This window comes from Bufo gargarizans, chromosome 9, assembly GCF_014858855.1.
Source record: "Bufo gargarizans isolate SCDJY-AF-19 chromosome 9, ASM1485885v1, whole genome shotgun sequence".
NCBI lineage: Eukaryota > Metazoa > Chordata > Amphibia > Anura > Bufonidae > Bufo > Bufo gargarizans.
This window is the reverse complement of record NC_058088.1, coordinates 81,522,071-81,666,249: the sequence shown is the minus strand read 5'-3', so window position 1 is coordinate 81,666,249 and position 144,179 is coordinate 81,522,071. Positions and strand designations below refer to the sequence as shown.

Sequence of the window (144,179 nt, the reverse complement as noted above, 5' to 3'; positions counted from 1 at the left end):
TGTTAAAACACCCTTCACACTTGGACACGTCCTGGCCAGATGTCATATCTTCAAAACCCTGGAACCCCACAGCAGGGGTGTAGCTCATACCTCCCAACTTTTTAAAATTGCAAAAAGGGACACATCGCTTACATTTTTTTTTCATACTAGGCCACGCCTCTAACTCCGCCCAAAGCATAATTACTGACTCTGCGGCATCTGGGGAACGGTTAGGTGAGTATAAGTATAAGTATTGTTTTACAGCATGTGGAGCCCCTGGGACAATTCTTTTTTTCCACTTCAATATCCATTTAAATATTAGCTCATAAATCATCAGATTATAGATATTGTAAGGTCTAAATTGCACCAAATAATGAAGTTATGGTCTAATATACAGGTAGAAACCATACAGACACTTCAGTAATGAGCAATTTAGTCCATTTATTAATGCATATTTATGCATTCATTCCCCCGGTCAAAAAAAGGGACATTTAGGCTAGGTCTACATGACGACATTTGTCGCGCAATATTTTGTTGCACTAATGTCGCGCGACATGCTGCGCCTGCGACGCAACAGTCGCAGAAAATCCATTCGAGATGGATTTTTCTGAGACTGTTGCGTCGCAGTCGCAGCATATTGCATGTTGCAGTGCGACACCATAGACTGCCATTATAAAAATTGTCGCGCGGCATTAGTGCAAAAAATGTTGCGCGACAAATGTCGTTGTGTAGACCTAGCCTAAAGCATTAAAGAGGGATTTGAGTCAAAAAGAGGGACTGTCCCTCCAAAAGAGGGACACTTGGGAGGTATGGTGTAGCTACTATGGACGCAGGGGAAGAGGCTGCTATGGGGCCTGAACTCAGTAAGGGGCCTGGGAGCAGTGTTCTCTCTAAAGGGACACTGACAGGCCCTATAAACATATTTAGTTATTCCTATGCAGTCATAGATCTATTAAAGTGTATTCCAATGATATAAGAGTACCCCCTGTCCGCATTGTAAACCATGTAAAAACAACTTTATATTCATCTGTCAATCACATTTCTTTATGCCCAAGGGGCGTTTTTTCTCATACCTTTGTGCCCACTGCACTGGGCGTCTCTTACAATCCCCGATCCTGTCACCCGAGAGAAGAGTTTCTTGGCTGGTGCAGGCACATTAACCATCTGAATTCCTGATGACATCAGCGCTCTGAAGCGCTAAATACGAGTGCCTTGGAGGAGAGATCGGACGCAGGCGCATTCAATTACAGTAAATATGTAAAAAGGAAGGATTGGTCACTCTTACATGGAAATATAGGGTGTTTGTTTTATTAATATTACTAATATAAGTTAAAATGCAAAAACAATAATATAAAATGCATAAAATAGAACAATCTCCTATATCTATTCTCTATTTGTAATATATATGACAAAGACGATAATAATTTCAATGCTGGACAGAAAACAGTGTCACAGTGTCTCCACCTGGATTCAATAATCTGTTATGTGGAAGACAAATTGATACAAGTGTTCGCCCAGTGATTTAGATACAGTTTCAGTTGAATAGATAAATCAGCTGTATAATGGTAGAGAATGAGTCTCTAATACTTGTATCAAAGTCCATATATATGAACGAAATCCCACTCTTTGTTTCTGCTCCTTTTCTTGGTGTTATAACACTAATAGTCCGTGCAAAATGCTTTGAAACACAGTGAGTATAGACGAATCGGCCGCTATAGGCCAGGGCTGCTCGCGTCCCACGTGTTCTCCGCGGGAAATTTAAACCGGATATGCAAAGTCCTTCTCTATCAGCGCTGGTGAATGACGTGTTGCGATGATTTCAACAATGGATCCAAGAGTTTCTTTTTCTTTATAGTGCACTTGGTAGAAGATGGGGTATTCGTCCAAAGGTGTAGCGTCACACCTTTGGACGAATACCCCATCTTCTACCAAGTGCACTATAAAGAAAAAGAAACTCTTGGATCCATTGTTGAAATCATCGCAACACGTCATTCACCAGCGCTGATAGAGAAGGACTTTGCATATCCGGTTTAAATTTCCCGCGGAGAACACGTGGGACGCGAGCAGCCCTGCAGCCGGGACGCCGGCTGATCCAGCTAAGCAGGGTCTCGCATTCAAGCCCTTACCTCCATCCGACGGCTTCAACTAAGGTAAGCCCACTATCCCAGTGGGTATAACATCCAGTTAACACCGATCAAATACATTGCCTGTGAAGACTGAAATTGTACATACAGCGATAATTCTTACAAATACAGTACATCAGTCAGCAGGCGCATACGGTGCAGCATTGGCCTATAGCGGCCGATTCGTCTATACTCACTGTGTTTCAAAGCATTTTGCACGGACTATTAGTGTTATAACACCAAGAAAAGGAGCAGAAACAAAGAGTGGGATTTCGTTCATATATATGGACTTTGAGACTCATTCTCTACCATTATACAGCTGATTTATCTATTCAACTGAAACTGTATCTAAATCACTGGGCGAACACTTGTATCAATTTGTCTTCCACATAACAGATTATTGAATCCAGGTGGAGACACTGTGACACTGTTTTCTGTCCAGCATTGAAATTATTATCGTCTTTGTCATATATATTACAAATAGAGAATAGATATAGGAGATTGTTCTATTTTATGCATTTTATATTATTGTTTTTGCATTTTAACTTATATTAGTAATATTAATAAAACAAACACCCTATATTTCCATGTAAGAGTGACCAATCCTTCCTTTTTACATATTTACTTACCATTTTGAGGGGTGACTCATTTTTGGATTGGAGCACCTGTCCTGAGGGAAACAGAAGTGAGCGGATCCCCTTGTTTTTTGCCATATGCATTCAATTACAGGCTTGGGAGGGTGCCGGCGCATGCGCAGATGGTCCGATTGAGGCCGATGCCCATAAGTATCTATCAGGCATGCGCGGGAACTGACAGGATCGGGGAATGTAAGAGCCGCCCAGCGCAGTGAATAATAATGAGCTGGGCGGCGGTAGGAAACGACAGTTGGGGCGCGGCTGGGCACAAAGGTGTGAGAAAAAAACGCCCCTTGGGCATAAAGAAATGTGATTGACAGATGAATATAAAGTTGTTTTTACATGGTTTACAATGCGGACAGGGGGTACTCTTATCTCATATCATTGGAATACACTTTAATAGATCTATGACTGAATAGGAATAACTAAATATGTTTATAGGGCCTGTCAGTGTCCCTTTAAGCCGCACGGCTACACAGCTTCCACAGTGTAGGCCTGCTAACCGCTGCAGCCCGCCCCTGGACTTTAGGTTACATTGTCCTTGGAGCCAAGGACCCTGACATAAATAAAAAAATATATATATGCCTAGTCACCACAGCCGCCAGTGGTACAACCAATGCAATTTGGGCCCATATGATTTTAATTTGGCAATAGGAACAGGCCACATAACAGAGCAAGGGCCCTTTTTTCACCGGATTAAAACCATCGGAGTCTCCCTAAAAACTTGCCCAACCCCCTGCCACCGAACACACACACACACATACATATATATATACATAATCTGACACTACAGGGGGGCATGGAGGAGCATTATATACTGGCACTACAGGAGAAGCATTATATATATACTGGTATTACAGGGGGGCATGGAGTATTATATACTGGCACTACAGGAGAAGCATTTATATATATATATATATATATATATATATATACAGGGAGTGCAGAATTATTAGGCAAATGAGTATTTTGACCACATCATCCTCTTTATGCATGTTGTCTTACTCCAAGCTGTATAGGCTCGAAAGCCTACTACCAATTAAGCATATTAGGTGATGTGCATCTCTGTAATGAGAAGGGGTGTGGTCTAATGACATCAACACCCTATATCAGGTGTGCATAATTATTAGGCAACTTACTTTCCTTTGGCAAAATGGGTCAAAAGAAGGACTTGACAGGCTCAGAAAAGTCAAAAATAGTGAGATATCTAGCTTCTGAAGCGTGATCATTGAACAATCAAGCGTTTCATTCAAAATAGTCAACAGGGTCGCAAGAAGCGTGTGGAAAAACCAAGGCGCAAAATAACTGCCCATGAACTGAGAAAAGTCAAGCGTGCAGCTGCCAAGATGCCACTTGCCACCAGTTTGGCCATATTTCAGAGCTGCAACATCACTGGAGTGCCCAAAAGCACAAGGTGTGCAATACTCAGAGACATGGCCAAGGTAAGAAAGGCTGAAAGACGACCACCACTGAACAAGACACACAAGCTGAAACGTCAAGACTGGGCCAAGAAATATCTCAAGACTGATTTTTCTAAGCTTTTATGGACTGATAAAATGAGAGTGAGTCTTGATGGGCCAGATGGATGGGCCCGTGGCTGGATTGGTAAAGGGCAGAGAGCTCCAGTCCGACTCAGACGCCAGCAAGGTGGAGGTGGAGTACTGGTTTGGGCTGGTATCATCAAAGATGAGCTTGTGGGGCCTTTTCGGGTTGAGGATGGAGTCAAGCTCAACTCCCAGTCCTACTGCCAGTTTCAGGAAGACACCTTCTTCAAGCAGTGGTACAGGAAGAAGTCTGCATCCTTCAAGAAAAACATGATTTTCATGCAGGACAATGCTCCATCACACGCGTCCAAGTACTCCACAGCGTGGCTGGCAAGAAAGGGTATAAAAGAAGAAAATCTAATGACATGGCCTCCTTGTTCACCTGATCTGAACCCCATTGAGAACCTGTGGTCCATCATCAAATGTGAGATTTACAAGGAGGGAAAACAGTACACCTCTCTGAACAGTGTCTGGGAGGCTGTGGTTGCTGCTGCACGCAATGTTGATGGTGAACAGATCAAAACACTGATAGAATCCATGGATGGCAGGCTTTTGAGTGTCCTTGCAAAGAAAGGTGGCTATATTGGTCACTGATTTGTTTTTGTTTTGTTTTTGAATGTCAGAAATGTATATTTGTGAATGTTGAGATGTTATATGGGTTTCACTGGTAAAAATAAATAATTGAAATGGGTATATATTTGTTTTTTGTTAAGTTGCCTAATAATTATGCACAGTAATAGTCACCTGCACACACAGATATCCCCCTAAAATAGCTAAAACTAAAAACAAACTAAAAACTACTTCCAAAAATATTCAGCTTTGATATTAATGAGTTTTTTTGGGTTCATTGAGAACATGGTTGTTCAATAATAAAATTAATCCTCAAAAATACAACTTGCCTAATAATTCTGCACTCCCTGTATATATATATATATATATATATATATATATATATATATACTGGTATTACAGAGGGGCATAGCTAAAGGCTCATGGGCCCGGGTGCAAGAGTTCAGCTTGGGCCCCCCTTCCCTCTGTGCTTTGTGGCCAGGGGCTAAGGAGCACATAGCCTTTCTATTGGCTGAGGCAAATTATGAAACAGCAACACCTTCCCCACCAAATTCTTGACCCTAACCCCAGCCAGAGGGGTAACTTGACCAGAATGCACTTTCTCTAATACCAGTGTCTTCTTATGTGGCACAAGGGTTTTTGAACCCCTCTGCACCCCCTATAGCTACGCCCCTGGGCATGAAGTATTATATACTGGCACTACAGAGGAAGGGCTTTACCTACTGGCACTACAAGGGGAACAATATCTACATACTGGCACTATGGGGGACGGAGGAGCATTATATATTGGCACCACTGGAAGCATTATAATAAAGAGTGCACCCCAGGGGAGTTATAACTACAGGGGGGCATTAGAACTAGAGGGGGCACTGCAGGAGGGCCTTTATAAATACTGGGATCACTTTGGTTATATTATTACTACTGAGCTACTGTGGGAGCATTATTATTATTATTATTAAGCACATTATGTAGGGCATTGCTAGTCATGGGGGCACTCTTGGGGAGTATTATCACTATTGGGAGCACTATTACTAATGAGGGCAGTCTGGGAGCACTGTTGCTATGGGTACTATCTGTATGGCACTGTTATTTCTGACAATATAGTGTTTGTGGGCTTAGGGGTGCACAATGGGCACAGTATTGGGAGTAGCAGCAGGATTGCTTCTTTTCAAATGTGTTTTTTTTATATCTTTATTAAGGTCTGGCCACACAATCAGGTTTCTGAATGCAGTTTTGGTAGCAAAAAACAGAAGTGAATTAAAAAAGAGGAGAATGGTATCTGTCTTTTAAACTTTCTCTCCTTTTATGAGCTGATATTGACTCCCAAAACTGCATGCAGAAACCTGACCATATGGCTGTACCCTTATGCCTTAGGGCTCATGCACATGACCGTATTGTTGTCCGCATCCAATCAGCATTTTTGTGGGCGGATGCGGACCCATTCCATACTTACCAAGATTTGAGTTGGTAAAATCGGGGCATATAAGCCACGCCTGGGAACGCCCTGCCCATAAACAACCATTTTGGGGTTTGCTTTAGCCCGGCCCATTTTTCGTGTTTGGACGCGAATTTGCCGGAACTGACTCTGAAAATCGGGACAGTTGGCAGCTATGCTAGTCACTTCATTGGGGCCGCAAAAGATGAGGACAGCACACTGTGTGCTGTCAGCATCCGTATGTCCGTTCCACAGTTCTAAAAAAAAAAATAGAACATGTTCTATTCTTGTCTGTTTTACAGATAGAAGAATTCTATGCAGGACAGGATGTTCCGTTCTGCAAAATGTGGAAAGCACGTGGCTGGTATCCGTGTTTTGAGGATCTGCAACTTGCAGACCACCAAAACAACTATGGCTGTGGGCATGAGCCCTCATATGTAATTGTTTTGGTCAGTGATTTCCATGGTAGTTGCTCCCTGAAGACCCTATTACAAGAAGCAAATATCGTACTGGTAGGTGTCATTGCACGTACTGCAGACCGCAAATTGAGGTCTGCAATGCACGGGCACCGCCCGCTTGGTCGCCGTTTGTGGACATGGACCTATTCACTTGAATAGGATCCACAATCCGCATCCAAAGATCCACACCGCAAAGAAGTAGTGCATGCACTCGAATGGTACATGACTATTGCATGACCCAGATTTTGCCCCTTTTGCATCAGGAAAATGATGTTGGTACTTTATGGGACATGGCTTTAAAGGGGTTGTCCGGGTTCAGAGCTGAACCCGGACTTACCCTTATTTTCACCCCGGCAGCCCCCCTGAGCCTAGCATCGGAGCATCTCGCTAGATCGCGCAGGGCACAGGCTCTTGTGTTTTCAATAACACACTGCCGGGCGGTAACTTCCGGTGTGTTCGGTGACTGATGGGCGGGATTTGGCTCTGCCCTAGCCAGTAAAACGGCTAGGGCAGAGCTAAAGCCCGCCCCTCAGAGCCGGTGACGTCACCGGGCTTCCTGTCAGCCCCATAGAGAGCCCCGGTACGTCACCGGAACTCAGAAAAATGCCTTTGCCCTGTGCAATTTAGCGCAGGGCAAAGGAGAGCATCGGAGCATGAACTGCTCCGATGCTCATGTCAGGGGGGCTGCCGGGGTGAAAATGGAGGTATGTCCAGGTTCAGCTCTGAACCTGGACAACCCCTTTAATGCTGAAAATGCTATTTATTGAAAATATAATTTAATACAGTCAATACATATCCTGAGCTGCTGCAGCAATAAAGGGGGTTATTTATCAACCTTTTATGTCCGGCCATGTGACAATATATTGTCACACGGACGGTTTTGTGCCATGTTCGCCAGTTGGGCGTAATAGGGGCAGAGGGTGTTCCAGGGCTGGGACTCCATCCTCGACAAATTTACTAACATTTATGCCTGGAAACAGGAGCAAATGTCAGCTAAAAACTACACCAGCCAGGGTTGGCATAGTTTTACCCCAGACGCACGGAGCACAAGCCTCGTCATAAATAAGACGTATCTAACGGTAGCACAGAGGGGAAAACTAAGACTGACGGTAGCACAGAGGGGAAAACTAAGACTGACGGTAGCACAGAGGGGAAAACTAAGACTGACGGTAGCACAGAGGGGAAAACTAAGACCGACATAAAAAGGTGGCCTTAGTAAATGACCCCCAAAATGTTTTCTGCTGCTCTTTTTCTCTTCACAGGTAGTTCACTAGAAATGTGGCTGCAATTCCCACCAGTAAAATGTTATTTCTAATCTTTCCACTAGATGGCAGTCAACTCAACACTTAGATAGCACTGCCTGATATGAAACATAAGGGAAAGGTTAGAGGTGGAGCTGATTCTAGGAAAGCATTTCCTTACTAGAGATCAGACCATAAATGGTAGTCCAGCTGGAGACACTGGGGAGGGTGACCTCCTGTCATGTGATTACTACACTGTATTTCCTTGTGACATTCACTACACTAAGGTCATATCCACCGTTCTTCTACAAGTCTATGCAAAGATTCCACTAGACAGTTTTTTCTTATTTTATTTTAATACATTAGTAACGTGGTATGGGTGATTTTCTTGTATAATTATTGTATGTCATATGTGATACATTCAGAATATCTGATGTTAACTTTCTTATTTCTCTCATTTTAAAGATTTCTACTTGAATTTTTATCAAGATGACACCCTGTCAACTTAAGGCCGGGTTAACACATTGGGGCAGATTTGTTAATCCTATTCAGGGGTCAGCAACCCTGGGCACTCCAGCTGTTGTGAAACTACAATTCCCAGCATGCTCTATTCATTTCTATGGGTGTTCTGAGAAGAGAAGAGCAAGTATGCATGCTGGGAGCGTCAGAGATTGCATACCCTGCTTTAGGGCTCATGCACACTAACGCTTTTTGCGTTCCGTATACGGACCGTATTTTGATTATACGGTCTGTATACGGAAACATTAATTTCAATGGGTCCGCAAAAGATGTAGACAGCACATTTATCACTATTGGTTAGCTTACTTTGACTCAACATTTTACTCCAGATTTGTGGTGCAGTTTTGGAGCAAAATGTCGCATATTAGGCCGTGCCCCTTTTTTATAAAGCCAAGCCGCGGCCTCATGTTTGAATAGTTGCAGAGCTGTCTGCAAACCTAGATGCGCCAAACTGTGCCACATTTTGGTGCAATTTGAGCTAAAGTCTAGGTGCACTTACCTTAGTAAATGTAAACCATTGTGTAATTGGTTAAATAGCGTAATATTTTCATGCAGTGTGTAAACCCCAGGGGTGAACGGGGAAATAATTCACCTGGAAAAAAATATAAAAGTTGTTGTAGGGGGCTCTATATTGACAGAAGGTGGGGCCAACAGGAGTGGGGAGGGCCAACACAAGTAGGAGGGGCAAGCAATACCATAGAGTTGCAGCAGAACCAAATTATTAAATTGCACCACAATATACCGCCCCAGCAGAGCCAAACATCACAATGCAGCACAATATACTGCCCCAGCAGAGCCAAACATCACATTGCAGCACAATATACTGCCCCAGCAGAACCAAATACTACAGTGCCATATTCTGTTCTCTTCCTTCTTCTCCAATTGTCTAATTTGGTTACGCAGGAGGGGTCTGAGGAGGTGAGACACAGGCTGCAGGAGCGAGCCAGCCCTGCTGTCAACATTCTGCCTGGTCATACAGGAAAATACAGCACTATATACCTCTAACATCCAGTGACGTCTCCTCTGATGTACACGTTCTCTTTTTTCCTCTTCTCCATTTGGTCAAGACCACCATGACGACTTCTTTCAGCCATGTCTACAGAGTGTGTTACACAGACATCTTAGATTCTTCACTTTTCCATCATCCTCCCTACCCCTATAGGGTCATCCTGCTGCCACCCCCAATACTGTTCCTGCTCAGCCCCCCAATGCTTCCAAATACTTTACTGCAGAAAAAATTGTGCCCCCACTCATAACAATGCCCCCTAAAATGTCTCCATTAATAATAATAATATCCCTATAGTGCCCGCAGCATTAATTATGTCCCTTAGGCTACTTTCACACTAGCAGCAGCCTTATCCGGCAGGCTGTTCCGGTGGGTGCCGTAGTTTTATTCCGCCCGCCTTTCGGCATGTTTGCCGTGCTGCCACCGGAACTCCGGACCACCCCCATTATAGTCAATGGGGCCGGAGCGAACCTCCGGCAGCACGCGTGCACAAGGGAAAGCACAGATCTGGCAGGCTGTTCACCCACCGGAACAGCCTGCCGGAGAAGGCTGCTGCTAGTGTGAAAGTAGCCTTATAGTGTCCCAGTAATAATAATGTCTTTTAAATTGCCCCCAGTATTACTAATTTCCCTATAGTGCCCCAAGTATTACAAAATACCCCAGTAGTGCCCCCTATAGTGTGCCTAGTATTACAAATTCTCCCATAGTGGCCACAGGAAGTAATATCCCCTATAATTCTGCCAGTAATACCCTCTATAATACCCTCATTGACTAATGCCTCCTATAGTGCTGCCAGTAATGCCCCTTATAGTGTTGGCAGTGATGCCCTGTATACTCCCCTCAGTGACTAATGCTTCCTATAGTGCAGGGACGGCCCACTTGAGGCTCTCCAGCTGTTGAAAAACTACAACGCCCAGCATGCCCACACTGCCTACAGCTATCAGTCTATAGCAGGCAATGGTGGGAGTTGTAGTTTTACAGCAGCTGGGGAGCTGCAGATTGGCCACCCCTGCTATATTGCTGCTGATAATGCCACCCTACAGTGCCCCCAGTAACTAATGCCCCCTATAGTTCTTCCAGCAATGCCCCCTCTAGTGTCCCAAGTGAAGAGTGCCCCTTCTACTGCCCCCAGTGAACAATGCCTTTTATATGACCCCAGTAATGCCCCCTATACTGCTGCCAGAAATGCCCAAGCTAAAAAAAAAAAAGTCCCTTCCTTAGTGGCTTCTGTAATGCAGGTGGTCGGGATGACATTATCACAACACCTGAGACCCAAACGACTATAATAATATAATCGCTTCGCAACCGCCTGCGGCGATGTACTGCCTTATAGGCCGCAGATCTACTAAACTAGACGTGAGGCCTATGAGGATGAATAATGGGACAGGAAACCATGGGCTCCTGTCCTTCAGACAGCGATATAGTTGAATCTAGAATGGGGACCTGCAGAGAGTTATGTACCCTGCACATGACTATGCATGGGGACTCCGTGGCCTACTGGGCTTCAGCCCACCATGAATTTTCCAGGTAGGGTCTATGGCTAGCGTATGCCCCTGGTGAACCCTTATGAACATTACTGAGGGAGTTCCCAGGAGAGGATGCCCTCTCTATGAGCCAGAGTGGAAAGCTCCTTCTTTGTTGGACTTGAGCCATCCATCCATTAATACATTTTCATGAGCAGTTGGCCACATTGTCCCAGGGCAAAATCAGCTGTTTGCTGACTGTCCCTGAAGCCAACTATCATGTCAAAGAGTTAATCTGTGGTGAGACAAGCCCTTTAAGTCACGCACATTTCCTATAGAGCCAGCAGAAGTCAAATGGCACCATGCCCACTTTATTGTACCATTGGCACCTCAAATGTTGGGCCCTGGCAAGTTCCATTCAGAATTGGCTACAGTCCTTTCTGAGCTTTGCATTGCGTTTCTCTTGATCAAATAGGTCTGTGAAATATTGCTCTGGATGGACATGTCTTTTTTTTAGGCCACAACAATATTTTTTCACGGTCCGCAAAAACGGGGTCCGTAGGTCCGTGATCCGTGACCATTTTTTCGTCCGTGGGTCTTCCTTGATTTTTGGAGGATCCACTGACATGAAAAAAAAGTCGTTTTGGTGTCTGCCTGGCCGTGCGGAGCCAAACGGATCCGTCCTGAATTACAATGCAAGTCAATGGGGACGGATCCGTTTGACGTTGACACAATATGGTGCAATTGCAAACGGATCCGTCCCCATTGACTTTTAATCTAAAGTCAGGAGTCCCTTTTATACCATCGGATCAGAGTTTTCTCCAATCCGATGGTATATTCACCATGGGAACGCCTCTATGTTAGAATATACTGTCGGATATGAGCTAGATTGTGAAACTCAGATCCGACAGTATATTCTAACACAGAGGCGTTCCCATGGTGATGGGGACGCTTCAGGTTAGAATATACTGAAAAACTGTGTACATGACTGCCCCCTGTTTTTAACTCATTGGTGGCCAGTGCGGCCGCCCCCCCCCCCTGTAGTTAACTCATTGGTGACCAGTGCGGCTGGCCACCCCTCCCTCCCCTGTAGTTAACTCATTGGTGGCCAGTGGGCCCCCCCTCCCTCCCCTGTAGTTAACTCATTGGTAGCCAGCCCCCCCCCCCTCCCTCCCCTGTAGTTAACTCATTGGTGGCCAGTGGGCCCCCCTCCCTCCCCTGTAGTTAACTTGTTGGTAGCCAGCCCCCCCTCCCTCCCCTGTAGTTAACTCATTGGTGTCCAGTGGGCCCTCTCCCCTCCCTCCCCCTCCTAATTAAAATCTCCCCCCCCCTTATCATTGGTGGCAGTGGAGAGTACCGATCGGAGTCCCAGTTTAATCGCTGGGGCTCCGATCAGTAACCATGGCAACCGGGACACTACTGCAGCAATTTGTAGAAGCTTCATACTTACCTGCGAGCTGCGATGTCTGTGTCCGGCCGGGAGCTCCTCCTACTGGTAAGTGACAGATCATTAGGCAATGCACCGCACTGCACCTGTCACTTACCAGTAGGAGGAGCTCCCGGCCGGACACAGACATCGCTGCTCGCAGGTAAGTATGATGCTTCTACAAATTGCTAAGTAACCATGGCAACCGGGACTGCAGTAGCGTCCCGGTTGCCATGGTTACCGATCGGAGCCCCAGCGATTAAACTGGGACTCCGATCGGTACTCTCCACTGCCACCAATGATAGGGGGGAGATTTTAATTAGGAGGGGGAGGGAGGGGAGAGGGCCCACTGGCCACCAACGAGTTAACTACAATGGAGGTAGGGGGGGCCCACTGGACACCAATGAGTTAACTACAGGGGAGGGAGGGGGGGCTGTCTACCAACAAGTTAACTACAGGGGAGGGAGGGGGGCCCACTGGCTACCAACGAGTTAATTACAGGGGAGGGAGGGGGGGGGCTGGCTACCAACAAGTTAACTACAGGGGAGGGAGGGAGGGGGGGGGGGCGGCCGCACTGGCCACCAATGTGTTAACTACAGGGGCGGAGGGGGGGGGGTCTGCCCCCTGCTGCCTGGCAGCACCTACCAGGCAGCAGGGGGCAGTCATGTACACAGTTCTTTTACTATATTCTAACCTGAAGCGTCCCCATCACCATGGGATCGCCTCTGTGTTAGAATATACTGTCGGATCTGAGTTTTCACGAAGTGAAAACTCACCTCTGAAAAAGCTTTTATGCAGACGGATCTTCGGATCCGTCTGTATGAAAGTAACCTACGGCCACGGATCACGGATGGATGCCAATCTTGTGTGCATCCGTGTTCTTTCACGGACCCATTGACTTGAATGGGTCCGTGAACCGTTGTCCGTCAAAAAAATAGGACAGGTCATATTTTTTTGACGGACAGGATACACGGATCACGGTCTCGGCTGCAAAACGGTGCATTTTCCGATTTTTCCACGGACCCATTGAAAGTCAATGGGTCCGCGAAAAAAAACGGAAAACGGCACAACGGCCACGGATGCACACAACGGTCGTGTGCATGAGGCCTTACACTGGAGTTCCAAGTCAGAGAGATGTCCCACATAGGCACAGAGCAGTTTTACCCAACTGAATTCTGGTTCCACATTTGGAATTTCAATGTGCTAATTATATCTATGTATTATTACATTTGCTTGGAAATGCTTCTTTAAACAATACCTGTCATCTTTCCTGAAGTGTTTGCATTAGGAGATAATTGTATTAACCCCACAATATAGCAATTATTGAGCCTCTTTTATTAGAACCCTGCATGCTGTCATTCCTCTGTTATTCCTCCTAGAACATTCTCTTTGTCAAAGTGGTGTGTTCTGCACAGGGAGCACTCATTGGACAGTGTCAATCTGTGTAGGGACACGCTCCCACCTGGCAATACCCCATTTCCAAGTCATTCATTTGTTTCTAGTACAAATAAAGGGAATGGCACAACAGAGTTATAAACAAAGTTGCAGAGAATACAGTCATTTACTAAAACAGACATGTCAGGAGAGGTGACAGCGCCTCTTTATTATCTATCAAGAATAACAAAGTACAAAAAGATAAGGGGCGCCATAAAGAAAGTCATAATCAGTCTTAGGGTACTTTCACACTAGCGGTAGGGGAGTCCGTCAGGCTGTTCCGGCGGGAGAACAGTCTGTAAGATCCGTCTTGCCGCTAGTTCACATATAAGATAGGGCCAAGGGCTATCCATAGTATTCAGTAAATTGGGCAGACTAGATGGGCCAAATGGTTCTTATCTGCTGACACAATCTTTTTTGTTTCTGTGAATAAAGTTCAAAGCACATATGCCAGCTTTGTAGCACATGTTGTACCATAATTATGATGCATTTTGGTTAGTAAATCTCCCCCAATGTGTATGCTGCAGTTTGACGACTCATTTTCAAACTTTAAATAACCTTTAAATACTCTTAAGCCATTTATAATGTTAACCTTACAGTTCATTGTTGCTTTCAATCCGCATTTTAATTAACCATGGCCTGCTGAATTCAATGGGAAACATTTACATATAAATCTGGGTTTACCTGTTTGCTATCTCCAACTTACTCCTCCTCAGCAGAAAAAAGAATGCCTTGAAGTGTACTTCCTGGAATACCCCATGTTGCACAATCATGAAGTGACATGCTTGGTGTAAATCAGTGTCCACAGCTCATGTATCTGCACTAATTGTTCTCTACTTCTGATAACACTCAGTCGGGGAAACATAGTATTAGGCCCAGTTCAAACATCAGTTAGGCCTCTTTTACACTTGCGTTGTCCAGATCCGGCGTGTACTCCACTTGCCGGAATTACACGCCGGATCCGGAAAAACGCAAGTGTACTGAAAGCATTCAAAATGGCAACCAGGACGCTATTAAAGTCCTGGTTGCCATAGTAGGAGCGGGGAGCGGCATACTTACAGTCCGTGCGGCTCCCGGGGCGCTCCAGAATGACGTCAGAGCGCCCCATGCGCATGGATGACGTGCCATGCGATCACGTGATCCATGCGCTTGGGGCGCCCTGACGTCACTCTGGAGCGCCCCGGGAGCCGCACGGACGGTAAGTATGCTGCTCCCCCGCTCCCCACTACACTTTACCATGGCTGCCGGGACTTTAGCGTCCCGGCAGCCATGGTAACCACTCTAAAAAAGCTAAACGTCGGATCCGGCAATGCGCCGAAACGACGTTTAGCTTAAGGCCGTATTCGGATCAATGCCTTTCAATGGGCATTAATTCCGGATCCGGCCTTGCGGCAAGTCTTCAGGATTTTTGGCCGGAGCAAAAAGCGCAGCATGCTGCAGTATTTTCTCCGGCCAAAAAACTTTCCGGTCTGGAACTGAAGACATCCTGATGCATCCTGAACGGATTTCACTCCATTCAGAATGCATTAGGATAAAACTGATCAGGATTCTTCCGGCATAGAGCCCCGACGACGGAACTCTATGCCGGAAGAAAAGAACGCAGATGTAAAAGAGCCCTTATTTGGTCAGTTATTTCCATCAGTTATTATTAGCTAAAACCAGAAGCGAAGCCTACTGAGAGATAAGGTATAATGGAAACATGTCCTCCTGTTCTGTGTTTTTGACCGGCACCTGGTTTTAGGACACAATAACTGATGGAAATAACTGACCAAATAACTGAAGTGTGAACTTAGCCTTACATGACAGTCAATAAAATGAATGGCCATCCATATAATACATGTATGGCCAAGTCAGCCAAAGCAAGAGCTGATGCCAGTTGTTAAGGAAGTGGTTGTGGAACCACTGTGGCAGTCAACTGGCTTGACTTTGGGCTAGACCTAAGTGCGTTATCCTAGCGGTCCCCTGGTATTGACTCTTTAACTCCTATACAGGGATCTGACCTTCACTGCAGGGGACCACCAGACTGCTACCTCTTGGAACAGCCCTGGTATGGTTGAGTGCTGAGCCACGGGGATTAGAGACACTGGTGCGCAGCGCAGAGGAAAGAGGCGCCGGCCTCCACATAACTTAGGCGCATCCACCGCCTGTCTAAATCTACGCCAGCTCCCTTTTTATGCCTAAAATTGGCTTAGAAAATGATAAATGAGATGGGCCAGCCAGCCCGCTCCCTTCCGCGCCCACGTCACACCCCCTTTTGTAGACCTGGCATGAGCGGGAAAAAGAATAGCCACAAATGTCTTTGAGACCGAATCTGCGGTTTAGGCACATATATGATAAATAAAGATGAGCGAATTTCCGCTTATGAAATTCGTTCACGCTTTGTTTACTGGTAAAAGGTGTCCTCTCCTGCATAATGGAAACGGGACAGATCTGTTTTGCAGCCCATAGACTTCTATTATGATGGAATGAATAGTGGAATGCCTCTAAAGGTATTCCGTTATGCATTCCGTCATACAATTGTGTTATGGTCCATGGTAACAGAATCCATAACGCAATTCGGCTTATACCAGTAAACGAAGGGTGAACGAATTTCAAATTATTAAATTCGCTCATCTCTAATGATTAGAAATTAGCAAATTTTTCAAAAATTCAATTCGGCTGGTTCGCCGAATTTTTTGAAAAAATACGGTTCAATCTGAATTTATTCACGGTCAATTTCGTTAAAAAAGGGCTATTTCCAGGCTGCAGAGAGCCTCTATAGTGGTGTAGAACACTGTGCCTTGCAGTAACACGCATAGGGAGTCTGCTGTGGTAATGAAACAATACTGTGAGTCCGTATGACATGTAGATGACAGGCGTCGCTCTTAGAATCACTGCACACTTCACTTATTTGGGCAGTCATGGGGTCAAAACTGACCAAATAACTCAAGTGTGAACTCAGCCTTACAGGTCAATGTTAGCGCCAAGAAGAAGCACACTTCTTTTACACAGTCGTCAGCAGATTCCACATAGATGTCTACAGAACCTGTTCTATTAAACGCTTATACAAGTAGAGCCCCCCGACAGAGTGGAGAGGGTGTCAGCAGTAAGTTTGTGTCAACGTCTCTGATTATTTTACCCTTCCTCTGATCCGTCATAACAATAACAATAGCATCCTCCTTCCATCAGTCAGCATTTGGTCAGTAATCTATCAGTATTGCTAATGCCAAAAAAAACAGGAGTGGATCCAAAACAGAGATGACACGTGAATGGAATATTTGCATGTCTTCTGTGTTTTGTACCCACTCCTGCTTTTGGCTACCAAATCACAAGCCAACTCTGCCAAAAGGCAAAATAGTGGCCCAGTCATGAAGTGGGGAGGGTGGGAACAGCATGAGAAGTCCACAGAGTGGCCCTATGACATAGTGGTGTGGTGGAAGCAGCATGAGAAGGCCACAGGGCGGCACAATGACAGGGTCTGGAGGTGGCCGCAGCAGCATCAGGAGGCCACAGAGTGGCACAATGACAGAGTGTGGAGGTGGCGGCAGAAGCAGCATCAGGAGGAGGCCACAGAGTGGCACAATAGCAGTGGGGAGGTGGCGGCAGCATCAGGAGACCACAGAGTGGCAAGGTGACAAAGTGTGGAGGTGGCAGCAGCACGAGGAGACCACAGGGCTTTAGAACATATAACTGCACCGCTGACTGGTAAACATATTTTTTCTTTTTCCACTAATACACGTCACAAAAGGCTTTAGAACATATAACTGCACCGCTGAACGGCAAATATATTTTATTTTTGCCACTAATACACGACAAAAAGGGCTGTCATTTTCACACTTCACCACACAACGGCTAATAAGTCATTTTTCCCCACTAATACAAGCCCAAAAATGCTTTAGAACATATAACTGGACCGCACAAGGGCTAATAAGATGTAGAAATATTTCCTTGTACTAACCCCTGTAAATGCCTGTATCACACAGCACTTGCACCCTAATAAGAACAGTTTGCTGGAATTACAGAGCTGTATAATGGCAATTTGGGTGCCCAGCCAGTGCAGTAAGGTGTAATAGGATTGTTCCTATTACCCAGGATGTAACCTCCCCTACTGAACCCTGTTCAACATAAATGCAGTGGAATGATTCCTCCGTATCCTTTTTCTACATCTTGAATGATTTTTCCCTGCACTTGTAAATATTTTTTTTTAGCACAATGAAGTTTTTTCTACCGCTGTCCCTAGCGCCTGCTGACGTCTCTCCCTGCACTAAGTACACTGGTAAATGGCAGAATCTAAGATGGCTGAGGCTATTTATAGGGCTGTGACCTCACAGGGCTGGATGGCTGCTGATTGGCTAGATGCATGGCATTGTGGGTGATCCCAGCTTCCCAGAGTTCCTTGCTCCATGTCCTCAAACGTGCAGCAGCCATTTTAGGAAAAAATGTGATTCATTACCACGAAGCGTGAGGAAATTCGGCTTCGGTGCGAATCAAGTTTTTACTGAAATTCGGATTGAATTCCACTTTGTGAGCTTCGATTCACTCATCTCTACTAATGATAATAAATGACTCCCTAAATCTTTCAGGTAGACAAGTAATTATGGAGCCATATAGCAATAACTCAAATGGGCCCCCAATTGCCTATACAGTGCTGCCCATAATTATTCATACCCCAAGCAAATTTTGACTTAAAGTTACTTTTATTCAACCAGCAAGTAATTTTTTGACGGGAAATAACATAGGTGTCTCCCAAAAGATAATAAGACGATGTACAAAAAGAGGCATTATTGTGGGAAAAAAAACATTTCTCAACTTTTATTTACATTTGAGTAAAAAGTGTCCAGTCCATTATTCATACCTTTCTCAATAATCAATAGAAAAGCCTTTATTGGCTATTACAGCAATCAAACGCTTCCTATAATTGCAGACCAGCTTTTTGCATGTCTCCACAGGTATTTTTGCCCATTCATCTTTAGCAATGAGCTCCAAATCTTTCAGGTTGGAGGGTCTTCTTGCCATCACCCTGATCTTTAGCTCCCTCCACAGATTCTCAATTGGATTTAAGTCTGGACTCTGGCTGGGCCACTCCAAAACGTTAATGTTGTTGTCTGCTAACCATTTCTTCACCACTTTTGCTGTGTGTTTTGGTCATTGTCATGCTGAAATGTCCACTGGTGCCCAAGGCCAAGTTTCTTTGCAGACTGCCTGATGTTGTCGTTGAGAATCCTGATGTTGTCGTTGAGAATCCACCATGCTCTTTTTTCATGGTGCCGTTTACTGTGATTAGGTTCCCTGGTCCATTGGCGGAAAAACACCCCCAAAGCATTAGGTTCCCACCACCATGTTTGACAGTGGGGATGGTGTTCTTTGGGTTGAAGACTTCTCCTTTTTTATGCCAAATGAAAGAAAACATCATTGTGACCAAACAATTCAATTTTTGTTTCATCTGACCATAACACAGAAGACCAGAAGTCTTCTTCTTTGTCCAGATGAGCTTTTGCAAAGGCCAAGTGAGCTTTCGTGTGCCTTATCTGGAGAAGTGGCGTCCTCCTTGGTCTGCAGTGTGCAGTGTCCATTGGATTGTCTGCCTTGAGACATTGCCACCAGCAGAGCCCAGATTCACCAGGATGGCCTTGGTGGTGATCCTTGGATTCTTTTTCACCTCTCTAACTATCCTCCTGGCCAGCACAGGTGTCACTTTTGGCTTCCGACCACATCCTCTGAGATTTTACACAGTGCGGAACATCTTGTATTTTTTGCTCAAATGTAAAAAAATTGCAAAAAGCTGGTCTGCAATTATAGGAAGCGTTTGATTGTGGTAATGGCCAATAAAGGCTTTTCTATTGATTATTGAGAAGGGTATGAATAATTTTGGACTGGACACTTTTTGCTCAAATGTAAATAAAAGCTGAGAAATGTTTTTTTCCACAATAATGCCTCTTGTACATCGTCTTATTATCTTTTGGGAGACCTATTCTGACTTATATTTAAAAGGTTCCTATTCTGACTTATATTTAAGTCAGACCCTGGTGATACCTCAATCTAACGGTCACAGCAGCAGACCGTGGCAGCGAACCTAGCAGCGATTCCCTGACTGATAAGAAGTGTTAAGTGAGTTTGAGAGCGCGGGTGGGCTTTTACATATTCTATAAACATCTTTTGGGAGACACCTATGTCATTTCCCGTCAAAAAATTACTTGCTGGTTGAATAAAATTAACTTTAAGTCAAAATTTGCCAGGGGTATAAATAATTATGGGCAGCACTGTATATCTGACATATCTTGTACCATAATTATGATGCATTTTGGTTAGTAAATCTCCCCCAATGTGTATGCTGCAGTTTGACGACTTATTTTCAAACTTTAAATAACCTTTAAATACTCTTAAAGCCATTTATAATGTTAACCTTACAGTCCATTGTTGCTTTCAATCTGCATTTTAATTAACCATGGCCTGCTGAATTCAATGGAAACATTTACATATAAATCTGGGTTTACCTGTTTGCTATCTCCCACTAATTTACTCCTCCTCAGCAGAAAAAGAATGCCTTGAAGTGTACTTCCTGGAATACCCCATGTTGCACAATCATAAAATGACATGCATGGAGTAAGGGCTTGTTCACACGACCGTATGTCTTTTTCTGTGTTTTGCGGGCCGTTTTTAACTGATCCGTTTTTCCATTTTTTGTTTCAGTAGTGTTTCCGGTTCCATTTCGTTTTTCTGTTCCGTTTTTCCGTATGGCATATACAGTATACAGTAATTACATAGAAAATATTGGGCTGGGCAAAAAAATTTCAATAGATGGTTCTACAAAAACTGGAAGATATTTTGCAGACCCATTGACTTGGATGAAGCCATAGAACGTGATTTGCGGGCAATAATAGGACATGTTCTATCTTTGAACGGAAAAATGGAAATACGGAAACGGAATGCATACGAAGTACATTCCATTTTTTTGCGGAACCTATGAAATAAATGGTTCCATATACGAACCGTATACGGAACTCAAAAAAGGCCCGTATACGGAACGCAAAAAACGTTTGTGTGAACGAGCCCTAAATCAGTGTCCACAGCTCATGTATCTGCACTGATTGTTCTCTACTTCTGATAACACTCAGTCGGGGAAATGTAGTATTAGGCCCAGTTCAGACATCAGTTATTTGGTCAGTTACTTTTAGCTAAAACCAGAAGCGAAGCCTACTGAGAGATAAGGTATGATGGAAACATTTCCTCCTGTTCTGTGTTTTTGACCCGCACCTGGTTTTAGGACACAATAATATAATTATTGAGCATGATACATAATACATTTTATTGTATATATCTATTACGTTTTATTGTGTGACACCAGCTACTTGTAGATTTTGCACATTGCATGGTTTCTTAGATGTTGCCATGATTTTCAGTTTACTACCTGTCCCCATTGGCTGCATAGGGTTAGTGGGGTTAGGGCTGGTCTGATTGCTGTAAGCAGAGATTAGTAAATTGAGCAGACGTGCACAACTAGTAATATCACTCACCTGCACTTACCTGCCTAGTCCATTTTGGGGTGGTGGCAGGGGAAAATGGGCTTTGCGGCACTGAAGCTAAGTGGGTATTTCTTTTAAATGTGCACCAAGGTTTAGCGGCCCATAAACGGAGCTTATACAAAAGGCAATGATTGGGAACAAACTGTTACTTCCCAATCATTGCCCACACGCAGCAATCATCCCTGCTGTATGTCCTCATACAGATGCTCATCCCTGTTGTCCCATAGCGATGTGCTGCCGACAATCAATGATGTGCCACATTTTCTTCATCTGTCAAGTTATCACTGGCACATTTACACGGCCCAAATATCAAGTTGAAAAGTGATGGGTTTTACATTTTCTATAATTGGCCAGATCCTCAACCCGTGTAAATGGCTTCATGTCATGCTGTGGTTGAAACAGAATTGCTGTCTAGTCAGGAGACTGGAGACAGACCCTGGTGCAAGAGTTCAGCTTGGGCCCCCCTTTCCTCAGTGCTTTGTGGCCAGGGGCTGGGGAGCACATAGCCTTTGTGTTGCATGAGGCAAAAATTTAAACGGGCACCTCTTCCCTCCAGTCAAAAGTATAATTTGACCAGCATTCACTTTCTATAATATCGGTGTCTCCTTATGCGAGTCTGCGACACAAGGTTCTTTGGACCCCCTCAGGCACCTGGGCCCAATAGCGACTGCTACCTCTGCACCCCCTATAGCTATGACCCTGGCAGTGTCCCATGATACTATGCAAACAGTCACTGATGCCCCATATCACTGTACATAGAGTCTCAATCAGTCAGTGAAATAGACCCGTAGGATCCATGGTGGGCTTGCTACATGTATGAATCCAGTATGTCTGCCTTTACACACTCAACCTATTAACAGCATGTGTAGCAGGGCACTGCTTACTGTATTTCAGGAATCTATGGCAGATGGGTGTTCCCTCTTTTTATGCTACACTAAAGGCCATGTTATTTATCACCCAGCTTTCCCACAAATGACTTAGGCTGGTTTTACACAGGCGTTGCGGGAAAAGATGCGGGTGCGTTGCAGGAACATGCACTATTTTCACGCAACGCACAAGTGATGCGTGAAAATCACCGCTCATGTGCACAGCCCCATAGAAATGAATGGGTCTGGATTTAGTGCGGGTGCAATGCGTTCACCTCACGCATTGCACCCATGCGGAATTCTCGCCCATGTGAAAGGGGCCTTATACCTTTTTGACAGGTAAGGACAGTGTTTCTGCTGACTGGAGATCCTTTGATTTTAGTTGTTAATTCTCATAACGTGAAACATGTCTGATTGTTACTATATATGTGTCTATAATCACATTTACGGTTGATGTATCACAATGAGAGCAGAAAAGAATAGTGTTTTCCTATTTGCACCCTTTTAGGCCTCCTTCACACATCGGCCCACATTTATAAATCCTGTATGCCAGAAAACTGGCAGCAAATAGTTGGAAATTACGCTGCATGTCCTGCTTGCGCAAGCAGTTGTGACTTTTTGGGAGTTTTAGGCTAAAAACTGGGTGGCGATGGCTGGGGAGTGGGTAGTGCGGGCATAGATTTCAATCCTGGCACATGCACCTGCAGAGATGTGCCACAAATATTAGGAGATGTACGCCCCTTAATAACTGTGGCGCAGCTCGAGCCATCAGGGAAGAGATTCCACACAAAATGCCGGTCTTAATAATGTCCCCTAATCTTTTCTGTGCCATTTCTTAGGCTTGTAACAAAATGGTATGAAATTCATGGACTTTTACAAGGCTTTTTTGGCTGTGTTTTTTGGTTCATACATTTTTAATGCTGTTTTTTTTTCCAGGTATTTTTCCTCTATAGAGAAGTCTAAAAAATGGCTGACAAAAAAAACTATGCATTTCGGAAAAAAAACTCCATGGACCCCAAAAAACACAAAGCATGTTAGGAAAAATGCCACAAAAACACTCTCTGTAGTAATTGTAATTATTTCCTATTGACCTAGGACTCTTTCACACAAGCAAGTTTTGAGTCCGGATGCGACGCTTGTACCAAATGCACAGCATCCGGACTGAATGGGGCTGTGCCAGTAATTGGCATTTGCCCCTCATGGTGTCATTGAGACAGATATTATGTCTTGTTGGTGGCTATGTATGTCTGTCCCCCCCCCCCTTTTTCCCTCCTTTTCCCGCCATTTATTTCTCCTCAGGTGAATCTGTGGTTAGCCGGCAGCTGGATTAAAGTGATTGGAAGAAAAGGGTTGCTGTCCAGTCGCTGGGCAAAAGGCTATTTTTAGCTGGAACAATGGATTGGTGAAGGGCAAGTTTCGGCGGGAATAAAGGTGTATTTATAGAAGACACTCACCATTGGGAGCTCTGTCAGCGGCTGAAGAGGGAAGAAAGAAGATCGTGTCCTGCCCGCCCTCCCAAAGGTTTTAGTCGCGGTCTTTTGAAAAAGGGGAAGGTGGGGGGGGGTTAGTCGCTCAGCCTTACTGGGTGGACTCTTGATGAGTAGTGCACTAATGGACTTGAGTTAATATTGGTGGGAATTTCAATGGTTTAATAATTTATGGAATTTTATTATTTCTGGTTACCCAACTCCCCCCCCCCCCAGTTAATAAAGACCACGGCCATTTTTATCCACAATGGTAGTCTTGTGTGTTTATTTTAATGTTAAGGTTAAATTGTGGAGTATGGCACCATGAATCCTGACCCATTCATTTCAATGGGTTTGTGCACATGGGTTTTTCGCGCTTCAGCTCTGCATTCAGGAAAAATTGCAGCATGTTCTATATTGCGCCTTTTTCACACAGCTCTGGCTCCATAGAAGTGAATGGGGCTTGCATGAAAAACAGAAGGCACTCGGATGCACTGCATTTTTCTTCCGTGAAAAAAAACGCACACACTGAATGCAATTGCAGGCAAAACTGATTAAACTTGCGTGCAAAACCATCAGTTTTTCCCTGAACCGATCCTGACACAATCTGTATCGCTCGTGTGACAGAGGTCTTAGAGCTAACATCTGGCTTCAGCAATTTCTTTTGCTGATAAAAAAAACATCCTCCAAAAATGTTATACATGACACCATTGATGCTTTCCATAGACAACTTCCCTCTAGGTGCCAGATTTGTATATAAACTCCATTAATCCTCTGGCAACCAGAAAATAACCCATAATGTCTGATTGGATTATATGCAGCATGGTGTGCAGCAGAAATGCAGAACCAGCATCATACCAACAGGGCTAGCAGAAGATAAATGCTACTACTTTAAAAAAGAAAAAAGCATTGCAGGGATCCCATTTAAATATAAGTGCCCCTCTCTCACATAAGGGGTTGCTGTATGTTATGTTCACAAATGGCAGAGCTGTTGCAGAAATGTATGTAACTGAACATGCATTCCATACATCCTAAGACCTTTTTTACAAGTTAGCGAATCATGGATTTGTGCTGTGCATATTCTTTGTCGATTATAAGGACACGACCAAATGGCTTGGCAGCGGGGCGTTCTGGGCACCGCCATGCTGTGGTTGAGCACTGCATGGACAATTAGGCTGCAGATGCCTCTTATTTAAAGAGGACCTTTCACTGGTCCTGACATTATCATATAACTAGCTGGCTGTGTAGGGCATACTGAAGGTATGTTATAGCGCTTACTATGTTTTCTATGAGCTGCTCCGTTCACCCGTGTGCCCCCTGTTCTGGTTTCCCGTCTGGTAGATAAATTCATACCATCGGTACTGGGAGAAGGAGACGCCCCCTAAGAAAAGCTGGCGTCTCCTCCTCCCTGTATCGATGGTATGAATTTACATACCAGGCGGGAAACCAGAACGTGGGCACAGCAGGCAAACGGAGTGGCGCATAGGAAACATTGTAAGTGCTAAAACATACCTTCAGTATACCCTACACAGCCAGCTACTTATATGATAATGTCAGGACCAGTGAAAGGTCCTCTTTAACTAATGAAAACTGCATTGTATAGCTGGTCTGCATTGTTAAAGGGGTTTTCTGAGAGTTTTTTTTTTCACTGATGAGATAGGTCATCAGCATCTGATTGGTAGGGGTCCAACACCTGGGACCCCCGCCAATCAGCTGTTTGAGAAGGCAGTGCTCCGTACGCCCCACGACTGCGCCCTGTGGTCGTACCCTTATGTATTTGTTTACATATCCTTGTTTCTGCATTGACCACGAGTCAGTGGAAAAACAAGGCAGACGTGCACTACTTTAGTCAGTGATGTGGATCAAACATGCGCATTGGACACTTTTGGCCGGATAAGATGCGTGTGCGTCACGGGAAAATGCGCGATTCTTCTGCGCGAGTGCAAAACATTTTAATGCGTTTTGCACGCGCGTGAGAAAAATCGGCATGTTTGGTACCCAAACCCGAACTTCTACATAGAAGTTCGGGTTTGGGTTAGGTGTTCTGTAGATTGTATTATTTTCCCTTATAACATGGTTATAAGGGAAAATAATAGAATTCTTAAAACAGAATGCATAGTACAATAGGGCTGGAGGGGTTAAAATCTTTTTTTTACAAAATTTAACTCACCTTAATCCACTTGTTTGCGCAGCCCGGCTTCTCTTCTGCCTTTATCTGTGAGGAAAAGGACCTGTGATGATGTCACTGCGCTCATCACATGATCCATCACTTGATCCACCACCATGGTGATGGACCATGTGATGAGCTCAGTGACGTCACTACAGGTCCTTTGACAGGTCCTGATGAAAGAACAGGAGACCGGCAGCTACGCGATCAATTGGAGGAGGTGAGTTAATTATTTTTTTAATTTTTTAACCCTCAATTGAACTTCTACTAAGCATTCTGTAATAACCATGTTATAAGGGAAAATAATACAATCTACACAACCTTGAACACAAACCTGAACTTCAGTGAAGAAGTTCGGGTCTGGGTACCACATTCAGTTTTTTATCATGCGCGTGCAAAATGCATTACACCCGAGCAATAAAAACTGAACAACGGAACGCAATCGCAGTCAAAACTGACTGAAATTGCGTACCTACTCGAGCGGATTTGCCGCAATGCACCCGGGACGCATCCTGAGCCAAAACGTGACGCCCGTGTGAACCCAGCCTAATAGTTCGTGAAAACCATTGACAGAACATGGATGGCCTCAGTGTTCCATCAGTAGTTTTTCACTGACCATTAGTAGGAGATGCCTTTAGTGTTGAGCGAACTTGTGTTTTAAATTCTGCGTCTAAGGTTCGGGTTATCGAAGAATCCCGTTATGGATTCCAAATTCTGTTATGGTCCGTGGTAGCGGAATCCATAACGGGATTCTTCGATAACCCGAATCTGAACTTTGGATGCAGAACTTAAAACACAAGTTCGCTCAACACTAGATGCCTTTTTCCAGCCTCATGTTGCACATTGAATACAAAGAGACAGAAGCTCAGCTCAGCTAAATCCTGGCATAGCACATAGGTAAATTCTGTGCCAGGATTAAGATAAGATCAGGGGGCACAGGCAGGAACAGCAATCTGTACATAGCGCTCAATGCGGCCCCATTCCACCTGTACAGAGAAATCCGTACACACGTATACCGCTGATATGTTAGCGGTGTACAAATGTTCTGATTTTATAGCTCTTAGGAGAAGACAATTTGTATATTACAAAAATTATTTTTAGGACATTTCAAGCATTTAATAAAAGTTGAGTTACTCTTTAAATTGTAGTGGGTCACTAATGTACCTGTATATAGGTATATGCTATACATAATACAGTATATATTAGGAGCAATGTGTTAAAGCTCTGCAGTGAGCACGCCTACGAGAGTGCCTGCTGCTACAGTTACATAAGGATAATAAATGGGGGAAGGGCCCCCACTGGATATTTGTCTCAAGGGCCTATACTAGCCCTAATCCGCCCCTGCCGATAAGGTGGGAAAAAACGCCAGAAAATCCGTAACATCAAGACGTCCGCCATATTATCCTATGGGGTTAAAAGGTGTCAATCGCTGACCTGTGTTCCGCTACGGAAAAACATTCTGCAGTGTAAATAATATCTCGGTTCATGGCAATGGGGGATATAATTTGCACAAAAATCAGTATCAAAATCAGCGAGCAAACCAAAATCCGCACCCCTGTAACAATCTGCACCTGCATATCTTCTGCTGTATTTTTCTGCCACGTGTGAAAGCGCCCTAGAAGGTGAACTGGCCATGGAACGTCTTAGTCAAGTGTTGCTGAAATGATCATTGACATACACATAGAAATCATCAATGGCGGCCTATTGCAGTCATATCGTCAGTAATTATTGTAATGTGTATCATCACCCTAAGTTACATCTTCTATAAAAATAGGGGGGAAAAAACTGGTAAACACAAGGAATGGAAAAACGATGTATATTGTGCATCATGCAAATATTGGATTGTGAATGGTGTGTGGTATAAACGTGATATAGGCCATTACACTGGTCATTGCCTTCCAGAACATGTACAATATTTGCCTTCTGTGACAATATGGTGAATGATTACAAAGCATATTCCGTGATCTGCCAAACTGGTGTGGAGCAGCAGCTCTGTGTAGAGTGCGGACATCTTTTGGAATTATCGTCATGAGTTCACACTTCTAAAGCAAATTCTGAGAAGGAATGTTAATACTTGGTGAGAACCCTTTGGCAGTCCAAGGGTTAAAGTACGGAGTGCGACAGCCGGGAACAGCGTGTTTCAGCTTTGACTGCTGGTTGTGCCTGACCTTGCTGCATTGTCCTAGCCTTCAGGTGGTGTTTTAAAGGCCTCTTAACGCAGGCCCACGGAGCAGGCATGTATTGGGACACACCGTATAGAGAGGAGCGATTGCTTCAGCTATCACTCATCCCAATACAAATTCATTGGGAGTCTTTTATGAAGTTTTATGCTTCTTTTTGCAACTTTTTATTGCTATATGGGCGTTTTTACATCGCATTCGGCAAAAAGGAGTGGTGGGGGCCGGGACTCTGGTTCTGGCAAATGTACTAATTTTTTGCCAGAAAAAGGCGTAAAAATTGCTGAAAAACTACATGAGCCAGGGTATGAAAGACTGTCAACAAATGATGGTCTTCATAACTGATCCCCATTGTTTTTTGGCAGCAAATACCTATTTACATGGAACAATCTGCTGCCCAGAACAGATGAGTTTGGGAGTCAGCATCAACGATTCTTTCACCCGATGAACGACTGATTTCTTGTTCATCGCGTGATTGGTGCACATTTACACTGACCAATTACCGGGAAAGAGTGCTCATATTCTTATTCCCAATAATCAGCCTGGGTAAAAGGACCTTAAAGGTATTCTCCAGGATTTTTGTAAATTTCTCTCCCAAACCAAATCCAGTGGTATCTGTGAGGAGATCTAAACATACCGGCTATCTGCTGGTCTGTTCTGACTCCATGGCTCCCAGTTTCTCTTCACTGTGCTTCCGCTCCCTGTCAGTCAATGTCCTGCATGGAAGGAGTCATGTGCACCGCTGCTGCCAATGACTGGCCTCAGCAGTGATAAACAGTGATGGCCAGTTCGCAGTGTTCGCCGACGAACACATGCAATCTGCCATCTTCACTCCCAAGTCCGGCGATGCAGAGGTAAGTCCTTACATGTGCCTGTGCCGTGAGCCGCTCTGAAACACATGCGGTCACCGGGAGCAGGCAGTTCCGAGAACAGCCCGATGAAGGCTTCGTCGGCGAACACTGCGAACTGGCCATCACTGGTGATAAATCCCCAAGCAGCACTTGAGGACACGTCACCATTGAATCAATGGCTGCAGTTGACCCGTTCATGTATAAGGTGAAAGAAGCCTAGTGAGCCAAGTAGCTGTAACAGAGCGGCAGGGAGGAGGTAAGTGTAGATGTCTTCACCAATACTGGTGGGTGGCAGTCGGGAAATTAACAAAAAGAAAATCCTGGACAACCCCTTTAAGATTTATTGAAAAAACTCTGGTCCCTAGGCAGTTGTTGGACTAGAAATCCCAGAAATATCTACCACAACATAGAAATATGAACCACAACGTATCATAGTCTACTGTACGGTGCGAGTAGAAAAAAATCCTTACCTGTGGTTTATGATGAGCCTTGCCAAATATGTATCATGTTATATTATTTAACAAAATGTTTATTATAAACATCTTTTTGTAACTAAATAGCCACATAAAAAAATGAAATTTTGGATTTCTAAGCTTTGCTGTATAGATTGGAAAGTCATGTGCAGAGTCATCTTATTATCATTAGAGGGTGAGGGAGTTAATCACAACTCTGATGTACTGGAGGAAGCGTATTGGTGTGACCGGTGCCTTGCTTGTGTAGTGTACTGCACCCCATGCCAGTGTATGCCTTTTTGAGGATAATAAAAGATGTGGTGAGTGTCACCCTTTATATCTTTGCAATTTGGAATTCGTATTGAGCTTACGGACGGAGCACCAACGTGAATGCCTGTTTTCCCGCAACCTCGTGGATCCTGCCATGAATGTTGAAGCTGACCCCCTAAGGTAGTGCCATCTCATTTGTATGTTTGTACAACTCTGATGTACTGCTGGAACCCTATATGATTACCATACAGACACAGATAAGGCTCTGTAAGCATCTTCTCTGTCACTCTCTGGTCTCTGGGGCAGGGCCCTGGATTCCATCACTTTCTGTAGAAAGGTATAATATATTACATTTCAGTTTGTCAACTCATTAGCGTCTGGAGGAAAAAAGTTTTCTAGAGGTTTCATAGAAGAGGATTCTTTACGGCAAGAGCAGTGAGACTATGGAACTCTCTGCCTGAGGAGGTGGTGATGGTGAGTACAATAAAGGAATTCAAGAGGGGCCTGGATGTATTTCTGGAGCGTAATAATTTTACAGGCTATAGCTACTAGAGAGGGGTCGTTGATCCAGGGAGTTATTCTGATTGCCTGATTGGAGTCGGGAAGGAATGTTTTTCCCCTAAAATGAGGAAAAATTGTTTTCTACCTCACAGTTTTTTTGTTGTTTTTTTGCCTTCCTCTGGATCAACTTACAGGTTAACAGGCTGAACTAGATGGACAGATGTCTTTTTTTTTTTAGCCTTACAAACTATGTTACTGCCATACTGTACATACCACATACCATGCTGCATCACTAAGGGCTCTTTCACACAAGCAGATCCCGTGCGTGGAATCGTTAATTTCTAACGATAATTTGTTTTCCCTTAGTCCTAACAGCAGCACAGATGGGGTTAACTGCCCCCCGTGGACTGGTAGGACCGGCGGAATTTTTAATGAGCCCAAAGACCTAAACCAATAAAAGAACTCCAGCTCCCTTAAAGGGAGGGGTTCATCCCCCAGCCCACCGTGGATGTTACAAGAAAAAAAGTACTTTAGGGCGGGAAATTTGTGTGCTGCTGTTAGGACTAAGGGAAAACAAATTATCGTTAGAAATTAACGATTCCCTTACGTCCTACCAGCAGCACAGATGGGGAGATAGCAAGAAGAATCCCCTAGGGAGGGTCCTCATGCTCGGCAGAAGTAAGGACTGTCTGCCCAAAGGCCGAGAACTCAGATATCCTAGCATCGATCCTATAATGGGAGATGAAGGTAGACTCCGAGCTCCAGGAAGCTGCCTTGCAGATCAACTCTAGGGGGAGAAGATTTCTTTCCGCCACAGAGGTAGCTACGGCCCTTGTAGAATGGGCCCTCACAAACTCCGGAGGATCTAAGGCTTGGGAAATGAAGGCTTCCCTAATGGCTTCCTTAACCCAGCGACTAATGGTCGTCTTAGACGCTTTACGGCCTTTTGACTTACCGGCAAACAGGATAAAGAGATTTTCATCCATCCTGAACTCTTTGGATCTATCCACATAGATCTGAAGGCATCTAGCTATGTCCAGTGGATGTCGGACAGGAGCATCTGGGGAGGAGGCAGAGAGTAATACAGGAAGAGAGACTACCTGATTAATATTTTGAAAGGTAGAAACCTTAGGTCTAAAGTAAGGTAGAAATTTCAAAAGGACCCCATCTTGTAAAAACATGGTATAAGGGTATAACGCGGAGAAAGCTTGAAGCTCCGAAACTCTTTTGGCCGAAGTTATGGCCAGAAGAAAAACCATCTTAAGTGTTAAGAGTTTAAAACTTGCCTCCTCCAAGGGTTCAAAGGGGGGAGATGCTAGCCCCCTAAGAACAACTGACAAATCCCATTAAGGAACAGGTCTCAGTATTGTAGGCTTCAATCTTTCCACTCCTTTAAGGAAGCGCTTGATGAGCGGGTCCCGAGAATATGGTCTGTTAAGACAGGCCGAGATGGCAAATACTTGGACCTTCAGGGTAGAAGGGGAGAGACCTCTGTCTATCCCATCCTGAAGGAACTGTAGGATCGCTGCGAGGGGCGGATCTGCAAACGCCACCTGATTGGAGCTACACCAAGAGGTGAAGATCCTCATAATCCGGGAGTAGGCCTTTCTGGTAGACTCTGCTCTGGAATGCGATAATGTTCTCAGGACCGACTCAGAGAGCCCTTCTACTCTGGGAAGGGACTGGTCAACCTCCAGGCTGTCAGGTTGAATCTGTGCAGATCTGGGCAGAGATGAGTGTCCCACGACACCAGGGTCTGCTCCGGGGGGAGTCTCCAATATTGTCCCCGACTCATCTGAATGAGCTGGGTAAACCAGGATCTCCTGGGCCAAAACGGTATGATGGCTATTACCGAGGCCTGATCCTGACGGATTTTCATCAATACCCTCGGAATCATGGAAAAGGGAGGGAAGATGTACGCCAGCCTGAACCTCCACGGTATTGTCAAAGCATCTATCGCCAGGGGGTTGTCCTCCCTGTAAAGGGAACAGAACCTCTGTACCTTGGCGTTGAACTTGGTTGCCATGAGATCCACCTCTGGCATCCCCCACCTGAGGACTAATTGTTTGAAGATCTCCGGATGTAATGACCATTCCATGGTCGGTAGGCCGCGACTTAGGCGGTCCGCGATGACATTGAGGGAGCCTCTGATGTGAGTGGCGGATAGATGGGATAGGTTCAGCTCTGCCCACCGAAGAATTACCCCAATCTCTAAAAGAAGGGGTATGGATCTTGTGCCTCCCTGCTTGTTTATATAAAGCACGGCAGTCATATTGTCTGACTGGACTTTCACTGCTTTGCCCCGAATCCAAGGGGCGAAGTGAAGGAGGGCTAGCCGGATAGCACGCATCTCGCGGAGGTTTGAAGAAAGATGCCGCTCCTGAGGAGACCAGGATCCCCGAACTGGGGACCCGTCTAGATGAGCGCCCCAGCCTACAAGGGACGCGTCCGTGGTCAATATGAGCCAAGCTGGTTGGGTCATAGACTTCCCTTCTGGTAGATGGAACCACCATCTGAGGGAATTCCGGGTTTGGTTGGATAGGGAGCACAGGGAATCTAGCCCCTTGGGGCTGCCGTTCCATTTGCTTAAGACCTCCGATTGAAGAGGTCGGAGGTGCCATAAAGCCCAAGGGACTGCATCCGCAGCCGCTGACATGAGCCCCACCATCTTCATGAGGGTCCGTATGGAGACTCGTCGTGGTACATAAAGGAACCTTGCTAGGTCCTGAATCCGCATTCTTCTTTCCGGTGTCAACTGGAGGGACATCTGCAGAGAGTCGATTATGAATCCCAGATAATGGATAGAAGTCGAAGGGCTCACGTTCGACTTCGACCAGTTGACTATCCAGCCTAGGCGGAGCAGAAAAGAAATTGCGACATGAAGATGGTGGGAAAGTAGCGGGACTGAAGGGGCTAAAAGAAGCCAGTCGTCCAGGTAAGGGACAATGGTCAGACCTTGGAGTCTCAATGCTGCCACAACCGATACTACCACCTTGGTGAAGATCAGGGGGGCAGACGAGATTCCGAAGGGAAGGGCGGCAAACTGGAAATGTTTGCACACTCCTGATATCTGGACCGCGATCCTGAGAAACTTCCGGGAGGAAGGATGGATCGGGATGTGGAGGTAAGCATCTTTGAGGTCCAGAGTAGCCATCACATCCCCAGGGTTGAGGAGGTGGCTGACTGACCTTATGGTTTCCATACGGAACCTGGTCCTCCTTATGAAACGATTGAGAAATCTCAAATCTATAATCATCCGAAGATCTCCTGTCTTTTTGGGTACCAGGAAAACTGGAGAATAAATCCCTAGACCCTTCTCCCCTGCCGGTACCTCCTCCAGGGCTCCCTTGGAAAGGTAGTCTTGGATATAGGCTTCCAAGACCCTTTGCCTGGTTGGCAAAAAACTGCGTGTGGCAATGAATCTTCCTGGGGGGGGAGAAATAAGGTCTATTAGATAGCCGACGGCTACTATATTTTGGACCCAGGGGTCCCGGATTTCCTGGGCCCATACGTGGCTGAAGTGGAGAAGACGCCCCCCCACAGAAAGGTGGGGGAGGGGTACGGGAAAATCCAGAGGCGTAACGGCAGGGATAGCAGGGTTTATCCAAGAGCCTCTGAGAGGCCCATAGTCAGGAGGGCTTTGCCTCCCTGGTGGGTTTGCGGGAACGCCTAGAAAACTTTCTAGGCGGTCCCCCCCAATCCTTACGTCCCTGCTGTCCTGGTCGGCCTCCGCGGGCTTGTCTTCCCCTGCCTCGAAAGGGCTGTTGGGGAAGGCTCTTCCCCTTTTGTCTGATAGACCCTCCATAATGGTGTCTAGCTCAGATCCGAATAGACGATTCGGTTCAAAGGGGAGCCCACAGAGGTTGTATTTGGACGCGTTATCCGCGTTCCACGGTTTGAGCCACAGAGGTCTCCTGGGGACAGACACTAAAGCCATAGTCTTGGCCGCCAATTTTAATTGGAGTTGAGCTGTGTCACAGAGAAAATCCATGGCTAGGTTGACGGACTTAAAGGCAGCGAGGATATCATCCCGAGAGACACTTTGGTCAACATCCGTCTGGATCTGGTTCAGCTTGGTTCTGAGGAAGGAGGAGACCTCTGTGGAAGCAATAGAAGTCGAGGCCGAGGCTGCGGCCGCCGAGTAACCTCTTCTGAGGGTGCACTCTGCCCTCCTATCTAGGGGGTCCTGCAGGCTAGACCCATCATCTGCAGGGACCAGAGTGCGCCTGGACAACTTGGCAATCGCCATGTCCACCTTAGGAATGGAACCCCATGATTCCACTAAGGGTATAGCCATAGGAAACATTTGTTTGAACTTCCTGGTAAGGACTGGGCCTTTTTCTGGCTTTTTCCACTCCGTGCGCATCACAGAGAGAAGGGTCTCATCTGCCCTAAAGACCCGCTGGGTCCGGCAGGCGGGATCGGAAGACTCCCCTACGTCAACATCATGGTCCCCCGACCTGATGGACCTTAGAAGCTTCTGGGTCTTTTCCGGCGGAAAGAAGCCAGAAGTCGCTTCTTCCTCATCCGAGGAAGATGACCCCACAGAAAGGGGCATAGGCCTATCGGTGGGGGCGGGCACCTCCATAGGTATATGGGAGGGAACGGGTAGTCTCTCGTTAAGGAGACTTACGACCCCCTTGATGGAGTCGTCGACATAAGTCTTAGCCCACTGGTACATATCCTGCATTGAAGGCTCAGTAGCAGTGGCGGAACGACAGCTGTTGCATCTGGAAAATGGGCAGCTGTCCTCAAGAGGCGTATTGCAATCATAGCAAGCCAGGTGTCTCCTCTTGGCGGCTAATTTCCGTGGCTGATCGGGCTCTGCAGGAGAGGCCATAGCTACAAGGAAACAAAAGGAGAGAAATTTAACATCATAAAAAAAATGGAAATAAAGAAAAAACCCTCCAGATTAGCACGAACCAGAGGAGAGAGCAAAGATAACTGTTAAAGCAAAAAAGACCGGTCTGAAGGCAATGTCTCACAAATGACAGGAGACTCTGGAGCTAGCTTGTTAAAGCGGCGCAGCCAGAGACCGACTGAGGGAATCAGGGAGCTTAAATAGGATAGCTCCGCCCAGGAGAGTGGTGAAGCTCAGGGCTAAAACCTCCCCCTGAAACAGCTATACAAAACAGCCTTCCCTTGTTAAAAAGGGGAAAAGAAGGCCTAAGCCTAAGTGAGAGTGTCCCCCCATCACCTATTCCCCCCTGCGCATAAGAAAAACAACAGCCGAACCCAGTTCGGCAGACGCCGGGGAAACCGGAAGTGACGTCGCGCTAGGTCCGCGTCACTTCCGGTTATGGCGGCGCCCAGCAAGCTACGGAGCGCTGCCGGCTATCGCAGGGGAGAAGACGGAGGGACGAACTGTGAGCAGGTGAAACCACACTGCAATGGGGCGCAAAAAATAAGCGCATCCCCCATAGGGGACTAAAGGAGACCTTCTCAGGTCACGCTAACGTCCCAAAACACCCTGTCTAAAATAAATAAACCAGGGAGAAACTCGCCAGTCCACCTGTCCAAAGGACAGAAAAAAACACGGTGGGCTGGGGGATGAACCCCTCCCTTTAAGGGAGCTGGAGTTCTTTTATTGGTTTAGGTCTTTGGGCTCATTAAAAATTCCGCCGGTCCTACCAGTCCACGGGGGGCAGTTAACCCCATCTGTGCTGCTGGTAGGACGTAAGGGAATCCACTGCGTGAAAGAGTGCTAAGCCCCGTTCCGGACAGCAGAGACACTGTGATTTTGTAGTACTTTGTAAAAAGATCACAGAGAGGCACAGAGCATTATCAATCATATTACTGCTCCGTGTCTCTGCTGTCCGGAACGGGGCTTGGCACTCTGATAGGGATGCTCCAAAAATATTTGCAACATTAAAAAAATAAAATAAAAATACACATTGGGGTAGAAGTCTAAGGCCTAGTTCACACAAACGTTTCTTTTGCGAGTGTACTGGCCATTTTTTTGTGTTCCGTATACGGTCCATTTACGGAACCATTCATTTCAATGGTTCCGCCAAAAAAACGGAATGTATTCCGTATGCATTCCGCTTCCGTATTTCCGTTTTTCCGTTCCATTGAAAGATAGAACATGTCCTATTATTGCCTGCAAATCACGTTCCGTGGCTCCATTCAGTCAATGGGTCAGCAAAAAAAACGGAACACATACGGAAATACATACGTATGTCCTTCTCATCCGTTCCGTTTTTGCAGAACCATCTATTGAAAATGTTATGCCCAGCCCAATTTTTTCTATGTAATTACTGTATACTGTATAGGCCATATGGAAAAACGGAAAGGAAAAACGGAACAGAAATGGAAACACAACGGAAACAAAAACGGAACAACGGATCCGTGAAAAACGGACCGCATAAAACTATAAAAGCCATACGTTCGTGTGAACTAGGCCTAAGGCTATGGCAGATTTATCATCCAGCATTAATTACTCTCATAAGGCCTCATGCACACGACAGTATTTTTTTGCGGTCCGCAAAAAGGGGTTCCGTTGTTCTGTGATCCGTGTCCGTTTTTGTTTCCGTGTGTCTTCCTTTATTTTTGGAGGATCACCAGACATGAAGGAAAGTTAAAAAAAAGTCAAGTTTGCCATGCAAATGATAGGAAAAAAACCGGACGCGGACGCGGATGACAATCTTGTCTGCCTCCGTGTTTTTTCACGGACACATTGACTTGAATGTGTCTGCGAACCGTTATCCGTGAAAAAAATAGGACAGGTCATATTTTTTTCACAGACTGGAAACACGGATCACGGACGCGGATGACAAACGGTGCATTAGCCGAGTTTTCCACGGACCCATTGAAAGTCAATGGGTCCGCAGAAAATCATGGAAAACGGAACATCGGACACGGGACACAACAACGGTCGTGTGCATGAAGCCTTAATCTGATGCATTTCTGAGTGTCTTGTGTATAACTTTGCACCTTTTATTAGTAAATCTGCCCGTTATGTTACTTCTACAGACTTACATACAACTAACTCATCTAAAATACACGAGACGTTCTTTTTAAAATAAAATTCTGCTTAGGGGGTGGGTGGGGTGCTGGTTCTCACTGAAGGGTGGTGTGTGGAGCAATTTGGGTGATATGGAGCTCATATCACCCAAAAACAAAGATGCATCTGTAGACAGCCCTGTTTCAGAGACTGAGGCAATGCATGTAGAAGAGCATCATTTTAAAAAGTTAAAAGGGAATCTCACCTCCAGCAAGTGCTGTTCAGTACAGCGATACATGAATAGTGCTGCTGATGAAGAATCTAGATCAGTAACTTGTACGTACATACTTATCCCCTTTGCCCCGCTGTGGACCCTTAAACCGCCTGTGGAATGCACTGACAGGACTCATGAGCATGTGCACATAATGGCGAGGACTGCAGGAAAAGTCCTCTCAATGCATATCGATTAGGCCTCTTTCACACAGGCGTTGCGGGAAAATGTGCGGGTGCGTTGCGGGAACAACAGCGATATTTCCGCGCGAGTGCAAAACATTGTAATGCGTTTTGCACTCGCGTGAGAAGAATCGCGCGTGTTTGGTACCCAAACCCGAACTTCTTCACAGAAGTTCGGGCTTGGGATCGGTGTTCTGTAGATTGTATTATTTTCCCTTATAACATGGTTATAAGGGAAAATAATAGCATTCCGAATACAGAATGCATAGTAAAATAGCGCTGGAGGGGTTAAAAAAATAGAAATAAAAATTTAACTCACCTTAGTCCACTTGCTCGCGCAGCTGGCATCTCCTTCTGTCTTCATCTTAGCTTTGTGTAGCAACAGGACCTGTGGTGACGTCACAGTCATCACATGATCCATCACCATGGTAAAAGATCATGTGATTGATCATGTGATGACTGTGACGTCCTCAAAGGTCCTTGTTGCTACACAAAGCTAAGATCAAGACAGAAGGAGATGTCGGCTGCGCGAGCAAGTGGACTAAGGTGAGATAAATTATTTTTATTTATTTTTTAACCCCTTCAGCGCTATTTTACTATGCATTCTGTATTCAGAATGCTATTATTTTCCCTTATAACCATGTTATAAGGGAAAATAATAATGATCGGGTCTCCATCCCGATCGTCTCCTAGCAACCGTGCGTGAAAATCGCACCGCATCCGCACTTGCTTGCAGATGCTTGCGATTTTCACGCAACCCCATTCACTTCTATGGGGCCTGCGTTGCGTGAAAAACGCACAAAGAGGAGCATGCTGCGATTTTCACGGAACGCACAAGTAATGCGTGAAAATCACCGCTCATATGAACAGCCCCATAGAAATGAATGGGTCAGGATTCAGTGCGGGTGCAACTCTCCCCGACTCAAGTGCCCGGCGCATACGCATAAAGCAGAGGCTGCAGCGGCCTCTAAGACGCAGACCGGCCGGGCGCATGCGCTGAAGATTAGACGGAGGACGTGCCCAGAGGATTGAATTGGCCATGCGCAGGATCTTGAGTCGGGGAGAGTTGTAGCCGCCGCCCAGCGAAGTGAATATTGATGAGCTGGGCAGGGCTTCAGAACGGCAGTTGGGAGCGGCTGGCTGGGCGCATTTTGAGATGAAACGCCGCCCCTTGGGCAGATTGGAGACGAGACAAGCAGGTTATAAAACTTTAGTTTTCGGTATTTATAAGGTGGACAGGGGGGATACTTAGATGATTTTAATACACTTGATAAGACCTGTACTGTCATATATATACCTAAATATGCTTATTGGGCCTGTCAGTGTTCCTTTAAGGAAAGTTAATACAAGGCACTTACTAATGTATTGTGATTGTCCATATTGCCTCCTTTGCTGGATGGATTCATTTTTTTCCATAGCATTATACACCTTTCCTATCCAGGGGTTACAGCCACAGCTGCATATGAGTTGGAAGAGGAGCTGCTGCGCATGCGTGCCTACAGTCACTCCAATGGCCCGAGCACCAGAAAGGCCAGAGCTTTTTCCTATAGTGTACATGCACGACCATCGCTGCTGGATTATGAGGTGTTCATAACCCCCTGGATACGAGCCATGTATAATGTTATGGAAAAATAAATACAGCCAGCAAAGGAAGCAATATGGACGATCACAGTACATTAGGAAGTGCCTTGCATTAACCTTGTCTACATGAGAAATGCCATTTGCTGAAGTGAGACAACCCCTTTAACTGCCATGTTCCTGTGATCTACAAGTTAACCATTGGTGTAACAAGTAACTATTATGCCCCACTCCACCATGACCACCTTTGGCAGCAAGTTCAGAATATGGAAAGTTTAATATTTATTTTAGTCTCCATAAGGCACAGAGATAATGTGAACAGTGATATCACAGGTCTGCTTTTCCTGACTTAAAGAAGACCTTTCATCAATTTAAATTTAATGAAATAACACTCCTACCTAATAGTGCGGCATCCACTGATGTTCCCCCTTTTTTTTTTTTTTAAATCGACCCCTGAATTCATTAATAATAGCCCCGTTTCTTCTGCCACCCTAATATGTAATTGAGACAGACTTTTGTATGGGGCGTTGCTAAAGATTTTGCTGTGGCCGTGAGTGCTATTCTCCCTGGCTGAGAGACGAGCGCTGCGATTGGCTGCGCTCTCAGCAGCCAATCGCAGCGCTCGTCTCTCAGCCAGGGAGAATAGCACTCACGGCCACAGCAAAATCTTTAGCAACGCCCCATACAAAAGTCTGTCTCAATTACATATTAGGGTGGCAGAAGAAACGGGGCTATTATTAATGAATTCAGGGGTCGATTTAAAAAAAAAAAAAGGGGGAACATCAGTGGATGCCGCACTATTAGGTAGGAGTGTTATTTCATTAAATTTAAATTGATGAAAGGTCCTCTTTAAGGTGTACACGATGAGGTGTTATCAATGATTGACAGCATTCTCTGTGTAAGGGCTCATGCCCATGAACGTAAGGGCTCCTTGCCGCAATTTTCGGTTGGCAATGCACGGGCACCGACCGTGGGGCAGCCGCATGTGGATCGCGGACCCATTCTTTTGAATGGGGTCCGCGTTCCGCATCCGACGGTCCACACCCCGCAAAAAAGTAGTGCATGCACTACTTTTTTGCGGTGCAGAGGCACGTACAGTAAACCCATGGAAGCACGTGCCTCCGTTCCGCATCTCCCGGATTGCGGACCCATTCAAGTGAATGGGTCCGCGATCCGTAATGCGGAATGTACGCAGCTGGTGCCCCGTGTATTGTGGACCTGCCGTATGCGGGTCGCAATACGGCCATGGCCGGGCAACCGTCTTGTGTGCATGAGCCCTAAGTGTGTATACATATACTGTATAGTCAGTCACCGATAGCTGTACACGGGGGTGGTTTAAAGGGAACCTGTCACCGGGATATTAGGTATAGAGCTGAGGACATGGGTTGCTAGATGGCTGCTAGCACATCCGCAATACCCAGTCCCCATAGCTCTGTGTGCTTTTATTGTGTAAAAAAAAACAATTTGATACATATGCAAATTAACCTGAGATGAGTCCTGTCCATGACTCATCTAACATACAGGACTCATCTCAAGGACAGGACTCATCTCAGGTTAATTTGCATATGTATCAAATCTTTTTTTTTACACAATAAAAGCACACAGAGCTATGGGGACTGGATATTGACGATGTGCTAGCGGCGATCTAGCAACCCATGTCCTCAGCTCTATACCCAAAATCCAGGTGACAGGTTCCCTTTAAAGTTCAGATAAAGTAGAGATTTAAATGTATGAATTCCAAGTTTGGCTGAATGTTTTCCCACAAAACTACAGTAGATACCAACCTGCTCAGCTCCTCCTGCTCTATAACTCGTTGCCTGCTGATTGCACTGCATTTGGTGGTGACAGGTACTCTTTATGAGCAAATGATGTATCATTTATTTTTGACACTCGGATCCTGGCCGAGCGAAAGCCACCATTTTTTTTAAACTTCCATAAAAAGGCTCATGCACATGGCTGTAGTTTCAGCCGGCATCCAGTCCATGTTTTTTTGCAGATCCTATGCGGGCCCATTCATCTCACTGGGGCCGCAAAACATGTGGAGAGCACTCCCGTGTGCTTTCCCCATCCGCACGGCCGTTCTGCAGTCCTGCAAAAAAATAGACCATGTCCTATTCTTGTCCATTTTGCGGACAAGGATAGGACATTTCTACAGAAGATGGTGGCCATCACTCAAACGGGATCCGTGTTTTGTGGATCTCCGATTTGCGGAACACAAAGCACTTATGCCCGTGTGCATGACCCAAAATGTCCTATCCTTTTCCGCAAAATGGACATGAACAGGACCATGTTCTACTTTTTTGCAGGGCTGCTGGAACGGACGTGCAGATGCTGACATTACACGGGTTGAGATGAATGGGTCGGCATCTAACCCGCACAACTCTTGGATCAGATGTGGACCAAATCTACAGCTGTGTGCATGAGCCCTTAGAATGGAGTACTGAGTTTTGAAAAACGTATTCAGTATTTCTTTCAGATTTTTTTAAAAGTATGCTTAGTTATTTTCTATCACCGCAAGAAATACTCCAAGTGGTAAATGGCCGCTCCATGCACAAAGGTTGTAGGACCTCTAACTACCAGAGTCACGGCCGCTGATGTGTCAATAAAGCTGCGTCCTTGGAAGCAGGAGCCGTGTTCATAGGTGAGCACATTCCTGTCACCGGGCTTTTACATGTCGAGCTCTCAGAGAGCCCTAGGGCAGACCTTCCTAATGCAACACACTTATAACAAGTTGCCATTATACAGTTGCAAGAAAAAGTATGTGAACCCTTTGGAATTATATGGATTTCTGCACAAATTGGTCATAAAATGTGATCTGATCTTCATCTAAGTCACAACAATAGACAATCACAGTCTGCTTAAACTAATAACACACAAAGAATTAAATGTTACCATGTTTTTATTGAACACACCATGTAAACATTCACAGTGCAGGTGGAAAAAGTATGTGAACCCCTAGACTAATGACATCTCCAAGAGCTAATTGGAGTGAGGTGTCAGCCAACTGGAGTCCAATCAATGAGATGAGATTGGAGGTGTTGGTTACAGCTACCCTGACCTATAAAAAACACACACCAGTTCTGGGTTTGCTTTTCACAAGAAGCATTTCCTGATGTGAATGATGCCTCACACAAAAGAGCTCTCAGAAGACCTACGATTAAGAATTGTTGACTTGCATAAAGCTGGAAAGGGTTATAAAAGCATCTCCAAAAGCCTTGCTGTTCATCAGTCCACGGTAAGACAAATTGTCTATAAATGGAGAAAATTCAGCACTGCTGCTACTCTCCCTAGGGGTGGCCGTCCTGTAAAGATGACTGCAAGGTGGATCCACAAAATACAGATGCGGTCCATGTGCCATCCGCATTTTTTTTTTGCAGAGCCCCCCCCCCCCCCCGTTCTGCATTTTGCAGGCATATTCTTTTTGCAGAACGGATGCGGAAAGCACATGGAAAGCATACAACATCCCAAAATGAGGAACATGGGCCTTTTGGAGTCAATGGATCACCAAAAAAATGCAGATGCAACACAGATTTTATACGTATTTTGCAGATCCACAAAATACATACAGTCGTGTGCATAAGGCCTAGCTTTACATATAAGTGAGAGCATACTGTACTATCACCCAGAACATATACAGTTAGGTCCCAGGGCTTTTTGCTGGAGAAAGTTGGTATGGAAACCGTGACAAAAAGCGCTGAATCTGCCTCCCGTTGTTTTTTTGATTGGGAGGCCATGCTGCACTGCAGATGTGATTTATAGCCGCGATTGTGCAAAGATAAAACTAAACTTTAAGTGGGTATTCAAATTGGATTTAAACTTTGGAAAATCCCATGTGTGACCTGTCACCATTCCTGACATATCTATTTTAGTAATTTTATTCCTCATGCATTAACAATTCTGGGGAATCTTTAAAATATAACTCTATGTTGTTCCTTTCCTCAGTTATTGCTACTAGAAGTTGAATCAATAAGTCTGGAACTGGCTAGGTGTTTGTGCACACTGTGACCTGGTACAGCATCAGGCCTCCTGCACACGACCGTATGGCTTTTTAGGCCCCTTTAACACGGGCGAGAATTCCGCGTGGCTGCGATGCGTGAGTTGAACGCACTGCACGCGCACTGAATCACGACCCATTCATTTCCATGGGGCTGTGCACACGAGAAGTGATTTTTACGCATCACTTGTGCGTTGCGTGAAAATTGCAGCATGCTCCTCTTTGTGCATTTTTCACGTAACGCAGGCCCCATAGAAATGAATGGGGTTGCGTGAAAATCGCAAGCATCCGCAAGCAAGTGCGGATGCGGTGCAATTTTCACGCACGGTTGCTAGGCGACGATCGGGATGGGGACCCGATCATTATTATTTCTCCTTATAACATGGTTATAAGGGAAAATAATAGCATTCTGAATACAGAATGCATAGTACAATAAGGCTGGAGGGGTTAAAATTTTTTAAAAAATTTTTTAACTCACCTTAATCCACTTGTTTGCGCAGCCGGCATCTCTTCTGTCTTCATCTGTGAGCAATAGGACCTTTGATGATGTCACCACGCTCATCACATGATCCATCACCATGGTGATGGATCATGTGATGGACCATGTGATGAACGCAGTGACATCATCAAAGGTCCTATTGCTCACAGATGAAGACAGAAGAGATGCCGGCTGCGCGAACAAGTGGATTAAGGTGAGTTAAATTATTTTTTAAAGAAATTTAACCCCTCCAGCCCTATTGTACTATGCATTCTGTATTCAGAATGCCATTATTTTCCCTTATAACCATGTTATGAGGGGAAATAATACAATCTACACTACAACTAACCCAAACCTGAACTTCTGTAAAGTTAACCGGGACGCATCCGGACCTAATTCAGACACGCCCTTGTGAAAGAGGCTTTAGGCTGGTTTCACACGGGCGTTGCGGGAAAAGGTGCGGTTGCGTTGCGGAAACATGCACGATTTTTACACGCGAGTGCAAAACATTGTAATGCGTTTTGCACGCGTGTGATAAAACTCGGCATGTTTGGTACCCAAACCCGAACTTCTTCACAGAAGTTCAGGTTTGGGTTAGGTGTTGTGTAGACTGTATTATTTTCCCTTATAACATGGTTATAAGGGAAAATAATAGCATTCTGAATACAGAATGCATAGTACAATAGCGCTGGAGGGGTTAAAAAAAATAAAAAATAATTTAACTCACCTTAATTCACTTGATCGCGCAGCCCGGCTTGTCTTCTGTCTTCTTCTTTGCTGTGTGCAGGAAAAGGACCTGTGGTGACACCACTCCGGCCATCACATGATCTTTTACCATGGTGATGGATCATGTGATGACCGGAGAGACGTCACCACGGGTCCTTTTCCTGCACACAGCAAAGAAGAAGACAGAAGAGATGCCGGCTACGCGAGCAAGTGGATTAAGGTGAGTTAAATTATTTATATTTTTTATTTAACCCCTCCAGCCCTATTGTACTATGCATTCTGTATTCAGAATGCTATTATTTTCCCTTATAACCATGTTATAGGTGTTTTGTGTAGTGTTTTGCAGTCCGTTTTACACGGATCCGTTGTTCCATTTTTTTGTTTCCGTTCCGTTTTTCCATATGGCATATACAGTTTACAGTAATTACATAGAAAAAATTGGGATGGGCATAACATTTTCAATAGATGGTTCCGCAAAAACGGAACGAATACGGAAGACATACGGATGCATTTCCATATGTGTTCCGTTTTTTTTTGCGGACCCATTGACTTAAGTGGAGCCACGGAACGTGATTTGTGGGCAATAATAGGACATGTTCTATCTTTCAACGGAACGGAAAATCGGAAATACGGAAACGGAATGTATACAGAGTACACTCCGTTTTTTTTGCGGAACCATTGAAATGAATGGCTCCGTATATGGACCGTATATGGAACGCAAAAAACGTCCAGTACACGGAAAAAAAGAATGGTCGTGTGCAGGAGGCCTCAGTGTTGCAAATATGAGCCTGTGAAGGGTGACCCCCCCCCCCCCACACACACACACAGATGCACAAACACTGGTAACACCCAGTTGCAAGCGAATTCATAAATTTCTAGGAGCAATAACTGAGGAATCAAACAACAAAGAATTATATGAAAAGACGCTGCAGAATTGTTATTGCATGGGAATGCAAGTATTACTAAAACAGACACATCAAGAATGGTGACTAATTTGCTTAGGGTCTGTTCACACCTGTCCATTGCATATTTCTGTTTCAGTTATGATTTTTACAGGTTTTGCATTATGACAACAGTATCCAAAAGCATCAGTTGTTTTCTGTCATTTTTTTGGGGGGGGGGGGGGGGATAATGATTGGCAAGATGGCGGCATCATGCACATGGCTGTATGGCACCTCTGTTTTAATACAAGGACATAATAGGGCACCCACAAGTATGTACGGGGCCTTACCTTACCTCCCTATGCCTCTGATCAAGTACTTTTCTGTCAGAAACTGCTCCGTCTGGTGCTGTATGTGCACAGCTTTCCCTGCTACAGGCAATGCGCCCTACTGTACACAAGGCACCCACTGTACGGCTACATGGTGACATGTGTCGCGTGACAAATAAGTTGGGTGACATTTCTCAATGGTGTCGCAATGCAGCACTTAACATACTGCGACAGTCACAAAAACTCCAGACATGTTGGATTTTGCGTTGTGCGCAACTTATCCTCCATTGACTTTAATGGAAATCGTGCTCGCCACATGTCTCACATGTCACTATCCTCTAAGGCCTCATTCACTGTTTGGATCCGCATCTGAGACACATTTTTTGTGACTCGGATGTGCATCTATTCACTTAAGTCTGGGCTGCAGAAGATGCGGACAACACTCTGTTTTGCGGACAAGAATAGGCATTTCTATTATGGACGTCCCGTTACGTTCTGCAAATTGCGGAACGCACTCTGGCGGCATCCGTGTTTTGCGGATCTGCGGTCGTGTGCATGAGGCCTTACTCCCCTGCTGTCGTACAGCTTCTGAGCTGTGTGAATGAGGCCTAATACAACAGATTGTTTCAGCTCACATAAGTTCTAGCCTTTTACCCAGCAAAGTCTAAACTTGTCCAGTAGGAAAAAAAACAGAACCTTCCCACTAGTTAATTCTGGGATGTGTCTTCCTGGCAAGGTGTCCTCAAACTCCTCTTGAAGGGCAGGCGGCATCTATAGGATATCTGGTTTAAACCTGCCCCCGGCCAGAGACTGCAAGTAGAACAGGTCTCCTCAATCCAGATACAGCAAGACAGCGGCAAGGAGGACACAAGACACTACAAAGTGGACTTATTATAAACAGTGGACCTCTCGCTGTCACTGTGACCTTCCAAGCGAGGAGAAGGACACGCCCGACTGATCTTTCACTTGTGTGTTACACGCCATAACTTGCTGTATTACTGATTAATGCTGAAGAATGAGCATGGACAAGGCTTCACCTTGGCACATAGCCATGTGTGACGTGGAAATGCCAAGCCCAGGTCCGCACACTATGACAGAAGGAACACACCCTCAGGTTGTGACATTCATGGGACGGTGTCCCTGCAGCCGGCACCATTATATTGGATTGCACTCTGATCTCATACATAGGCCTCATTTATCAAATGCAGATAGTAAGTGGCGATCACTGCAGAAATAAGAAACACCTCCTTATTTCTGTACTAGTTTCAAGAAATGGGGGAATTTCTTGCGAGTGCCTTGTACTCTCTTTATTAACTTATATAAAGCTAATAAATTTAATAAAAGGAACATGTAATAAATGGAAATATCTAAATAATAAAGCTTAACCCTTTTAGGACCAAGCCATTTTTCACCTTTCTGCCCAGGCTTTTTTTTTGTTGAAAATCTGACATGGGCTATTTTATGTGGTAATAACTTTAAGGCCCCTTTCACACGGGCAAGATTTCCGCGCGGGTGCAATGCGTGAGGTGAACGCATTGCACCCGCACTGAATCCGGACCCATTCATTTCTATGGGGCTGTGCACATGAGCGGTGATTTTCACGCATCACTTGTGCGTTGCGTGAAAATCGCAGCATGCTCTACTTTGTGCGTTTTTCATTTAGAAATGAATGGGGCTGCATGAAAATCGCAAGCATTCGCAAGCAAAATCAGATGCGGTCCGATTTTCACGCACGGTTGCTAGGAGATGATTGGGATGGGGACCCGATCATTATTATTTTCCCTTATAACATGGTTATAAGGGAAAATAATAGCATTCTTAATACAGAATGCTAAGTAAAATAGGGCTTGAGGGGTTAAAAAAAATGTAATTTATTTTTTAACTCACCTTAATCCACTTGTTCGCGCAGCCCGGCTTCTCTTCTTTCTTCAGGACCTGGGTAAAGGACCTTTGATGGATCATGTGATGGATCCATGGTGATGGATCATGTGATGGGCGCAGTGACGTCATCAAAGGTCCTTTACCCAGGTCCTGAAAGAAGACAGAAGAGATGCCGGCTGCGCGAACAAGTGGGTTAAGGTGAGTTAAATATTTATTTTACTTTTTTACCCGTCCAACCCTAATTTACTAAGCATTCTGCATTAAGAATGCTATTATTTTCCCCTATAACCATGTTATATATGACATACCATACATTATATGACAATAGGATATCAATACAGTAAAATCAATCATATTTTATCCAAATCAGCACGTCAATAACACTGCATCAAATAAACCTTTATTAAATCTCCCAGTCCCGCCCCAGCTCCCTTCCCACCTTCCCCTCTCCGTGTGGTCATAGATCCGGCATTAATTTACATAGAAATGTATTAGTGCCGAGTCCGGCATTAAAAATACAGCAATGCCGGATCCGTCCATCCGGTCTGCGCATGCGCAGACCAGTAAAAATGTAGAAAATATATATAACGGATCAGTTTCTCCGGATGACATGCGGAGAGACGGATCCGTTCTTGCAATGCATTTGTAAGACGGATCCGCATCCGGATCCTTCTACAAATGCTTTCCGTTTGCATGCAGATTGCCAGTTCCGGCAACGGAACTACTTGCCGGATCACTCTGCCGCAAGTGTGAAAGGAGCCTTATCCAGGCCATTCTGAGATTGTTTTCTCGTCACATATTGTACTTCATGACAGTGGTAAAATTGAGTCAAAAAATGATATTTGTACCAAATTAAAAAATGTACCAAAAAATTGGAAAAATTAGCAAATTTACATTTTTCTACTTTTATAATAGATAGTAATAACTCCAAAAATAGTTACTACTTTACATTCCCCATATGTCTACATCATGTTTGGATCATTTTTACAAACTTTGCTAACCCTTTAGGTGTTCCACAAGAATTAATGAAACATGGAGATGAAATTTCAGAATTTCACTTTTTTGGGTGATTTTCCATTTTAATCATTTTTTTTCCAATAACAAAGCAAGGGTTAACAGTCAAACAAAACTCAAGCTGCCATGTCAAATTTGAAGCCCCCCTGATGCACCCCTAGAGTAAAAACTCCCAAAAAATGACCCAATTTTGGAAACTACAGGATAAGGTGGCCGTTTTGCTTGTACTATTTTAGGGTACATAGGGTTTTTGGTTGCTCTATATTACACTTTTTGTGAGGCAAGATAACAAAAAATAGCTGTTTTGGCACCATTCTTATTTTTGGTTATTTACAATGTTCATCTAACAGGTTAGATCATGTGGTATTTTTATAGATCAGGTTGTTACGGACGCAGCGATACCTAATACGTATACTTTTTTTATTAATTTATGTTTTACACAATAACAGCATTTTTTTATTAAAAAATAATGTTTCAGTGTCTCCATATTCTGAGTGCCCTAGTTTTTTTATTTTTTGGGTGATTGTCTTAGATAAGGTCCCATTTTTTGCGGGAAGAGATGACGGTTTGATTGGTGCTATTTTGGAGTACGTATGACTTTTTGATCGCTTTGTATCACACTTTTTTTTACGGTGTTCACCTGAGGGGTTAGGTCATGTGATATTTCTATAGAGCAAGTTGTTACGGACGTGGCAATACCTAATATGTATACTTTTTTTTTGTAAGTTTTACACAATGATATTATTTTTGAAACAAAATAAAATCATGTTTTAGTGTCCCTAAAGTCTGAGAGCCATAGTTTTTTCAGTTTTTGGGTGATTATCTTAGGTAGGGTATAATTTTCGCGGGATGAGATGACGGTTTGATTGACACTATTTTGGGGTGCATATCACTTTTTGATCGCTTGCTATTACACTTTTTGTAATGTAAGGTGACAAAAAAATGGCTTTTTGACACCTTTTTTTATTTTTTTACGGGGTTCATCTGAGGGGTTAGGTCATGTGATATTTTTATAGAGCAGGTCATTACAGTGCTGGGCGTTAAGGGCTTGAAGGGGTTTTTCCGAGACTTTTATACTGATGACTTATCTCGCTGATCAGCTATTTGCCATGACCTTCTTGCAGCTTTGCATAGGCCAGGTGATGTCACGTTCATCAGTTACATGGCCTAGAAAGATGCAGCTCAGACCCATTGAAGTGAATGAGGCTGAGCTGCAATACCAAGCACAGCCACTATACAATCTACAGCGCTGTGCTTGGTGCACAAGGAGAAGGCGGTGGTACTACAGCAAGGACTGATGCCTTCACGAGCATATGTGATATGATATGTTGTAGTCTATAGGGAAGTATTAAACGCAAAAACACATCTTTAAATGGAGCTTTTTCATCCTTTACTTGCATTTTGCAGGCCAATGGTATTTTTGGGAAATTATATGCTGAGGTGCTAAAACACACGTTATGGGCAAAAACACCCTAAAATTGCTACAAAAAGTACTTGCAAGGCATTTTGAGTTTTTCCAGGCTAAAAAAAAAAATACAGAGCACACAACTGTGAGCGGCAACATCCTGAAGCGGTTTTAAATAGATGACCTATACTCCACATTATATTAGCGGGGGTCTGTCTTCTGACACTCCAACCGATCAGCTGTTTGAGGGACCGTCCAAAGGTCATATGGCACTTGTGCAGCTCGGTCCCATTCAGGTGAATGGGACTGAACTGAAATATCGAGCACAGCCGATATATAATGTATAGCACTCTCCTCAGTACGCTATGAATAGGCCGCAGAACGCATTACCAATCAGATATTGATAGCCTATCCACGTGTTACGTGGTTAACCACTGATTTCAATGGGTGCTATAAAATGTACAGCCTCCTCACCCCTTCACTTGAATGGGCAGGAGCAGTTGTATTACAACGTTGACGACATGCAGATAAACTTTGAGGAGGAAACGGCAGTCTCGCGAGCACCGCTACCCCTCCAAGTAGCTGATCAGAGGGGCTGCAGGGAGTCGGACACAGATCTGATAATGATTACCTATTCTGCAGGTAAGTCATCAATAGTATGCCACTGCATAACCCCTAATTTGGTGACATTTTTTCAAATCGCATGACTGCACTGAGGCTGGTGGTTTTTCCCACATTGCCTGGCATTTTATTTCTCTAGACCTTCATTGATTTTTTTTTGTGCTGCTTGAAAAAAAACATACAGTATGTGGAATGTGTACTGGCAACTTTTATCAATGTTTTTCCCCCCATACAGCTTTGCAGAGAAAGTGACATTAAAGTTTATTATACTTGCTTTCACTCCAGGTGATAAAACAAACGATATGGGCAAAAAAGCCTCAAACACGGACAAGAATAGGAAATTTTTTTGCAGAACGGACATGGAACGTACACGGAGTCATTTCCATTTTTTTTGCTGACCCATTAAAGTGAATGATTCCACATATGGTCCGCCAAAAAAAAAACTGAACGAACACAGAAAGAAAATACGTTCTTGTGCATGAGGCCTTAAAGGGGGTCTGCACTTTCATTTAACTGATGATCTATCCTCTGGATAGATCATTAGCTTCTGATCGGCCGGGGTCCGACGCCCGGGACCCCCGCCGATCAGCTGTTTGAGAAGGCAGCGGCGCTCCAGCAGCGCCACGGCCTTCTCACTGTTTACCGCCGGGCCGCCCGCCCACTGACGTCACGACTAGTATCAACTAGCGTGGGTGCGGCTAAGCTCTGTTCACTTGAATGGAGCTTAGCCGCGCCCACGCTAGTTGATACAAGTCGTGACGTCAGTGGGCGGGCGGCCCGGCGGTAAAAAGTGAGAAGGCCGCGGCGCTGCTGCCTTCTCAAACAGCTGATCGGCGGGGGTCCTGGGTGTCGGACCCCGGCCGATCAGAAGCTGATGATCTATCCAGACGATAGATCATCAGTTAAATGAAAGTGAAGAACCCCTTTAAGGACAGACACAGCTTCTCTCCTATTTTATTCACTTCTGGTTTTGGCTTCTATAAGAAAAACCACCAGGGACATTACTATGTGTGAAGGAGCTCCTATAAGTACTAATTCAATTCTGCTTGTTCTAATTGATTAAAGTGGTTTATTTTGCACGGACACGCGCCTCATCCACATTTAGAGGGTTTTGTCCTCTGCACATGGGAAAGCTGACAGTGTCTCCAGCTGATCTGCTGCAGTGAGTCACGTGGCGGGCGCTGCAGAGATTTCCTCAGAAGTGGACTTACACTGAAGAGTTAACAGAAAACGTCTTACTTCCTGGGCTGTTCCCTCCACAGCCAATAAGAAGGAAACTATCCCTCAGCGGTGAGTCTGCTTCATAGAGGTCATACTCCGTGCAAGGTGCAGGCCTGGATGTCGACTGATAGGCCTCAGCAAGTTTCACTTTGCAGAGAACGTCCTTCTGCACACATTTGCCTTTCCAAAAATCTTTTATATTTTCTTTCTAAGCAAGTAACAAATAGTCTGGGACGGTTATTACATATTCTATTCGATGAAATACATTAAAAGTATAATGGGTTCAAAATGGTCCTGAAATATAAAGGACACTTCTTCTTGGATCCGTCTCTGTCTTTAAGTACAGAACAAAAAAGCTGCTTGAAAAACTGCAGTATTAAAAAAAAAATATATAAAAATGTGTGAAACCACCCTAAGGCCTCATGGACACGGCCGTTGTTTGGGCCTGCATCCGAGCCGCCGTTTTGGCGGCTTGGATGCGGACTCCTTCACTTCAATAGGGCCGCATAGATGCGGACAGCACTCCGCGTGCTGTCTGCATCCGTTGCGTGGCCCCGCAAAAAAAAATATATATAACCTATCCTATTTTTGTCCAAGCTTTGCAGACAAGAATAGGCATTTATATTGAAGGCTGTCCGTGCCGTTCTGCAAATTGCGGAACGTGCACAGACGCCATCCGTGTATTGCGGACCGCAAAACACACCACGGTGGTGTGCATGAGGCCTAAGGCTACTTTCACATTAGCGTTTTTGAGCAGAACCGTCATGGATCTGCAAAAAACGCTTCCGTTACCATAATACAACCACATGCATCCATCATGAACAGATCTGGTTGTATTAGCTCTTCTATAGCCATGACGGATCCATCATTAACACCATTGAAAGTCAATGGGGGACGGATCTGTTTTCTATTGTGTCAGAGAAAACGGATTCGTCATGGCTGTGATCAGTCTTGCTCCGCACCACATCGCGGACAGAAAATGCTGCAGGGAGCGTTTTGGTGTTCGCCTCCAGAGCAGAATGGTGACAGAACGGAGGCAAACTGATGCATTCTGAGCGGATCCTTTTCCATTCAGAATGCATTAGGGCAAAACGGATCCGTTTTGGACCGCTTGTGAGAGCCCTGAACGGATCTCACAAACGGAAAGCCAAAACGTGAGTGTGAAAGTAGCCTAAGGCTCCATTCACACATCCATAATAATGGGTCCTTATCTGTTCCACAAATTGCGGACCCATTCATTCTCTATGGGGACGGAATGGATGCAGAGAGCAACTGAAGAAAAGAATAGGCATTTCTATGGGGATACCAGCCTGGTGTATTGCGGATCCGCAATGCACTACAGATGTGTGACTTGACCCTAAGGCTATGTTCACAGTTTTCATCACCTTTTTAGGGCTCGTTCAAACGGCCGTGCCGTTTTTTTTGCGGTCCGCAAAAACGTCCGCCGCCCGTGTGCCTTCTGCAATTTGTGAAACAGAACAGGAGGCCCATTATAGAAATGCCTAGTCTTGTCTGCAAAACAGACAAGAATAGGACAGGACTCAATTTTTGCGGGGCAACGGATGCGGACAGCACAGAGTGCTGTCTGCATCTTTTGCGGACCCATTGAAATGAATGGATCCATATACGGGACGCAAAATACGTTTGTGTGAACGAGCCCTTAAAGGGGTTGTCCGGGTTCAGAGCTGAACCCGGACATACCCTTATTTTCACCCCGGCAGCCCTCCTGAGCCTGGCATCGGAGCATCTCATGCTCCGATGCGCTCCCGTGCCCTGCGCTAGATCGCGCAGGGCACAGGCTCTTGTGTTTCAATAACACACTGCTGGGCGGTAACTTCCGCCCAGCAGTGTGTTCGGTGACGTCACCGGCTCTGAGGGGCGGGCTTTAGCTCTGCCCTAGCCGTTTTACTGGCTAGGGCAGAGCCAAATCCCACCCATCAGTGCCGGTGACATCACCGGGCTGCCTGTCAGCCCCATAGAGAGCCCCGGTACGTCACCGGAACTCAGAAAATGCCTTTGCCCTGCGCGATTTAGCGCAGGGCAAAGGAGAGCATCGGAGCATGAACTGCTCCGATGCTCATGTCAGGGGGGCTGCCGGGGTGAAAATGGAGGTATGAACCTGGACAACCCCTTTAAGCAGCAAGAATAGTATAGCATACAGCTAGTCTCAGTATGTTCAAAAATGTCGATTCTGTCGTGGAAAACTGAAATTTCCTGTGGCGTAATCCAAAATCAAAACGGCAACAACTTGCCATTGATTTCAATGAGAAAAACGTCACCATGTGCACAAGTGATTTCCATTTCGCCACATTACTTTTTTTTTTTAAGTGGGTTTGAGCTGCTTTCTAAGATGGTAACAACCCACAGTAAGCAGCAGCCCGGGGTGACCAGGATTACTAAAACATCTGAGCGGCCAGCCGTAACCGTGAATGGGAGCACAGCAAACTACGCAGCTTCCATTCCCGGGTTCGCGCTTACTGTGGATTATTTAAGCCAAAAGATGGTTCATTTAAGACATATGTTTCCCTTTGACTCTTACGCCCCTTTCACACAAGTGTTTTCCGCACGGGTGCAATGCATGACGTGAACACATTGCGCCCGCACTGAATCCTAAACCATTAGTTTCAATGGGTCTGTGTACATGAGCATTGTTTTTCACGCATCAGTTCTGCGTTGCGTGAAAAATCACAGCATGTTCTATATTCTGTGTTTTTCATGCAGCCCTGGCCCCATAGAGGTGAATGGGGCTGCGTGAAAAACGCATTGCATCGTTTTTTACTGATGGTTGCTAAGAGATGTTGCTTGTAAACCTTCAGTTTTTTATCACACGCGTGAAAGAAGCAATCAAGCGCATGGCACTCGCGCGGGAAAAAACTGTTCGCAATTGCAGACAGAACTGACAACTTGCTTGCAAAATGGTGCGAGTCTCACTGAACGCATCCAGACCTAATCCGTCACGCTCGTGTAAAAGGGGCCTTACTGTCTGGTCCGACACTGCTTATGTTATCATACGAGCCAATTAAACGCAAACTTGCATACAGGTCTGCGTTGGGTATTTTTGCTCTGCGCTACAGCCGGATCATGTAGTGTTACATCACAAGTATGCATTTTGGCAGTCACATGCGTCTGCCGGTGGCATCTGATCATGGAGGCTGTTAGACTCCTACATCAGAAGTATGACTGGTATTCAAAACGGGCATGTCTTGTCCAAGAAGCCAGGACAGCTTTTGAAAGCTTAATATTCACAGCTCAACAGCTTGTTAACAAGACATATCCCTGTATCAAGTCTCCAACACAGTCCCAGAGGATTAGCTTCACCTGTCACTGCTATTCCGGATACTAAACTCAACGTCTGGGGGACATGGATCCCCAGCAAAAGGGTTAGTTATTCATCACTGCAAGGGAAAATGTAAAAAACTTGGAATCAACGACCAAGCAGGAAAAACATGCATTCATATCAATAATTGTGTTGGAGCATTACAGTAGTTTTCTTATGGTTACACTGAACACGGCAGTGTCCTCCTAGTGATCTGTGCACTTGAATTGCTGGAGATGAGTAAAAGGGATGCATCAATGGTACATCAAGACTAAGGGCTCAAAACCACAGCACTAGTATAGTCCCCACTTATTGTCAACGGGGAGAAAACTTAAACCGAAAAGTGCATAGAATGCGTTCTGTCCCAGTTTGTTGCGTTGCCACACCAGACACAATCGCCACGGCCAGCTCAGGAAACTGAACAAGCCAAATCAGGCACCAAAAACCATGCAAGTCAATGGTTGTGGTTCCATACCCGGTTTCATTTTCAAGCTACAACTGGATCCATTCTGAACGGATGCAGCAGGTTGTATTGAGTGGAAGAGTTGTGCTGTGGTTGGGAGACCCTGTGCCTGCAGCCTAACACAATAGGGGTACAGCTTCCTTCTGTTGCCGGGACCCCAGGAGCATTGCAGGGTAGCACGATCCCATCTAAATGAATAGGGTGGCATGTGTGCCTCAACTGCAACCCCCAAATTAGTTTCAGGGGATGCGGTCTGCACATGTGCAACTCTTGCTGCTACCCTGTTCACTTCAATAGTAGGCCTGACCTGCATTGCTGTACCCTTAATTGGGTTTACAACACCCAGTTGCTCACTTACCAAGTACTTGACTGTCCTACATTGTAAAAAGGTAACCAACGGGCATATAGGCTGTGCCGAATACTGAATGTCAGGAGGATGTCCTTACACATGACTGTAGGGCAGTGGTCTGCATTGCAGCCAAGGACAAACAGTATGGCAAGGCTGGGTACAATCTCACCACAAGTGCCAGCAGTTTGTCTGTGCCACCTACCATGAAACCATGTGCAGGACAGAGTTCTCAGCACTGAAAGACTGGTCTGCCTGCCATCTGTAACTGAACCATAAGGGCTCATTCACATCACTTCTTGCATACTGTAAAACACATACCGGCAGCACATCCATGATAGAAATTCATGTTCTTGTCTGCATCTTTTGTGGCAACATTGGAATAAATGGCGACAATATGGTTGTGTGAAGGTGCCCTAAAGGCTGTGGTAACTACCACATACATAACTATCTGCTAGTGATCATACATGCAGGCCAACCTTCACAGCCTCAGAGCGGTAAAGATTATATCAGTAGACCAAAAACTCAGTTTGAATTTTCCACTTTATTAGCCCAAGGCAAAATATAGTTCCAGGCATGGACCTGGTAAACAGTTTCCGAAGTCATAAAACACACAAGAGATGGTTCCATATTTTTTATTTCCTCCAACCTAAGTTACTTAAAAACATGAATGACTGAAATAAAAAATAAAGGAGCATTGAGTCCCAACGAGTCAGCCCATACTACCACAGGCGCACTACAGATGGTTCACTGCAGGCGCCGAAGGAAGTACTTGGGTATAGGGAATGATTTATGTTAACATGGAAAGCTGGTGAGATGTAATCAAATTGGTTCCCAACATTAACCAGTAAGATAACCAGTTACAACTTATAAATAAAAGGTGTGTTTGACAAAAAAATAGAAAGTCCATGAACGCTCTGGGTATGTTACATTTTACAGCATGCCAGGTCACAGACATGGGGACATGTTTAGATGACCTTCTTCAGCTCATCATACAAGACTAGCACGAAAGCACCACCCATTCCTCTCAGAACATTGGACCAAGCACCCTTGAAGAAAGCCTTTGAGCCTTCATCACGTGCAATCTTCTTCCAGCAGTCAATTGTGCCAGAGTACATGATATCAGCTGCAAAGAAAAAGAAAAGATAAATCAGTAACTTGGACAAACCCATCACCAAGTCACTCCCTATAGACAATCAGGCCTTCCAAAGCCACCAATGTGAAGGACAACACCCAATGCTAGGCATCCTACAGCTAGATGCAATGATTCTCATACCTCCTTTCCTTCCAGACTGCATCATCATACGACGGCGGACTGTGTCGAATGGGTAGGAGGCAAAACCGGCCACTGCTGTCACTGACTGAGCAATCATCCAGCTGACAAAGATGTGTGTGTTCTTAGGATCTGGAAGCATACCTGGAGGAAGAAAGGTTTACATCATGAACTTGGCGAGCTACACGTGTGGATTTACTCAGCCTTCACAGCAACTCAAGCCTCACCTTTAGCTGTGTCATAGATGCCAAAGTAGGCAGCTCTGTAAATGATGATGCCCTGGACAGACACATTGAAGCCCTGGTACAGGCCTTTAAGCCCATCGGATTTGAAGATCTTAGCCAAGCAGTCGCCAAGACCCTTGAATTCTCTATCAGCACCAGCTTTGCCCACATCAGCAGCAAGACGGGTTCTGGCAAAGTCAAGTGGGTAGACAAAGCACAGAGAGGTCGCACCAGCGGCACCACCGGAGGCCAGGTTTCCAGCAAAGTAACGCCAGAACTGGGTCCTCTTGTCAACATTATCAAGGAAGATCTTCTTGTACTTGTCTTTGAAAGCGAAGTTCAGGGCCTGGGTTGGGAAGTATCTGATCACATTGGCAAGGTTACCACGCCAGAAGGATAAGAAGCCTTGTTCTTTGGGGATACGGACAACACAGTCCATGATTCCTTTGTATTGCATGTCAACTGTGATCTGTTTGCTTGCATGTTGGACCTAGAAAGACAAAACTCACGTTATAGAAAGTACTGCAATTGTGGCAACCATGTACGTTTAGCAATTAAAGGGGTTTTACAGGACCTTGTGCAGTTATAACCCATCCTCAGAAGAAGTCATCAATATCACAGCAGAGGTTTGACTCCTGGGACCCCCCCAAACATCAGCTGTTTTGAAGGTCAGTATCACAGCTTCTTCCTAGGCCACTGATGTTGTGACCATCAGTCATGAGGCCTAGGAGCAGCTCAATCCCATGAATGGTTGTGCCTTGTAATCTGCAAGGATGAGCTCACTGGACCACCATGGCCCCAAACAGCTGATCACTAGGGTTCCCAGGTGTCAGGTGTTCAGAAAACGCAAGACCATTTTCATATGGGAAATAAATTCCTAAATTTTGCAAAATAACCACCAACTGGAAGCATTAACTGCCCTGTATGAGGGGGTAATGGCCCAGGAGGACATAGGACACTGCTCTTCAGGATTCTGGGAAAAGACTCCAATAGGAGCCCGAAGGTTGTCACCATCCTGACTTCCGGTCTAAGGAGGCAATGACCTTTAAGGTACAACATCCTGCAACATAACCTCCTCCAGGGCAAACTGGAAATTCTCTGAAACTGCATAGTAATGTCAGACAAAGGGTTAAAGGTGTGAAGCCCTAGAGTTTAAATAGAAAACTAGCAATCAAAAGTAAAAAGAATAGAGGCCCGTGTGAGGTGCCCGGGTCTCCCCTCCAGCTGCGCGCACCTCAAAATGGTGACCTCCTCCCATTCATTGTGCCGGCCGCAACCACGTGGTAGAGGGGGGGCGGGGAGAAGCCCGGGAAGTCATTACACAAGCGCAGCCTCCATCTGGAAGGACAAGTCATTGGAGGCCGCCAGTGGCCGGGTGTGATTAGCAGCGCAGGCCCTCATCTTCACGGCGCGGCTTTCGTTAGACAAAGGGCACTGCGGTCTCCCTGCGTCCTCTACTGGCTGCAGAGCAATTACCTAGGATTACAGGCCGGCCTGATCCGGCGCGATGCAGGCGATTACTACGGTCTCCTTGCTGCGACCTTGGCCGACCAGTGGGATCAAGGCAGGGAAATCGTCGTCGGCCCCACAGCACACAGTGATAGCAAAATCAATCACCCTCCCCATCATCCACGACTCATAACCCCCATCATCCAGAGTCCGCAGTCAAGGACACTGAGGATTACGTAGGCCCGGCTTCCCTGATAACGCTGCAATGCACTCCCACTGAGGACTATAAGCCCGACCACCCAGATACCATTCAATGCCCCGTCCCGCTCCGGTCCTTACCTGCAGCAGCAGCTTGACTCTTTCAATGGGTGCTACAGCGGTCTTAGATATAGCAGCGGCCACACCGCCGGCCAAGAAGTCCTTGGCGAAGGAGATAGCTGCGTCGGTCATGGTGATCGTTGGATGGACAGGCGTGTGGCTCTTGCTGCAGCACTGAGCTTCCGAGGGCTGGGGAGAATGCCGACGAAATGGCCGGCTTTTATAGCACGCAATGTTCTGGTGGGGAGGAAGAGGGCGGGGGCAGCGAGCTCTCTGGCAGCTGATTGGTCAGAGGAGAAGGGGAACGGCAACGTAAAGCCGGGAATGGAATGTCTCCTTTTGCGGCGCCCGCGCAGCGTAGAAGGAGAGGGAGGGGCTGCTAATACAGGTCGGATAGGGCTGGGGAAGGATGACGTGGGGGGGTGGGTTGCTAGGTGACGACGTTAATGTGTAGTAAACCCACCCCCTCCTCAAAGTCACTACACCTTACGTAGTGGTAACCATGGAGGCGACCTCCCCAGCTGAAGTGGTGTCGGTTGTATTTGTGAATGGAGGAACCACAGGGGCTCATTACTTCTTGTGACCCAGATCAATGTAAAGCACTAAAATGTAACTTTTATTGATATACAGTGCTGCCCATAATTATTCAGAGCCCTGGCAGATTTTGACTTAAAGTTACTTTTATTCAACCATCAAGTAATTTTTTGAAGGGAAATGACATAGGTGTCTCCCAAAAGATAATAAGACGATGTACAAGAGGCATTATTGTGGAAAAAAAAAATTCTCAGCTTTTATTTACATTTGAGCAAAAAATACAAGATGTTCCGCACTGTGGAAAATCTCAGAGGACGTGGTCGGGAGCCAAAAGTGACACCTGTGCTGGCCAGGAGGATAGTTAGAGAGGTGAAAAAGAATCCAAGGATCACCACCAAGGCCATCCTGGTGAATCTGGGCTCTGCTGGTGGCAATGTCTCAAGGCAGACAATCCAACGGACACTGCACACTGCTGGGTTCCACGGATGCAGACCAAGGAGGACGCCACTTCTCCAGATAACGCACACAAAAGCTCGCTTGGCCTTTGCAAAAGCTCATCTGGACAAAGAAGAAGACTTCTGGTCTTCTGTGTTATGGTCAGATGAAGCAAAAATTGAATTGTTTGGTCACAATGAGGTTTCCTTCATTTTTCATTAAAAAAAAAAAGGAGAAGCCTTCAACCCAAAGAACACCATCCCCACTGTCAAACATGGTGGTGGGAACCTAATGCTTTGTTTTTTTTTTTCAGCCAATGGACCAGGGAACCTAATCACAGTAAACGGCACCATGAAAAAAGAGCATGGTGGATTCTCAACGACAACATCAGGCAGTCTGCAGAGAAACTTGGCCTTGGGCACCAGTGGACATTTCAGCATGACAATGACCAAAACACACAGCAAAAGTGGTGAAGAAATGGTTAGCAGACAACAACATTAATGTTTTGGAGTGGCCCAGCCAGAGTCCAGACTTAAATCCAATGGAGAATCTGTGGAGGGAGCTAAAGATCAGGGTGATGGCAAGAAGACCCTCCAACCTGAAAGATTTGGCGCTCATTGCTAAAGAAGAATGGGCAAAAATACCTGTGGAGACATGCAAAAAGCTGGTCTGCAGTTATAGGAAGCGTTTGATTGCGGTAATGGCCAATAAAGGCTTTTCTATTGATTATTGAGAAGGGTATGAATAATTTTGGACTGGACACTTTTTGCTCAAATGTAAATAAAAGCTGAGAAATGTTATTTTCCACAATAATGCCTCTTGTACATCGTCTTATTATCTTTTGGGAGACACCTATGTTATTTCCCGTCAAAAAATTACTTGCTGGTTGAATAAAAGTAACTTTAAGTCAAAATTTTCCTGGGGTATGAATAATTATGGGCAGCACTGTATACATTTGAAAAAGCGTGATTCTAGAAAAGTGTTTAAAATGTCCTGTTCACTGCAAACAGCATCTGATGAGCGTATGCTGCTGATTTGTGGTGGAGATGTGCGCTCTGCAGCAATGGTCACTCTCCTGCCCTCTTGGTCAGTTACTGCACGGACACCTGTAAAGAGCTGAGGCTTTAGGCTACTTTCACACTAGTGGCACGGACCTCCGGCAGGCTGTTCCGTCCGGTGAACAGCCTGTTGGATCCGTCCTGCCGCTAGTTCACGTGTGCCCCCGAACTGCTGCTCCGTCCCCATTGACTATAATGGGGGCGGTGCGGAGTTCTGGCGGAGGCACGACAGCGCATGCTGAGAGGCTGCCGGAATAAATGTCGGACATGTCGTAGTTTTATTCCGGCAGCCTCTCGCTGTGTGCTGCCGTGCCTCGCTGGAACTCCACCCTTGTCCCCATTGTAGTCAATGGGGACGGAGCGGCAGTCCGGGGGCACACGGTCACTAGCGGCAGGATGGATCAGACAGGCTGTTTACCCAACGGAACAGCCTGCTGGAGGTCAGTGCCGCTAGTGTGAAAGTAGCCTTATTTGTGGTGGAGATGTGGGCTCTGCAGCAATGGTCTCCTGCCCTCTCGGTCAGTTACGGCACGGAAGCTGAGGCTTTACTCACTGGTTCTGTCTAACACAGGTTAGCTACCTAGATGATTAGCTATCACTCAAAGTGCATTCACTAATGCTACCTGTATTGACAGCTAGCTGATATATAGGCAGTTGACACACACTAAGAATTGCTCATAGTTGTTAGACTATCTGACTGAACCACGAGATAGCGGCAGAGGAACTGACCCACTAGTGCTAGCTGAAATTGCAATCTGACTACCTATATGCTAAAGCTGCAGCAGTGAAACCTAAGTCTGCCCCCCGACATGTTTTGCCAGTGACCTGGCTTTCCTCATTGGCAGTGGCAGCGGGTCTGTGACCGCCCCTAGAACAAGCAGTGAATATTATTATTTATTTTTTTATCCCTCAGGGCCGCACAGGTACGGCCCTGGTTCTACTTGCCGGCAGCGGTGGTGGTGGGGGGGGCAGTAGGAGATGAGCGCTTCCATTGTGAAAGCGCTCATCTCCATATTCATTTGTATCACCGTCCTCAGGACAGCAATACAGATGGCTGTGCTGCGACGGGGGAGGGAGAGACGTCTCCCTTCCCTGTTCTTCTGATAGGCCGCAGGCACTAATGCCTGCGGCCTATCAGAGGCCGGCTCAGGCGGCGCAATGACGTCATTATTATCGCGCCGCCTGAGCCAGGCAGCACACAGGCTGGAAGATGCCTGCATCGCATCACTGCTGATGAAGGTAAGTATTAGTGTTTTAGTTTTATTTTTTGGGGGGTTGGGGAGGCTGGCACTATGGGGGCATCTGGAATTTCTTACAGCCCCATTTTTTTGGGGTGGCACTCTGGGGGCATTTATTACTGGCATATTATGGGGGGGCACCATGGGGGAGAGGAGCACTATAGGGGCATCTTGGGTCTCTAAAGGGTCTTTTTTTATTGGCACATTATGGGGGGCACTATAGGGGAGAGCGGCACTACGGGGCATCTGGTAGCACTATAGGGGCATTATTTTGGTGCACTATGGGGAAGTGAGGGCTCTAAAGGGGCCTTTATTATTGGCACATTATGGGGGGCACTATGGCATCTGGTGGCACTAAGGGGGCATTTTTACTGGCACATTATGGGAGGCACTATAGGGGAGAGGGGCACTATGCTATAGTGGAGCACTATTGGGGCATCTGGTGGCACTAAGAAGGGGCATTTTTTACTGGCGGCACATTATGGGGGAGAGGAGCACTATAGAGGCATCTGCTGGGGGCACTAAGAAGGGGCATTTTTTTACTGGCATATTATGGGGGACACTATGGGGAAGGGGGAGAGGAGCACTATGAGGGCATTAACTGGGGTACTATATAGGGATATTTTATACTAGCAGACATTATGGGCACATGAGCTCAACTGCGGGCACTAAGCGGGCGTATTTCATGTACTGTCATATTATAAGGAGAATTATTACTACTAGGGGGTATTATGGGGAACTTTACTACTACTGGGGGCTATGCGGAACATGATTACTATGGGCACTATAGGGGCATTATTACTACTAAGTGTGCTCTGGCAGAGAATTATTTCTATTGGTGGTGTTTTAGGGAGGACTGTTACTTTGGGGGGCACCCTGGCACAGTATCAGCTTAGCACAATTATTTTTAGGGGACATTATCTTTATACTATTAGTGTCTGGGCACAGTTATTTTTTAGAGCACTGTGTGCCAATAATTGTTTAAGGGGGCACTCTCTGTGTGGTAGTAGTATTTCCAGGGGGACTGTTTCTGCAGTATAATATTGGGGGTGGCGGGAAAGGGTGTTTAGAAGATGATTGAAATGTGGGAAACCAGCTGTCTCGTCTCCTGCTACCTATCCTAGGGCTCGTCAGTTTTAGCAGGGCATAGGTATCCGGCGTATGAGCATTTCCACCATCAGGATCTGCTCATACTGGCAGGAGTTTGGGAAAGGCCTATGGATTACTAGGAGGTCACCATTCCTCTTCCTTAGCTTTTGAGGCCTAGACTGTTGTCTATTTCTTTTGTATGTATCTGGTGTTTTACCCTTCCCCATTACCCGTGACATTATCAACCGCCCCAAAAAACGTTATCCTTTGTTTTTCAGTGCAGCTATGGATACTGTTTCTGCACTGGTCGATTGTATGCAGGGGCTGTCTTTGGAGGTAGCTGACTTCCGTACGGCCGTTGCACAATTTCTGAGACCACAGGCGGTGGGGTCCCGCAGTGGGAACCAAGCCTGCCCTGAACCTAAGGTCGTTCTCCCGGATAGGTTTTCCGGGGGAAGTGACAACTTTGTTCGGTTCAGGGAGTCGTGCAAATTATATTTTAGACTATGTCCAAACTTTTCTGGGGACAAGAATCAAAGAGTGGGGATTATTATTTCATTACTTAAGGGGGCTCTCAGCCTTGGGCTTTCTCCTTGCCAACCAGATCACAATCCCTCCGGTCGGTAGACAAATTTATTAGAGCTCTGGGACTTATTTACGATGACCCAGATCGGGCTTCCCTGGCCGAATCTAAGTTGTGTGGTTTGCGGCAGGGAGAGCGTTCTGCAGAGTCCTATTGCTCTGAATTTAGGAGGTGGGCAACTGATACGGAGTGGAATGACCCAGCTCTCAGTAGTCAATTCTGTCAGAGAACCTGAAGGACGCCTTGGCATTTCACAAAAATCCAAAATGATTGGAGGCGGCCATGTCTCTAGTGGTACGTATTGATAGACTCCTGAGGGAGAGATCTAAAGTTCCTCTCGCCCGGGACGTACTATCATATGTGGAAGAGGCCTCCTCTGACACTGGGTAAAGAGACACTCGAGCTCATGTCTGGTGATGAGCCAATACAATTGGGGTAGGTCACTACTGGACCAGGTGATAAAAACTTTAGGGTTAAGAAAAGACTTTGCTTTTTCTGTGGTAAAGGAGGACATTTTGTTAACGTGTGTCCTTATGTTAAACATCAAGGTGAAAAGAAAAAAAAAATAATGTGTTTAGACCTCTTCTCACTCTTGGTAGTGTGGGTGGGGAATATGAGAATGTGTACTTTTGTCATTTACCGGTAGTACCCAATTTCTCCTGCCTGCCAAGGTGGCGCTAGACTTTAAAACCGTGGAAATGGAAGTATTTATTGACATGGGGTAGGGGTTAATCTAGTGGATGGCCAGTTCGTCCGTATGCATGGTTTGACAACAAGCGCATTAAACAAAAATATTTCTGTGTTTGCCGCTCTCTCTCAAAAGTGTCTGTCTCAAATGGTGCAGGACATTCGCCTAAAGGTGGGAGATTCTCATATTGAATCTATTTCAGGTTTTGTGCTGGAGGGTTTGCCTGCTCCTCTGGTGCTAGGTTTATCATGGTTAACCAAACATAACCCTACCATCGATTGGCAAGCAAGACAGATTCTTGATTGGAGTGATTACTGCCTTGACAACTCAGCACGTCGCTTTCTGTTGTAACTACTTAAATGTTACCTTCTTTCCTTTCAGATTTTCCAGAATTTTTTCTCTGAGAGTGGAGACCAGGAGTTGCCTCTCAATTATATTGCTCCGTCAACCTTATTCCCGGAGCTAGATTGCCAAAGTCTCGGTTGTATAATCTTTCTGAACCCGAAAGAGTGGCCATGTGAGAGTATATCACAGAGAGTTTGGCTAAAGGTCATATTAGACCATCCAATTCACCAGTGGCTGCAGGGTTCTGTTAAAAAAAAAAAGGGCCATGTTTGGACTTCCATGAGCTTAATCGCATCACTATCTATGATCCCTATCCCTTACTTTGATTCCAGATTTATTCAGTCAGATTGTCAGCGCCAAGGTGTTCTCTAAGTTGAATTTGAGGGGGGCATATAATCTGATAAGAGTCAAGGAAGAGGACAAATGGAAAATGGCCTTTAATACTCCATTTTGAGAATCTGATCATGCCTTTTGGTTTGACCAATGTTCCTGCTGTTTTTCAACACTTCATCAATTACATCTTTCATCATCTGGTGGGCAGGTTTGTGGTGCTTTATCTGGATGATATTTTAATTTATTCCCCTGATATAGAGACGCATGAGGATCACGTGAGACAGGTCTTACAGATCTTAAGAGAGAATAAATTGTATGCTAAAATGGAGAAGTGTGTATTTGCGGTCCCAGAACTGCAATTCCTGGGGTACCTACTCTCATCTTCGGGTTTTCGTATGGAAAAAGTCTGTGCTGTGTTGGACTGGGATCTGAAGGCACTCATGCGATTTTTGGGGTTCACCAACTACTACCGTCAATTTATCTTGAATTACTCAACTGTTGTTAAACCTTTAACTGATATGACTAAGAAAGGCGCAGAATTCTCAGTTTGGTCTGAAGAAGCATTACATGCTTTTTCAGCGATAAAGGAATGTTTTGCTTATTCTCCTATTCTGGTGCAACCTGATGTGTCACAACCATTCAATGTGGAAGTTGACGCATCAGAGGTAGGGGTTGGAGCAGTCTTGTCACAGGGTCCTTCTCCTAGCAAAACCCTCTTCTGCTGAAATAAATTATGATGTAGGTAATAGAGAGTTGCTGGCCATTAAATTGGCTTTTGAGGAATGGCGTCATTGGTTGGAAGGAGCAATTCATCCCATTACGGTATTTACTGATCACAAAAATCTGGCTTACCAGGAGTCGGCTAAACGTCTGAACCCAAGGCAGGCCAGATGGTCGTCGTTTTTTACTAGATTTAATTTCATTGTCACTTATCCCCCTGGGGGGGGGGGGGGGGGTGATTCGGAGGATCCTGCTCCGATATTGGCTGATGGGGTGGTTGCATCCGCCCTTTATCCTGAATATGAGGCAGAGGTGTTGGAGGCCCAGGGAGAGGCACCTGATTCTTGTCCTCCAGGGAAGTTGTTTGTCCCTTCAGAACTACGAAACAAGGTTTTTAAGGAACATCACGACACTGTTCTTATGGGACACCCTGGGAGCAGATCCACTGTGGATCTCATTTCCTGGAGATTCTGGTGGCCAGGGTTAGGTAAATGTGTTCAGTGCTATGTGGCAGCTTGTAAGACTTGTGCGAATGCCAAGGTGACTCATATTCGGCCTTCAGGATCTCTACTTCCCTTGTCTATCCCATCCCGACCCTGGACTCATTTGTCCATGGACTTTATCACAGATTTGCCTAATTCCTCTGGAAAAACTGATTCTGGTGGTTGTTGACCACTTCAGCAAGATGGCGTACTTTATACCATTATCAGGTTTACCTAATGCTACATAGTGTTTGTCGATAACATCTTGAAACTACACAGAATTCCCTTTGATGTGGTGTCTGATAAAGGGACTCAATTTGTTTCCAAATTCTGGAAGGCGTTCTGTACTCGTCTGGGGGTCCAATTGTCCTTCTCTTCTGCCTTTCATCCTCAGTCAAACGGACAGACTGAGCGCACTAACCAGAATTTGGAGATTTATTTGAGATGTTTTATCTCTGGGAATCAAGAAGAGTGGTCTTCATTTTTGTCATTGGCCGAGTTTTCCATAAATAACCGTAGACAGGAGTCCACTGATAAGTGTCACTGCCTGCCCTGTGAGGTCTGAGAAGATCAGGTAGACTTGCAGCACGTGAGTCTGTCTGACAGGTCTTTCCGTTTTTCCTTGCTGTCTGTTGTTGTGGGCAGGATCTCACCTCTCCACAGGTTCTGCTCATTTTCTGTTTAGTGGTTCTTTTTTAGCTCACCTCTAACTGCAGATGTTGCGGTTGTTATTTCCTTCTGGAGTTCTAAGCTGGTTGTTTGTGGTTCTCCTACTTCTTACTCATCTCAAGCTAAGTCCTCCTGTTTCTACTTTGTGTGTGTGTTGTGTTTAGGTCTCAGGGAGACGCTGGTCCCTTCACGGCAGTCTCATCCCCGCTCCCTAATTTAGGGTTTCTGTCAGTTTCAGCAGGTCTTAGGTTCTGGTGTATGAGTTCTTGCACCATTAGGATTTGCTCATACTGTTAGTAGTCAGGGAGAGGCTCAGGGATAACTAGGTTACCTTCCCCTTCCTCACTAGCTTTGGGGCCTAGTCTGTGTTACTGTTGTAGTTTGTTTTTTTGGTGTTCTTCCTTTCCCCACTTACCGTGACATTAACAACCGCCCTTACCGTCATTATTTTCCTTGCTCTGTGCAGATGTCGATGCTGTTAATGCACTAGTTGATCGCATGCAGGGATTATCTTTGGAGGTAGCACAGTAGCACAGTTTCAGGATTCTCAGGCGTCTGGTTCAGCCAGTGGGAGCCAGGTCAGCCTTGAACCTATAGTTGCCTTCCCAGACAGGTTTTCTGGGGGAAGTGATAATTTTGTTTGTTTCAGAGAATCTTGTAAATTGTATTTTTGTCTGCGTCCGATCTCTTTTGGGGACGAGGAGTGGGGATTAATTTTTCTCTGCTGAAAGGTGATGCTCAGTCCTGGGCCTTTTCTCTAACGATCACTCTGGTGATGAGCCTATGCAGTTGGGACAGGTCTCTTCAGGCCCTAGTAATAGGAACCTCAGGGTTCAGAGAAGACTTTGTTTTTTCTGTGGAAAAGAAGGACATTTTATTAATGTTTGTCCTCATATTAAACCTCAAGGTGAAAAAGAAAAGAAAAAGGGTTCTAACTAATATATCTAGTTCTCTTACTCTTGGTAGCATGGATGGGGAGTCAGAGAAGGTATTTTTGTCTTTTACCTGTAGTACCCGATTTCTCCTGCCTACCATGGTGGCGCTAGACTCCAAAAATATTGAATTATAAGTATTTGTTGACAGTGGTGCAGGGGTTAACCTTGTTGATTATCAATTTGTTCAGTCATGGTTTTAAAACAAGTGCATTATGGGTTTTCTGTGTTTGCTATTGATTCCGCTCCTCTCTCGCAAAAGTGTCTGACTCATGTGGTGCAGGATATTTATTTGAGGGTAGCTCATGGTGATGGATCATGTGATGGACCATGTGATGAGCGCAGTGACGTCATCAAAGGTCCTATTCCTCACAGATGAAGACAGAAGAGATGCCGGTTGTGCGAACAAGTGGATTAAGATGAGTTAAATTTTTATTTTTTAACCCCTCTAGCCCTATTTTACTTAGCATTCTGTATTCAGAATGCTATTATTTTACTTTATAACCATGTTATAAGGGAAAATAATAATGATCGGGTCCCCATCCCGATCATCTCCTAGCATCCGCACCTGCTCGCGGATGGTTGCGATTTTCACGCAGCCCCAATTACTTCTATGGGGCCTGCGTTGCACGAAAAACGCACAAAATAGCTTGCCGTGATTTTCACGGAACGCACAAGTGATGCGTGAAAATCACCGCTCATGTGCACAGCCCCATAGAAATGAATGGGTCCGGATTCAGTGCGAGTGCAATGCATTCAACTAATGCATTGCACCCGTGCGTAAAACTCGCCCGTGTGAAAGGGGCCTTAGACCGTGTTTGGATTTCAGGGAGCTAAATTGTATCACTGTCTGGGATCCTTATCCCCTTCCCTTGATCCCAGATTTATTCGATCAGATTGTTGGAGCCAAGGTGTTTTCTAAATTGGATTCAAGAGGGGCTTATAATCTGATAAGAATTAGGGAGGGGGATGAATGGAAGATGGCTTTTAATACCCCTGAGGGCCACTTAGAGAACTTGGTCATGCCCTTTGGTTTGACTAATGCTCTGGCGGTCTTTCAGCTCTTTATCAATGACATTTTTCATCATTTGGTGGTGAGGTTTGTTGTTATTTACCTCAATGACATGCTAATTTACTCGCCCGATATGGAGACTCATCCGGATCATTTAAGACAAGTATTATTGATCCTCTGGGAGAATAAGTTGTATGCCAAGTTGGAAAAATTTGTGTTTGCTGTTCAGGAGCTGCAGTTCCTGGGTTACTTGCTTTCTTCCTCAGGTTTTTGTATGGATCCCGAAAAGGTCCATGCGGTATTAGACTGGGATCGACCTGAGAATCAGAAAGTACTGATACGGTTTTTGGGATTTACTAATTACTACATAAAATGTATCCTTAATTATTCCACTATTGTCAAGCCTTTGACTGATATGACCAAGAAAGGTGTGGACTCCTCAGTCTGGTTGGAAGGTCTAGGCAGGTTGTTTCTTCCTTCTGGGCTTTGACGCAAGGTGTTCAAGGAGAATCATGATACTGTCCTTGCGGGACACCCTGGGTGCAGATCCACGATAGATCTTATTTCTCGGAGGCCAGGTTTATGTAAAAGTGTGGAGGGCTATGTGGCAGCTTGTGAGACCTGTGCACGTGCCAAGGTGACTTATACTCCACCTTCAGGATCTCTTCTTCCTTTGTCCATCCCATCCCGTCCTTGGACACATTTGTCCATGGACTTCATCACTGATTTACCTAGCTCTTCTAGGAAGACTGTGATTTTGGTGGTGGTAGACCGCTTCAGTAAGATGGCGCACTTTATACAATTATCAGGTTTGCCCAATGCCAAAACTTTCGCTCAAGTGTTTATTGATAACATTGTGAAATTACATGGCATTCCCTCTGATGTGGTATCTGATAGGGGGATGCAATTTGTTTCCAGGTTCTGGAGTACTCGTCTGGGAGTTCAGTTGTCTTTCTCCTCGGCTTTTCACCCTCAGTCGAACTGAGAAACTGAACGCACTAACCAGAATCTGGAGACTTATTTGAGGTGTTTTGTCTACGAGAATCAGGAAGAGTGGTCTTCATTTTTGTCTTTGGCTGAGTTTGCCTTGAATAACCGTAGACAGGAGTCCACTAAGTTTTTGGTGCATATGGGTTTCACCCTCAGTTTGGTACTTTTTCTGGGACTGAGTCCTCTGGTATACCTGAAGAGGAAAGATTCTCTTCCTCATTGTCATCTATCTGGCGGAAGATTCAAATACATTTAAAAAAAATGGGCGAAATATATAAACGTATGGCTGACAACAGACGTATGACTGGTCCGGACCTGTGTGTGAGTGATTTGGTGTGGTTGTCCACTAAGAACATTACGTTGAAGGTACCCTCTTGGAAGTTGGGCCCAAGATTTATTGGTCCTTACAAGATCTCTGCCATTATTTATCCAGATGCGTTTCGTCTTGAACTTCCGCAGGCTTGATAGATCCATAATGTGTTTCACAAATCTTTGTTGAAAAACTATGTGGAACCTGCTGAACCATCTCCCTTGCCACCTCATCCTGTTCTAAGCTGGTTGTTTGAAGTTCTCTTACTTCTTACTCATCTCAAGCTAAGTCTTTTTGTTTCTACTTTGTGTGTGTGTTGTGTCTAGGTCTCAGGGAGACGCTGGTCCTTTCACGGTGGAAGGTCCCGGCAGTTTCATCCCCGCTCCTTAATTTAGGGTTTGTGTCAGTTTCAGCAGGTCTTAGGTTCTGGTGTATGAGTTCTTCCACCATTAGGATTTGCTCATACTGTTAGCAGTCAGGAAGAGGCTCAGGGATAACTAGGAGGTTACCTTCCCCTTCCTCACTAGCTTTGAGGCCTAGTCTGTGTTACTGTTGTCGTTTGTTTATTTGGTGTTCTTCCTTTCCCCACTTACCGTGACATAAGTCGCCGTTTTTTGGTGCATTTGGGTTCCATCTGCAGTTTGGCAAATTTTCTGGTACTGAGACTTCTGGTATACCTGAAGAAGAAAGATTCTCCTCTTTATTGTCATCTATTTGGCGGAAGATTCAAAACAATCTAAATAAAATGGGCAAAAAGTATAAACGTATGGCTGACAAGAGACGAATGGTCCGGACATGAGAGTGGGTGACTCTGTGTCGCTGTCCACAGGAAACATTAAGTTGAAGGTACCCTCTTGGAAGTTGGGGCCAAGGTTTATTGGGCCATACAAGATCTCATTATTAATCCGGTGGCTTTTCATCTTGAACTTCCGCGGGCGTTGAAAATTCATAATGTGTTTCACAAGTCATTGCTTAAAAGATATGTCGAACCTGCTGAACCGTCCTCCCTGCCACCCCCTCCCGTCATGGTGGATGGTAATCTTGAGTTTAAGATTGCCAGAATAGTGAACTCACGTATTCTTTGTGGATCTCTTTATATCTCGTACACTGGAAGGGTTACGGTCCAGAGGAAAGAATGTGGGTTCCGGCGACCGACATGAATGCCAGTCGCCTTGTGAAGGCCTTTCACAGGGAGCATCCTGATAAGGTCGGTCCTGGGTTTCCGGAGGTCACCCATAGAGGAGGGGGGTATTGTCACGGTCCCTCCAGTGACAGATGTTAGAAGATCGGATAGACTTGCTGCACATGAGGCTATCTGACAGGTCTCTCTGTTATCCTCTTGTATATTGTTGTTTGGCAGGATCTCACCTCTCCTCAGGTTCTGCTTGTTATCTGTGATGAGGCTCTATTTAGGTCTGCCTCACACTGCTGACCATGCAGTTGATATTTCCTCTTGGAGTTGCTAGAGCTTGTTTCTCTTGGATCTCCTGCTTCTCCATTCATCTCAAAGCTAAGTACAAGTTGCCTGTCCTGTTTGTTGTTCTCTGGTGCGTTTTGGTTCTAGGCCTCAGGGAGACACAGGTTTCTTCATCTGGGAAGGAACCAGCTGTTTCGTCTCCTGCTACTTATCTTAGGGATAGTCAGTTTTAGCAGGGCATAGGTATCCGGCGTATGAGCATTTCCACCATCAGAATCTGCTCATACTGGTAGGAGTTAGGGAAAAGCCAAGGGATTACTAGGAGATTACCATTCCCTCTTCCTTAGCTTTTGAGTCCTAGACTGTTGTCTATTTCTTTTGTGTGCATCTGGTGTTTTCCTCTTCCCCATTACCCGTGACAATCACTTGTGAAAAGGTGAGTCGGGTTATAGGCACCAAAAGCCTTGTCAAATTACCACGCTTGAAAGCCCTACCATATCGCTGTATGGGTAATCACAGAGCAGCGGAGGTGGTTCCCGAATCAGGGACGCTGCGCACCAACTTAGAAAAATCCAGGAGTCAAATGCTGCACTGCGCATGCTCTGCGCAGCGTCAAGATGTGCATGGACTTAGAAGAATCCAAGAGCCAAGCGCTGTTCTGCACATGCTCTGCGCTGCATCGGGATGCGCACGGATTTAGAGAGAACCGGGAGCCAACTGCAGTGCTGCGCATGCTCTGCGCGGCATGGGGATGCGCCGGACTTTGAAATAAGTGTTTTCTACAGAAAGCCTACCTATTAACACCAGTGACATTCAGTCAGGCTTCAGAGAAATTAATAAAACATACAAGCAATATGTTAGGTCCCTCTGGGAAATTACCAGTGTGGAGACCTACATACAGCAAGGTATAGTTTATAGGGGATGAGAATTATTATCGTCCCCAATTTACATCAAGAGGATGCTGTGTTTATTAAAGGCTGGCAGCAGTTATTGACAGAAAACTCCCTGCGCATGTTACAGTATCTCCTAGAATATGAAAGAGGAGCCCTGTCCAGAATTACCATCCAGTTAGAGAAAGAAATAGCACAAATTCTGAGTTTCAGACAGCAGTGAGATTTTGTCCAATGTGAATCACGTCTGCAAAAGAATATTAAGTAATTTCAAATGGAAATTAAAGACTTTTATTACCTCTAAATCAAATACTTATCTCACATTTTCCCAACAAGCAGCACAGAGTATGTCTACTCTGGGTTCCGGTCTCTAGCTTAGCACTGCAGGTGCGATGATGTCACTGTATTGGGTCTGTCTGCACTAAACCACCTTTGGCAAGGGAATGGTGGAGCAGATAGCTGGCAGCTCCCTAATTCAGCATTGTATTCAACTGTATTTGTGTCCCAAGGACACAGGTATAGTTCAAATCGGGATATGAGGCAGCTGTCCCCAAACTGTGAGGCAGCCACTAAAATCTGGGAATGGCCCACTGGATCCAGGATGGTTGGGAGGCATGTAGTTGGCCTGCAATGCATAGAGGTGGTTACTGCAGCACTGTTGCCATTCAAGTCAATGACCAACCCCAGCTACTACACAGTGGACGGAGTGGTGTAGTTCTGGAGACCGTTTCCAGTACCAAAGCTACTGCAGCACAGCTGATCAGTGTGGGTGCCAGTGTGTGTCCCTATTAAGTGCAGGGAGCCGGTGGTCGTGTCCCCTCACTATTATACGGTTTTAAGGTGTCACACAGTATTAGGTACATTGGCATGCAATCTTCTACTATAAAGACCTTTGCATGGTCATAGGAGTCAGGGAGAGCTCTAGGGATTTTATAGGGTTCACCCATATGCTCCTTAGTTTGGGATCAAGCCAGTCAGATGTTTATTTATAAGTTCCAGCTTTCTGCAACACCATCCGTGACACTAACAGACTCGTGGACAGAGGTCAGTTTATTCACTGACTTTTTGATGCTGTAGATACGTGATAGAACATGGCTGACTCTGTACTGAGGGCTACCAATTTTGAAGCCATGAATCAGTTGCTTCACTAATATACATATGTTTTACAGCAGTGCAGAATTGTCTGACACTATATCAATAGCTGTGAGACCTGCAATCACTCCTATGTGTAACTAAATAGACTGTCTGATTCAAACTTAAATTGGTGCCCTGGCTAAGGGTCCATTCACACATCCGTGTGCGTTTTGCAGATTCGCAAAACATGGAAAGCAGCAATGTGCGTTCCGCATTTTGTGGACTGCACATTGCCACCACTAATACAATTTGCCTATTATTATTGCGGACAAGAATAGGACATGTTCTATTTTTTTCAGGAACGGAATTGCGGACCCGGAAGTGTAGGTCCGCAATTCTGTATCTGGGCAGCACATCAGCTTGATAGCCTCAGCCCGAATGGGCTCAATGAAGGATTTACTTTTTCATCTTTCTTATAGATCAGTAAAGGAGGAATTCTATTATCATGTTTTCAGCAATGATCAAATACATTGAAAAGTAAGTCCCCTTTTTTTTGTGTGACAATAGCCTGAGTAGGTAATCAAAAACTAACTACATTCACAGAGGCTAATAAGGGAGGGTAATATAAATAAGTTTATATATTTTTTTTCACTTTATTATATAAATATATTATATAATGTATCAGTATTTTTAAATGTAGTGTTTGCAACCAAATGATGGAAATAGGTAAAAAAAATAAAAATAATTTCTCTCTTTCACTGACATCAATGTCCTATGCCTCTAGTTTAGGTGCAGTAGTGTTTGTTGGTGCACATTGATATGAAGCGCATGTCATGCACAGCAAGGCAACCATGAGTAACCAAAACCACGCACTAAGGTAGTGCGCACCTGCCGGTAGCGCAGATCATACACACCGGCTGAGTGACACATCTACATGTTTCTAAGTTGGTGCGCATGATCAGTTTGTGTATCAGTTTGGTTGAACATTCTTCATTATATATACAAACTGAAAAGAACGGCGTGGTATTAAACAGGCAGGAAGTGCTCAAACCCACATGCAGTTGTGCATATATACAGGGGAGCAAATCCTGCACTTGTGGCCCATTGCTAATGGCGATCCCCAGCAAAAATGCACACAGTGGAGGATGCCCGCAGCAAACCACGAGTACCACAATAGACATCCTACACAAGATAGCAATTATGTGGATGTGATAATCAATATAACAGTAGCAAAGACAGGGGCACTCTGCGGTCTTACTAAACCCTCAAACTGTTAGCATGGTTCCATGCTGGAGGTAACTGGTGAGTTGTTTGTGAGTCGGACCTCATGCTCCTGTAATTTTCCCACTGGCTCCTGGGGGGCGTCGCCATTTCAGTTTTTAAGTGTTTGTTTGTCCATTCCGATGCAGGCAGTCAGCTAGGTAGAATTTAATATTCAGAGACAGCGAATCTGCTGTAGGATCACAGTATTAGTCAGGGAACCAATTTAAGTTAGAATCAGCCAGTTAGTCTATTCAGCAGTTACACATAGGAGTGTGTGCAGTGTGATTGAATTCGAGTGATTGCAGGTCTGACAGCTATTTATATAGTGTCGGACAAGTCTCCACTGCTGTAAAACATATGTATATTAATGAAGCAACTGATTCATGACTTCAAAATTGGTAGCCCTCAGTACAGAGTCAGCCATGTTCTATCACATATCTACAGCATCAAAAAGTCAGTGAATAAACTGACCTCTGTCCACGAGTCTGTTAGAGACACAGTCTATGAATCAGTTGGTGGACAGTGAATGAACTGGCTTATAGGCAATACTGTATAGATTGCGGAGGAGCGAGAGGAGATTGTGCACATCTCCACCGCCCTTATAGCAGACAATTCAAGAGCACATTTGAGTGGCAAACAAGGTTTAACTGAACTGTTGGCTCACAGCCTTTTTAAATTCACTTTAAACCTGGATCAAGTTAGATTAAGAGCCTTTTTGGCTTTCATTAAAATTTTGCTGGATCCTACCTTCCCACACCCTAGAATGGCGATACAGAGGACTATGGAGATGAGCACTTCCACAATGGAAGCGCTCATCTCCCTGTGCCCTGCCCTGCCGCCGCCCCCCACGTCACCAGTGGCACTCAAGAGGCAGCTGCCTTGGGCCCCCCCAGGAGGAACTGGGCCCGGGGCAGCTGCCCCTTTTGCCCCACGTTAAAGACGGCCCACGTTAATCCACACATGGATTATTATTAGCAATGGCCATGGCAGACACAGCCTGACCATCAATAGGCATCAACGCAGATTTTTATTAATTAATAGTGAGGCTCGACATCCTACCAAACCGGTCTATCGGGTATATAGTGGCCACTTGAGAAGGTGACGCATCTCCCAAAAATAAGAGTGTATCAGCATATGATGCAATTTTATTTTGTATCTGTCCGTATTGAAACCCCTTAATATATGGAGACTGTTGCACTGCTGCTGCTAAAAGGCTCAACGGCTATAGCAGGGGTGGTCAACATGTGGCTCTTTGCTTCTTCAAGTGTGTCTCTAGCTGTGGAGCCGGGAAGCAGTCAGGCGGCTCACTCTCCACCCCATGCTCAGATTTCTTTTCCTGATCGGGCACTGTTACTACTTTGCAGTTCCAGCTCACTCTCCACTACGTCCTGATGCACACAGTGTAAGAACGTAGTACGTTGAGACATGCACTAGGACCTGACATTGTGCTCATCAGCAGTGATGGTCAGTTCACAGTGTTCACCAGCGAACACATGCAGGCTGCCATCTTTAGTAAGGTAGACCCACCGTCCAGCGATGCACAAGTAAGCCCTTACCCGTGCCTGTGCCGGTCTGAAATCGAATGCAGTCACAGGGAGCAGGCAGTTCCAAGAACAGTCCGATGAAGGCCCCCGGCAGCTGTTCTCGAAACTGCCTGCTCCCGGTGACCGCATTTGATTTCAGACTGGCTCCTGGCACAGGTAAGGGCTTACCTGTGCATCGCCAGACGGGTGAGTCTACCTTACTAAAGATGGCAGCTGCTCATCAGGTCACAGTGGAGAGTGTCAGACCTGCAGAGTAGCAGGTGCCCGAGCAGGAGCCCAGTGCCTGGTCAGGAGAGGTAAGAGATTTTTTTTTTTTTAAATAGAACCAAGAATGTGGGTCTGATCTGAGCATTTGGGGGGGGGGGGGGGGGGGGGGGTCATGATCTGGGCAATGGGGGGTCTGATCTGAGCATGAGGGTTCAGATTTGAGCATGAGGGTCTTGTTTGAGCATGGGTTGGTCAGGTCTGAGAAGGGGGGGGGGAGATATGAGCATTAAGGGTCTGACACAGAGTCTGATTTGTGTTGTCTGATCCAAGCATTGGGGGTCTGATTTGGAAGTCTGATCAGGTTTGGGGATCCTTTTGTAGGTCAGATGAGGATCGGGGATCTGATTTAGGAGTCTGATATATATATTTTTTTTCTCTGCTAATGAACAATAAAATAAAAATATATTTTTAGCAGACCTCAGATGAAATTTTTTTTTTCTTTGTTAAAACCTAGGTGCATCTTGTAGGGCGAAAAATACGGTGACTGTGTGTAAATGTATAGCTTGTGGCTCCTGGTAGTCATACATGGTTTTTCTTTTTTTGGGGCTCTTTGTGTATGTAAGGTTAGCCACCCCTGGGCTATAGCAAATATAAGGGGCGATAGCGGGCAGCCCTGTCTAGTTCCCCTAGCCAACTGAATGCAGTTAGACACTCCCCCATTAGCCTTCGGGTTAGAATACAAGACCTGCACTCATTTGATAAACCGATGTCTAAAGCCCATACACCTCAATGTACCCCAAAGATACCCCCCCACTCTATACTATCAAAAGCCTTAGAAGCATCAATTGTCTGCCGAAACCTGTAGACTGGTATATACTCTGCGAATGTTGATTGCGGTAGATTTCTGGGGCATAAATCCTGTCTGAACAGGATGGATTATGCCACAAACCACTTTGGACAGAAGTTCTGCCAGGACTTTGACATCTGACGTTAGAAGGGATATTGATCTATACGCGTCGGGGAATCTCAGGTCTTTCCCTGGCTCTGATATCACTACTATAGGGGGCTCCTGCATAGAAGCCGGGAGACAGCCCACCTCTAACGAGTAATTGAGAACCTTTAGTAATTCCAGCAACAATACTACCTGAAATTTCCTATATACTTCCACTGGAATGCCATCCGATCATGGGGCCTTATCTTTAACCATATCTTATAGGGCCTCCTCCATATTAATAGGCGCTTCTAATTATTCCCTCTCCTCTGCTTCCTTGGACCTGGTTTTATGTGCACTAATATACTTAATCAATAGCCCCCTCAAATATGCTTTCATAGCATCCCAGACAGCATGTGGGGACGCCGTACCTGCATTAAAAGTAAAGTATTTAATGGATACAGTCATGCCTCCCCCCCCCCCCCCGAAGTCTAGCTCCACCTCTAGTATGGAGTGGTCTGATCGCGATTTAGGCTGATATTCAGGAGGAGTGAACAAATGGAAACATTGCATCATTCACCAGCTCCAAATCTATTCGGAATAGGGTAGGATATGTGGACGAGCTGCAAGAGTATTTACGTTCTGCAGGATGTCTCACCCTCCATACATCTATCAGTTTTGCCTTTCATAATGTTACATATTGCAGTGCTTCCTGTAGATCTCCCAGCTCCCTACATCTATCTAACCGGTCATCCGGTGTACAGTTAGTCGCCGCCTATAAAGCAGCCACGGGATTCCCAGATATTTTACTATAAAGTCTATGATCATTCTGAAAGAGAGTCGATGCGAATGGCAGGGAATATACCGCCACCAACATCATTTGAATACCTTATATATTGCATAGTATACAGACAAACCTCCCCTCCATCTAGGAATTCTTTAATAAATTCAACCCTAACACTCCTGTGTACTAATATACTTATTCCCCTGGAATGCGAGGAGAATATCGCATGAGCCACATATTCCACCCATGACTTATTTAGCTATTGTATTTTTAGTAAAATGAGTCTCCTGTAAACAGCATATAGTCGACTGAAACCGAGATAAGTAGTTGAAAATGCTATGTCGCCTATTCGTGTCAGCCATGCCCCTCACATTCCAGTTGAGTATCCTAGTCATACGCGTCATATTTCAGAATCAAAACAGAAAAGTTTTCCCCACCCATTAAGGTCATCTTCTGCACTTGTTCAAAGTGTTGCATTGTCCCCATAACCATGCAGGAGTGAGTACCCCCCCCCCCCCCAATGTCCCCTCCCATAAATATAGGGTCTATGCCAATAGACATAACTCCTAATCATCCCTACCTGTGTAGATAGCATATTCAACCCTTCAATTCCAACCGCACAAAAAGCAAAAAAATGAACAGCACTTTCTGTGCAACTCACGCACCTGCATCAGATCTATTATTAATCAGATTGTCCCATCCATGGAACCATCCTGTGACGATTTGTCCTCCTGCACGTTTTAATATAAAGAGAGAAAAAGAAAAGAATAAAAAGAAAGGAGCTGGGGCAGGGGGGGGGGGGGACACGAGCCCACTCCAAGACATCTTACGGAACAGCAAAAGGTTAATCTCCTAGGCGCCAACTTAAGTGCCCTCGTTCTGCTCTTTCAATTGACTTTCATGGCAATCTAGCAACTGTGCCGCCTCTTCTGGGTACTCAAAGAACCTGGTAGATCCCAGAGCCACCACTCTTAATTTAGCTGGAAATATGGAGTATTGGCTTTGCAGATTTCAAAGTCTCGTCTTGACATCCAAGAACGGTGTCCTCCTCTTCTGGACCTCTGAAGAATAGTCTGGGAAGATGTATATTTTAGCTCCATATAGGACCAGATCTATATTATTACACGATTGCCGTAATATGGTATCTCAGTCTTTAAAGTGCAGTATTTTAGCAAGTATTGGCCCCGGAGGTCTACCATGTGGTAGTGGTCAGCCGATGGGCCCTTTTCTACAGCATATAGTGAAGACAGTCCTTTATCCTGGAATTTCTGATGTAGCCACTTTTCTATATATTCCGTAGCATTTGCCCCTTCTGTTTTTTCTGGGACCCCCATTCTGATATTATGACGATGTGATCTATTTTCCAAATCATCAGCGTTGGCAAATAGGGCAGCAATATCTCTTGCCGTCGACTTAGTCTTCATCTTGAGAGGCCCAACCTCATCTTCCATCCCTGACCCTCTTTTTCAAGTTCTAATGTTCTCTCAGTAATTTTATGCACGTCATGTCTTATTAGGGATATATCTTCCTGCAGACTGCCCACTTGAAGATTGAGAGACTTGAGGGTGGTGTTACAACTGGCTACTGCCACTATAATTTCTTTAAGGGTGGGCTCTTGTTCAGTGGGGTTGTGGGGGTTTCTTTTGAAGTAGGGACCTGGCATCCATTATCTCTCTCCCCTTCATCTAAAGAGAACATTGTCTCTGCCACTGTACATTGGGACCAGTCCCTCACCCCCTCCGAAACCCTGGCAAATCTGAGACACGCTAACGCGCTCCAGCTCACCACCTCATGTTAGCCCTCCTCCGCGCCAGCTCCATGTTGGCTGTGATCTGCTCTGTCTGAGCGCGCTGTTCTTCCCCCTCTTGGGCATTCTTGCACTCATATGTGCAGTGCAGGAGAATCCTCTCACCCAGGCACCCTTCAGGGCTTTCCTTGTCCACCAGATGTCTGAGCAGCAGGATGGGTTAGGATGCTGACAGGAGCGCTCTGAAGAGAGTCTCACTCCATGCTACAGTAGGTCATTCCCCAAAAAGTGGTGCCTTTTACCTGTGATGCTCAGGATAGCACACCCTGGCAAGTGCTCCTCACTGCATCCATCCTTTGATGCATCTGTGTTCTAGTGGTTTAACTTAATTTATTGTTTTCTGGTTGATTAAATAGAAATACAATGGTGGCTCAACCCCTTTACATTGTTTATGATTGTGGAGGACAGCTTTGGGTACACTCTGTATGCAGGTTTGAGATGCAGTCCAATGCAACATTTCAAAGGGAAGCAAGCATGAGGTGTCTTTCATATGCTGCACTAAAGTATTCCTGGCAGACCACTGTCTCCAGTCCTCCTCATTGCCTGTTTTTCTGTGCTGAGAAATACAGGCAGGTTCCATCATGTAATACCATCAGGGAGGTATCTGATGGACTCCAAATGTATTCTGCAACATGAAGAGCCCTAAACATACAGCCAATGTAATTAAGAACCATCTTCAATGTAAAGAACAAGTCCTGGAAGTGAGGCCCTGATCTCAACATTATCACATCTGTCTGGGATTACATGGAGACAGAAGGATATGAGCAAACTTACATCCACAGAAGAGGTGGTTAGTTTCCCCAAGATGTTTGGAGCAACCTCCCTGACAAATTCCGATGTAGGGGGAGATGTACGAATCCCATTGCTGACTGCAGGTGGCTGTGGGTACAGACAAGTATTCTGGGTGACTGACTGTATGGAGTGGGCCCCAGAATAGTAGCTAAAGCTACATAGGAACCATATTAAAGACGCATTTAACGTATTTTTCCCTTTATGAGACGCACCTGATAACAAGACGCATCCCATGTCTTAGAGGTGGAAAATAGATATTTCTCAGACCTTACATCAGATCCTTAGATCAGACCCCCAAATCAAAAACTCAGTTCAGACCCCCCCCCCCATATGTCAATAAATAAAGAACCTTACCTCTACTGCTCCTCTCCAGCGATAGCCGCTTCAGTCTCACTCCCTTGTCTTCTCCCACCCGCGCTGCACTATCTGCACGTCCTGACGCTGTACGCGGTCAGGACCAGCAGTGCAGCACAGCCCCCGAGAAGACGACAAAGGAGGGAGAATACTGGCAGCATTCACAGCGCTTCACCTGACCTATTTTGATATTGGAAAAATCATACGACAGCTTGCTCTGGGCAACACTTTCTTTTGTAGTGCATGCGACATTCCTAACCCTACCTTTCAATAGACCAAGACCAAGTTATATTATAGAAAATAATTTTATAGTTATTTACACTGCACAGATTTATTGGACATTTTCTACAGTTTGTACAGTATTTGGCAATTTCAACAAACCATTTTATGACCAATATATGAATTATCCCTAGGTAAATATACAGTAATCAGTGGTACAGTTTACACACAACATACAAAATGTATGCAGTACAATGGAAAACACAGATTAACAAAGGGCAGATACAAAATACTGCTGTAGCGACGCATGTTGTAAACTGTGCTGCGAGTTTAGGGTATAAATGCAAGTGACAAATGAACCACAGTCCTTAGGGTACTTTCACACTTGCGTTGTTTGATTCCGGCAGGCAGTTCCGTTGCCTGAACTGACTGCCTGATCAGGCAAACTGAAAAATGCCTGATCAGTCAGAAAAAATGACATCCGTTTGCATACAGACTGATCAGGATCCTGATCAGTTAGAAAAATGCATTGCAATACCGGATCCGTTTTTTCCGGTGTCATCAGGCAAAACGGATCCGTTTTTTTTTTTCTCTCATTTTTTTCTTCATTTTTGAATGCCGGATCCGGCACTAATACATTCCTAAGAAAAAAAAATAATCGGATCCGGCATTCAGGCGAGTCTTCAGTTTTTTTCGCCGGATATAAAACCGTAGCATGCTACGGTTTTCTCTTTTGTCTGATCAGTCAAAACGACTGAACTGAAGACATCCTGATGCATCCTGAACGGATTACTCTCCATTCAGAATGCATGGGGATATGCCTAATCAGTTATTTTCCGGTATAGAGCCCCTGTGACGGAACTCTATGCCGGAAAAGAAAAACGCAAGTGTGAAAGTACCCTTAGTATGGCGGAATCACAGTCCATTATGTATAGGTCAAGATGTCCGCTTATTTTATACAAGATGCCCTTATTGTCGCTGATGGAACATCACATCATGAAGAGAGCGATGACCAGATTTATCGAACATGAAGGCTTGTCCTTCTAAAATTTCTTAAAATCGCTCACTAGTAGAGTTTGAGGGAAACTCATGAAGCGCAAAACTGCATCTGTAGGATCGCTGTAGGGAATCGCTTCTATGTACTTTAAATAGGAAATATGGAGCTGACCGATTCCCTTTATACTTTGTAATGCATAATATGTCTCTTATCCTGTAACAGTCATATACCGAACATGCAGTACTGGTGACAAAGCAGTCAACATTGCAAATATGAATACAAATACGCAACAGTGATTTATTAGACTGGAACTAAAAACACTTTGTGGCAGTTTTTTGAGCTAAAGTTCAACATCAATGGGAAACTAAGAAAAGACTGAAGGTGCCCGTACACCTTCAATAGATTGTTGGCCAATGCCGACAACTATTCCTCCCAACTCCTCCATACACCCAAATGCTCGGTTCTGCCAAGCATGAATGCGTTTTCAATGGGGGAGAGGAGAGTAAGACGCAGCTAGACATCTCTGGCCGTAGCTCATCTTCCCTCAGGACAAAATGATCAGGCGTTGAAATTCAAGATGCCCAATACGCTCTCCCCCCCGACATCATTTGCCAGGGGAGAGTCAGAAGATGCCTTTTCTTCTGCGCGTGGAGGCTTTTATACTTTCTGCTGGATGCCTTCTGGCTTTTGATCAGAAAACAGCATGAGCATTCCCAGCCTTACGGAGGTTAACCCATTTAACCATGATGTTTGACCACAAAAGATTCTAATGAAATGTGCAGTCGGATTGCTATTAAATAATAAAATTAGTAAAACCTTTAATACCAACACACAAATAAACATACTTTGCATTTTATTTTTTCCTCTCCTCCATAATCAGCTTTTTAGGGATGGATTCCTGTTTGCAAAATTCTTATGTCTTAAAAGCTTGCGCAGCTCCTCCAGTTCTCGGGGTCCAAGGCTCTGATCCACCCCCGGTTTCAGCTGGTTACTTAACGGGGATACAATGTAACCATTTCGATATAGAAAGAACCGCTTGCTGTACTCAAATGTGGTGAACATCAAACCGAAATAAGGAACAACCTGTCAGTATAAAGGAGAAGGGACATTATTGGAGAACACAGCTTGAAATGCATGGAAAAATAAAGCTGCTGGGGGATGGGGGGGGGGGGGGGGGTGCTATGGATGTAGTGAATATTCACAGGAGTTATTTCATTATAAATCACATTTTCTTTCCGCTCACAGGTGAGAAGAGTGCAGACTTAGGGCTCATTCAGACGGCCGTATGCTATCCGCAAAAATGTAGATCCGTTTTTGTGGATAAGATGGACATGGCCCCATTGAAGTCTATGGGTCCGCAAAAAAAGGATAGCATTCAGTATTTTTGCGGACCCAAAGACTTCAATGGGGCCATGTCCTGATTTCCACGGACAAGTATAGGACATGTTTCATTTGAAAAGGGCCCCATAAAAGTGAAATGGGTCAGCATCTAATCCGCAAAAAAACGGATCTACATTTTTGCAGATAGCATACGGCCATCTGAATGAGCCCTTAAAGGGAACCTGTCATCAACTTTATGCTGCCCATACTAAAGGCAGAATAAAGTAGAGACAGGCGAGTTGATTTCAGCGGTCTGTCATTTATAAGCTAAAAGTAAGTGGTTGCCGAGAATCAACATCACAATCATTGTAGACTGGGCCTGGAAAAGAGTCCCGGCCACCTGAGAAGAGTCCTGGTTATTCATGAATTCCTGCTGTCCCACAGTCTTCTACCTTGTTTTCTCCCTTTCTCTCTAGGAGAGAACTGCCAACCATCAGCAGATTGGTGAGAGAGCAGGAGATTATGAATAACCAGGACTCTTTTCAGGTAGATTTGACTCTTTTCAAGGCCTGGGCTGCAATGATTATGATGCTGGTTCTCAGCAACCACTTTTAGCTGATGTGTGACACACCGCTGATATCAGCATTTCTGTCACTATTTTATGCTGCCCTCAGTGAGATCAGCATAAAGTTGATGACAGGTTATCTTTAAAGCTGACCATACACGTTAGATTTGTGTCGCTGAACACGCCGATTTTCTCCCGACGCTGATGTTGGGGAGAGGAGGTCTGGGTGTGTTGAATTTCAACTACATGATCCTTTTGTTCTTAGGGAGATAAGACAGTCAGACTCCTGGAGGCAGAGTTTTGCCCTCTTTTCATATGGATAGTTGGCCAAGCAGGGCATGCTAATGTATGGGAGGGTCAGAAGAGATAGTTGGCCAAACAAGCATTCAGCCGGCAGTTCAGTTGTATGGTCATCTAAGCTTCATCGCTTGCCCCAACAGTTTAATCCACCTGTTTGAAGCTTGGTGGCATTTTTTTCCCCCCCACATACCTTGGGTCACAATAAGGGTCCATTCACACGTCCGCAACTGTTATCTGCAAAACACGGACACCGGCCATGTGCGTTCCGCATTTTGCGGACCGCACATGGCCAGCACTATGATAGAAATCCCTTTTCCGTGGCTGCGGACAATAGGACATGTTCTATTTTTTTGCGGGGCTGCGGGAACGGAAATGCGGCCCCTTTGAAAAAAGCAATGGGTCCGCACCAGTTCCGCAAAATTGCTTGCACCACTTTGTGTTGCACTTTAGAAAAGCCATTATGGATGGGAGTTACTTTTAGCCATATTTAAGATTTTTCTTGTTTTCAGCGATGTCATAAATTATATTCGCCATAAAAGTAAACCAAAAGCACTGCACAGTCTCCAATGTAAAATGTTATAGATTTAACAAATAGCTAAAAAAATATTTTAAAAAAATGCAGCAAAAATAAAAATAAATTGCACAGATTAAGTCCATTTTCATCTATATCAGCCATAGTGCCTTTCTAACGCTTTTGTTCTGCCTATAGAGATCACGTCCTGCTGCAGGACACCTATCTGGACATTCATGGCATGTACACAAGATATGTCATACATGTCTGATAGGTGCGGGTTCCTTTACCCAGGGCTTCCATTTATGGTCCACTCCTGGAAACCCAGGCAAAATCCCAAACAATGATGTACAGTACATTTCACAGCAGCTTGTATTGAAAGAAAGTCATTTTTTGAAAGACTGCACACTTGTCCATCCAAGGTTATGTGGACCCAATATGCCCTGAAGAGACTTAGAGCCATAATACATTTTCTCCAAGCCAGATTTCTAGTGTAGAAAAATTGCTAATTTTGTTGCAGGTGCCTGCTTGTTGAAATTTTTTATTTTTTTTTAGCTTCTTTCAACAGGCAGGACCTCCGAAGCCGGACTCATTTACCAATATGTGCACATTACACCAGAAATTTACTCCAGTTACTGGCTGGAATAGATTTCAGTTCTGGCACATGGGCGGCCCAAAATAAGCCACAATTAAGGGTCCATTCACACGTCCGCAATTCTGTTCGGAACTGCGGACCTATTCATTTCTATGGGGCCGCATTATGTGCTGCCCGGATCAGGAAATGCGGACCCGCACTTCCAGGTCCGCAATTCCGATCCAGAAAAAAATAGAACATGTCCTATTCTTGTCCGCAATTGCGGACAAGAATAAGAATTTTCTATTAAGTTCTGGCCGTGGATCCACAAAACACACACGGATGTGTGAATGGACCCCAAGAGGCATACACTTGACACACATGTCATGTAATGCTGGTGTACACATTGGTATTTTAATAAATCTACCCCTTGGTGAACCTCTTGACAATAAGTTGATCACAAAGTGTTCCCCCTCCTGGGACCCCCGGCATTCAGTTGTAATCTGTAGGGATACTTGACAGTATACAGCACCACCACAGGTGAAATTTAGCATTACAATGCTCGTTGAAAGGAGTCAAACCCCAGCTTCAGCTCCTGATGAATACTGGGGTGGTAGCCCAGGTAGAAGCCAGGTGCAGATGGCTCTCCTTAACGTGTGGCAAGGGAGGCCATCCATCTGTCCCTTGGGGTCCGAGGCTTGTGTAGGGTGTGTGGAGCCCTTCCTTTATCAGAGACTGTCTGCAATAGACCTTGTGCACTTTGTGTGGCACACTACACATTTTTAGTGGTACTTGGGTGGTAAAACATCATACTTGCGCTTTAAATAATAAAGGTTGCCTGTGTACTGCAATACTGCTGTTGGAGAAGGGCAAGATCACTACTATATGCATTAGTCAACGGGTACAGACACAGGTTTTCCGGGATTTTTTTATTGATGACTTATCCTTAGTATAATCAATATGATAACCTTGGGGGTCTGACATCTGGGACCCCACAATCAGCTGCTTGAGAAAGCTGCAGCACGGTCCAAATTGGAAAGCAGCTGTGCTCGGTATCGCAGCTCTGCTCCCTTTCACTTGAATGGGACTGAGCTGTGCCTAGGCCATGTGACCAATAAACGAGACATCACTGGCCTACGAAGAGGCCTAAGCCCTCATGGAGCGCCGCACCTTTTTGCAGCAGATCAAAATCCCAGCATGGAGTAGGATTCTAGTAGAAATGTCAGGTGGTTGAAAACATTAGTTTAAAGGGGTTTTCCAGGATGATTTAAAATAGCGACCAGCGGCCTGTCCTACAATGTAAACAGCTCTCGTTTCCTCTGCTTGCAGTGCTGCCTGGGTGGGGGTGGGGTCGAGGGCGTGGAGCCTCACTAAACTGCAAAATAGAGGACGCGGCCCCGTCTACGATATGCCATCATGGATGAGCAGTCTGACAGAAATGCTCACCAATATGTAGTATATGCAAGTGCCACAGAATAGGGTGTAGTAGGCCTTTCACTCCCCACCCCCCCATTGGCAGCTCTGCAAGTGGTGGGAACCTGCCCGCTCACATTCTAGGACACATTGCTGGAGGCCATTTTAAATTGCTCCGGAGAACCCTTTTAAACATGACCTAATCATGATAAACCATAAAGATTACCTTAAGCAAGTTTGCAGTCAGTCCACTCCAAAGACTAAGCACACCCTTTGTTTTCACAATTTGTCTAAAGCAATCAAGCACACCATTGAAGTGGACATCACCTCCTCCACAATGGGAAAGAATCTGGCTTTGTGCCTGTGAAAATAAAGGTAAAAAAAGCTAAAAAACTAAAATATTCATGAATGTCAATGCAAACATTTATTAACTTTAATGATGCTAAATTGCCAAAGAAACGACAAAACTTCAGTGACCCAAGCGATGGACGGTTAAGTTCATATTTGTTGCTTGCATGGCGAAATTATTCTTTAAACCGAATACCTCCCGACTTCCGATTTTTAAAGAGGGACACCTACCCCAAGTCACATTCACCCACATCTAAATTTTAAAATCACAACCAACCCCAAAACCTTCTCTTCATTCCCACTTTTTTTTTTTTTTTTTTTTTTGTGCATTTAGAAAAGCAAAATGTACATGAGATTTGTGAAACTTTCTACACTTTGCTGGTACTATATTACGCTGCAGTTTTTCAACATGAGAATCCTCGCAGAAACACTGTTGGACGTAATCTGCAAACCTTAGGGGACAGTGCTGCGTTTTGGATGTCGTGCAAAAAAATAAATACAAAATTAAATAAAATTAAAAATAAACACATTTAAAAAAAGTATGCATATTCTGCAACATATCTGCATTTCTGCTGCAGTTCCTTCCAGCAGGGGAAAAAAAGCACAGCAAACTTGAATTCCATTAATGTAACTCAATTTTAAATTCAAAGACTCCAGTCAAGTTTATGCAAAGTGCAATTTTGTTTATTTAGCAAACAATGGATGTTGCTACGGCAAAGTAAATAGTGACGTTTCGGCACATCCGTGCCTTCATCAGACCAGTGCCGCTTGTGGTGCAGAAGATCTCAGGTGCAGACGTAGGAGTGGACGCAGTGAGACGGAAAACGTGCGGTTATACCGCTGAAGAGAGGAGGCGCCTCCTCTCTTCAGCGGTATAACCGCACGTTTTCCGTCTCACTGCGTCCACTCCTACATCTGCACCTGAGATCTTCTGCACCACAAGCGGCACTGGTCTGATGAAGGCACGGATGTGCCGAAACGTCACTATTTACTTTGCCGTAGCAACATCCATTGTTTGCTAAATAAACAAAATTGCACTTTGCATAAACTTGACTGGAGTCTTTGAATTTATTAGTGACAGGGGTGGGAACCCTACTCCAGTAGAAAAATCCACCGTGCTACAAGGGCTCTGCTTGTAACTCAATTTTGTAATTAAAGTAATTCAAGTTTTCTGTGTGTAATTGGTTTCTTTTTTTCCTTTAGGGTATGGTATTTTTCTGGCATTCATGCAGGCAACCCAACAGATCCCATTATAGTGAATAGGGATCTGGTGGCTCCAGTGGTGTCTGGCCATGCCGCATATGACAATTCTGCTCCTGCCGGAAGAGAGTACCAGATGTGGACAAAGCTTTACTGGATGTTTGTAGGCTGCATCTCCATAACCTGATGAAGGATTGTGTATTACACATAAGTAACGCTGCTTGGAGCCCTGTCCCAGTGGATTGTCTCTAGTTTGTATTCAGATCTCTTCTGCTACACCCGAACAGGTAATTCCTGTTTAGAACTAGCAGGGCACACATGCCTAGAGAACATGCTCTTGGAGTAAAACTATGAGGAATTAATGCTTCAACCAAGGTGAATAGTCAGCAGAAAGTACAGCAATTGGGAGATGTAGCTCCGCAAATTAGGAGCTATAATAAATACAGATAACTACCTTCCTGGGCTCATGAGACAGAACTCCAGTGTGGAGCCTAGACGGATATTGAACTAACATGGGCCTTGCATGGCCCTAGGCTTCATTTATAGTCCTCAAAACTCAAGACTAGAGATGAGAAAATCGATTTGTCTCATTAGCCAGCCTTCTCCACCTCTGGGGGTGGTAGGTGGGCGCTTCTCCGCCTCTAGGCACAGCACCCATAGGTGAAGAAGTCTTGCTAAAGAGACAAATGTGTTTGTTAGAATTGATTCGCTCATCTCTACCAAACATTATTATGTCTATTATAAATTTGGGGACTAAACATCTAAAGCGTATGAAGGTCTCCCAACTCTCCCCCGACAAGACGTGTCAGGAAAAGAAGAATCATGCAGTTGAATTTCAACACGCCCAATCATTTTGTTCTCAGAGGAGATAAGCTGGTGTCAGATGTTGCATAGCTGCTCACCCTCTCCTCCCCACTGGACACACACGTTGATGTATGGGGGAAGTCGGAGGAAGAGCTGTTGGATAGCGATCTAATGTATATAGGTCCCGTGTAAAGGGCAATTGTCAGGAAGGAAACGTTCCTTCTCAGCAAACACCTGCTTGTCAGAGGAGGAGACCGCTGCAATCTCCTCCACAGAGGATATGGTGTCTGGGATTATTTAATTGTCCAATTTAAGTATTTAAGATTATTAACTTCTCCTCCATGCACCAGACTTGTCTATTAATCCTTTTATAGTACATTGCAGTCCGTGCTTTTAGGATGCGAGACTGACGATGAAGAAATACTTTGTCATCAGCTACATTACTGAGATCAATACAGCAAGAAGTTCTGCCAAGGTATGGGCACCACGCCCCTTTGATGCATCTTATTTTCAAATCTATTATATAATAATTTGCAGAGCAAAAAACAAACTGAAAATTATACCATAAATATGATGCAGATCATTAGCACCACATTTTGCAAATTATACCACTTTTTCGAAGCATTTAAAGGGGATGTGTCACTTCAGTAAATAGCATTATGTAGAGAAAGGGATGCAAATGAGCTCTTAACAAGCTCCGCCTCTGATGCCACCAGATGTAAGGCGGTTATTATATGACAATGTTTTACCCTTTAAATAGACCTATATCAGAGTCATGTCTCAAGGCCTACTTAAAGGGTCAAACTAGGGTTGGACGATATCAAAAATATACCCACGATAACGATATTAAGAAATTTATCGCGATAACGATATATATCGCGATAAATGCCCATTTAGAAGAAAAAACACACTTGGGGCCACAAGGAGACGTTACACTGTATGGGGGCAGCCACAGGGAGACGTTACACTGTATGGGGGCAGCCACAGGGAGACGTTATACTGTATGGGGGCAGCCACAGGGAGACGTTATACTGTATGGGGGCAGCCACAGGGAGACGTTATACTGTATGGGGGCAGCCACAAGGAGGCGTTATACTGTATGGGGGCAGCCACAAGGAGGCGTTATACTGTATGGGGGCAGCCACAAGGAGGCGTTATACTGTATGGGGGCAGCCACAAGGAGGCGTTACACTGTATAGGGGCAGCCAGGCAGCCACAGGGAGACGTTACACTGTATGGGGGCAGCCACAGGGAGACGTTACACTGTATGGGGGCAGCCACAGGGAGACGTTACACTGTATGGGGGCAGCCACAGGGAGACGTTACACTGTATGGGGGCAGCCACAGGGAGACGTTACACTGTATGGGGGCAGCCACAGGGAGACGTTACACTGTATGGGGGCAGCCACAGGGAGACGTTACACTGTATGGGGGCAGCCACAGGGAGACGTTACACTGTATGGGGGCAGCCACAGGGAGACGTTACACTGTATGGGGGCAGCCACAAGGAGACGTTACACTGTATGGGGGCAGCCACAAGGAGACGTTACACTGTATGGGGGCAGCCACAAGGAGACGTTACACTGTATGGGGGCAGCCACAAGGAGACGTTACACTGTATGGGGGCAGCCACAAGGAGACGTTACACTGTATGGGGGCAGCCACAAGGAGACGTTACACTGTATGGGGGCAGCCACAAGGAGACGTTACACTGTATGGGGGCAGCCACAAGGAGACGTTACACTGTATGGGGGCAGCCACAAGGAGACGTTACACTGTATGGGGGCAGCCACAAGGAGACGTTACACTGGGGGCAGCCACAAGGAGACGTTACACTGGGGGCAGCCACAAGGAGACGTTACACTGTATGGGGGCAGCCACAAGGAGACGTTACACTGTATGGGGGCAGCCACAAGGAGACGTTACACTGTATGGGGGCAGCCACAAGGAGACGTTACACTGTATGGGGGCAGCCACAAGGAGACGTTACACTGTATGGGGGCAGCCACAAGGAGACGTTACACTGTATGGGGGCAGCCACAAGGAGACGTTACACTGTATGGGGGCAGCCACAAGGAGACGTTACACTGTATGGGGGCAGCCACAAGGAGACGTTACACTGTATGGGGGCAGCCAGGCAGCCACAAGGAGACGTTAATTGTATTAATCATTGGTGGCAGTGGCCACAGGGTCCCCCTCCCATCATTGGTGGCAGTGGGCCCCCCTCCCTCCCCAGTATTAATCATTGGAGGCCACAGGGTCGTCCCCCCCATCATTGGTGGCAGTGGGCAGTTCTGATCGGAGTCCCAGCAGTGTAATGCTGGGGCTCCGATCGGTTACCATGGCAGCCAGGAAGCTACTGAAGCCCTGGCTGCTATGGTATGTTAGTAAGCAGCATTATACTCACATGCGCCGTGGCCGCCGGGCGCTCCTTCTGTCTGTGCGGCGCATTGCTAATGCTTATAGCATTAGCAATGCGCGGCACAGACCTATGAGAAAAAGGAGCGCCCGGCGGCCACAGCGCACGTGAGTATAATGCCGCTCACTAACATACCATAGCAGCCAGGGCTTCAGTAGCTTCCTGGCTGCCATGGTAACCGATCGGAGCCCCAGCATTACACTGCTGGGGCTCCGATCGGAACTGCCCTCTGCTGCCACCAATGCAGGGACTTAAGAACATTCCCGGCACCCGACCTCTGAGAGGACGCTGTGATCACCACGCTGGGATTAATTGCGCGGATCACAGAGTCCTCTCAGAGGTCGGGTGCCGGGAATGCGAGTCACAGTATTCCTTCCCTCCCTCACGCCGGCCGAATGGATAAGAGCGCCGCCGCAAGCGTACAAGTACTCTGTAAATGTGCCGTACGGTACTTCACGCTGGGGCGGGCGGCCGCGGATTTAGAAGCGGTCAGCGAACATGACCGCTTCTATGACGTCACGAAATACCGCGATATTTAGGAAACGGCGATATCGCCATATTGCCGTTTTTTTAATACCGCGGTATATCGTGATACCGGTATATCGCCCAACCCTAGGTCAAACATGGACTTCTGGGATAGCCGCCTTACATCTGGTGGCATTGGAGGCAGAGCTTGTTGAGAGCTCACTTGCATCCTTTTCCTCACAGAATTGCAGAGGAGCATGTATGGCCTATAAGTCTCCTCCTGCTCTCTCTCTAAGGGGAGATAGTACCCCCACCCCAAATTATGTAGAGAAAGGCACTTACTAATGTATTATCCATATTGCTTTCGTCACTCACTAGGTTAATTTTTCCATCACATTATACACTGCTCATATCCAGGGGTTACGACCACCCTGCAATCTAGCAGCAGTGGTCGTGCTTGCATAGTATAGAAAAACCAGCACCAGCCTATGTGACCTCCCACGGTCCTGACCACCAGAGAGGCCGGCACTTTTTCCTATAGTATGCGGGCACGGGCACCACTGCTGGATTACAGGGTGGTCGTAACCATGTATAACCAAGGTGATAGAAAAATGTATCAAGCCAGCAAAGGAAGCAATATGGACAATCACAATACATTAGTAAGTGCCTTGCATTAACTTTATCTACATGATAAAATGCCACTTGAAGTAAGACAACCCCCTTAATTTAATAAACTTTTTTTGTATATGGACATTTACAGCATATTGGCAGGATATACTGTACATGTCTTAATAAATTGAGGACCTGCATCTCCAGAATGGGGCTCCCTGTTGGCTGATACATCCAGGTGCAGAGTAAATGCAGAGATGGCTCTGTTCACTTCTATGGGAGTCACAGCTCCGCAGTGTCCATGACTTCCATAGAAGTGAATGGAGACAGCTCCCCACCTCTCCATTCACCCCCTCATTAAGATCGGTGCAGGCTGCAGAGGGGGGACCCGCATCTATTAGACATTTATAGCATATTAGGTGGGAATATCCCTATAAGTGTATGGCCAGCTTAAAAAAAATTAACTATAATTAATTTGTTAAAGGGCTATTCAGACATGATTGTTACTGTACAGCAAAACGCACATTTGTCTCTGCATTCCACTACCGCCTACTGTGCCATACACTAGCATATTCCAGTGGCGGGGTTATGAGGTTCATGCTGACAGATTGATCAAAGGTGAATCTGTCGTCCTTCAACTACGTGGGAACCATCTACAACTTCCACAGAAACAGGGCTAATAATGTCTTTACAGAGGTCAAGGAGCAGCCAGATTTACAGGCCAGAAAATACATTTGTACAACATACATCTCCAAGACCAATACTCAGCTTACAGCCGCAACTCTAAAATCCTACTCAATTTCTTACTACTGTATGAGGCTAGGGCTACATGTGGGTGCTCGACATTACAGGGGTTTTACCATGAAAAATATTCGAAATTTTTCAAACCAGCAGCTGGATCTGAATATTTTTGCAATTACAATGAATGACATTTAGTACAGCAACTGAGCTACTAAAATGTATCTGTATAGCGCCACCTGCTGTTCGTTTTTTTTATCCTAATTTCTTCATCTTCCTCACTGAGGTGGTCACACATGCTCAGTTTAAGGGCCATATGTCCCGGAGGAGTGGCATACATCGTGCACACGGGAGCGCATAGCATCCTAGGTTACTAGGATGCTGTGTGCATCGAGCCGTCCACGGGGCTATTGTTCAGCACTGCACAATGTATGCCGCTCCGGGACATATGGTCAGCTCACGGACCGCATGTCTCAGAGCATATGGTCGTGTGCATGAGCCCTAACTCTTGAACTGTCACCAGCCATATATCTTCTGTTAGAAGTCATGATAGTTACAGGGAAAGAGCTACATCAGAAAGGACATGCCCCCTGAGCTGTGATAGGGAGAGAGCTGCGTGAAAAAAACTCCCCCTGAGAAAGAACACACCCCTGAGATGCCAGCCTGAAATAAACCTAGGAGAATAATTAAGCAATGAAAAGGGATCTCTCCGGATCTATGTGAGGTACAGGGCTGGTTCTGCTTTGTTAGAAAGGCATCATTTGTCCGATTAATGTATAAATTATATCAGGATCCGGTATGCTGGAGGAAAAAGTTTGGGGGGGGGGGGGAGGTGAGGGGTTACCTTCAGTTTGGGGCTAGTTGACTAGCTTTAAAGACCAGAACTTTGATCGAGCAGCCAATAAATAATGTGAAAAGAATGACAGCTAGGGATCAGCTTTATTCATGTAAATAATTGTGCAGTATGTGACAGATATATTGTCTTTATGTCAAACCTTGTCAATTTCTCATAACTCTGTAACATGCTTTTGGAATGAAAATTGATAAAAGTTAATAAAGATTATATTTAAAAAAAAAAAAAAAGAAAAAGGGCATCATGTACTATATCAGGAATACCCAACCTGCTGCCCTCCAGCTGTTGCAAAACAACAACTCCCAGCATGCCTGGACAGCCTACAGCTATTAGAGCATGCTGGGAGTTTTAGTTTTGCAACAGCTGGAGGGCCACAGGTTAAGCATCTCTGTACTATATGACATTCGATTTTTCATTTTTTACATTAATCATAGCATAACCCATTTGAGACTGAAAATGTTGTGTTGCCAGTGCACGTAAAATGGTTGCGTCACTTCATCAAATAGCATTCATCATGTAGAGAAAGTTAATACAAGGCACTTACTAATGTATTGCGATTCTCCATATTGCTCCCTTCTTCCATCACATTATACACTGCTCTTTTCCATGGTTACGACCACTCTGCAAATCCATCAGTGGTGGTCGTGCTTGCAAAAAAAAAGCAACAGCCTATGTGAGCTCTCATGCTCGCAATCACCAGAGAGGCCAGCACTTTTTCCTATAGTATGGAAGCACAGCCACCGCTGATGACTTGCAGGGTGGTAGTAACCATGGAAACAAGCAGTGTATAATGCGAAAGAAAAATGAATCCAGCCAGCAAAGTAAGCAATATGGCTAACAATACATTAGTAAGTGCCTTGTATTAACTTTCTCTACATGATAAATGGCACTTGCTGAAGTGACAACCCCTTTAATGACCGTGAATGTGATCATGCAGATATCCAACAGGTTTGGACTTCTGCAGATGTTCAGTTAATTGTGGATCACAACCAAATTCACTATCCTTAATCTTGCACTGCTGCACCCATCTCACAGCTACAATTCACCATGTTGTCCAAGGCGAAGTTACAGATTTCTCAGATTTGAACACTTTATGCCATGCTGGAGGAGTTTCTGGTTTTCTTATACCATCACACCTTGCTCCCATTACCTACTCCAGTGAGATAGTTTCCCCAAGAAGCCTAGGATGACCTTTATGTCCCACTCTACAATCCCAGGCCCATCATCCAACGAGTAATACAGCCTTGGTTTTTGAGGTTTGTGATGGTGTTGATGACTTGAAAATATAGTAAATTATAAAACCTAATAATTTTAGGCTGGATAAAAGGTATAAAGCATGAATAAAAGTGACGACTAATACTGCACGGCTTGCATCTGTTTTTCTTAAATCATATTACATGCAACATTTTTAGGCTACTTTCACACTTTTTTTTTGCGGATCAGTCATGGATCTGCAAAAACACTTTGGTTACAGTAATACAACAGCATGCATCCGTCATGAACGGATCCGGTTGTATTATGTCTTCTATAGCCATGACAAATTCGTCAATGGGGGACGGATCAGTTTTCTATTGCGTCAGAAAACTGATCCATCCCCATTGACTTACATTGTGTGTCAGGAGCCATCTAGCTCTGCACCACATCGCGGATGGAAAAACGCTGCTTGCAGTGTTATTCTGTCCACGATGGGAGCGCAACCAAACGGAACGGAATGCATTTTGTTTAGTTTTGTCCCCATTGACAATGAATGGGGACAAAACTAAAGTGTTTTCATCCGCTATTGAGACCCTATGACGGATCTCAACAGTGGAACTGAAAAAATTCTACTGTGACAGTAGCCTTAGACACAAATGCATTTATAATACATAAAATAAAGTGATGTTCTATTGTGGAACAGGACATACAAACCTTTATAACAAATGTACGGTATAACCCATCTCTCCGGTACAGCAGTTAGTAAATGTGATCTTTGATGTGCCCCAATTACAATATTAAAGTGTAATTTCCAGCTGAGATGTTCCACTGATCTTGGATATGGATGCAGGTTATGCAAGTGGACATCTATTTGGCAGGAGTGGTGGTCTGTACACAGAGTACATGGGAATAGTAGACTTCTGTCATGGCCAAAGTCCAGAAGGCTTCACATTCCCAGGAGGCTTATGCTGAACGCTTGTGAAATTTCAGACCTTCCGCTCCATGTGTGTTTGTAAACTGCACGACTTATCACGTAGAAATCTAACCGACGAGTCACAGGCAACCCCTACATAATATCCAATATGTAATATGGAAATATCAAAAGAGATGGAGCTTACAGGCGACCTGTAACCTCTCCTGACGTGTCTTTCAGCCACTACTTACATTTCCCATAATAATTCTGGAACATTTACTGTATTCTTATGACTATGTTGTGCTAAAGGATTATCATTTCTGCTAGAAGTTATGAATGAATTACTAGCAGTTTGCAATGAAGGTCCAGATGGGTGTTACCAGTTGAGGGTGTGTCTCTTTACAGTGTGACACTGTCCAATTAGTGTCATACTGTGCAGGCACACGCTCCCAACTGATAACACCCTACTGGACCTTATGCAAACTGCTAGTAATTCATTCATAACTGCTAGGAGTAACAAAGCAATAGAGTCAAAAATAGACATTCCAGAATGGTCATTACAAAGGGGATCAAAGTAGTTGCTAAAACAGAAAAGTACAGAAAGGTTACAGGTCCTCTTTAAAAGACTGGACCAAGAGGGCTGCTCTAAAAGTGATACTCACGTGGACCACACACACACACACACATTAGATAAATCCTACTTACAATCTAAGCTCTATGTGGCATCATCAATGTCCACCTGTGGCTGCCATCAGGGAAAACAGGAATCAAGCATGTTAGATTTCAGTGGGCCCAATCCTTTGTTCTAAGGATTGCCAACATGTGGCTCACTGGTTGCTACGAAATTACAAGTCTCAAAATGCTGGGAATGGTAGTCTCCCAGAAGTGAGCCACAGGTTGGAGGACTAACATGCCTGTCATGACACAGAGGCATAATACATTGAAATAGAGGGGTTTTGCAGTATATTGAATCAATGACCATTCGACTCAGGGCCGATTCTACCATGAGGAAATCTAAGCGTATGGGGGCAACAATGCAGATGAGAGCTTCGTTTGTCAGCAGCAATAGCAAGATGTGCTGCTACTTTAAGAAGCCTCCCCAGTGCTTCCTTAAAGGGGTTGTCCAAGTTATTTTTTTGTTCTTCGTATGTTTCTAACTAAGGAAGTGCAAGGGGTTTTCAATTCACTTACTTCATCTACAGCGGCCCTGTTCTCCTAGTAGGGCTGCAGTAAACTTATTTTCGAAATAGAGTATTCTATTGATTTTTTTGCAATTAATAGAGTACTCTAATAAGAAAAAATGAATTAGACAGTTTTCCTTTATAAAAACTCATTCCCCCTTGTGCCATCAGCTCAGCGGGGATAGTGCGCAGATAGCGTGCACAGGGATGTCACATTGCACAGTGTTATGTCAGGGTGCAGGGATATACCCACATCAGAGATGGTCTCAGGACTGTTGACCCTTCTCTCCCCCCACAGGCTTCAGTAGGTTGAAATGTAAGGTCACCAGCAACCTGAGACAGCAGCAACCAGGCAGCAGAGGAGACCCATGAAGGAAACAAGCAGAGATAACAGAAGGACTAAAAGGAAACAAAATCCAAACCGCCCCGAACCAGCCACTAACGTTAGGGGGCGCTCTAACACCCTATGCTGCCATTCATCAGCCCCTCTGAACAAGGCCAGTGAGCACTACTACCCCGATCATCCTGGGCCATACCAGCACAGGTGACACAGCTCTAACTAGAAGTCCATGCTCCACCACTAGGCGGTAAACGTATAATCATAGGGGTTCCCTGTGCCAGGACACACATGGTGAGCACTAATCACCCAGTGCCCCTCCACACATGACACCACTTACCAGCCTTCCGCCGATAACCAGCACCTCTGATCTGTACTGCCACTAGCTCCCCCCCCTCCTTCGCTGCCAGCCGCTCTGCACACAGCGTCGGATCATGCGCACACTGACCTGATGAAGTGTCAGGATCCAGTACAGCGCGTTGCGGGCTGTCAGGTGACCACAGAGCGGTGAATAATAGCAAGCGCTTCACTCCCACTCCGTGGTCACATGACAACAAATCTTCAACGCCAAAAATTTGCATTGAGCATTTTTGTGTTGAATTAGGCCACTTTCACACTGACGTTTTGGTTTCCGCTTGAGATCTCACAAGCGGTCCTAGACGGATCCGTTTTTCCCTTAATGCATTTGGAATGGATAAGGATCCGTGTAGAATGCATCAGTTTGGCTCAGTTCCGCCTCCATTCCGCTTTGGAGGCAGACACCAAAATGCTGCCTGCAGCGTTTGTGTCCGTCTGACAAAACTGAGCTAAACGGATCTGTTCTGACACACAATCTAAGTCAATGGGGTGCATCAGTTTTCACTGACAATAGAAAACGGATCCGTCCTCCATTGACTATCAATGGTGTTCAAGATGGATCTGTTTTGGCTATGTTAAAGATAATACAAACTGATCCGTTCTGAACAGATGCATGCGGTTGTATTATCTGAATGGAGGTGTTCATTCAGCAGGACCTGCGCTGATGTCACCGTGCTCACCACATGGTGAGCGCGATTATGTCAAAGTCCTTTTGCAGGTCCTGAAAGAAAGAAGACTATGCCGGCTTCGCGAACAAGAGGATGAGGAAAGTCAATTCTTTATTTTTTTAACACCTCATTTTAGCAAGCATTCTGTATTGGGAAACTAAAAATCTACAGAACACCTAACCCAAACCCGAACTTCAGTGTCCAGGTTTGGGTCTGGGTACCACATTCAGTTTTTTTATCACGTGCGTGCAAAATGCATTGCACCCACAAGAAAAAAAACTGAACGCAATTGCAGTCAAAACTAACTGCAATTGCGTGTGCACTTGCGCGTGTTTCCCGAATGCACGCGCGATGCATCCGGAGCAAACCTAGGACGCCCATGTGAAAGAGGCCAAAAAGTTGCAAAGCTTGCCTTTTTCTTCTTTTTTTTTTTTAAGTTCCGCCTCAAAAAAATAAAAAATAAATAAAAATGTAAGGCTTAGAAGACGGGGATGAAAAGACCAATTTCTGTATCCTTAAAAGGGTTCTTTACCTTTTTTTTTTTTACTGACGATCTATTCTTTGGATAGGTCAGCATCTGGATGACAGGGATCTGACACCCAGGACCCTGACGATAAGCTTCTTGCAGCTTCCCACAGGTCAGTGATGTCATAAATGTCACTTGGCCTGGGTGTATTGAAGTGAATGGGGCTGAGCTGTTACTAGGCCATTTGACAAATTTGTGACGTCATTCGCCTGCAGGAAGTGGAGAAGGCTGCAGCGCTACTGCGAGTGCTGCTGCCTTCTCTGACAGCTGATCGGCAGGGGTCCTGGCTGTTTGACCCCTACTGATCAGATGCCGATTACCTATCCAGAAGAAGGACCACCAGTAAGAAAAGGGTAAAGAACCCCTTTAAAGGGATTTTCTGGGATTGCTATGGTTTTAACAAATAGGCTACTGTAGTTACTTACCTCATGTACATTTTCCCACGCTTTCTCAGTTCGGCCTCTCCTGACCAGTTTTTTTTTACATAAACCAAATCACTCTAGTTTCTTTAAATCCTGTATGTAGCACTTCCTATTGCTGTATCCAGCCAAACTCCTGATACACTTCTGCTTTCTCTGCCACTGCCCCTAACACCCAGCTAGTTTATAGCTCCTCCCACCAGCTAGTTACATAGCCACTCCCCTATCACTGCCCCTAACACCCAGCTAGTTTATAGCTCCTCCCACCAGCTAGTTACATAGCCACTCCCCTATTACTGCCCCTAATACCCAGCTAGTTTATAGCTCCTCCCATGATCGTTTTAAAGGATGTGGATGTGAACCGGAAAACCCCTTCAACCCTTTCGCTACCAGGGCCGTACATGTACGGCGCTGGTAGCGCTGTGCAAGCATGATGCCTACTCTCGTGTGCAGCAGGAGTCATGGCCAGCAAGTCTCTGCTGTTTCAAACAGCAGAGACCTGCTGCTAATTACCACAATCAGCAATAGTGTCGATCGCGGTAATTAAATGCCGTGATCAAGTGAGATTACAGCACTTGAATGTGCAAAAACCCGGAACCTCATGCTTCCGGGCTTAGTACTGAAGCCCCGTGCGGTCAATCGGGACTTCAATACATGCGCCGAGTCTCTATGAAAAAATTCAGAGCATTAAGGCCTCATGCACACGACAGTTCTGGTCCGCAACTGAGTTGCAGTTTTTTCGGCTTGTGTGTATCTGTTGCTCCGTTCAGTGGCCCTGCAAAAAATATAACATGTCCTATTGTCAAAAAACAAACAAAAAACACACACACACACACACACACACACACACACACACACACACGATATCCCACAATTTCTTTTAGTTACATGACATTACACGCACCTTTACAGCTACCTTATACATTACAACCTTGGGTGCATTGAACTCTGCCCACACATGTACAGCTGTCTGTATGCACTTGCAGTATACATAAGGTCGGCATTACCCTGCCGGGGGGGGGGGGTCAGCGAGATCTCTGCTTAGGGTTACATTTTCAGTGCATGCACTTCTGCATTTATTACTTTTGGAAAATGTAATTTTGCAAAAAAATAAATAAAATGCATGCACCAAAACTTTTAATCTGGGACATTCTTTGTGCCCCACTAGACAACTTTCTTTTCCATTAGCCCCATCTAGTGGCCACATGATGTTCTTCACCAAGCTTTCAAGTCACCTCAGGGCAGTCGAGGATTACAGAAGGAAATCCCTGAGCTGAAGCGCTGAACACACAAGCCACAGCGACATCGTGTGTCCCATACCTGGCACTGACTACTCATGCAAAAGTCCTAAACTAATAAGACTATAGTGCAAGTACAGCACCAGACATTACGGACTAGTCCGGATCTTTCATTTTGTACTGATGTATAATAATCTTTATACAGAGTCACCATATTCCTCAGCGCTTTTCAATTCAGAGGGTACATGTGCAAATCAAAATGGACATCACAGGTTTTCTGGCAAATATGCAATTGAAATGCTAGGAGTGAGGGCCCTACACACAAGAGCTTACAATCTATGAGGAAATGGGGGCGACACAAAAGGTAAAATTGATTAATAAAGCAGCCCAGCCATTTTTTGTACGGTAACTCACATTGAGCTACATGAGCCTCCTCCGCCCAGCGCTTCGACTAGGCTGCCATAAAAAGGTGGCAGGCTAGCCTAAGGCTCGTTTGGCTGAGACTGTCAAATAAGGGGGATGGGTGGTCACAAATGGGTTAAAGTGAAGTATCGCATTTGTTAAATATTTTTTCAACTGTAAAAATACCAATTCCCTGATATTAATCCAGTAAGTGCAGGAAAGATAATTACTCTTACTGGAAATTGGTTTTTCCAATAGCCTCCACAACGGCACTCACAGGAAGGTGTCCCCGCCCTCAGGACAGGAAACAACGTAGAAGCGGAAGATTTAAATGGCCTCCTCCCCCTTACCTAATCAAGAGAGGAGACTGAAATGATGCAAGAAACAATATTATAAGGATAATTACATTATAGTAATCAACACAAAAATGTAACAGGGTGGGAAAATCCCAGTGCCATTGTGGAGGCTATTGGAAAAACCAATTACCGGTAAGAGTAATTATCTATTTTCTCTGGCGCCTCCACAACAGCACTCACAGGAGGATTGACAGAGTAAATATGCTTAGGGAGGGACTGCTTCTGATAGTACTCTGCGACCAAGGGACAAGTCCTGGTTTCTATAAACATTCAATCTGTAATGGTTAAAGAAAGTCATAGGGCTGGCCTATGTGGCTGCTCTGCAAATCTGATCCAACGAGACTGATGCGGCCTCGGCCCATGAGGATCCTGCTCTGGTGGAATGAGCTCTAATACCCTTGGGAGGTTGAAGATTCTTCTGTAAATAGGCTGATTTGATCATGCTTCTAGTCCATCTGGCTATAGTTGGCTTACTCGCCGCCCGACCTTTGTTGGGGCCTTGGAAATCCATATGAATATTTTTATGTAGCCATAATATTGACAGCAGGCTCTTGTATAATATTTTATTCCTAGGTGACTTCCTCGTCTGGGGAATCCACAGTTCCTCCATAACGGACTGCCCTATCATGGCATCGATCAGGACACAGTAATTATATATAACTATCTATTGTATTTCATCCTGCATGATTTTAATCATTATAATTCTTATCCTATAACCAACCCCCTGACGAACAAAAAGTGGGGAAACGCGTTGGGGTAAAAATATATATATAAAAAATTATCGGACATCATTTGTAATAAATTCCCGCTGTACAGGGCTAGACAGGGTAGGCACGGGGACAGGGTGATCCCCCATCAGGGTTCATCCCTGGGCAGAGGATTATCTTAGGGCGGGTACAGGGAAAGAATCATGCCGAATACCCACATCAATGTGCCCTACTTTCTATCCGACTCCAAGCCTAGAAGGTCACTAATGCCACGGGAATTCTTTGCACATCTGTCTATTTATCTTCTTTGTTTCACCAATTCACGGTGGTAGCTGGGCAACATCTTGTCCTATTATTTGTTTTGGATATCCAGTTATCAATGGGTGTCTATACTTATGCTTTTTAAATAAAACTAATAAAAGCGAATTTTAAAAGGGTCCATTCCAGGTTAAGAATTCACGTATACGGACACTTATATATGTAATTTTTTAATATATGGCCTTGGAACTGGATAAACAACTAGTCAGAACGTCTGAAGATGGTAGTGTTATTAAGGTAGCACAGAACAGTTCTTCACATCCAGGTTATGATACCTTTCTTCTTTCTCAGAGGATGGTGAAGGGCAGAAGGAAGGTAGCAAGATTTCCTGCTTGCAATGGAATCTGGAACCTTGGGAAGGAAGGCAGGACAGCATTTTAGGATATTCCAATCATCCAGGATTACTAAATATGGAGAAAAAGCCTGGATTTCCCTGATTCTTCTGGCAGTTGTTACAGGACAAGATATGGGGACACTCCTCATAGCACCTTTTAGAAAGCGCCTGACCAATGGGGATTCTGAAAATTTAATGTCCAAGAATGGACTTAAGGCCGAAACCTGTACCTTAAGAGTTGACGGTCTTAAGGCCTCATGAAGTCCTGCCTGAAGAAATTGAAAAATTTGAGGAATTCCCAGGGAGATCATGTTACCCGAGCAGGAGAGTGGTAATTACTGCATCTGAGGGACCTTTTTCTTTAGGGCCTCGCGTTCAGTCTCCAAGCAGTCAGGCTTAGATGATTGACACTCTGATGATGTACTGACCCCTGGCGTAAGAGATCCAGCATGGATGGTAGAGTCCAAAAGGTTCCTGCGGAAAGCCTGAGTAGTAGGGGGAACCACGATTTTCTTGGCCAGTAGGGGTCTATGAAGATCACCTTGGCCCCTGGCTCCTGTGAAAATCCGTGACTACCTTGGGAAGGAAGGAGGGCAGGGGCCTGATCACTACCTGATTGTCCTGTATGACAGTATAAGGAGGATGTGCAGAGAAGGCCTGGATCTCAGAGATCCTCCTAGCAGAGGTAATTGCCAGGAGAAAGGCCATCTTAATGGTCAGGACGTCAATAGGGATTTCTAACAAGGGCTCAAATGGTCTATCGGTCAGGGCTGTCAAGACCTTGTTCAGGTCCCATGGGGGGGAAAGGGGTCTTACTGACGGATGGATCCTGGCTGCGGCAGAAAGAAAACGTTTGACCCAAGGGTGGACTGCTAACTGGTAGTCGAAAAAATAGCTCAAAGCCGACACCTGTACTTTTAGGGTGGAGGCTTTGAGTCCCTTGTCTAAACCTGCCTGCAAAAAGTCCAAGACCTTAGGTATTTCTGGAGGGCTAAATGGATCGGGGCTAGACCCTAGAAAGGAAGCAAAGATATTCCACACCCTGTTATACTTCCTGGCTGTTGTAGCTTTCCTGCCGCCTAGAAGGGTGGAAACAACTCTGTTAGAAAGCCCTCTCCTCAACCAGATGTCCCTGTCAGACTCCATACTGCCAACTGGAGAGTTTCCGGATTGGGATGGCATACTGGTCCCTGGGAAAGGAGGTCCTCCCTGGGAGGGATCATCCAGGGGGGGCCTCTGGCTAGATTTAACAGGGTGGAGTACCAGATTCTTTTGGGCCATTTTGGGGCTACCAGGATTATAGAGGCTCCTTCCCTCCTCACCTTCTTCAGTACCTGTGGAATTAGAGACATAGGTGGGAAGGCGTAGCCGCGTTCCCGGCTCCAGTCCTGGGCCAGACTGTCCACCCCTGTAGGATTCTCTGTGTGATTTAAAGAGAAAAACCTCTCCGTCTTCCTGTTCTTCCGGGTAGCAAAGAGGTCTATAGTTGGGGCCCCAAACTTTAAGACAATCTGGGAAAAAACTTCTCCGTTCAGACTCCACTCTGCCTGGTTGAGTTCCACTCGGCTTAAGAAGTCGGCCACCGTGTTCTCTTTTCCCTTCAGATGTACTGCTGATAGGAGCAGGTTCCTGTCTTCTGCTATTTGGAAAATTTTCTGGCAGAGGAAGATTAGGGACGGTACCCTTGTTCCGCCTTGATGATTTATGTAGGCCACCGTCGTCGAATTGTCCGAGTAAAAGACCAGTTTTTTGTTTAAGACATCTGGGACTGCCACTCTTAGAACCCTTTCTACTGCCTTGAACTCCTTGTAATTTGACGTGCAGGCTCTGGTTCTTAAGTCCCATCTTCCCTGCCAGTACTTCCCATCTGAATGGGCCCCCCAACCCCACGGACTGGAGTCTGTTGTTATCCGTATGGGTTCTATGAAGGACCAGGGCATTCCCGCCGAAAGATTCTTCTCGGATGTCCACCATAGGAGGGAATACCTTGCTCTGGAGGAGAGATGAATTTTTTCCTCTAGCGTCTGTGGGAGACCATTCCATGTCTTTAAGATATCCCACTGTAACGATCTTGTGTGAATCTGAGCAAACGGTACGGCGGGAATCGTGGCCGTCAGGTGCCCCAATACTGCCATCGCCTTCCTGATGGAGCATCGGAAGGAGCGGAACAAGATCCAAACATGTTCTTTTATTGCAACTACCTTCTTTTGAGGGAGGAATGTTTTCTGAGCCGTGGAGTCTAGCTGCATCCCTAGAAATATGCAACTTTGAGAGGGGGTTAGGCAAGATTTTTCTTGGTTGACCTTCCATCCCAGATCCTTCAATAGAGAACATGCCAGGACAAGATCCGTCTGTAACTGTATCTTTGTCTGGGCTATGAACAAAAAGTCGTCCAGATAGGGTACTAACACTACCCTGGACAATCGGAGGAATGCCACCATCTCCGCCACCACTTTGGTAAAAATTCTTGGGGCTTGTGAGACCCCAAACGGGAGGGCCCTGTACTGGAGATGCAGAAACTGGCCCCTCACCTGGACCGCCGTTCTCAAATACCTTTGGGAGGAGGGATGAATAGGGATGTGGTAATAAGCATCCTCTAAGTCTATACTTGCCATCCAGCAATCCTTGTATAGTAGGTCTATAGTTGTCTTTATCGTCTCCATCCGGAATCTTTTGTATTTCAGGAACTTGTTCAATTGTTTCAGATTTAAAATCAGTCGAAAAGTCCCATTGGGCTTTCTTACCAGAAAGAGCGGGGAGTAATATCCCCTGCCCTCCTCTTCTTTTGGAACTTGACAAACGACTCCTTTGTCCAATAACAACTGAACCTCTGCCTCTAACACGGTAGATTTTAAGGGATCTTTCGGCGTTGGAGTGCGGGTGAAAAAATTTTGGGGATAGGAGAGAAATTCCAGCCTGAACCCCTCTGCTATCCCTCCCAAAACCCATTTGTTCTGGGTGATCTTTGACCAGGCCGGGAGGAAGGAGGAGAGTCTTCCCCCAACCTGGGGACTGGCGTCATTGCTGCTTATCTTTTTTATTATCCTGGGTTTTAAAAAGAAAGCCGCTAGACTTCCTCTGGAACCGATCCCTTTCCTTCCTATCATAGGGCTTGCCCCTCTGTCTCCTAAAACCCTGCTGGGGCCTACGAAAAAAGGGGGGCTTCTGAGGGACGGGAAATCCCCTTTTCTTGTCAGAGGCCTTCTCCAATATGTCATCTAAAGATGACCCAAATAACCTGTCACCTTCACACGGAAGGGCACAGAGTCTGGCCTTGGATCCCTGGTCACCCTTCCAGGATCTAAGCCAGATAGCCCTTCTAGCCGCATTTGTCATAGCAGAGGCTCTGGCGGAGAAGCGCATCACATCAGTGGAGGCGTCCGTCAAAAAATCAGCTGCCTTTGAGAAGGAGGGGAGAGAGGCTAGAAGCTCTTCTCTAGGCCTCTTTTCTTTAAGGTGCGTTTCTAGCTGGTCGATCCATAGTCTCAGTGACCGGGAAACCCAAGTGGCTGCGACTGCTGGCCTGAGACAGGCGGCCGACGTCTCCCAAGCCCGTTTAAGATATATATCCGCTTTTTTATCCAATGGGTCCGAGAGACAGCCTAAATCATCGAAGGGGAGGGCAGACTTTTTTGCAATCTTGGCGACTGGTGCGTCCACCGTAGGGGCCCTATCCCAACTTGAGGACACTTTTTCTTCGTAGGGGTACTTCCTTTTAACCGAGGAGGGTATGAAGAACTTTCTATCAGGATTCTTCCACTCCTTCTTAATAATCGCCTGCATGCTCTCATGTACCGAAAAAACTCTATGTTTTTTAGGGCCTAGAGCCTGAAAGGCCTGATCCGCAACCGATCTGGTCTGCTTAATGTCCTCCAGTTGCATAGTTGCCCGGACCGCTTTTAGTAACGGCTGCGTATCCTCGGCTGAAAAAAAGGACTTCCCTGAGTATTCCTCGTCCGAGGAGTCTAAATTACTGGAGTCTAACTGTCCGGATTCTCTGGCTTCACTATCGGATGAGTCCATTTCCATGCTATCATATTCCGTGACTTTATCCGGGGATCTGGCACGGCCTTTACTGAACGCCCTGAAGGACGCTTTGATTAGGGACTTCATAGATCTTGTAAGGGTCTGGGACTGTTCCGCTACCAGCTTGTCTATACAAGCCGTGCACAGGGACTTCTGATAAGATGCAGATAGGGCCGTCTTACAGTCTGCACACTCCTTATGCTTGGACTTGGAAGATGACTTTTTAGGAGGCTTGGGAATCTAAGATAGAAACACCTTATTAGTAAAAAAAAGGAGGAATGTTCTCACCCAGTGAATCCTCTTCTCCCCGTCCTTAGGCCAATACCGGACTTGCAGGCCTCAAGGGGTCCAGGGGTTCAGCGCGTCCGTCAGTAGGGTCCGACATGCTCCAGCTGGATCCTACTTCAGCACAAAACCTGTGCCCCGCTGGCTGCCTGCACCTGCTGCCGCATTTATAAGTTTAAAAGACGCGCCTCGGCCCTCACTTCCGGGTCCTGTGCGTCGGGAGAGAGCTCCGCCCGCCCCCCCGACGTCATCAGCTAGCGCCCCAAAGGACGGCCCCGCGCATGCGCATAAGCGCTTAGACGCGCGGGAGCCATCTTTAATTAGGGCATGTCGGCGTGGGGAGCCGCCTGAACACGGCCACAGCGGCTCCCCCAGGACCGGTAGCGAGTGCGGGCGCAGGCAGACTTGTGGGGAGCGGCTTCCGGCACGGCCACAGAACTACCGCTCCCCAGGGATAGGTCTTCCCTCGGCCATGCCACAGACCTCCCCCAGCGCTCTTCCTTGAGGTATGTTCATGCAGCGATCGCTGCAATGCTTCTCAGGAACTCCCATCCGGAGGACAGGAAACCTGAACTGGTGTTGGGAGGAGGTGTGTTCCTTTTCATCTTCTCAGGTTTCCTGTCTTGATGGGAGGTCCTGAGTCGCACTGGGTGCCGTCATGGGTGAGGGGAAATCTTTAGGAGCAGATCGTCTTGTTCCCCCTGAGGAAGAAAAGACATTAACAAATGGGAATCTAAAAGGACTCCCAGGAAGGTCTTTGTTCTGGAATCAGGTCTGATTTTTTTAAATTTATAATCCAGCTTAGAGTGGAGAAACAATTCTGGACTTCTTCCAGGTGGGACTGGAGGATTTCCACAGATGGTGAGGCTATCAGGAAATCGTCGAGATATGCTATGATTTGTATGCCTTTTAGGTGGAGGAATTTGGTGACTTGTGTTATTATTTTTGAGAATACCCTTGGGGCTTAAGAGAGCCCAAATGGGAGGGCTGTAAACTGAAAATGATAGCTGATCTTTTAAGAAGACTGCAATTCTGAGGAACTTCTGATGGCTGATTGAAATTGGAACGTGATAATAGGCGTCCTGCAGATCTATGGTCACCATTAAGCAATCTTATGGTAGAATGTTTATTGTGGACCATCTTGAAGCGTTTGTATATAAATGGATCTGTTTAGACCCTTTAAATTTATTATTAGACGGTATGACCCGTTTGGCTTTTGGATTAAGACAGGAGAATAGAAGCCTTTGCCTTGCTCCTCCTTCGGGACCGGACGAATCACGTTCTTCTGAACTAGATATAAAATCTAATTCCAGGCAGGATTGTTTTTCCTTTTTGAGGTAGCTTCTTGTCGATTAGGAAGCGGTCCGGAGGGAAGGAACGAAGTTCCAATCTTAGGCCTTGTCTTAAAAAGGTGTCTACCACCCACGGGGAGGCTCCTAAATCTTTCCAGATTGTAGCGAAATGCCTCAGTCTTCCCCCTACCTGGCAACTGGAGTCATTGCTTTGAGGTTGAGGAGTTCTTGGGGTTGAAAAGAAATCCTCTACCCCTACCTCTAGAAGGCTGCCACTTCTTTGAACTTTCCTTTTTCTTAGGGTCTATCTTGGATCTTTTTTGGTTCTGAAAGGAATGTCTTTTCTGGAAGTAGAGATTTTCCGTTGGAAACCCTTTCTTCTTATCTGCAGCCTTATCCAAGATGTCGTCCAGGGTGGAGCCAAATAATCTGTCACCTTTACATGGTATAGAGCATAAACGATTTTTTGAGCTCGCGTCCCCTGACCATGTTCGGAGCCAGATTGCCCTTCTGGTGGCGTTAGACAGGGCGGACGATCTAGCGGAGAGTCTGACTAAACCTGCCGAGGCGTCAGCCAGGAAATTGGATGCTGTCTTTAGAGTAGACAAGGAAGCCAGTATTTCTTTTCGTGGTGTACCCGCCACCAGATGGTCCAAACTGAAAGCGCTCTTGCTGTGCAGGTAGATGCTATACCTGAACGCAACATAGCTGTACTCGTTTCCCCAAGATTTTTTCAACAGGCTTTCACATTTCTTATCCATAGGATCCCTAAGGAGAAGACCGGTATCCTCAAAGGGCAGCGAGGTTCTCGGAGATTCAGGGCACCGGAGCATCCACCTAGGGGTCTTATCCCACAAGTTAAATCAGACTCTGAGAAGGGGTATTTATGGTTGCGCTAATAATTTTTAAGAGCCAGTCAGTCTCCTCTGGCAGAAATAGAGGTTTCCCCGAGCCATCAGGAGGAAGATGAGTCTGATTCAGAGAATAATGCCCCTTCTTCTAAGTCAAAGGCCGTGGATCTCTGCGAGGTAGATGGCCTTGGAGATAGAGGCATTCTTGAGTCCACGGCAGCACTAACTTACTCTTTTATCATGGACCTCATAGTTTCGAGGAAGGACTGGGATTCATCAGTAACAATCTTCTCTGTGCATTTGGGGCACAGCGGTATTTTGGACTTGGAGAGGGCCTTCCTGCATATGGCGCATTTTTTGCGTGTTAAGTCTCCACCGGTTGGCTTTGGGATCGAGGTCTCTCTGGCCTAAAATCAAGAAGGGTTACACTCAATAGGGCCAGCACTTGGAGGCTAAGACCCATCACCGGTGGTAGATAAGTAAAAAATTAAAGCACCCCGTTAGTGGAGTAAAAGGAATAAATTGCAGGCAGTGACCATATCTCTCCTCAGGGAGGAGGCTTACTGGGCTTAGGCAGAGGGATCCACAGGCTTCTTGGCGGTCTCCATGTCTCCCGGGGCCAGCATGCTGTCAGCGCAGAGCTAGGAGGACATCTGAATATATCCCCATGAATTTGAACGCAACGCCGCCAGAAGCTTCGCCCATTTGCGAGATTCTCGCCTGATGACATCACACGCCGGATCCCGTGAGTTTCTCCAGAGAAACTGCCGCGTGCACCTGGGGAAGCCTGCAAGCAGGGCTTACTCCCGGGAACGGGTAAGGGAGGCCAAGTGCCCCGGGGAACCCGATCCCTGCTCCAGCTCTCCCACATGAACGTGGGGAAGGACCCCCCGGAAGGAGGCAAGGCTGGGTGATCTCTGCAAAAAAATAAATAAAAAATTCCCGGCACTCCAGGAGAGGCTTCCACGCGTATTCCCGAGGACAGGAAACGACTGATTAGGTAAGGGGGAGGAGGCTATTTAAATCATCTGCTTCTATGTTGTTTCCTGTCCTGGGGGCGGGAACACCCTCCTGTGAGTGCGGTTGTGGAGGCGCCGGGGAAAATATGACCTTCCAGTGGATCAGAAGCGTTTCCGATGATAATTTAACATTTAAGACATTTCTTTGGCCTCATGAAGTAGCTTTTCTATGCCGAGCCTGTAAATACATGGTCACCATACATGAAAGGGGCATACAGATTACACCCTGCCACTCACCAATGAAGGTGCCTCAGTCCCGTTATTACCACGTTTCCACCAGCCCCGATTTTTAGATCAGTTTATTCAAAGAGAATCTGTCACCTAGTTTTACCCTATAGAGCTGCGGACATGCACGGATAGATCTCTGCAATATACCTGTCCCATAGCCCTGTGTGGTTTTATTTTGTTTAAAAAAATGATTTTATAGATAATGTAAATTAACGAAGTAAAGTGCCCAAGGAGTCGTTACTTACGGTTTAAGGGGTATTCCCATCTTGGGCAGTGGGGGCATATTACTAGGATATGCACACATTGTCTGTTAGGTGTGGGTCCCACCGCTCACCTATATCGAGAACGGAGCGGGGAGCGCTGTGGCTGGAGGACCCCAGATTTCCCGGGGTCCGTTCACCACCAAGCGCTAATCCCCGCCTCTCCCATAGAAGTGAATGGGAGCATGCCGCGCATGCTCCCATTAATTTCTATGGGGCAGACAGTAAAAGCCAAGCCAGCGCTCAGCTATTTTCGGCGGCTCCATAGAAATGAATGGAGGGCAGCTGCGCATGCGCAGTGCGCTCTCCTTCACTTTCGGGGCTCAGTTCTCAATATAGGTGTGGGACCTGCACCTATAAGACAATGGGGGCATATCCTAGCGATATGCCCCCATTGTCTGAGATAAGAAAATCCCTTTAAGGAGCCCAGCCATGCCCCCTGTGAAGGAGCCCAGCACCAACTGCATCCAGGAGTCTCCTCTTTGCTCACAAAGTTACAGTGCTGTAAACTCACGATGCGCGAGCTAGCGCATGCACAATGCCAGCAAAGTGTTGGTTCCCTTTGGTGGCATCAGCCTCAGTGAACGAACTGCGCATGCGCTAGCTCACGCATTGAGAGATTGCGGCACTAACTTTGTGAGCAGGGAGGAGATTCCTGGATGCAAGCGGTGCTGGGCTCCTTCACAGGGGGCGTGGCTGGGCTACTACTCCTTCGGCACCTTACTTTGGTAATTTACATATCTATAAAATATTTTTTTTTTTAAACTAAATAAAACCACACAGATATGGGACAGATATATTGCAGACATCCACGGATAGATCTCCGCTAGCATGTCCACATCTCTATAGGGTAAAACTAGGTGACAGATTCCCTTTAATATCTGTTCTTTAGGCCCCTTTCACACAGATTATGGGAAACTAGCAAGTGTTCCAGACTGTGAACATAGATGATGTTGTAAATGCGCACAGACCCGATCTGTATGAAGTCTAATCTGTTTTTCCCCCCAGACCTATTCACTTGAGTGGATGAATCATGTGGCACAATCAGAGCAGGATGGTACTGTCACGCTGGACAGGATACAAGATGCACAGAATACAACAAAACAAATGTCTAGGCAAGAAGCTGGGGATAAAGGCCACCTCCTGACCAAATCCCTACCAGCAGGGCCATCTTTACCAAGGGGCAAAAGGGGCAGCTGCCCCAGGCCCAGTTGCTCCTGGGCGGCCCAAGACAGCTGCCTCTTGAGCCCTGCTAGCTACTGCCCCAGGTGTCAAGCTGTCAGCTACACAGGGGGTGCTGCCATGCCATGCCTGCCGGCACTGAGTCCAGGCATCGTACTGTGTTATAGTTGTGATCTAGGACCTTAGATGACATCACCATGTGACCAGTAACCTAGAAATTACTGGTCACATGGCTACGAGGTCACAGGTCCTACCAGGAGTGTTGCAGAAGTTAACTGTGGAGCTTTTTTGTGTGAAGATTACATCAGAAAAAGGCAACAGGGGGCTGTTATGTTAATATACTGTAAACTACTGTATAGTGGGGGCCTGTATACTGTGTGTGTGGGGGGGGGGCGGCCCTGTATACTGTGTGTGGGGGGGCCTGAATACTGGGGGGGCGGCGGCCTGTATAGTGAGGGGGGGGGGCGGCGGCCTGTATACTGTGTGTGGGGGGGGGGGGCGGCCCTGTATACTGTGTGGGGGGGGGGGGGGGGGCGGCGGCCCTGTATACTGTGTGTGTGTGGGGGGGGGGCGGCGGCGGCCTGTATACTGTGTTGGGGGGGGGCCTGTATACTGGGGGGGGGGGGGGCAGCCTGTATACTGTGTTGGGGGGGGGGGGGGGGCAGCCTGTATACTGTGTTGGGGGGGGGGGGCAGCCTGTATACTGTGTTGGGGGGGGGGGGCAGCCTGTATACTGTGTTGGGGGGGGGGCAGCCTGTATACTGTGTTGGGGGGGGGGGGCAGCCTGTATACTGTGTTGGGGGGGCAGCCTGTATACTGTGTTGGGGGGGGGGGGGGGCAGCCTGTATACTGTGTTGGGGGGGGGGGGGGGCAGCCTGTATACTGTGTTGGGGGGGGGGGGGCAGCCTGTATACTGTGTTGGGGGGGGGGCAGCCTGTATACTGTGTTGGGGGGACGGCCTGTATACTGTGTGGGGGGACGGCCTGTATACTGTGTGGGGGGACGGCCTGTATACTGTGTGGGGGGACGGCCTGTATACTGTGTGGGGGGACGGCCTGTATACTGTGTGGGGTGCTATACTGCATACTGTGGGGTGCTGGGGTGCACTGTAACACTAGGGTGAGCCGAGCCCTGGTCTCCCCACTTCCAGCCTGAGCCCAGCTGCCCAGAGCACTGATCCTGAGCTGCTGGAGTCTTCAGAACTGGAAGTATTTACAGCAATTCACTGTACTCTACCAGATGTGTGGATTTTTTGTGTGTGTTGTGGAGGGCGTGATTGCCTGCTAATGTGTGGGAAGGCGGGATCCAGGGGGCCCAAGTAAATTTTTGCCCAGGGTCCAATCAATATTAAAGACGGCCCTGCCTACCAGCTCTCCCTAGACGTCTATGCCCACATTCAGACCCTGAAGGTGGGAATGAACGTGTCCTCGTGCCTAGGCTGAAGATTCCCTAAAATCCCTAGCATGGTGAAAAGGGAGAAAAAGGCAGCCTGCTCCCTCAGGACCGGGAGGGGGCAGGCATCTCTCTAACAGCCTAGACAGACAATCACAAGAAAACAAAAACCAACTTATCTTGAACTGAGCAGGAACAGCAAATCCCTCCTTCCTTCCTCTGAACAAGACAGAAGCTATAACCTGCACAGGACACTGGGAGTGGGTGTAATTTAAACTCATACCAACGACCCCACCCAGTGTACCTGAAGGGAGGCGGATACAGCTCAACTCCAAAACAATAACAAACGGCTACACATGTGCTGCTAACCTAGCAGACCTCTGCACATGACCTGAGCAGGGCATGACAGGTACATGCTGACTTTTTGGGAACGGACTGATGGTTTATGTAGAAAATCTCACATTTGTAGATAGAATATATAATGTTCACCGTTCAGCACTGGCGTGGTGGAGGATGTGTCCGTGGACTGACATCCAAGGAAACGGCAATGAAGAAAGGACCGTCACTGACACAAGGTAGTTTTTTTTAGAATGCTGGATTTATTGTCACATTGTATTACAGTCTGACAAAGGCACGTTTCGTGCCGAAACGTATCACTATTGAAATGAGACAATAAATCCAGCATTCTACAAAGCTACCTCGTGTGAGTGCCGATCCTTTCTACATTGACATTTGTAGATGGGTCAGTGTTCAGTCTGGGTGCTATCCGTTCTAAACCTAGACAGCACCAGGTAGAAATACCATTCATCTGAAAGTGGCCCAACGAGCCTGGATGTAGGAACCAGACATTGCCTAGGGCTTCAGTGTGCTTCCGGGTCCGTGCAGCAAAAGACTTATCCAATCTTTAACCGCAACACGTGGATCGCAGAGCTTTTGAAGACTATGGGTCTGCACCACAATGCGAAGCGCACACGGTCTATTTTGCGGTCCACATAGAGGGTGTATTTACACAACCGTGTCTGAGTTAGGGTGCCCATACACACTAGATATTGATCAACCTGTCAATTTTGACAGGACCGTGCAACCATCTAATGTTTATAGGGGTGTCCCAACTGTCCTGCAAAAGAAAGATCTGGCCTGCTGGACTTCAACTTGTCTGATCCTTTGTTCTCAAACTTCGCTAAGCATGCATCTGTATGGGACAGGTTCAGTGAAAGAGTCGAACGATCAGTAAATCTAAGGTGTGGACACTTTTAGACGTGCTCTAGGACCTCCACTTGACCAGGCTGCATCTACATGTTGGACAAGAGACTGGAAAAGAATATGCAATCACAATCAGGCAACGTGCAAAGAAAGGACAATTTACCTGCATTTTTCTCTTCACAGTTTCAAAGGGAAAAGACATGGTCTGTGCCACTCCTGCAGCGAGACATCCATTTACAAAATTTTTGACTGGTGTTAAACGGCCCCCAGGCTCCAGCCAAATCTTATCCAAACTCATATTCATAAAGAACAGACCAGCAGAAAACGGAACAGCTCCTGAAATGGATAGTTGTTTGATATCATTTACCATCAATGTATTCTCTCTGTAGTATAAAGCACGTGGAATCATAATAGTAAATGAGTAGTAATGTTAAGGATCAGAGCACACTGTAGTCAATCATATGAAAGCCCTGGCGACTGATACAAAGGTTCTCCGTGGGAGTCCTGGGTCATTGTCTGTGCAGATGATGATTTCCTATGGCGGATACATGATCTCTAGACATACTGAAGAGGAGATAAACACTGGATGTATTCAGTAATGGGTTACTCCTCCAAAATCCTGTTCTGGCTCCAATCCTAGGGATGCTGACAAATACATTACACAAGTCCTCTTTGGATCTTTAGGCATTAAGTGAGTCACTGTGCTACCCTAACCTTTCCAATTTAGCGATTCTCTGCTTTGTCATCTGGATTACTACAGATGGGAATATCATATAAAGTTTCTCTGAAAGGTGTGATACCTGAAGGACTGTGGAGGCTGCAGATTAATTATTATAGGACTCTTGGGGGAATGTCTTTGGGTTCACCAGGCTGCACTTAAAGGGAATGTGACCTATTGGTTAAAGAGAACCTTTCACTGGTCCTGACATAATATTAGTACCCGGCAGTGTAGGGCATGATCAGTAGATGTCAGTGTGCTCCTTTTTATTCAGACCGGCTGCTATGTTTGGGAGCTGTGCCCCCCCGTTCTGGTTTCCCACCCTGTATGATATCTAACAGCATCGGTACAAGGAGTAAGAGACAGCCGTGTTTCTCAAGTGGAGAGCATCACAGCCAGGGGAGTTTTTATTCCTTCCTGGCTGTGACACTACGCTGCGATTGGGCAGCGTGGACATCTACTGATTGTGCCCTACACTGCTAGGTACTAATATTGTAATGTCAGGACCAGTGAAAAGTCCTCTTTAAAGTAAATTTATGTTAAAATTTATGTTAAAAGGTATGTCCCATCTCACTCTTCATGCAGAGACAGGACTATGCGCCAGTCCAAGGTGGCCAGGCTTATGAAAACAGCCAAGTTCTGTACACTCTGACCTTCACTGGAAACGGCTAGTAATCCATGTATAACTTCTAGCAGGAATAATAAAGGAATGGCACAACAAAGCGTCATAATAGATGCTTCCCGGTGAGAAAGTACTAAGCGCTGGCCCTAGGTGGCCATTGGCCGGGCTTATGGAAACAGCCATTCATTGTAGTGAATGAGAGCTACACAAAAGTAGCAGAAGCTGTTACAAGTGGTTGAAGTGCTGCCCAAGTAATAACCATTCTGGAGCATTGAGCAGATATTCTTAAGACTATGTTGCACCAGTCCTCTGTTACTCCTACTAGACCAGGCATGCTCAACCTGCGGCCCTCCAGCTGTTGCAAAACTACAACTCCCAGCATGCCTGAACAGCCTACAGCTATCAGCCTACAGCAGGGCATTGTGGGAGTTGTAGTTTTACAACAGCTGGAGGGCCGCAGGTGGAGCATGCCTGTACTAGACGTTTATAAATGCATTGCCAGCAGTTTGCCATAAAGGTTCATCTGGGTATTACAAGTTGGGGGGGGGGGGGGGTCCCCTGCCAAGTCTAATGCCTTATTCAGACAGTCAGTGTTTTGGTCAGTGATTAAGAGCCAAAACCAGGTTTTGGTCTAAACACCGAACAGGTGCAGATCTTTCCCTATGTCTTTGGAGGCTCCAATCCTGGTTTTGGCTCACAATCACTGACATGTGAATGAGGCTTAACACTATTCAATCAGTACTGCCAGTGTCAAACTGTGCAGGGACACACCCCAAACTGGTAACACCCAACTGACTCTTCATTGAAAACTGTTAGTAATTCATTCATAAGGGTCCATTCACACGTCCGTATGAGTTTTGCAGATCCGCAAAACACAGACACTGGCAATGTGCATTCTGCATTTTGCGGGCCGCACATGGCCAGCACCCTCATAGAAAATGCTTTTTCTTGTCCACAATTGCGGACAAGAATAGGACATGTTCTATTTTTTTTTTGCGGAACGGAAGTGCGGATCTGCAAATGTGGACAGCACATTCCTGCCCCATTGAAAATGAATTGGTCCACACCTGTTCCGCAAAATTGCAGAGAACAGATGCAGACCCATTTTGTGGACGTGTGAATGGACCCCAACTTCTAGCAGGAATAAAAGAGGCATGCTCTGCATACTTTACATGTTTAGTTGCATTTATAAGAAAGAGGAAGTAAATATCAAGATTAAGAGTGGACGGACTACTTTCCCTTTCTGTGCAAACACCTCCTTGCTGAATTGGTGGAAGGGTTCCAGTCTTATGTATATGAAGCTTTAAAGGGATTCTGTCACCAGGATTAACGATATGGAGATATTTATATGTGCCCATTAGTCTTAATGCAGTGTTTCTAATCATCCCTCTGTTTATGACCTGTGTGCCTTATATTCTTATAAAAAAAAAACGTCCTGTTATCTCTGCGCCGTAGTGTCGCGCAGGCGCAGTGGACGCTGTAGTCTGCGCCCGTGCGGACTACTGGCACTGGCTTCCACTTGTCCACTGCGCATGCGCCGGCTCCCCCTGACCAGGGAACCGGCGCATCCCTTTAAAGGGGTTGTCTCACTTCAACAAATAGCATTTATCATGTAGATAAAGTTAATACAAGGCACTTACTAATCTATTGTGATTCTCCATATTGCCTCCTTTGCTGGCTGAATTCATTTTTCCATCACATTACACGCTTCTCACTTCCATAGTTATGACCACCGTGTGGTCGTGCTTGCACACTATAGGAAAAGGCGCTACAGTGTGCAAGCACGACCACCATTGCTGGATTGTAAGGTTGTCGTAGACTTGGAAATGATGTAAAGGAAAAATGAATCAAGCCAGCAAAGGAGACAATATGGACAATTACAATACATTAGGAAGTGCCTCTACATGATAAATGCCACTTGCTGAGAGGAGAACCCCTTTAAGAATTGTAAACAAAAAAGTTAAGGAAACTTTACACTTTACTTACTATTTCCTCCATTATCTAGTGCTGCTTCCTGACAGGCAAGCCACAGACAACTTAACATACCTTCCTGCTTTTTGCTCTTAGGGCTGTTTCACACGAGCGGCTGCTGTGCGTGACATCCGCTCCATGAATGACAGCCAAGACCCGATGCAGACTGCAGAAGCACGGAGCAGTAACATGACTGATAATGCTCTTTGCCCCTCTGTAACCTCTTTACTACGAAATCACGGTGACAACTTTATCTCACTGATTTCGTAGTAAAGAAATCACAGAGAGGCACGGAGCATTATCAGTCATGTTACTGCTCCGTGCCTCTGCAGTCTGCATCGGGTCTTGGCTGTCATTCACGGAGCGGATGTCACACACGGCATCCGCTCGTGTGAAACAGCCCTTACTTTTGCTGACCGCGTTTTAATTTGCATCAGTTTTGAGCCACTAAATGTGTACAAGAACATTTCCATTCACATTGACAGGAAGCAGAGATCTTGAGAACTATTAGAAAAAAAATAAAAATAAAAATTATATTAGAAAGTTGTGTGACAACGAATAAGCTTTATCTACACAAGACTGGATAGCCTCAATATAGATAGCCAGAGGCCATAGGATAGCCATGTGCATGAGGACTAACTAAAAGATCCTGAAAAGTCTGAAATTGTCAAGGGCACAAGTAAAAAAGCTGGATCGTAGCTGTGAAAGGGGTTAACAGTACAAAATACATAAAAATAAAACCATGAATGATGAAAGGGCTTCTTTTACATCTTACCTAATATGGAAAGCGAAACCCCTCGGTATAAAGAGCGGAATCCTTCCTGATAATACACACAACACAGAGCGTGAATTATCCCTCTATACGTGGGCTCCACGCTGTTCTGGACAATCAGACGAGTTTTGACGACATCGGTCGGGTAGATTACAACAGCCGCCAACATCCCTGCCACACTCCCAGCAACTATAGCTTGCCACTGTGATATCTGCCCAAAGTCATCCATGAACATCACAGTTAGCCTAGAAAGAAAAAAATAAAAAATAAAAAATTTAAGAAAAAAGTTAAGTCACGTATAAGGAAAAGTTCACATCCTCCCTGTGATTTAGCAGCTGGGGTACTCATCTCCATTTCACTGAAAACCTGCAGCATGAAAAAAAAAAAACAATGGCAGCTGTTACATTGTTAGGGTTCAGCAACACGGCGTGGTTTGGGTCTGCATCCAATCTTTGTGGATCAGATGCGGACCCATTCACTTCAATAGGGCCGCAAAAGATGCGAACAGCACTCACTGTACTTTCTGCAACCATTTAGTGCCGCAAGCAAAATTATAGAACATGTCCATGTCCTATTCTTGCCCACATTACGGACAAATATAGGTCTGTTCTATTAGTATCAGTGTTTTGCATGAGCCCTCACCATGATCCAGTTTCCCGGGAAGGCAGCTCTAGGAAATCACTGTTTAAAGGTCCATTCACACGTCCACAAATGGGTCCGCATCTGTCCCGCACCATGCGGAACCCATTCATTCTCTATGGGGCCGGAAGAGATGTGGAGCGCACACTATGTGCTATCCGTATCTGCATTTCCGACGCGTGGCCCCGCAAAAAAAAAAAAAAAAAAAAAAAAAAAAAGTACAAAAAAATAGGACATATCCTATTCTTTTCCACAATTACAGACAAGAATAGGCAGCTCTATGGGGGGTGTCGGCCGGGTGTATTACGGATTCGCAATACACTACGGACGTGTGAATGGAGCCTTAGGATAACTGAATAAAATCCGTAGTCATGTTTCAAGGCTCTCTAACAGGCTGGATATGGACTTACAGGGCAAGTATCTATAGGCGGCTTTGCAGAGACAGTTTTCTTCCTTTTAGAAAAGGGCTCATTTCCATACCTTTTCCTACTACCTATAAGACTCCCTATGCCAGCAGACATCGCCGCAAGGGAAAAATATTCTACGAATAGGGTTTTGTTTTTTTTCCAAGAAAAGGTTAGCAATGCGTTTACATGTATGGAGCTGGGTGGGAAGGGGTTAACGGCACTGTCGTTCTGAGAGGAGTCCCAAGTCATATGACATCTTGTGGTTGAACCAATCCTTCATGCTGTAGGGTGGATGGAGGCCATCTTTTCTCCATGCACAATCATTTTTGGTGTAGTGTGGACATTACGTATATTTTTGTGCAGCTGTAGTTTTCCCGCCACCATCAGGTACATATAACTGAACACGTCGCCTATATTTTAGGGGTTGGCTGCAATACCAAAACTTTAACAGCACAATAGGCCACTTACTAATACATTATTACAGTTATTGCCAGGAGTCCTCTGCTGAGCAGCGCCAGCCTCCATTAAACACAGCGAATGCCATAGCCTCCTGTGCCATTCAATGGAGGCAGATGATGGACGGGTCTGGTCTCATGTCTCTCCATCAGCAGCTGTGTTGGGACTGGACCGAAATGAAGTGTGAAAAACCAGATCAGCAGGGGACATACTGAGTGAAGCAGTAATATATATCAGTAAGTGACTTATCGTGCTACCCCTTTAATACTTGAAGGGGTATTTCAGTTTCAAGAAATTAATGACCTAGCCACACGTGGATTTTCAAGGACTGCGTTCTGTGAAAACACGTCCTGAGTGCACGGTGTCATTGGTTGCTATGACCCCGTGCGCTTTGTGCCGCTGCCCAGTAATACACTTGTATAGATCATACGCGTGTATTACTGTACAGCGGCGGCACGAATCGCTTGGCGTCATAGCAAACAATGACGACATGTGCTCGTGCACTCAGCAGGACGGGTTTTCACGGACTGTGGTCTGTAAAAATCCACGTGTGTGAATGAGGCCTTGGTCATTAATATCAGATTAGCGGAGGTCCAACTCTCAGCACCACCGCTGTTTGAAGGGACTGTGGCACTAGTGTGAGCTGCATATGCCGATACAGATTCGATAAATGTCAAATCCCGGTATAGTTACTAGGCTGTGCAGTCAGAACATAAGCGTGCTGCTGTCAGCGCGCAGTGTTCTCGTCAGCAGCACAGGGGAGATGGAGTCCCTCTCTCCCTCCCCCCTGTGCCGCTGCCACCAATTAGAGGGGTGGAGAAGGGGAGGGCGCACTGCGCCACCAATGAAAGTTAACGTTTAATACAAATACAGGTGCCGGCAGCAGAATCACATAGCCGCGATCAGCAGCAGTTAACCCCTCAGGTGCGGCACCTAAGGGGTTAACTGCCACTGATCCCAGCTCCCAGCTATGCGATTCTGCTGCCGTCACCCACCTCCTGTATTAAAGGTTAATTATCATTGGTGGCACAGTGCACCCCCCCAGTATTAAAATCATTGGTGGCAGTGGCCACAGGTTCCCGTCCCCTCCTCTTCATTGGTGGCAGTGGCAGCTTCTGATCAGAGCCCCAGCAGTGTAATCCCAGGGCTCCGATCAGTTACCATGGCAGCCAGGATACTCCTTGAGCCCAGCACCACCCCACTGCTAATTTATTCACTCCTCATCGCCGACCCCATATGCCTGGTGCGCCGTAAACTCGTGCATGCGCCGTGGAAAGACCAGTCAGCGCATGCGCAATGTGTTCTGTGAGGCCGATGCCAGGACACAGCGCGGGCGCTGACAGGTCTATCCACAGAGCATGCGCGAGATTACGGCGCACTAGGCATAGGAGGTCGGTGATGGAGTGAATAAATTAGCAGTGGGGCGGTGCTGGGCTCAAGGAGAAGGGGTGCAGCTGGGCTCCAACGGACAGAGGGACAGCCCCTTGTGCTCCTTATTTAGGTAATTTGCATATTAATAAAGCGATTTTACAGAGAAATTACGAGACACAGGGCAGTAATACTAGTACCGTATATACTCGAGTATAAGCCGACCCGAGTATAAGCCGAGGCCCCTAATTTTACCCCAAAAAATGGGAAAAATTAGTGACTCGAGTATAAGACTAGGGTGGGAAATGCAGCTATAATGCAGAGTGTATGTGTATATAATGCACACACTCTACATTATATACACACATCTGCAAGAGGGTGACTCAGATTGATGGGAGTCTGACTCTGACTCCCTGTATTTAATGCAGACTGTGTGCGCATTATATACACACACACTCTGCATTAAATACAGGGAGCCATCCACAGATCTCCCCCCTAAACAGTGCCATCCACAGATCCCCCCCTAAACAGTGCCATCCACAGATCCCCCCTCCCCTAAACAGTGCCAGGATGGCACTGTTTAGGGGAGGGGGATCTGTGGATGGCACTGTAGGGGGATCTGTGGATGGCACTGCCATCCACAGATCCCCCTACAGTGCCATCCACAGATCCCCCTCCCCGACGCTCACAGCAGTATATTTATAAAGTATAAGCAGTATATTTATAAAGTATATTTCTCAGTATTCTTTATTTATCAGTATTCTTTGGATATCTTACTTTATCGTTGCTCCGGTAATAGCAGGCAGTGCGGGGAGCGGCGCTCACTCACTGACGTCACGTGCCTGCTCCCACTAGGCGGCGCAGGCGCGTGACGTCAGTGAGTGAGCGCCGCCCCCCGCACTGCCTGCTATTACCAGAGCAAAGACAAAGTAAGATAGACTCGAGTATAAGACGAGGGGGCTTTTTGAGCACAAAAATATGTGCCCAAAAACTCGTCTTATACTCGAGTATATACGGTAAATTGTAATATAAATCATGAAGACTGATGTGGTCATGTTAACAGCTCAGTAAGTGAAATCCTGGTGACAGAATCCCTTTAATCAGATACAACTGGAGGAGGACAGAAAATGGCATCTATTGATGGACACCATACAGGTGTCCATCAATAGATGGTTAGTCAACCATACAGGGACAGCTTTCGGGGCAGTATATTGTGCTGCTCTGTGGTATATGTGGCTCTGCCGAGACAGTATTTTGTGCTATGGTATTGCTGATCCCACCTGCTGCCCCACCTTCTGTCAATCTGGACCCGTCTAGGGCCACCTATTTTTTTCCCCCAGTGCGCCCCTCTTTTAGGATGTATGTAAAAAGCGGATATAGTTTTATGTCAAATGTATGCAGATATATAGAAAATTCTGAAGGGTTCACAAACTTTCAAGCACCACTTTACATAATTCCCATCACCATAAAGAGATCTGCGCTTGTATGTACAGTATATGCACATATGTCCAAGCAGTTTCAAAGAATCCATCAGAAAAGAGATACAAGGCGGAGGCAGTAATGTTCGGCCGTGCACCGCCAAAACCCACTGGCTATAATAGGATCTGGCAGCTTTCTGGCACAAGTGCCAGCTTCGGTCGGACAAGAAGTCCTGCATGCGCAGCTTTTTGTCCAGCCCAAGCACTCCTATGCAGAAAGCTGCCAGATCCTATTATAGTCAAAGAGGTCTGGCGGTGCACGGCCGTGTCCGGGGAGCTCTGGCAAGCTGTTCCTCTGCCGGCGTTTAGCAAATGAGTCAGCCCTGACTACCAGCAGTGTATCATTACATAACAAGTGACCAATCCTAGTAATAACCAGCTGTTCAGATGTCACATGAGCTCCGTGCAGCCCCTGCCTCACATGCAGACGCAGTAACGGTTGTATTTTATCACACCAACGACTTGACCGTATAATCTTATGGTTCCTGTAGAAGAAATGCCTTTACATGTCCCCGTGACCTGGTAGACAGCACCGCCTGAGCTGCACACTGCGTGGGTGATGTCTCCCTCACATGACACGGCTGAGATCAGGATTGGAGGACAGGAAGGCGTCCCGATTTCTGCCCCTCCCTCACTGGCACACAGGCTTAACCTACAGTAACCCAGAAACATGGGGGCGATACACCGAACGGACAAGCACATACTGATCCAGGACCTGGGTTTATATACATAACCATAGTAATAACAGGAATATATACCAATGTATGATACAATGGTGCACTGCAATAAACCGTTACATCCCCTGTTGCACTTAATCAACTATAGATTGGATCTGGTGTAAGCCGATATTGTTAGGGGTCTATAGCTTATAGCAGGGGGTGTACAACCTACAGCCTGTGGTGGCACATTGTGCCATTCTGTGCCGCCCCCCCAACCACCCGTCCGGTTTCCATTGTGCAGGAGAGGACTCATGCATAACAGAAACCGGACAGATCTGCTATGCTGGCTATAGACTCCTATTATGACGGAATGCCTCTTAAAGGCTTCTGTTATGCGTTCTCTCATTGAATTGCGTTATGTTCTGTGGTAAGGGAATCTATAACCTAATTCAGTCCCTGAACTTCATTTTTTGAAGTCCCTAGTCTGTAGCTGTGGATCAATGATCAGACCACGCACTTGGCTGCGCTGCATTTTCATGGGGACGAGTTTCCTTTAAGTTTTATTGCAACCCTTGGAAGAAGTGCAATATGGCGGTGTGCCAGAAAAGCCGGTGGACCCCTGTTCTATAGATAGGGCTGAAATGGTGTATACTAATTCTGTAATCCAGATCTCAGGGACAGTGGCTATAGAAGAACAGTGTTCACTGGCATAAAGTGATCAGTTTAAAGGCCATGAACACCTTCAGGGGGCAATTTTTTTAATGCCTGCATTGTACCGATTTTGGGGTGAAATTAACAATTTTTGTTCTTCAGGGTTAAGTTTCAGTCTATCTACAGAGTATCTTTCTTTCTGTTACACAAAAAAAAACAGTCAGGGTGCTGATCTATTGGCTCCATATTTAATTCTCACCCCTGAACTGCTGACAGCTCATAAACACTCATTTAAAGGGGATAGGCCATCAGTATCTGATTGGTGGGGGGTCTGACATCTGGACTGCATCAGTCTGGCGGCGTTCAGCCTCCGCTCCGCTCGCCTCCACACGGACAAGCGGACAGCTGAACGCTGCTTGCAGCGTTCAGCTGTCCGCCTGGCCGTGCGGATCCGTTCAGACTTACAATGTAAGTCAATGGGAACGGATCCGCTTGAAGATGTCACCATATGGCTCAATCTTCAAGCGGATCCGTCCCCCATTGACTTTACATTGAAAGTCTGGACGGATCCGCTCAGGCTACTTGCGCACTTAGAATTTTTTCTAAGTTATTAATGCAGACGGATCCGTACTGAACGGAGCCTCCGTCTGCATTAATATGATCGGATCCGTTCAGAACGGATCCGATCGAACGCTAGTGTGAAAGTAGCCTAATATGGAAAGGAGGGGGGCCCCGCAAGCGGCCGCTCCGAGCCCTGCTCTGAATGCCCACGGCCCGTCGCCCACACACAGAAGACTTAAGGACTGTGACAGGAGATAGCCAAGTTCCAACAGTTACTGGTAGGTAGGTTAGTTATAACAACTTGGTTACTGGATCCCATTCCCACCATCTCACCCGTCCCAGTAGTGCCAGTCAGTGTACAGTAATTAGCCCGCCTTGGTTCTGTTTGAACTGCAGAAATGTGCATAGGGGGGGAGGGTCGAATGACTCCCTCAGTCATGAGAGAGATGTGACAGAACCAGGGCGGCCCCATGGCACATTTCTCCAGCAGTGCCAGCACATGCAGACATCTCTCTCATGACTCTTCTCCCCCCCACTGCACATTTCTCCAGTCCAAACAGAACCAGGGCGGCCGCGGCCCCATGGCACATTTCTCCAACTGTGCCAGTGCATGCACAGACATCGCAGATTTATGAGAGATGTCTGTGCATGTGCTGGAACTGGCACTGCAGGAGAAATGTGCCATGGGGCTGCGGCCACCCTGGTTGTTTGGACTGGAGAAATGTGCATTGGGGGCCCTTATTGTTTTTCGCCCCAGGGCCCCATTTCACCTAGCAAAGCTGGAGAGGGCGTGTACATCTTAGGCTACTTTCATACTGCCGTTTTTGGGTCCGCCTGTGAGATCCGTTTCAAGCACAAGCGTCCCAAAACAGATCAGTTTAGCCCTAATGCATTCTGAATGGATAAGGATCCACTCAGAATGCATCAGTTTGCCTCCGTTCAGCCTCTATTCCGCTCTGGAGGCAGACACCAGACACCAAAGCGCTGCTTGCATCGTTTTGATATCTGTCTGACGAAACTGAGCCAAACTGATCCTCCTCCTCCTTTCTCTGCCACTGCACCGCCCCTAACACCCAGCTAGTTTATAGCTCCTCCCACCAGCTAGTTACATAGCCACTCCCCTATCACTGCCCCTAACACCCAGCTAGTTTATAGCTCCTCCCACCAGCTAGTTACATAGCTACTGCCCCCAACACCCAGCTAGTTTATAGCTCCTCCCATGATCGTTTTAACCCCTTAAGGACCAGGCTCATTTTCACCTTAAGGACCAGGCCATTTTTTGCAAATCTGACCAGTGTCACTTTAAGTGCTGATAACTTTAAAACGCTTCGACTTACCCAGGCCGTTCTGAGATTGTTTTTTCGTCACATATTGTACTTCATGACACTGCTAAAATTGGGTCAAAAAAGTTAATTTTTTTGCATAAAAAAATACATTTTTTACCAAAAATTTTGAAAAATTAGCAAATTTCAAAGTTTCAGTTTCTCTACTTCTGTAATACATAGTAATACCCCCAAAAATTGTGATGACTTTACATTCCCCATATGTCTACTTCATGTTTGTAGCATTTTGGGAATGATATTTTATTTTTTGGGGATGTTACAAGGCTTAGAAGTTTAGAAGCAAATTTTGAAATTTTTGAGAAATCTTCAAAATCCCACTTTTTATGGACCAGTTCAGGTTTGCAGTCATATTGTGAGGCTTAGATAATAGAAACCTCCCAAAAATGACCCCATTCTAGAAACTACACCCCTCAAGGTATTCAAAACTGTTTTTTTCAAACTTCATTAACCCTTTAGGTCTTCCACAAGAGTTGATGGCAGATGGAGAAACAATTTTGAAATTTCTATTTTTTGGAAAATTTTCCAATATAATCAATTTTTTCTAGGAGTAAAACAAGGGTTAACTGCCAAACAACACTCAAAATGGGTTGCCCTGATTCTGTAGTTTGCAAAAACACCCCATATGTGGTCGTAAACTACTGTTTGGCCGAACGGTAGCACATAGAAGGAGGGGAACACCATATGGGTTTTGGAAGGCAGATTTTGCAGGACTGGTTTTGTTTATACCATGTCCCATTTGAAGCCCCCTGTTGCACCCCTAGAATAGAAATTTCAAAAAAGTGACTCCATCTAAGAAAGTACACCCCTCAAGGTATTCAAAACTGGGTTTACAAACTTTGTTAACCCTTTAGGTGTTCCACAAGAGTTAATGGCAGATGGAGAAACAATTTTGAAATTTCTATTTTTTGGAAAATTTTCCAATATAATCAATTTTTTCCAGGAGTAAAACAAGGGTTAACTGCCAAACAACACTCAAAATGGGTTGCCCTGATTCTGTAGTTTGCAAAAACACCCCATATGTGGTCGTAAACTACTGTTTGGCCGAATGGTAGCACATAGAAGGAGGGGAACACCATATGGGTTTTGGAAGGCAGATTTTGCAGGACTGGTTTTGTTTATACCATGTCCCATTTGAAGCCCCCTGTTGCACCCCTAGAATAGAAATTTCAAAAAAGTGACTCCATCTAAGAAAGTACACCCCTCAAGGTATTCAAAACTGGGTTTACAAACTTTGTTAACCCTTTAGGTGTTCCACAAGAGTTAATGGCAGATGGAGAAACAATTTAGAAATTTCTATTTTTTGGAAAATTTTCCAATATAATCAGTTTTTTCCAGGAGTAAAACAAGGGTTAACTGCCAAACAAAACTCAAAATGGGTTGCCCCGATTCTGTAGTTTGCAAAAACACCCCAAATGTGGTCGTAAACTACTGTTTGGCTAAACGGCAGGACATAGAAGAAGGGGAACGCCATACGGTTTTTGGAAGGCAGATTTTGCTGGACTGGTTTATTTACACCATGTACCCTTTCAAGCCCCCTGATGCACCCCTAGAGTAGAAACTCCATAAAAGTGACCCCATCTAGGAAACTACGGGATAAGGTGGTTGTTGTTTTGGGACAATTTTTGGGGTAAATTAGATTTTTGGTTGCTCTATATTACTCTTTTTTGAGGCAATGTAACAAAAAAATTTAATTCTAAAATTGTTTCTACATTCGCTATTTAGTTTTGTGGAACACCTAAAGGGTTAACATAGTTTGTAAAGTAATTTTTGAATACCTTGAGGGGTGTAGTTTCTTAGATGGGGTCACTTTTTTGGAGTTTCTAGTCTAGGCTACATCAGGGGGGGCTTCTAATGGGACATGGTGTAAAAAAAAAAAACTGTCCATCAAAATCTGCCTTCCAGAAACCGTATGGAGTTCCCTTCGTTCTATGCCCTGCCGTGCGGCTATATAGCCATTTACGACCACATATGGGGTGTTTCTGCAAACTACATAATTGGGGCAATAAATGTTTAGTTTTGTTTGGCTGTTAACCCTTGCTTTATTACCGGCAAAATGGATTTAAATTTAAATTTTGCCCAAAAATAGGTGTTTTGGCACCGTTTTTATTTTATATTTTTAACACCGTTCATCCGAGGCGTTTGGTAAAAAGTTATTTTTATAGCGACGACTTTTACGCACGCGACGATGCCCAATATGTATGGCTCTCAGACTTTGGAGACACTAAGCAGGCATCCTAAAACTGCGGCCCTCCAGATGTTGTAAAACTACAATTCCCACCATGCCCTGATGATGGCTGTAGGTTGTCTGGGCATGCTGGGAGTTATAGTTTTACAACATCTGGAGGGCCGCAGTTTGAGGATGCCTGCACTAAAACTAATATTTTTTGGGGAAAGAAAAATTGTTTTCGTGTCTCCAAAGTCTGAGAGCCATAGTGTTTTATGTTCTCTAGTGAACTGTTGGGGATTATAAAAATTTAGTACTCCATGGAAGTGTGATACTCCCTGAAGCAATCGATAATGCAGAGGCCCGGATGATCGGGGCACGTGTCACATTGAGTTGTGGTGTCCTTCCGTATCCCCCTCTTGTGACACACTCTGCACTTTTTTTGGGTTCGTCCCTTCTTTCCAGTATGGGGGACCACACCTGGAAAGTGTTGGCCAGGGACGATCCGGGCGCCTCCAGTTCCCGAGGTACTCCGGCCTGCTCTTTCCCGGTCCGAAAAGATCAGGTCCTTGAGGACTGCCTCATAGAATTGGAGGAATGTCCCTGTGCTGCCAGCGCTTCGGGATAGTACAAAAGAGTTGTACATGGCAACCTGCACCATGTAGACCGCAACTTTTTTGTACCATGCCCGGGTTTTGCGCATGGCGTTATATGGCGTGAGGACTTGATCAGAGAGATCAACTCCTCCCATATACCGATTGTAGTCGACGATACAATCGGGCTTGAGGACCGTTGCCGCGGTACCTCGCACAGGGACTGGGGTGGTGCTGTTACCGTGGATTGTGGACAGCATAAGGACATCCCTCTTGTCCTTATACCTGACCAGCAACAGGTTTCCACTGGTAAGTGCACGGGTCTCACCCCTGGGGATAGGTACCTGGAGGGGGTAGGCAGGGAGGCCGCGTTGATTTTTCCGCACGGTCCCACAAGCGAACGTGGATCTGGCGGCAAGGGACCTGAACAAGGGAATGCTGGTATAAAAGTTGTCCACGTACAAGTGGTAACCCTTATCCAGCAGTGGGTACATAAGGTCCCACACGAGTTTCCCGGTAACACCCAGAGTGGGGGGACATTCTGGTGGTTGAATCCGGGAATCTCGCCCCTCGTACACACGAAATTTGTAAGTGTACCCTGAGGTACTCTCACAAATTTTGTATAGCTTCACGCCATACCTCGCCCGCTTTGTGGGAATGTATTGGCGGAAACTGAGTCTCCCCTTGAACGCAACGAGAGACTCATCAACCGCGACCTCCCTTCCAGGTACGTAGGCCTGCTGAAATGTGGCCCCAAAGTGATCGATGACCGGCCGTATCTTGTACAGCCGGTCATAGGCAGGATCACCTCGGGGTGGACATGCTGCATTATCGGAATAATGCAGACATTTCCGGATGGCCTCAAACCGGTGACGTATCATGACCATACTGTACAGTGGGGTCTGGTACAGGACGTCCCCACTCCAGTATTGCCTGACACTGGGTTTTTGGACTAGACCCATATGCAGCACGAGGCCCCAAAATGTCCTCATTTCGGCTGCACTGACCGGCGTCCAGCCACCGGGTCTAGCCAAAACTGAGCGACGAACTGTTGGGCGTACAGATTCGTCTGCTCCACCATCAAATTCACCAGTGGGTTACTGAAAAAAAAACTAAAAAAGTCTATTTCAGTAAACCCCACTGTGGGAATCTGGATTCCAGGATTGCCAGCGAAATCCGGAATCTCAGGCTCAAAGTCCACTGGGGGACACCAGCTAAGTTCATCGGCAGGGGGCTCCGGTGAACTTATTTGGTGGGCCGGGAAACCAGTACGAACCCCAGGGCGGCTCGTACTAGGGTGGGCCACAGGATCCCTAGCATGTGTGGCCCCTGGCTCCGCCTGGCGGCGTCTCCGCTGCCTTGGTGGCTCATCGTCATCCGATGATGATGAGGAGGATGCGGATGACAAAAGGAACGTGGGGTCATCCTCATCCTCACTGGGGCTCTCAGAGTCGGAGGCAATCTGGGCATATGCCTCCTCGGCCGAGAACACCCGGCGGGCCATGGGTGTGTGTGTGTGCGTGTGTATGTGCGTGCGTGTAAACCTTTATTCTATGTGCGTGTGTGTGGGGGCACGGGTGTTCACGTACTAAAAAGTCCAGGCAAAAAAAAGTGTTAGGAAAAAAAAAAAAAAAAAAAAGTTCAAACTTGCTGATCTGCGGTTCAACGCTGATCAGCGGTCGGTGGGGTGGTGGGGCGGGCGATGCGCTAACAGTGGACGGACGCTAAAAAGTGCCGGCCAGTCAGCGCACGCAGAAAAAAAAAAAAGTGGTGGTGGGGGAAGGGTCTGGTGGTGGGGGGAGGGGGTTGGTGGGGGGGGGGCTGGTGGTGGGGGGGATGCGGGGGGGGCAAGTGGCAGGGGGGGTCTGGGGTCTGAAAGTTGAAAAAAAAAAGTTTGGAATAAATGTGCTGTTTTTTTTTTTTTTTTTTTTCTAACTTTTCCCTTCTATCCCTGCCTAAAGGTGCCTCTCCCTCACTGACCCTAACCTACCTGGGTGGCGATGGGTGCAGGAGGGTGATGGATGCCGATTTAGGGGGACACAGGAGCTGGTGCTGGACGATGCTGCACGGTCAGGGTGCTGGACAGGAAGAGGAGGGGAGAGAGGAGCGCAGGAAGTTTGAATCTCGCGCCTCTCTCCCCTGCACCAATCAGCACCCTGGACAGCGGCGTTCAGCACCAGGGCCAGCTCCGCCTCTGCAAATCCTCGGACTGCGATTGGTGGTGTAAAGTTACGCCACCGATCGCAGTCTTTTTCCGGTTCATCGGGTCACAGGACACCCGAATGGACCGGAAACGCAGAAAACCGCAGGTCTGAATTGACCTGCGGTTTTCTGCGATCGCCGATACGGGGGGGTCCAATGACCCCCCCCTGCGTTGTTACGGGATGCCGGCTGAATGATTTCAGCCGAAATCCCGTTTCGATTAACCCCCGCGGCGCCGGAATTCAGATTTTAAGTCAGGACGTACCGGTACGTCCTCGGTCCTTAAGGACTCGGGAAATAGGGCGTACCGGTACGTCCTCGGTCCTTAAGGGGTTAAAGGATGTGGATGTGAACCGGAAAACCCCTTCAACCCTTTTGCTACCAGGGCCATACATGTACGGCGCTGGTAACGCTGTGCAAGCATGATGCCCACTCTCGAATGCAGCGGGCATCATGGCCAGCAAGTCTCTGCTATTTCAAACAGCAGAGACCTGCAGCTAATCACTACAATAGTGCCGATCGCGGTATTAAATGCTGTGATAAAGTGAGATTACGGAACTTGAATACGCAAAAAACGGGATCTGATGTCCGGCTGACGAAACTGAGCCAAACGGATCCGTCCTGACTTACAATGTAAGTCAATGGGGACGGATCCATTTTTACTGACACAATCTGGTGCAATTGAAAACGGATCCGCCTCCCATTGACTTTCAATGAAAGTCAAAACGGATCTGTTTGCATTATCATGAACAAAAATAATTTGTGTTCATGGTAATGCAAACGGATCAAAGAGTTTGCATTATAGGTGCGGATCCGTCTGTGCAGATACCAGACGGATCCGCACCTAAACGCAGGTGTGAAAATACCCTCATATCACCCATATTTCCTCCCACTATTAGGAACCTCCTCCTTCCAAATGTCAGAGCGTGCTGCGTCACAACAGGAAGTGACGAGGGTACTGAAAGTTCCCGGGAAGGGAAAAAATTTTGACTCCCACTGATCAGATACTGATGACCTATCCTGAGAAACTTTTTTAAAGCTACTTTCACACCAGCGTTTTTGCTGGATCCGGCAGGGTTCAGCAAAAACGCTTCCGTTACTGATAATACAACCGTCTGCGTCCGTTCTGAACAGATCCGGTTCTATTATCTGTAACATAGCCAAGACGGACCAGTCATGAACTCCATTGAAGGTCAATGGAGGACGGATCCGTTTTCTATTGTGGCAGAGAAAACGGATCCGTCCCCATTGACTTGCATTGTGAGTCATGCCAGTTCCGTCTTGCTCTGCATCCCAGGACAGAAAGCAAACCACAGAATGCTCTTTGGTATGAGAACGGAACAGAATGCATTTCGGAGTATTCTGTTAAGTTACGTTTTGTCCCCATTGACAATGAATGGGGACAAAACGGAAGCATTTTTTTCCGGTATTGAGACCCTATGACGAGTCTCAATAGCGAAAAATAAAAATGCTAGTGTGAAAGTAGCCTTAGTCACATTATCTGTTTCATAAGAATTTAGCGTTTGAGCTATAAGTGTTTATGAGCTGTCAAAAGTTCAGAGATAAGGACTATGCACAAGATGAAAGAGCAGCTCCCTGATGGGTTCAGACTCAACGCAAGATGCTCTGCAGATAAACTAAATCTGTAAAAAGAAAAAAAAAAAAAAAAAAAAAAAAAAAAAAAAAAAAAAAATGAAAAACACGTTAGCCCAATATGAGTAAAATGAAATCCTTAAAAAAGATTGTGCCTAGATTGTGTTCATCTCTTATTTTGCTGCCCAAGCATGATAGGATAGTCAGTCTCTGTGGTGTTCTTACAGCATATTCACATGATGCAAGTACACCACAATAGCCCCAGGATCAGATACAAACTGACTGTACCACAATTTGTTTTTTGATACATTTTTTTACTAAAACTTCTTTTTTTTAAACAGTATCAGCATAGTATAATCCAATAAAAATATCCTTACTAATATATGTATGGTACAGTCCGTTCAGGTCAGGGGATCCGTGCTGGGCCCAGGAGATGCAGCCATTATACAGACTGTTTCCGAAAGGGTATTTTCACACTTGCGGCAGAGAATTCCAACAGGCAGTTCCGTCGCCGGAACTGCCTGCCGGATCCATCAAAACGTATGCAAACTGACAGCATTTGTCAGACGGATCAGGATCCTGATCTGTATGACAAATGCATTAAAATGCCGGATCCGTCTCTTCTATGTCATCGGGAAAAACAGATCCGGCATTCTGGCAAGTGTTCCGGAATTGTGGACGGAGATAAAACCGCAGCATGCTGCGGTATTATCTCCGTCCTGATCAGTCAAAGGCTGAACTGAAGACATCCTGAACGGATTACTCTCCATTCAGAATGCATGGGGATAAAACTGATCAGTTCTTTTCTGGTATTGAGCCCCTAGGACGGAAAAGAATAACACTAGTATTAAAGTACCCTAAAAGGACCACAAGTCCGTGCACGTTTACACACACATGAATGGCCTCAGTAGGGCACCTTCTGGGGATTGGCATGTCATTAGACATTTATGTATCACAAGGGCACAAATATCCATAAATACACATACAACCCAATAAGGAGCTTGTACCCACACATCAGCCCATGTACACAGGGCGCACCACTCATACCAGTCACACATGGGTAGAGGGACCCACCAGCGTGTATTCACGTCAACCCCTCTACCCCCGAACCTGGGGGCGTCACTTACCTGTGGTAGGCGGACAGCTGCACAGCACTGTAAGGGAACAGGCGCGCACAGGCAGTCAGGTTACCCTTCCAAAAAGCCTTCAGCCCCTCCGCCCTGTACAGGGCCGGGAAGGTGCCCAGGAAGCCCTGCTTGGAGTGGAAAGTCCCCACCTGTGCGAGGACCTTCACCACGTCCAGGGGCGCAGTGGCGGTGCGGCTCAGCACCCCGGCCAGTCCTCCACATAGCGTGCTCTGCCAGGAGGTGAGCCTGGAGTCCCGCTTTAAGGTGGCCATAGCCCGTACAGGCGCAGCTCCCGCACACCAGCCCAGCCGCCGGCACCACCTCCCGCACACGCACGCCCAGCCGCCTGCACATGCCGCTCCTGCCCTCGTTTAGAACCTGGGTTGTCAGAAGAGCTTTGGATGCAAGTGTTTGATTGGCTGATAGCAGCTCGCCGTTCTCTTCCTAGTCATTGGGCAATGGGACGATAAGCACCGCCCCTTCTACAAACGCCGACCAATCGCACATGGCTGTAGCTTTGTGAATGACAAGTGCTTGCGGGTAGCAGAGTCGCCGGGTGTCTTCCTGCTGCTATGGAGGCGACGGGACTTGTGTACAGTCGCTTCTCCTTATGCGGTACAGCAAATCTTCCAGCAGAGGGCAGCATGACCGCCCTGTACTGTGTGCAGTAGGCAGAGTGTAGTTGGGCTTTCTGGCACCCTGGGCAAGGATTCACCACAGCACTACCCCCCAATCTGCCACCCACTTTTATTAGATCAGAAAGAGGCACAAAATCAGCAGCGCACCGCTGCAGATATTATTTTATAATAAAAATAAAATAATGTCGCACCAGAATAAGGGGGGGATCCACCAGAGGTGCTCCCACTAACAGACTACACCCGGTCTGAAAAAGTGGAATAAATATAAAATAGAAGTGGGGCACTCTCTTAAGTAAAGGGATCTTTATTATAATGATATGTATAAAATTGCAGTAGAATTAATATAACAATAAACGGACAATAAAATTGATGCAGGTAGCAAGTAAAACAGAATTACAGTCCTATTAAAATTGTATTAAATAACGACATATAAATTGATCCCAAAATAAATAAATTATTCCATTAATTTCACTCTGGTAATAGTTCATTCATGTAACAATTCAATTGATGTTATAATTTATTTAGATGTCAGAGTTTCCAGATATAACCAGTCTCTTCATAAACTTCAGTCTGTGACTGAATACAAAGTTCTCCTGTTAGGGAATAGTGGACTCCACTTCAATGTATCCGCAACATTGTGTGCGTATGGTAACTAAAGTTCAAGACGATGTAGCTGTTCGCTAGTTGCGAGTGATGTTAAAGCTACTAATGAGTACAGCGGCGTCCCGCTGTAATATTTCGGCAAGCGATCGCTATAAGGGCAGTATAATCTTACCCGGAGGTCTTTTGGCTGGACGATGAGCCCTCGACTCGGCACGTTTAGTTTCTATAGTCCCGGTCTCAAGGGTTGCTGCTTGGATTCAAATCTTGGCGCCAATTGGATTTGTTTGATCCACGTGTTTCTGGCGTCTCTGATATCACAATTAGTGAATTTTGAAAAAAGTCCTTTTCATAAAGCAGTGTCCAGATCTCCGGAGTTACACAGGCCTTGCTTTCTTTAGGGGGGAAATTTGTACCAGACGCGTTTCGGGGATTTATAGTATTGACCCCTTCCTCAGTGGTTATCCACTAAGGAAGGGGTCAATACTATAAATCCCCGAAACGCGTCTGGTACAAATTTCCCCCCTAAAGAAAGCAAGGCCTGTGTAACTCCGGAGATCTGGACACTGCTTTATGAAAAGGACTTTTTTCAAAATTCACTAATTGTGATATCAGAGACGCCAGAAACACGTGGATCAAACAAATCCAATTGGCGCCAAGATTTGAATCCAAGCAGCAACCCTTGAGACCGGGACTATAGAAACTAAACGTGCCGAGTCGAGGGCTCATCGTCCAGCCAAAAGACCTCCGGGTAAGATTATACTGCCCTTATAGCGATCGCTTGCCGAAATATTACAGCGGGACGCCGCTGTACTCATTAGTAGCTTTAACATCACTCGCAACTAGCGAACAGCTACATCGTCTTGAACTTTAGTTACCATACGCACACAATGTTGCGGATACATTGAAGTGGAGTCCACTATTCCCTAACAGGAGAACTTTGTATTCAGTCACAGACTGAAGTTTATGAAGAGACTGGTTATATCTGGAAACTCTGACATCTAAATAAATTATAACATCAATTGAATTGTTACATGAATGAACTATTACCAGAGTGAAATTAATGGAATAATTTATTTATTTTGGGATCAATTTATATGTCGTTATTTAATACAATTTTAATAGGACTGTAATTCTGTTTTACTTGCTACCTGCATCAATTTTATTGTCCGTTTATTGTTATATTAATTCTACTGCAATTTTATACATATCATTATAATAAAGATCCCTTTACTTAAGAGAGTGCCCCACTTCTATTTTATAGATATTATTTTATGCTAACTCTACTCAATGCATAACTACTTACACCACCACCCGGCAGACAGGGCCGTTTGAAGGAATTTGGGGGCCCCAAGCAAAATAGACATTAAATAGACATGTCCCTCATTCAGTTATGTGCCCAGCCGCGCCCCAACTGCCGTCTCCTAGTGCCGCCCAGCCCATTAGTATTCACTGCACTGGGCAGCTTTTTTTTCTCCCGACGCGGCGAAATCCCGTAGTGTTAATAATAATAATAAATAAAAAAATACATAAGTCCTGTTCCCCCGATGATCGGTGAGCATCCTTCTCCCTCCATCAGGAGGTGCAATGTGGTGATGTCATCACGCCTGCTGAACTGGGCAGAAGGGCAATGACCCTCAGCCTGTGCACTCTTCTTCACAGCTCAGCAGGCGCGATGATGTCACTGAATCACACCTGCTGCTGGGGAAAGCACAGGCCGGTGAATGGTGGAGCGGTGAGCTGACGGCTCCCTGCTTCACCACTGTATTCAACTGTATCTGTGTCCTCCGTACGCAGATAACGTTAAAATCAGGACATACCTCAGCCAGCCCCTGACCGCAGGACAGCCACCTAACTCTGGGACTGTCCCTCTGGATCCTGAACAGTTGAGAGGTATTCAACTGTGGCACAATATGGCAGTATATAAACAATTAAGAGGGTTGTCTGGTCATGAAATGGTGTAAAATAAAGAAATCACTAGTACTTACCCAATAAAGTGTATTCCGGTTGTCTGAAGTTACACCCTATCCACAGGATAGGGGATAACTATTAGGGCTGTTTCACACGAGCGGATGCCGTGCGTAGCATCCGCTCTGTGAAAGAGAGCCAAAACCCGACGCAGACTGCAGAGGCACGGAGCAGTAACATGACTGATAATGCTCCGTGCCTCTCTGTGATCTCTTTACTACGAAATCACAGTTGTCTTTGTGATTTCGTAGTAAAGAGGTCACAGAGAGGCAGGAGCATTATCAGTCATGTTAATGCTCCGTGCCTCTGCAGTCTGCGTCGGGTTTTGGCACTCTTTCACGGAGCGGATGCTACGCACGGCATCCGCTCGTGTGAAACAGCCCTTAGATCGGCGGGGGTCCTACCGATCACGAGGTACAAATCTGCTGATAGGTGCCCTTTAAAATCCTGGACAACCCACCAGTTGTCTCCTATACAGAAGTGCTGTATGTACGCCTCATTAGGATATGGATTTAGTAGTGGTGTTCCCCTATAAGTCAGAACGGAGGGCCGCCCTGGTGGATATAATGGGGGCCTTTATTATCTTGGTGTTTATTACCCCCTGTACTGCCAGAGGATGCACCAAATTTATGACAAGGTGTGTGTGCGTCTGGAGTGAAATTACCTGAGTAGAGGGTTTTTTGACAATTTTTACGTCTGGGAACAGCGTAAATGTTTGTGAATGTGTCGGGCAGATGGAGAGGATGGCGTAAAACCACCAATGAGACAAAATATTGGGGCAAATTTTACATAAACACAGAAGAGGATTCTTTACGGTAAGGCCTCTTGCACACGAACGTTGTCCATCCGTTCTGTGCATTTGGGACCGCAATCTGCGGTCACCAATGCACGGGAAACGTCTGTGCGGCGGCCGGGACGGATCAAGACCCATTCAACTTGAATGGGGTCCGCGATATGTCCGAACCGCAAAAAAATAGAGTAAATTCTATTTTTTTGCGGTTGGAAGGCACGGACAGAAACACCACAGAAGCTCTCCGTAGTGCTTCCGTGGGGTTCCGATCTATGCTTCCGTTCCGCATCTCCGTGATTGCGGACCCATTCAAGTGAATGGGTCTGCATCCGTGATGCGGAGTGCACACGGGCAAAACACACAACGTTCGTGTGCAAGAGGCCTAAGAGCAATGAGACTATGGAGGGGCCTGGATGTATTTCTGGAGTGTAATAATGTTACAGGCTATAGCTACTAGAGAGGGGTTCGTTGGTCCAGGGAGTTATCCAATTGCCTGATTGGAGTCGGGAAGGGATTTTTTTCCCCTTAGGCCTCAAGCAAACGACCGGTGTATATTGCGGTCCGCAAATTGCGGATCCACAAAACACGGATAGCGTCCGTGTGCGCTCCGCAATTTGCGGAACGGCACAGACAGCCATTGATATAACTGCCTATTCTTGTCCGCAAAACGGACAAGAATTGGACATGTTATATTTTTTTTGCAGGGCCACGCAACGGATGCGGACAGAAAACGGAGAGCTGTCCGCATCTTTTGCGCCCCCATTGAAGTGAATGGGTCCACATCTGAGCCGCAAAAACTGCAGCTCAGATACGGACCAGAACAACGGTCGTGTGCATGAGGCCTTAAGTGGGGAAAATTGGCTTCTACCTCAGGATTTTTTTGCCTTCCTGTGGATCAACTTGCAGGATAACAGGCCGAACTGGATGGACAGATGTCTTTTTTGGAGCCTTATAAACTATTGGGGTCATTTATCAAACTGGTGTAAAGTAGAACCGGCTTAGTTACCCATAGCAACCAATCAGATTCCACCTTTAATTTTTGACAGCTCTTTGGAAAATTAAAGGTGGGATGTGATTGGTTGCTATGGGCAACTAAGCCGGCTCTACTTTACACCACTTTGATAAATGACTCTATGTGTTACATTTATTAAGGGACTTGCAACATTTTTTTTTAACTAAAATAGTCGCAAGTCCCCTTTTTAACCACTTCCCGACCACCCATTGACTACAACGTCCTGGGCTGTCGGGTTTCTCTCAGAGATTGCAGCTGCACAGTAATCGTGCAGCTGCTTTGCCAGAGGCCCGCTGTCTGTGACATCAGGGCACCCCAGAGAGAAGGCAGAGACCATTCCTGTGTGTCCCTGCCTTCTAGATCACTGTATACACAGCGCTGAAAGCAATGTGCTGCTTCCTGTCCCGGGCCGGTGGTCATGTGATCGCAGGGGCTGGGTGAGTGCAGGAGCCGTCAGGTCTTTCATACACCTCGATCAGCCCTGCACTGAGGCTGTACAGCGCTGTATTAGGATGTATAGCCTCTCTGGGGGGTGTATTCAGGGCCGGCTCCAGGTTCATGTGGGCCCTTGGGCGATAAGGTCTCAGTGGGCCTCCTTACACAGTGATAACTCTCTGAGTACAGATAATATTGTAGATATCACCTGCAGTCCTATGTAACAGCACAGATAACACAGTCATGGCTATCTGAGTACAGAAAAGGTAGTAGTGTTACCTGCAGTCCTATTTAAAACCACAGATGACACTAGTGCTAATAATGTGGTAGTGTTACCTGCAGTCCTATGTAAAACCAGATAACACTAGTGTTGTTTATGTGGTAGTGTTACCTACATCCTATGTAAAACCACAGATAACACTAGTGTAGATTATGTGGTAGTGTTACCTACATCCTTAGTGTGCCTCCCTGTGTCTCTCCCACGGACTCCATGCTGGCAGCGCTGCCTCCTCCTTTTCTTCTTGCCCCGCACAGAACACCCTGATGCAGCTGCATCAAGAGAAAGGAACACTGTGGGCATAGTGATGGTGACACACAGGGAGACACACACACACACAGGGAGAGACACACACACACACACACACAGGGAGAGACACACACTCACAGAGAGACACACACAGAGAGAGGCACACACACACACAGAGGGAGAGACACACACACACACAGAGGGAGAGACACAACACACACACACAGAGTGAGAGACACACACACACACAGAGGGAGAGACACACACACACACAGAGGGAGAGAAACACACACACACAGACAGAGGGAGAGACACACACACACACAGAGGGAGAGACACACACACACACAGAGGGAGAGACACACACACACACAGAGGGAGAGACACACACACACAGAGGGAGAGACACACACACAGAGGGAGAGACACACACACACACACAGAGGGAGAGACACACACACACAGAGGGAGAGACACACACACACACACACACACAGAGGGAGAGACACACACACACACACACACAGAGGGAGAGACACACACACACACACACACAGAGGGAGAGACACACACACACAGGGAGAGACACACACACAGAGGGAGAGACACACACACAGGGAGAGACACACACACAGAGACACACAGGGAGAGACACACACACACACACAGGGAGAGACACACACACACACACACACAGGGAGAGACACACACACACACAGAGAGAGACACACACACACACACACACACACACACAGGGAGAGACACACACACACACAGGGAGAGACACACACACACACACACAGGGAGAGACACACACACACACAGAGGGAGAGACACACACACACAGAGGGAGAGACACACACAGGGAGAGACACACACAGGGAGAGACACACACACACAGGGAGAGACACACACACACACACAGGGAGAGACACACACACACACACAGGGAGAGACACACACACACACACAGGGAGAGACACACACACACAGGGAGAGACACACACACACAGGGAGAGACACACACACACACACACAAAAACAGGGAGAGAGACACACACACAGGGAGACACACACACACACAGGGAGAGACACACACACACACACACACACACAGGGAGAGACACACACACAGGGAGAGACACACACACACTGAAGGAAAGACACATATACACAAGGACACACACACTGGGACAGTCAAATACACACAGGAACAGTTACACACACACACAGGGACGGATAGACACATACAGAGACTTACATATGGACAGACACCTGTGCAATCGTCAACCAACTTCTATCTAATGCGTGGCCACCTTTAGGGGACATTAAAAGGGAATTCCAATTTTAGTTATGCTCCAACCTTTTGTTGCCTTCTAATATGACTCCCACTGATTCCCAGTACTGAGGGGACATGGACTGGGGTTTAAAAGGAATTATCGACATGTACCAGAAGGTGGTCTAAACTGTAACCCATTAGGCACTGGCTAGACTGTGGGATGGAGTCTAAGGCCCCTTTCACACGGGCGAGTATGGGGCTGTTCACATGAGCGGTGATTTTCACACATCACTTGTGCGTTGCGTGAAAATCGCAGCATGCTCTATATTCTGTGTTTTTGACGTAACGCAGGCCCCATAGAAGTAAATAGGTTTGCGTGAAAATTGCAAGCATCCGCAAGCAAGTGCGGATGCGTTGTGATTTTCACGCACAGTTGCTAGGAGACGATCGGGGTGGAGACCGGATCATTATTATTTTCTGCCTGGGGCTTCTGAGCAGAGTATAAATGTAGCTGGTCTCTACACCGCCCTGAATATTGTAGGCTTAGGTAAGTCCAAGACAGGCAGTTCTGTTAGTGTTAGAGAACCATCTGCGAAAGCCACCTTGATGCCTGGTAGATGGGCCCGGCACACGATTGATCAAAAATGTGCGCAAAGAGCTTCTATTTTTTTCATTTATAGTATGTATAATACCACTTTAATTTAGAATGATCCCCATTTCTTAGTTCTATTGTTTGCAGCTATGCTTTTATTAGGCTGCCGGAATAAATGTTGGACATGTCGTAGTTTTATTTCGGCAGCCTCTCGCTGCGCCTCGCCGGAACTCAGCCCCCGCTCCCATTATAGTCAATGAGGACGGAGCGGCAGTCCGGAGGCACACGGTCACGAGCGGCAGGAGGGATCTGACAGGCTGTTCACCAGACGGAACAGCCTGCCGGAGGTCCGTGCCGCTAGTGTGAAAGTAGCCTTAGATCTATGTATGCTTGCTTTATGAATGTGCACCTGTGACCATGAATGTGCTAGTCAAAATTTTCTTGTAGCATTATGTCAGTGTCATCTAATACATTCCAGAACTGCAAGGCCCCTTTCACACGGGCGTTATGGGAACACCCGCGATTTTTCTGCACGAGTGCAAAACATTGTAATGCGTTTTGCACTCGCGTGAAAAAAATTGCGCATGTTTGGTACCCAAACCCGCTTGGGATCGGTGTTCTGTAGATTATATTATTTTCCCTTATAACATGGTTATAAGGGAAAATAATAGCATTCTGAATACAGAATGCAAAGTAAAATACTTGCGCTGGAGGGGTTAAAAATAAATAAAAAATAATTTAACTCACCTAAAGTCCACTTGATAGCGCAGCCCGGCATCTCCTTCTGTATTCTTTCTTCAGGACCTGGGTAAAGGACCTTTGAGGACGTCACTCCGGTCATCACATGATCCATCACCATGGTAAAAGATCATGTGATGACCGGAGTGATGTCATCAAAGGTCCTTGACCTGTAATTAATGCTCACCACAGGTCCTGTTCAGCACAGGAGACAGAAGGAGCAGCACGAAATGCTAGCAGAATGCTTGGGTGTATAGGGAGAGGCATTACCAGTAGAAAGAGGGAGCTGCTCATGCCACTCTACAGAGCACTAGTGAGACCTCATTTGGAGTATTGTGCGCAGTACTGGAGGCCATATCTCCAGAAGGATATAGATACTCTAGAGAGAGTTCAGAGAAGAGCTACTAAACTAGTACATGGATTGCAGGATAAAACTTACCAGGAAAGATTAAAGGACCTTAACATGTATAGCTTGGAAGAAAGACGAGATAGAGGGGATATGATAGAAACTTTTAAATACATAAAGGGAATCAACTCTGTAAAGGAGGAGAGCATATTTAAAAGAAGAAAAACTACCACAAGAGGACATAGTTTTAAATTAGAGGGGCAAAGGTTTAAAAGTAATATCAGGAAGTATTACTTTACTGAGAGAGTAGTGGATGCATGGAATAGCCTTCCTGCAGAAGTGGTGGCTGCAAATACAGTGAAGGAGTTTAAAGGGACACTGACAGGGCCAATAAGCATATTGAGGTCTATATATGTGACTACAGGTCTT

General features: G+C 45.9%; 2 protein-coding genes across 2 annotated transcripts; both read right to left on the bottom strand.

The window, feature by feature from the left end:
* Positions 1 to 56,259: 56,259 nt before the first annotated feature.
* Positions 56,260 to 59,211, bottom strand: SLC25A5 (solute carrier family 25 member 5). The gene is made up of 4 exons (XM_044306721.1): positions 59,020 to 59,211; positions 57,235 to 57,721; positions 57,011 to 57,151; positions 56,260 to 56,860 (listed from the first exon to the last, which is right to left on the bottom strand). The coding sequence occupies exons 1-4, from the start codon at positions 59,128 to 59,130 to the stop codon at positions 56,703 to 56,705; spliced, it is 897 nt and encodes a 298-aa protein (XP_044162656.1). The 5' UTR covers positions 59,131 to 59,211; the 3' UTR covers positions 56,260 to 56,702.
* Positions 59,212 to 82,485: 23,274 nt separating this feature from the next.
* On the bottom strand, positions 82,486 to 135,236 carry SLC25A43 (solute carrier family 25 member 43). The gene is made up of 5 exons (XM_044268446.1): positions 134,827 to 135,236; positions 119,589 to 119,830; positions 115,666 to 115,838; positions 87,605 to 87,739; positions 82,486 to 83,778 (listed from the first exon to the last, which is right to left on the bottom strand). Exons 1-5 carry the CDS (start codon positions 135,096 to 135,098, stop codon positions 83,572 to 83,574), a joined length of 1,029 nt encoding a protein of 342 aa, XP_044124381.1. The 5' UTR covers positions 135,099 to 135,236; the 3' UTR covers positions 82,486 to 83,571.
* Positions 135,237 to 144,179: the final 8,943 nt, after the last annotated feature.

Bases quoted from the DNA above. Each gene is read 5' to 3' on its own strand.
- SLC25A43 (XM_044268446.1), bottom strand. From the start codon at position 135,098: ATGGCCACCTTAAAGCGGGACTCCAGGCTCACCTCCTGGCAGAGCACG. The intron at 87,740-115,665 runs GTAAATTGTCCT...TTATTTTCACAG, and splicing joins CTGTGAAGAGAAAAATGCAG to GCACAAAGCCAGATTCTTTC. The intron at 83,779-87,604 runs GTAATCTTTATG...TTATACTGACAG, and splicing joins TGACTGCAAACTTGCTTAAG to GTTGTTCCTTATTTCGGTTT.
- SLC25A5 (XM_044306721.1), bottom strand. From the start codon at position 59,130: ATGACCGACGCAGCTATCTCCTTCGCCAAGGACTTCTTGGCCGGCGGT. The intron at 57,152-57,234 runs GTGAGGCTTGAG...TTCTTCCTCCAG, and splicing joins CATCTATGACACAGCTAAAG to GTATGCTTCCAGATCCTAAG. The intron at 56,861-57,010 runs GTATGAGAATCA...TTTTCTTTGCAG, and splicing joins GCAGTCTGGAAGGAAAGGAG to CTGATATCATGTACTCTGGC.